At 41.2% G+C, this 142,955-nt stretch overlaps 8 protein-coding genes across 15 annotated transcripts in view; 4 read left to right on the forward strand and 4 right to left on the reverse strand.

Moving 5' to 3' along the window:
• LOC103278680 (E3 ubiquitin-protein ligase TRIM56) overlaps positions 1-10,051 on the forward strand; it is a 10,236-nt gene extending 185 nt beyond the window's left edge. Inside the window, exons 1-3 of one of the 4 annotated variants that reach the window (XM_008109463.3) lie at positions 1-57; positions 4,010-4,224; positions 6,424-10,051. The exon at positions 1-57 is cut by the window's left edge and continues 30 nt beyond it. In XM_008109463.3, the coding sequence (XP_008107670.2) occupies positions 6,441-8,471 (2,031 nt within the window). In that variant the 5' untranslated portion in view covers positions 1-57; positions 4,010-4,224; positions 6,424-6,440 and the 3' untranslated portion in view covers positions 8,472-10,051. Of the gene's footprint in view, positions 58-4,009; positions 4,225-6,309 lie in introns of all 4 variants that reach the window. The other 3 variants (XR_010005442.1, XM_008109462.3, XM_008109464.3) reach the window with 3 other exon arrangements.
• Positions 10,052-11,269: 1,218 nt separating this feature from the next.
• tmem125 (transmembrane protein 125) lies at positions 11,270-21,971 on the reverse strand. Of its 3 annotated transcripts, none has more exons than XM_008109459.3 (2): positions 21,245-21,971; positions 11,270-15,028 (listed from the first exon to the last, which is right to left on the reverse strand). In XM_008109459.3, exon 2 carries the CDS (start codon positions 14,709-14,711, stop codon positions 14,043-14,045), a length of 669 nt encoding a protein of 222 aa, XP_008107666.1. In that variant the 5' UTR covers positions 14,712-15,028; positions 21,245-21,971; the 3' UTR covers positions 11,270-14,042. The 3 variants fall into 3 exon arrangements, with proteins under 3 accessions (XP_008107666.1, XP_008107664.1, XP_008107668.1); XM_008109457.3 differs by lacking the exon at positions 21,245-21,971 and adding an exon at positions 17,362-19,740; XM_008109461.3 differs by lacking the exon at positions 21,245-21,971 and adding an exon at positions 17,071-17,352.
• A 10,271-nt stretch (positions 21,972-32,242) lies between these two features.
• Positions 32,243-70,782, reverse strand: cfap57 (cilia and flagella associated protein 57). Its single transcript, XM_016993216.2, has 22 exons — positions 70,527-70,782; positions 67,948-68,264; positions 56,703-56,992; positions 56,021-56,228; positions 55,603-55,755; positions 53,658-53,797; positions 51,819-51,984; positions 50,814-50,927; positions 48,604-48,816; positions 47,429-47,602; positions 46,261-46,422; positions 43,654-43,809; positions 43,415-43,508; positions 42,140-42,330; positions 41,673-41,846; positions 40,262-40,420; positions 39,200-39,343; positions 39,000-39,116; positions 38,232-38,366; positions 38,012-38,155; positions 37,319-37,451; positions 32,243-32,618 (listed from the first exon to the last, which is right to left on the reverse strand). Exons 1-22 carry the CDS (start codon positions 70,681-70,683, stop codon positions 32,407-32,409), a joined length of 3,753 nt encoding a protein of 1,250 aa, XP_016848705.2. The 5' UTR covers positions 70,684-70,782; the 3' UTR covers positions 32,243-32,406.
• Positions 70,774-82,314, forward strand: ebna1bp2 (EBNA1 binding protein 2). The gene is made up of 10 exons (XM_003220196.4): positions 70,774-70,900; positions 72,553-72,656; positions 73,873-73,956; positions 74,652-74,818; positions 75,707-75,830; positions 76,551-76,640; positions 76,830-76,905; positions 80,852-80,945; positions 81,599-81,761; positions 82,001-82,314. The coding sequence occupies exons 2-10, from the start codon at positions 72,582-72,584 to the stop codon at positions 82,049-82,051; spliced, it is 924 nt and encodes a 307-aa protein (XP_003220244.2). The 5' UTR covers positions 70,774-70,900; positions 72,553-72,581; the 3' UTR covers positions 82,052-82,314.
• A 632-nt stretch (positions 82,315-82,946) lies between these two features.
• On the reverse strand, positions 82,947-85,673 carry cfap144 (cilia and flagella associated protein 144). The gene is made up of 4 exons (XM_003220195.4): positions 85,424-85,673; positions 84,041-84,100; positions 83,463-83,566; positions 82,947-83,215 (listed from the first exon to the last, which is right to left on the reverse strand). The coding sequence occupies exons 1-4, from the start codon at positions 85,557-85,559 to the stop codon at positions 83,105-83,107; spliced, it is 411 nt and encodes a 136-aa protein (XP_003220243.1). The 5' UTR covers positions 85,560-85,673; the 3' UTR covers positions 82,947-83,104.
• Positions 85,674-85,913: 240 nt separating this feature from the next.
• Positions 85,914-100,408, forward strand: pif1 (PIF1 5'-to-3' DNA helicase). The gene is made up of 13 exons (XM_003220241.4): positions 85,914-86,052; positions 87,465-88,032; positions 89,041-89,167; positions 90,216-90,341; positions 90,501-90,654; positions 92,067-92,181; positions 92,260-92,366; positions 94,202-94,341; positions 95,343-95,449; positions 96,343-96,430; positions 97,676-97,821; positions 99,036-99,227; positions 99,586-100,408. Exons 2-13 carry the CDS (start codon positions 87,466-87,468, stop codon positions 99,637-99,639), a joined length of 1,923 nt encoding a protein of 640 aa, XP_003220289.2. The 5' UTR covers positions 85,914-86,052; position 87,465; the 3' UTR covers positions 99,640-100,408.
• A 363-nt stretch (positions 100,409-100,771) lies between these two features.
• On the reverse strand, positions 100,772-108,506 carry snapc2 (small nuclear RNA activating complex polypeptide 2). Its single transcript, XM_008109454.3, has 5 exons — positions 108,180-108,506; positions 102,615-102,728; positions 102,461-102,529; positions 101,859-102,126; positions 100,772-101,331 (listed from the first exon to the last, which is right to left on the reverse strand). The coding sequence occupies exons 1-5, from the start codon at positions 108,360-108,362 to the stop codon at positions 100,958-100,960; spliced, it is 1,008 nt and encodes a 335-aa protein (XP_008107661.2). The 5' UTR covers positions 108,363-108,506; the 3' UTR covers positions 100,772-100,957.
• Positions 108,507-108,529: 23 nt separating this feature from the next.
• Positions 108,530-121,597, forward strand: LOC100564912 (zona pellucida-binding protein 2). Of its 3 annotated transcripts, none has more exons than XM_062978385.1 (10): positions 108,530-108,771; positions 110,036-110,125; positions 112,350-112,463; positions 114,025-114,162; positions 114,757-114,969; positions 117,245-117,345; positions 117,961-118,148; positions 119,562-119,659; positions 120,462-120,540; positions 120,923-121,597. In XM_062978385.1, exons 1-10 carry the CDS (start codon positions 108,708-108,710, stop codon positions 121,566-121,568), a joined length of 1,731 nt encoding a protein of 576 aa, XP_062834455.1. In that variant the 5' UTR covers positions 108,530-108,707; the 3' UTR covers positions 121,569-121,597. The 3 variants fall into 3 exon arrangements, with proteins under 3 accessions (XP_062834455.1, XP_008107662.1, XP_003220288.2); XM_003220240.4 differs by having other exon boundaries at positions 108,534-108,771; positions 117,961-118,135; positions 119,489-119,659; XM_008109455.3 differs by lacking the exon at positions 110,036-110,125 and having other exon boundaries at positions 108,532-108,771; positions 117,961-118,135; positions 119,489-119,659.
• Positions 121,598-142,955: the final 21,358 nt, after the last annotated feature.

Raw genomic sequence — 142,955 nt, forward strand, 5'->3', positions numbered from 1 at the left:
GAGGGAAGGAAGGAAGGAGTTTGTTGAGAACGGCGGGGCGAGGCTGATCCTCTTCTGGTAGAGCAGACTTTCCCTCCAACGCTTTGTTTTGCCTCTTCTTGGCCTTGCCTTCTCTATGAGGCGTGGCCAGGCTTTAATTCAGTGGCTGTGAGTCCCCAGGGGTCTTGGGCCTTCAACTCTCAGAAACCCTAACAGCTGATAAACTGGCTGGGATTTCTGGGAATTGTAGGCCAAAACACCTGGGGACCCGCAGGTTGAGAACCACTACTTTAGTTCCCAGGTCCAGTGTTCTCAGCCCCCCCCCCCCAGGTGTTTTGGCCTACAACTCCCAGAAATCCCAGCCAGTTAAACAACAGCTGTTAGGATTTCTGGGAGCTGAGGGCCAAGGCATCCGGGGACCCTCGGGTTGAGTTAAGCCAAGCTTGGCCTGCTGGTAGCCAAGGGTACATCTGCATTGTAGAATTAATGCAATTTGACACCACTTCAACTGCCACTGCTCAGTGCCTTGATATCATGGGGATTCTAGTTTGGTGAGGCTCCATCCCTCTTTGGCAGAGAACACGACAGGCCTTGTGAAACTAAAGTAAAAGGTAAAGGTTTCCCCTGACATTAAGTCCTGTCATGTCTGTCTCTGGGGGTTGGTGCTCATCTCCATTTCTAAGCCGAAGAGCCGGCGTTGTCCATAGACACCTCCAAGGTCATGTGGCTGGCATGACTGCATGGAGCGCTGTTACCCTCCCACTGGAGCGGTACCTATTGATCTACTCACATTGGCATGTTTTCGAACTGCTAAGTTGGCAGAAGCTGGAGCTAACAGCGGCCACTCACGCCGCTCCCGGGGTTTGAACCTGGGACCTTTCGGTTTACTTTAACACACTTCGCCACCAGGGCTTCCTTGTGAAACTATAACCCCATTATTTTTTCGCATTGAGCCATGACAGCTAACTGCATTAATTCTGTAGTAGATATGCACCCTAAGAGCCCTGTCACACCACAGTATTGTTATTATTATTAATAATAATAAACTTTGGGTTGCAATGAGTTTTCCAGGCTGCATGGCCATGTTCTAGAAGCATTCTCTCCTGATGTTTCACCCACATCTATAGCAGGCACCCTCAGAGGTTGTGAGGTGTTGGAAACTAAGCAAGTGGGATTTATATATCTGTGAAATGTTCAGGGTTGGAGAAAGAACTCTTGTCTGTTTGAGGAAAGTGTGAATGTTGTAAATGGCCAGCTTGATTAGCATTGAATAGCCTGGCAGCTTCAAAGCCTGGCAGTTTCCTACCTGGGGGAATCCTTTGTTGGGAGGTGTTAACTGGCCCTGATTGTTTCTTGACTGGAATTCTCCTGTCTTCTGAAGATGCCTGCCATAGATGTGGGCGAAACGTCAGGAGAGAATGCTTCTGGAACATGGCCATACAGCCTGGAAAACTCGCAGCAGCCCAGTGATTCCGGCCATGAAAACCTTCAACAACACATAATAAACTTTATTTGTATCCTGCTTTATCTCCCCATGGGGACTCAGGGCAGTTTGCAACAAAACAGGCAAACATTCAATGTCTATAAAACAAAAACCCAAGAGATAATTTAAACATAATACAACACTAAACATTACACAACAAATTAAAATACGCAATTAATTCCAATAAAAACAATTAAAATGCTAGCCTAGGCAGAGTGTCATAACAGTTCCACATAACAGTATTATATGTCATTTTGCTTTAACTGCCATGGCAACGGAGTGAGGAGGAGGATCATTTAGACCTCTCAACCAGTGCGCTCCTGAGCTTCACTAAACTATAAATCCCAAGATTTCACACAATGTTACCATGGTAATGAAATTGTGTGCCTAGTTATTGCATCAGAGCTTTCCAAATTCATGTCGCAGCATGTTTGTGTGTAGGCTGCAAGGTGTAGGTGTGTCACAAACGCAAGGAGAAACCTCTGATCCTATGCGAAATGAGCAATCGATTATATATTATTTAAAATATAGAAGAAAAATTTTCATGAAATGCATTTCGTCTCCACACATTTTGTTTCTACCATTTCTGTATGTGTCCCTATCTCTTATAAAGGGTTTAACATCTTATAACATCTCGTATAAGGTTGTTTAACATCTACATGAAGCCGTTGGGAGAGATCATCTAGAGTTTTGGAGTTCAATGCCATCTGTACGCAGATGACATCCAACTCTATTACTCCTTTTCACCTGCTGTTCAGGTCCTGAATTGGTGCCTGGATGCTGTGATGGTATGGATGAGAGTGAACAAATTGAATTTGAATTCAGACAAGGCAGAGATACTCCTGGTCAGTCACAAGGCCAAACAGGGTTTAGGTTACAGCTTGTGCTGGATGAGGTTACAGTCCCCCCTGAAGGCACAGGTTCGCAGCTTGGGAGTTCTGGACTCATTGCTGAGTCTGGAACCCCATGTTTCAGTGGTGGCCAGGGGAGCCTTGGCCCAATTAAAACTTGTGCACCAGTTGCATCTGTACCTTGGGAAGTCAGACTTGGCCACAGTGGTCCACACTCTGGTTATATCTGGCATAGACTACTGCAACACACTCTATCTCCCTTTATGGTCTGGTGTGATAGTTAAGATCTTGTGGCGAAGCCCTGCTCCTGGTTCCACCCCTATCACAGCCGCGATTGGCAGTGACAAGATGCAGGGTCTTCTTAGTGGTGGCCCCGTGGCTGTGGAACTCCCTCCCCAGTGACATCAGAACAGCCCCCTTTTAAACTTTAGGGAAAATTCCTGGCTATTTAAGCCTTTGGGGATTAATATGACACATAAGCATGACGGAACCTGTATAAGAACGGTGAAAGCAATTGGTTTGATGTTTATAAAGTTGAGTTGGTGCTAGATCTTTGATATGTTGCAATCATCTGAAAGATTATTTATAATATATATATATATATATATATATAGTTTTATAATGTGTTTTACTATTAGTGTTATTGTTTGAATTTGGCATTGAATTATTGCCATAGTTTGTAAGCCACTCTGAGTCTCCTTTTCTGGAGTGAGAAGGGCAGGTATACAAAATAAATAAACAAATAAATAAGGAGTTGGTTTAACCTCCAGTTTGCTAGTAAAATAAAATTACCGTGTCATAAAATGATGTGTATCTGAACAGTGTGCCACCAACATGAAATCTTTGGGAATCTTGGTTTTACAGAGTGGTGTGATAGGCCCCTATGGTTGCCAGTGAAGGATCCTAAGGCCTCATATAGTTAGTGCCCAGTGTCATTAAGCATCACGTGTTAAGTACTGACCACAGTTACACACACCTTTTTCATTCAGACATACACATATTTGTTATGTATGTCACTCACAGATTTTTTTTTCCTTTTGGGAAATTAAGGCAGTAATCCAAGCTCAGGGCTATTCCCAGGTGAAAGGAAAGGATAGTGTTTTGTCACTTGCACAGGATAAGGGATATTTAATCAAGCCAACTTGTTTCCATCCAGAAGCTGGCTCTGGAGTGAAGGGTCTGTGGAGGCCAGTATTGTGATGCACAGCTACACTGTAGAACTGATGTAGTTTGACACTACTGTAGCTGTCATGGCTAAGTCCTGTGGATTCCTGATAGTTGTAGTGTTATAAGTGCCTTGTCTGTCAAAGATTCACCAAATCACAACTTTCAGGCTTCCATTGCATTAAACCGTGGCTGTTGAAATGTTTCCAAACTGCATTCATTCTATTGTGTAGATGCAGCCTGGGAGACAAAGAGGAAGCTAACTGTGCTGTTACATAGATAGCTTGGGATTTTTTTTTGGCAAGCTGTTGCAGCAGATACTGTATAATCTTTTTTTGAGAAACTGCAAGTCGCTTCTGGTGTGAGAGAATTGGCCATCTGCAAGGATGTTGCCCAGGGGACGCCCGAATGTTTTGATGTTTTACCATCCTTGTGAGAGGCTTCTCTCATGTCCCTGCAGCAAATCAAATGAAAGCTTATTTATTTATTTATTTATTTATTTAATGTTTGCCCCACTTTTCTCCTGATATAGGGACTCAAGGAGGCTAACAATAAATATAAAAACGATGCAAATCTCGGAATTGTAACAACCTGCTGCTCTGCTAAGTGACCTTGGATTTTGCACGCAGCCCTTATCTCCTGGTTGGAGCTGAGTTCCTGCAAAACTGAAGAATTTTCTGTGTTGTCTCCTGTCTGGAAAGGACCCATGAACATCGGAGACTCATGGTTTTAAAAACCCATCAGATAGTGAGTGTGAAGTTTGTAAACTTGTCCCCTTATGTGTTTGTTCATTTCTTAGTTTCTCTGTGCATGTCTATGTGTGTTGTTTTGTTTGTGTGTTTGTGTTTTTATTTATCTTTGTAACTTGCTGTAGTAGTAGATATGTAGCTACATAGTTTTAACATTTTTTGTATTATTCCTTTTATACTATGTTTTATTTTAAATAAAATTACTTTAAAATGAAAATTGGGAAATTGGGGAATCCTAGGTATTTCAAATAGGTATAAAAACCAAACATTGAAAATAAATCAGCATTTGCAAGGCTTGCTAAACAGGCTGATTTTCCTTTTTGTGGAGTACAGTTGAAGCACATTACTGCACATTGTTGCAACAAATTTGTGTAAATGTGTGGTGTTCAGAAACCTTTTACGGTTGCCAAATTTTTGGAATCCCAACATTGAGCGAAGGGGACCCTATTTAGGGTTGAGATCGACAGTTTAAGAAGCAGTGATGTAGATGAACTGCCATCCCTTTTCCCTACAGCTGTATCTCAGTCACAAACACTACCTGAAAACTGTGATTATAGTGGTCTCATTCCACTTTACCTGGCATGGCTGTATCATATGGATTCTTGGTGTTTTATCATTTTGGTTGCCTTGCTGAGAACTCTAAAAGCCCCTCCTTAAATTGCAAATCCTAGGATAGAGCCCTGTAATTGTGGAATCATACATGCGTTTTTGTGTATATTTTTGTGTAGCGTGAAAATACCTAGGATGTAGTCCATCCTGCTTGATGACAATATGCTTGGCTTTGCAATAGGCAGTAAAAGCAAGCATCTCAGATTGAAGTGTTCCTTAAGCAAGTAGACTGACCCCAATGGAATCTTCCCCTGGAATTCTGTGGTTATTGGAGGAAAGGTACTTTTTGCTTACACAAAGTGCTTTTCTTTATTGTTTTCATCAGTCAGTGTATCTAAAAAGAATTGTTCCACTTGCATCTGGCTATGTAGCACAGATGAGACTGAGGTTTCCTTACTAGATCTTGCACTCAGAAAACATTTTTGCCCATCTGTAAATTACAACTAACCATAAAATTAAGGTCGTTTGATAAATAATGTATCAAAATTAATAGGAATATTATTTCTGTTTAAACAATCTATCATACTGAGCAGAGCTTTTGAATATTCACTTCCTAATATTTTCACTTCCTGCAAACAATGTAGGGTACTGTTCCATTATCTGGGAGGAGGCCACAAGGGGACGCTATACAGAGAAGGATATTCCATTTTATGCAGGGATGGGGCGTTGAATGAGTAAAAGTAGTTCTCCTTGTTTTTCTGTTACTCCTCCTACCCATGTTGCTGTAATGGAAATAACCCTCATTTATGACATGGGAAGGTGTGGGGGCACCAAAAATAGGGGAAATTCAACACCCCCCCCCTAAAATGGACTGCTCTTCTCTGTCTCGTGCCCTCTTGTGGCCTCCACCTGGATAATGGAACAGTATAAATTGTAGGAAATTTGTATATATGAGAACCCCATCTTTCCTTGCCTCACTGGCCAAATGTGAATTTACGTATTTCCTATTTGCTGCAGCACTAATACAGAGATCCTATACATATCTACTGAGAATTAAGCCCAGTAGGATTTACTCTTTGGTAAATATGTGTAGCATTACACTCTCATGTTGCTAATTTCTGCCCACTTTCAAAACCCGTTAAATATTCTTTTCTTTTTTGTTTATTTTTGTTTGCTTGCTTGTTTTTCTATTGCTCCCCAAAACCCCAATCGTGTTTGCTGGGGATTTGGGGAGTCATCCTTTAAAAAACTGACTTTGCATAAATCTCTTGTCTCCTAATCCCCTCATCATGGTTCTTTATTTACACAAGAGTTATGTCTATGAAAGAGAGCCAGTGTGGTGTAGTGGTTTGAGCATTGGATTATTCCCTGCTTGGTCATTGAAACGCACTAGATAACTTTGGGTGAACCACACATTGTTAGCCTGAGAAACCACTTTGATAGGTTCACCTTAGAGTCACCGTAAGTCAGAAAAGAGTTGAAAGCCCATAACAACAATACACATTTTCTAAACTGAGCTTTATTTCCTTTTCAGTGGTAAGGTACAGAGCTAACTAGATTGAACAACAGAACTTTTGACTCCTTGGAGTAGATTATGTGATGTGAAACCCAACTGAACCACACTGACTGTGTCTTGTTCTGATTGTAGCTTTGCCAGAAAACAGTATGGCAACTCCGAACTCCACATCGTTGCAAGATTTGATTCGGGAAGACTTCTTGACTTGCAAAATCTGCTATGACCTGTATGTGGTGCCCAAGATCCTGCCCTGCCTGCATAGCTATTGCCTTGGGTGCCTTGATCCCCTCATGGAGAATGGGATTGTGCAGTGTCCTGAGTGCCGCCTGCAGATAGATGTCCCAGGAGGTGCTACAAGCCTAAAAACCAACTTCTTCATCAATGGTCTCTTGGAGCTCTTTCAGATGAAGTGCAACAAGGACATCAAATGCACAATCTGCTCAAATGTTCAGAAAGTAGTGGCTGCCATCTCCCGCTGCTTGGATTGCAAGGATTTTTTGTGCCAGATGTGTTCCCAGGGCCATTGCTGCTCTCGCCTTACTTTGCACCATAAGGTGGTGAACCTGGAAGAATTCCTCGCTGGGAATTATGATAGTGAGGTAAGATTCTTACAAGAGTTGTACTGCCAGAGCCACCCCCAGGAGGCGCTCCACTTCTTCTGTGACACCTGCAGCGTTCCCATCTGCAGGGATTGTCGCATGCTGGACCATTTCCAGCACAAAGTGGTCTCCATGGCTAGTGCTGTGCAGCGAGAACGGCCCTCAGTGGAGCAGCTGATTAGGAACCTTCAGGAAACCATTACTTCCATCTCTGAGCAAGAAAAGGCTGTGGAGGAAGCGATGCACAAACTGAAGGCAGAAGGGGAATGCATCAGAGATCAAATTTGCAACTACGTGGACGATATCATGACTTACATCTTTGCCCAGAAGGAGTCTGCTTTGGCTAAACTGAACGGCTTCCTGACTGGACAGATGGAACAGTTTTGCCTTTCTCAGAAGGAGTTGCAACTCCAGAAGGACAAAGCAACGAGTACTCAGGAGTTTTCTCAGCGAATTCTCTGTGTTGGAAAGGACTATGAGATCCTCTATTTGGAAGGGATGATCAGGAGTAGGGTTGAGGAGCTTCAGGCTTACAGACCGCAACAACTCCAGAGCCAGAGCCCGGAACTGTCAATTGCTTGGGATGAGCCCCAACAACTTTCTAAAGCCCCTCTTTTTAGTTTTGTGTTTCCTGGGGAACTATCCAGGGGAGATGAACCACATTTGGAGCCAGGCAATGAGTCATTTGCTTCTCTTGGTGATGAGAGTGGGGAGGTTACAGCATCTCTTTCAGATTCTGATGAAAACTCCTCAAGTGTGTCTGATTCCTCCACAGAAAGCTCCTCTTACGCCGATAGCCAAGCAAAGGCAGAGTATAATTATAGCTTTGAAGGGGATCCATCCTACACCAAAGAAAAGCCTAACATTACAGGTATTGCTGTTGTGCCACACACTGGCCAAGTTCTCCTTTTGGATCAGGCAAATGATGAGATCAAGCAGTACAGCTCTTATGGTCAGTTTGAAGGAGTGATTACTTTGCCCTCTTCTAATTCTGCTTTCTGTGGCATCTCTGTATGTGGTAAGAGCCTGGCCTGTTCCTCAGAGTCTCATCTTTTTTTCCTCACGCTTGATGGCCTTTTCCTACGTAAATTGCAGATGAGAGGCTCAGAATCATCCTATGCCCTGGCCTCCTACCAAGACTCTTATGTGGCTGTTAGTGAGGGGACTCTCTGTTCCATCTCTTTGTACAGCCCATCTGGCTGGTGTGTTGGCAGAGTTCAGCCAAACAATTACCATGGGGGGAAGTTTCTGTTCATTGCTGTAAGTAGCTGGGAGGAATTTGTTGTCTCAGACTTCATCAAAAAACAAATTGTGATCATGCAGAAATCTGGCCTGGTTTTGAATGTGCTGCAAACCTCGACTTCATTGCTGACCAAGCCATTCAGTGTCTGTGTTGATGAAGACCGGAACCTTTTTGTGGTTGATCAGTTCAAGGTGATACAGTTCTCTCCAGATGACGAGACTGGTAAAGTGGTGGTGGATGATCTCAGGATGTTACGAAGACCTAGAGTCCTGGCCATCAGTAATGACAACCTTATTTTAGTGAGGGAAGATGGAATCACTGATGTATATTACCTATAGGATGTTATTTGATTACCAGGAAGTGAATCAAGTGCCTGAACACACTTAACCCTCTTGATGGCAAAATGTTTGAGAGGGCCCATTCAGGTGTGTTTAGAGGACACTGGAATGGGCTTAGCTTTTTCCTAGTGTGAGAAGTCCCATCCTGAATCAGAAGCAGAGGAAACAGCTCCTACAATCAAATCAAATACTGAAAGCTTTTTAATGTGCCTAATAATGTTAGTGCCTAACCTTAGAACAGAGGTGTCATACTTGTGGTCCTCCAGGCATTTGGAACTTCCAACTCCCGGAGGTCCTAGCCAGCTTGTTTGAGGGTTTGGAATTCTGGGAGCTGTAGTCCAAAACAACTGGAGGGTCACAAATTTGACACCTCTGCCTTACAATATTGGCAGCAGAACAACATTTTCAGTGAACTTTCAATGGTGCATTCACAGAACATTTCTGATCTCATCTTTGCTTAGGCCTCTGGTGTCTGCTGCTTGAATTCTTATCTTGAATTAGGAGCCTGGCTTCTAAGGAGTAGTGGACTACATATTCTTTCAAATTTACATTCCCAGTTTCTCTGTCAATGCTGGTGATGGCAGAAGCTGCAAATATTGGGTGGGCGGGGTACAAGCTGATCTCATCTTTATTCCATGAGCCATAAAGTACTCATTCTTTTTCCTCCTCTATGTGTAAATTCCAAGCATTGGAATTGGTGTTGTGGAAATCTCAGCGCTGGCTTGGTGTTTACAGAAACTGCATACTTATGTTCCATCTCTTATGCCTGCAGTGATGATCCAGAGAAAACTGTGGCTTACTAAGGTGTTTGGTTTTAATGCGGGATGTGATGGGACTTCATAATTTAAACAATGCCTAATGGAGAGGAAATGTGTGCTGACATTTGTATTCCTTGCTGCATTCTAGACATTTTGTTTTTTGAAATAAGGATGTACATTTTCACACATGCGAATCTCATCTTTGCATAGTCTCTGGGTGCACATATAAATGCCACATTTCTGCAGTTCTATCCATTTCTGTTGCTTATAGATTTCTAGCTTAGCAGCTATTTCTAGCTTAGCAGCTATTCTGATTTTGGAGTTGACTCTTCATGGGAACCTACTAAAGAGCTGAGACTACTTATGATGCCTTCTGGACTTGGAAATAAGAGACTTAGAATCTTATTTGGGAAGACACACAAATTAAATATCATATAAGAAGGGCTATATGTATGTCCAGCCAATGCTGAGATTACAATCTTTTTGCAGGCCATCATGGTAGAAAACTGTTTGGTGTACCTAGGGTTTCACTTGCATGCCTTGAAATGTCTTTGCAATTTTTCTTAAAGCCATGTGTGAATTTGAAGAGCTAAAAATTATTTTTATCTGCTATAAATTTTGTAAGGGACCTTTAGTTCTGCTTCTTCACTAGAAGTCATGCATTCCTCATCTTTCCTTTATTTCTCATCTGACTTTCTGCTTCCGTATTTTTCTTTTTTACCTCTCTTTTTCATTAAATTTCAGAATGCCTAATGAGTGCTGAAATGGGAAATTTGCCAGTTTAGTGTTCAAAATGAAGAAATAAAGCCCCCCTGTGTGTCACTTCATTGCACTCCATTCCTTATCAGTCTTAATATTTTTCCTAGTATTTGCATTTGATAATAATAAAGCAGAATTAATAGTTACTTTGTGGTACTTCTCATCTCAAACTCTGCTTTACCAGCAATATTTTGCACATATTTCTTTTTAATAGAATGAGGATGCCTCTCTTTAATACCTGGCATTGGTGACACTTCAGTTGTGTGTATTTGTTGTTGTTTGGTTTTAAAAACAGATTTTATGGAAATCCACATAAGAAACAAAACATCTGAAATCCAGTACAATGAGTTATATCTAGTTTATGCTTCCTGACCAAATAGGAACCTTCCTGCTTACATTACATAATTATAATAGAGTATTTTTCCAAAAATCAACATGAGAGGAAAGAGACAGAAACCAGCATTTTCATTTGCATGATTGGTAGACCTATACCCAGATTCATAGAATTTAGTACTCTTGGCTTTTCAGTTTATTTCTTCATTGGTATCATAGTCTAAACTCTTACCTAAACATCAAAGAAATTGATAGGGTGTTTAAGTTTTTCCAAGTAGGTGCAATTTCTAATCATTCTGCCAAACATAATATTTTTTTTATAAAAAAGGGTTATTTGCAGTATAGAAAATTAATAGCATTCCCTACTCTGCTGATAAACAAATTTGAGTTTAACTGTAATGTAGAAAACCTTTCCTTGTTAGTATGCCTCTAATTTGCTTTGGCTACTGTCTGGCATTGGAGCTGGCTGGACATGATTAATATTATATATGAGTGCCCTCTTATGAACAGTAAACCAGATTTTGCTGTATTTTGGTTTAGAATTATGTGTAAATACTAAGCAATCTTTCTAGTATGTGGAAAATGGCATGTTTGACTATTTGGCCTGATTTTATAAGATTACAGATAGAAAGGTGTTTGAAGCCTTGATCCTCAAAGAAAGTGTGTGAGTTTAATACAGTTTCATAATTCATGGATATTACCTGGTTTATGGGAGGACGTTAGCAGTTTGGTAAGGAAGAGCCCTGAAAAGTGCAGCAATTTGAGTTGGAGATAGGATTGAAAAAAAACCTGCCAATGTATGCTTCATTAAAGTTTCCCAATGAAATCTCTGTATTGTAGCAAAAGAGTACAAGAATTAATAGACCATCTCTCTTAATCTGGACCTTAAATTAGTTTGGCAAATAAGTAGCTGCATCTTATGTTGGCAACAAGTGAAGGAACAAAGCATTAAAATTTCTGGATTTTATTTCACACTCCTTTTTGTACACACAAATGAATTAAAAGGAGATTTAAAAGGATGAGAAGGCTGGTCAACACAATCTTTTTCTTATAACTAGCATATAGAGGCTGCCAGAGACACTTGAAAGTGAAGCATAGATATAGGTAACCTGCCTGGTGCATTGTAGTACAGCTAAGAATGAAGGGGATTGGGCAGGATTTACAGGTGCTAAGACTCCCTCCAGGTCTCTGCCAGCATAGCATTAGACATGCCTCATTCCCAGCTTCCTTGCGCCTTGATTCAAAAAAAGTTGACAGAAACTGCATTAGAAATGGAAGTAACATGTGAATGAATCTGCACAATTTGGGGTTTCTTCAGTCAGAATTGTAGATTTCATTTTAGCAAATTCAGGCATGCCTATATGTTCTTTTGTTTATTATAAGAGAAAACAATAAACAGCATCAGCCTCCGTTGTATGATCCTGGGAAATTATTCCCCTGCTTCTCTTAAATCTTTCAGTGACTCTTCCCCTATTATATCAGCTGTGGGAAACATTGCTTCTTTCACTACTTATTTGCATCAAATCCAAGTCAGAAGGAAATAATTCTTGTCTTGGTCATGAAACATAAAACCATTCCTGGTGCAAGCCATGAATTGGCTCAGACTGAATACTAGCCAAAATTACACTCGGATTCAAAAATCAAATTTAGGTCTCCTTGTCACAGGATGAGTAAGACCTGTTGATTCTGTCTAACATTTTTGCTATAGATACAAAAAAAGAAGAGAAGGGAGTGGATCCTATACCATTTTTAGAACAGGATCCTGATGAGGCAATTGATGCCACCTAAACATGACTGGCATACAATTGTGAATTATTGTGAAATATGTTGGACATAGGCAAATCACTTTTGGTCATTGTTGAGTCCAGATTTCTCTGCTGACTGCATCCCTCCCAAACTCACCTTAGCTGCAGTCCTGAAAGCACAGCCATTTATTGCTCAGTGGAGACCCAACAGAGAATCAGCCAGCTGTCTTCCCACAGTTGGAAAAAAGCATTTACATCAACAAATGGGACACCTGAAGAAACTGCAGAGCTTCTTGGCGATGCCTGTGAACTGTATCCCACTACAGGAAAAGAGCTGGATGTTTGTTTGTTGCCACCCCTTACTCTCTCCACCTGGAAAATGGATGTGGATGATGAACTTCAGTTGAAAAAGGTGAGTGGGTGGGAGTTAACAGGAGTCTGTTGTAGCTATATCTCCTGATGCAGGACTGTGGCTCATATGTCTAAAATTGGCCATCCATGAGCACAGGATCTTGCTGCTTTTATCAGCATTTTACAGAGTCCAGCTTCAAGCAATTTTTGGACATATGGTCACCCACTAATCTGAGTTTATTTCCCAGCTTTTGAGGAACATTTAACTAGAAATGGATGGACGTGGAAAACATACTGGCCTGTATATTTTGGACCACAGTGCTTATCACTTACCCTTGGTTATATTGTCTGTAGCTTTTAGGGGTAAAATCCTTAAGGATTTAACAAACTCAGCTATGCCTGTATGTATCGGACTCTGAAGGGTGAAAAAAACCCTTCTCCCATCTGCCCTCAAAGTAATCTTGTTCTGGGTTTAAGGCAAGCCAGTTTCTAATATACTTAGCCAATCACAATTATTTATATCTCATAGAGGTCTTGTGCATGGCAAATAGATTTTATATCCTGTATGGTAATTTATATCCTGTACTAATGTACTAATGCTTTCATTCATGCACAATGGTCATACACAGATTGATAACTGAACATGTATATGAATTCTCTTCAACTAAAATGTTCTGTAGATTTGGTTTTATGCCAGGGGCTTTTAGATCAAGATGCCTCACTCTTCCCTACTGAGCTTCTCAAATGCCAGTAATGAATAGAAATAGTATGTTCTTTGCAGTGTTGTGTGGTGTGGTTTTCAGACTGTATGACTGTGTTCTAGTAACATTTCCTCTTGACGTTTTACCTGCATCTGTGGATGGCATCTTCAGAGGATGCCAGCTACATATGCAGGCAAAATGTCAGGAGAAAATGCTGCTAGGACATGCCCATACAGTTCAGAAACCGCACAACACTCCAATGATTCCAGCCATGAAAGCCTTTGACATTACAGTGTGTTCTTTGCCATCCACCTCTGTATTCTGGCTAGGAAGATCAAAACAAGAATTGATTAAAACATTTCGTGTGAAACTTAGCCACTTCTCTACCTATATGTTTAGGTTCTTACGTAGTCTTTAACCTACATAATTACCAGTAGGTTATCAAGAACAGAGCTGTGTGCATTCAATGGCTCTGAAAATAATACCACACGGGCACAGTAATAGGCATTGTGAATCAAATTCAGCTTTTGTTTTCATAAAAGTGAGTTTCCAGATCTTTTGAATGCAATTGATAGATTCAGTAATCATAACTAGGGCTAAGTTGGATTTCTCTGAAATGAATAACATTGTATCACACTTATTTCAAATTGAAGATCCTTAATTTTTGTTATCCCAGAAACCACTTTAAAAAAACCCCCAATGATTATTTTTCTCCCTGTGTCAAAACATCTCATAGCATTTGGTGCTGAGTTGTGCCAGCAAGCCCAGTCTTCTCCCTTGGCAGCAACCCAGCCCTGTGGAAGAAGGCCTATGATGTGACCGGGTTCACCTCAGTACCATCTGTGTGAGTGTGATGTAAAGTGCAAATGCCACTTCAGTGTCCAGCTTCAATCCCACAGGAGCCACTGTCTGTTGTTTTGAGGCTTAAATGAGATTTGCCATGCTGGAGGTAGGAGGCAGCCGCTGGTCAGCTGAGATGCGTCCAGATATCATGAAGACAGCATGGTTGTTGCCAGCATCCCGGGTCCGAGGTCCAACTGAACAGCAGGAAGTCCACATGAAATACAGGAGCACACTGAGCAGGAGGATTGCTCCAGAGGCTGTGAGCACAATGCCACTGACAAACATGCTAGCAAGGGGGCGTGGAGTTGTGTTGGTGCCCATGCTGGTGGTGGACAACACTGTGAGCACTGTGCCACACACCAGTAGCACCAGGGCCGTCAGCAGCAGCACAGCACAGTCTGAGGCCCCGCCACTCTTCAGCAGCTCAACCTGCTCTCGACTGCGAATGCAATTCATGTCCTGGATGGCAGAGCTCAGCAGCTGTTTCAGCAACACCAAGAGAGCCAGCAGGCATAGCGTGGTGCCTACCGCCAGCCTCCACTCCCCAGAGCGGCTGCTAGTGCTGTACAACAAGGCAATGCCACCTACCCCACAGGCCAGAATCAGGACCACAGCGACACCATAGCAAATGGATGATTTCCGGGGCTCCTGGAACCACCACAGCTCCACGTGTTCTTCCATGATATTCCTTTGGATCTGGTTGGCATTGGGAGGGGGTCTGGGTGCCCCCAATAACTCCAACTCAGGCATGGTGGACACTTACTTAGCTCATACACAAAAAGGATGATACAAGCTGCTATTCTAGGTGTCCGTTATGGCTATAATACGCCAGGAAGGCAGGACATTTCCCAGAGAGTGAAGTCCGCAACCCTCACTTTGCACCTGTTATGGCAAGCAATGCTAGAGTCCAAAGGGAGCAGCCCATCTGTTTATGTTGCTTATTACATGTAATCTGGGTTCTAGGCAGAAGAAGACGTCAGGCTCCTCTGTCGAAGGCAGAAAGCAAAGCCTGTTTCTGCATTTTGTAGCATACACATTTCCAAGTTCACCAGCTTCCAGATATTTATCTGGAAAAGAAATAATGTCCACATGTTATAAAATGACAATTGGAAGAGGGCTTCTTTCTCTACAGAAACTTTGCTCTCAAATGCAGAATGTAAGATTCATTATAAGAGCAGGTCAGTAAGAATGAAAATGCCACTCCCTGTGGGGTCAGCTAATATCGCTGCTAGTAAAACCTGCTTTGTGATGGGTAGGGCTGTTTTACACTATTGCTTTAGATAAATCAACAATCTGCCTTGTGGCAAACTTGCTTCTGTGCCAAGGCAAGCAAGGTTATGCTTTCATGAGTAAAAAATAATTTAAGATTAAATTATCCCGCATTGGGTATTTTTCTTTGGTGATTTATATTGTCCTAATGGAAAACAGACAGCATCAACCAGAACTCTCCCAGATGTGTTGACCAACCAATGGTTTGGGAAGTTAGCCTTATATCAGTCTTTTGCTTTTGAGGACAGACTTGGAAAATTTCCTTCTGTGGCAGAAAATTTCCTGTACTAAGATGTAAGTTTTGTTATATTTCTTTAGCTTGTTTGTTATTAATTTAAAGTATGTAGTCAATCGTATTTGAGACATCTTTGAAATGTGATTATTATTGTTATACAAATGACAGAAAGTGGAACAAATGTTACCTAGAATATAAATGACTTTCTATTCAGTATGAAGTCACTATTGAAAGAAATGTAGATTCCACCATATTTTGATAGGGGTCCTTGATATACAAACAATTCTCTGTGATCTATTTTTGCTGCTTGATACTTTCAAAAAAGGGGCAATATTAATCGAGAGAGCACTAAGGTACTTAAGAAGGGGTAAATTTCGTATCAAGATTTAAAATAATCTTCATCTTTGTCTGGAGGTTTCTATCCTATGAACTGCCAGGAAAAAAAGTACAGAACGGTAGCATCATTTACAGATTATGCTAATTGCCAAGATGTTTATTTATTTATTTGCCTGCTTTTTAAAAATCATTGTAGTTTTTAGAACAGTTCACAATAGATCGTAAAGCTATTTAAAACTGCAGGAAAGAATGAGAAAAAGTAATAGTAAAAGCAAGCTGACAAAGCTCCAAAATAGTCAAAACTGAAAAGACACTATCGAATGTAAATATTTTTGTGTGCCTAACATCACTGTGAAACATCACATTAGCTTTCTCTGTCTTGGCATGTTCTGGGTTCATTGGACCACAACTCCCACCATTGTGGACATGAAGATGATGGGAATTATAGTTCAGTAAAATTGGAGAGATCCAGTTTCACAGAGAAAAGAGACAGGTGAACATCTCTGTTGTTCAAAATTCTGTACTCAACAAAAAATAACAGTGTCAAGAAAGCTGTTACCCCCAAATACTGCTTCACTTGCTTGACTCCAAGCAGACAAATAAAATGCTACATTTGAAAGCCAAATAAGATAGTTTACATGTAGCATTTTTGTATAAATAGCTTATCTTTACTCCACAATTCAGTCCACTGTGAAGTGATGTGACAGGCTAGGAAATTGTGTAGAGGGGAGACAAAAAAGCAAACAGAAGTAAAGAGTGCCTTCAATGCAATTACAGTAGAGTCTCACTTATCCAACATAAACGGGCCGGCACAACGTTGGATAAGCGAATATGTTGGATAACAAGGAGAGATTAAGGAGAAGCCTATTAAACATCAAATTAGGTTATGATTTTACAAATGAAGCAGCAAAACATCATGTTAGACAACAAATTTGGCAGAAAAAGTAGTTCAATATGCAGTAATGCTATGTAGTAATTACTGTATTTATGAATTTAGCACCAAAATATCACGATATATTGAAAACATTGACTACAAAAATGCGTTGGATAATCCAGAACGTTGGATAAGTGAGTGTTGGATAAGTGAGACTCTACTGTATGATCTAAAACATTTATATTCTAGCACATTAAGAAGACAGCTGCAGTCATGCCAACTACATGACCTTGGAGGAATCTACGGACAACGCCGGCTCTGCAGCTTAGAATGGAGATAAGCATCACCCCCAGAGTTGGACTCGACTTGACTTAATGTCAAGGGGAAATCTTTACCTTTAAGAAGACAGCTAGAAAAATGTAGGTCATCAGGGCAGGATAATGAGCTAACAAAACAAAAATCAGGAATGGTTTGAGATAAAAATAGATTCTGAACAATAATGATTATGCAGTAAAACAGAAGCATAGCATTAAAATGAGATATACTTTAACAAAACATTTGCAAAGTGCACAGAAAAAGGGAGCATTTTTACTCTGCAAGCAATTAGAGATTCAGGATTTTGATTAAATTCTATTAAGTAACCTGAAGTTAGGAAGAAAGAAACATTAGACTTTTTATTTGCATACCTCACAAGGCTCAAAGGCTACATTGGTCAGCTCTAGTAAAGCTATGTTTATATTCCCAAATTAAAGCCTCTTCTTTGTGGATTCTTACAGTGGAGACATGGTTTCCAAGGCTCTCGTCAAAGGTCCTACTTTGAAATGACTTTCCACTCAAAGTCCGCAAAGTGTCATCCTATTGTCAGCAACACGGTCCAGATGACTCTGAAATTGTGGAGGGATTCCAAGAACTTCCACTCATATATGCTGTCTGCAGTCGTGAATACTCCTTTGGCAAGCTTGGCCCTTATGCAAGTGGGCCCTTTTCTTGAGCATTAAACCTCGCGGTGCTAGGGCTCCTGGAACAGGTCATAACAGCATCTCTTTGCTTAGCAATGCCCTGGCTTCTAGTGCTGGCTGGCAGCAAAGAGTGTGAGAGAAGCAGAGACCCCACACAATAATAAAGCCCCATTCACTGCGCCAGCCTCACATGGTCCCTCATCAGCATCTGCCTCTTGTCACCAACTGGCTCTCCAGCTTCTTGGACAATAGATGCTTGCGTCAAGGCTGCCTTAACCCTTCAGGCACAACCTTTGTCAAAAGAAAATTGAGACCTAGCTTTCTGATTTTCTTCCCACGCTGGTTTACAAATATTGCTTCTCTGTTGTAGTGCATAGGACATATTCTCTTGCATTTGGATGCATATTCCATTTTACCTTCTATTAAAATGAGTGTAATACAGAGAAAATGCATGCACACCTTGATGGACATTTTGAAGTCATGCTACCCCTCTGAGAAGGCTGAGAGGAGACATGAGAGCCATGTATAAATATGTGAGTGGAAGTCATAGGGAGGTGGGAGCATGCTTGTTTTCTGCTTCCCTGGAGACTAGGACACAGAACAATGGCTTCAATCTACAGGAAAGGAGATTCCACCTGAACATCAGGAAGAATTTCTTCACTGTGAGAGCTGTTTGTCAGTGGAACTCTCTCCCCCGGGCTGTGGTGGAAGCTCCTTCTTTGGAGGCTTTTGTCAAGATGTGGAAAATCAAGATATATGTTTCCTATGTGTGTTGTATCATATGGGGGAAATGAAGCAACAATCTGTTTTGACTCAGAGCTAAAATAAGTGCCCCTTTTGTATTGTGGTTGGTATCTGATATCAGATTAAGAAACACAGCTATTGCTGAGTATAGGCACAAAATATGTATCATTTTGGGTAAAAGAGGCTCAATAATTAGATTAACTTCAGCATTGCTAAAATTAACCACTATCCAAGGCTGCAATTTATGCACTTTTATTTGGGAGGCAATATTTACTTCGGAATAAGCAAACACGGAGCCCCCAGTGGGGCAGTGGGTTAAACCGCTGAGTTGCTGAACTTGCTGACCGAAAGTCGGTGGTTCAGATCTGGGGAGCGGGGGGAGCTTCTGCTGTTAGTCCCAGCTTCTGCCAACCTAACAGTTCGAAAACATGCAAATGTGAGTAGATCAATAGGTAACACTTTGGCAGGAAGGTAACAGCACTCCATGCAGGCATGCTGGCCACATGATCTTGGAGGTGTCTATGGACAATACTGGCTCTTCGGCTTAGAAATGGAGATGAGCACCAACCCTGACATGACTAGACTTAATGTCAGGGGATTACCTTTACCTTTACCTAAGCCAACATAAGATCTGGAAGAAAACCTCTTAAAAACAGGGGTGGATCCATACTATAGAATAAATGCAGTTTGACTACACTTAAACTGCCATGGCTCAGTGTTATGGAATCTGGGTTTTGTAGCTTGGTGAGGCACCTGCACTCTTTGGCAGAGAAGATGTTAAACTATAAATACCACAATTCCATACCATTGAACCATGGCAATTAGTGGTATCAAACTGCATTAATTCCACAACGTAGATACAATCAAGTTTAAACTATTCTGTGCTGCAGTATTTAAATGAATTTGAAGGATTCTCAGTGTAAGCAGATAGCTAGCTACTCCTGTCCTCTCATAGCAGATCTACTTTCTCCTGACCAATTATTTCACAAATTTTTGACTGCTAACCACCGAAGCCTTCCTTGTCTCAGCAAAATCAGGTGGCCAAAGAGGGGAGGCATCTGATCCAGACACGGCCTGACAGTGTCAGCCCAAGTCCCCTTCTCCCGCAGGGACAGAGCATGAGATCACCATTAAAAGCATAAGGAGATTGTTCAGGGCAAATTGCCAGCTGAGGTCAACAATGGGTGGAGAAATCAGCCTAAGTCACTGGTAGGAGGTCCAAGAAGAGCTGAATAAATATACACACTCCATTTCCATCTAGCTGTGTGTAAAACATGAACCCTTGGTGAAGTCAGTACCCTGTGGAACCTAGTCCATGGCCAGTGGCATGAGATCCAAGTCCATGACCGCATCCACATCAGTTACAAGTCAACAGCAAAAGAGCAGCTGTGTGTTCAAGGCAGTACTTGCCTGGGAGCGTGTGCTGCTCTTGGCACATGCAACAGCTCTGAACACTGCTTGCTGTGTTTTTGCTGGAGTGCCTGCAGCCAGCTTGGTTGATCAGCTATTCACTTTTAACCCATATGGGAAAGAACTTCTGATGCTCCTTCTGTCCTCACCTTGCTTTATTCAGCAGTGCTACTACTAACAAAGACAACCATCAAAGGAGAGTGGCATTGAGGGGAGGCATCGCTTATTGATCCTATTTTCACACATGATCTCATAAGTTTCACCACAACTGAGGAAAGCTACTTTTTCAGGCTCCAACTTCCAGAATCCCCCAGCAATAGCTATGGAGGTCAGAGAATTTAGAGAGTTATAGGGTTCACCTACACTGTAGGATCAATGCAGTTTGAACAGTGACGGCCCAACATAGAGGCCAATGTAAGTGCCCGCTTGTGGCGCATTGTCCCTGGGGGCACCGTGGACCATCGGCCCCCTCCTTGCCGAACTGGCGCCTTCTGCGTTCAGCGAGGAGGGAGCTGATGGTCCCCGTTGCCGCCGCTGCTGCCACTGCCGAAGGTATATACGGGGCCTTGGGGGCGCAATTTCGAGGGGGGGGGGTGGCCACTAGGTTCACCTACAAGGCAAAATTACCTAGGGCTGCTTCTGAGTTTGACGCTACTTTAATTGCCATGGCTCAATGCTATGGAATCATGGGAGTTGTTGTTTTAAAAGGTTTTTCACCTTTTCTATGTTTTTTGTGTGTCATGAGCGACTTGAGAAACGACAAGTCGCTTCTGGTGTGAGAGAATTGGCCATCTGCAAGGACATTGCCCAGAGGACGCCCAGATGTCCGATGTTTCATCATCCTGTGGGAGGCTTCTCTATCCCCCAATGTCCCCCCATGGGAAGCTGGAGCTGACAGAGGGGAGCTCACCCTGCCCTCCCCGGATTCAAGCCGCTGACCTATTGGTCAACAGTTATGCTGGCACAAGGGTTTAACCCACTGCGCCACCAGAAGCTCCTTTTCTGTGCTACAGTGTTGGTACTTTACCAAACTACAATTCCCATGCTGCATTGGGCCATGGCAGTGAAAGTTTGTCAGATGGCATTAATTTTACAGAGTAGGTGCACCCATCATCTCCAGAAATAACTCTTCTGTCCTGAAGGTATCCAGGCCATTGACAACATCAAAGCCTTAGCCGTGATCTAATAAGAAGTTTAGTTTAAATGAATGAGAAGCAAATAGAAATAAACAAGATATGAGTAATGATGTGGTGGAGAAAGAAAGAAAGAAAGAAAGAAAGAAAGAAAGAAAGAAAGAAAGAAAGAAAGAAAGAAAGAAAGAAAGAAAGAGAGAGAGAAAGAAAGAAAGAAAGAAAGAAAGAGAGTTTTCAGTCCTTTAACCAAGAAGGAAGAAGACACTGTATTGTGGTGATAAGCACTGCAGATATTTACCCAGAAGGATATGGACTTTACTCACTGGTAGCTGCCTCTTTATAGCAAAGATTGTAACCAAGCTCTTTCCTTTTCCCCAGGCTCTTGGGTTTTCTTGGATGCTCATATCACATTCCTCCTCTGCTGATGTTGACTGATGGGGCAATTCTCCAAATGTGTCCCGAGGATACCATTTAAAACTTGTCTTCTTCACTCCCTGCTTGTGCCTGCCTGTCAAGCAACAGGTGTAATGCCCCACCTCCTTCACCTGTCTTAGACCAGATGCTGCATCTGATAGGCTGGTAGCCTGTGCTGACCTTTGCCCGGGCAGGTACATTCTCTAGCAGGGAGAGGCTGGAGACGCAAGCCGCTGCAGTCCTTGGAAACATTCCAGGCGGATGACTGTGTGCTGAGAGGAGCGGAAATAAGAGAGCCGGTGGAACAAGGGAGAGAGGATATACATTACAGAGTGAGTCAAGCAAATACAGGGTGAAGGCGATCCAAGTTAACCTGCACACGAAAAGTGCACAGCAAGACAATTGATGTCCTGGGCCCCTCCACGAGCGGCAGTCTCATATATCTGCCTTTTGTGATTAACCACAAAAGATAGAGCAGGCCAATGTTTAGGGTGCGAGGTGCTGCCTGCCACTATACATATTTGTGTGCTGTTTGGGAAATAAGTAAACTCTCAGAATTTTCAGAAATAAGAGCTTTCCTTGAGGATGAAAGTAAAATACACTTGAAAGTAAAAGACCGTCAATATCTACAGATTCAGCATCCGCAGATTCAGTCATCCACAGCATGACAAAATATCTACCGTACACATTACAGTAAGCAAACCTTGATTTCAGTATTTTATATAACAGTGACAATTTTACTGTATATAATGGGACTTGAGCATCCACAGATTTTGGTATCTATAGTGTGTGTGTCCTGAAGCCAAACCCCAGGGGCCATACCAAGGGGCCACCATATTGGCCTTTGGGAGAAAATGTTACTGAATAAAAACTCTTTATCTGTTTTTGTTCCTGAAGTACCCCTTTTCCCCAAAAATAAGACATCCCCTGAAAATAAGATCTAGTAGAGGTTTTGCTGAATTGCTAAATAAAAGGCCTCCCCCAAAAGTAAGACCTAGCAAAGTTTTTGTTTGGAAGCATATCCACCAAAACAGAATACCAGAGTATGCAGGATTGGTAAATGTTCATACTATAGATTGTCGTACATGGAGGTAAATTCTTGATAGGATTCAGTTTGTCTGATTATGCTGGTTTGTGATGACAACTACTGTACAGTATATAATAAATGTTCATTTTTTGTTCAACAATAAATGTGAATTCTTTTTCATGGAAAAATAAGATATCTCCTGAAAATAAGACCTAGTGCATCTTTGGGAGCAAAAATTAATATAAGACACTATCTTATTTTCGGAGAAACACAGTAGAGAATGTGGCCAGGGTAGCATGTTATTATCATTTGAAGAGAAATAGACATGGTTCCGTGGTTTGAGAGTTAGATTACAGTTCTGGAGACCAGGGTCCAAATGCTTGGCCATAAAACCCACTGGGTGACCTTGGGCAAGTCATACTATCTCAGCCTCAGTAGAAGACAATGGCATGCTTTTTCAAGAGAGCCCTGTAATAGGTTTGCCTTACAATGCCATCTGTTGGAAATGGCTTGAAGGCAGAGAACAACAGTGATCAACTAAGATATGACTGAGTGTAACTTGAATTCACATACAGCAAAGACCTCAAGGCTAATAATCTTTTATGTCTTGGACATTTAAATTCAAGTTCAAAAACCCAGGTTAATGAACGCCAACCTTCCCTAAATATTTTGAACTACAACTGCCCATAATCCTTTGTTGTTGTTCAATTTATTAGGGGCTGATTGGACCTTAGGTTGAGGACTAATAATATTTCAAAACTTATTTAAGCAATGTTTGAAAAATGAATTTTAAAAAGTAATAAGTTAAACATTCAAGATCACTGCTCATTATTTATTATATTATACTTAATATAGTAATATAGCAGTACTGTAACTTGCTTTTTCATCAGCTGAGTATAAAACAGTTGATATCCTTTTAAATAAGTGGCACTTATTTCTCATGCCAGTAGGGTAATGCTCAAAATCCTGCCAGGCAAACTCCAGCAATACATGGAGCGAGAGCTGCCAGATGTACAAGCTGGGTTCAGAAAAGGCAGAGGAACGAGAGACCAAACTGCCAATATCCACTGGATAATGGAGGAAGCCAGGGAGTTTCAGAAAAACATCTATTTCTGTTTTATTGACTATTCTAAAGCCTTTGACTGTGTGGATCATAATAAATTGTGGCAAGTTCTTGGTGGTATGGGAATATCAAGTCACCTTGTCTGTCTCCTGAGGAATCTATATAATGACCAAGTAGCAACAGTAAGAACAGACCGCGGAACAACAGACTGGTTCAAGATTGGGAAAGGAGTACGGCAGGGCTGTATACTTTCACCCTCCCTATTCAACTTGTATGCAGAACACATCATGCGATGTGCAGGGCTTGATGAATCCAAGGCTGGAGTTAAAATTGCTGGAAGAAACATTAACAACCTTAGATATGCAGATGATACCACTCTGATGGCTGAAAGCGAGGAAGAGCTGAGGAGCCTTATCACCAAGGTGAAAGAAGAAAATGCAAAGCTGGGTTGCAGTTAAATATCAAAAAACCCAAGATGATGGCAACCAGACTGATTGATAACTGGCAAATAGAGGGAGAAAACATGGAGGCAGTGACAGACTTTGTATTTCTAGGTGTGAAGATTACTGCAGACGCAGACTACAGTCAGGAAATCAGAAGATGTTTACTTCTTGGGAGGAGAGCAATAACCAATCTCAATAAAGTAGTGAAGAGCAGAGACATCACACTGACAACAAAGGTCCACATAGTTAAATCAATGGTATTCCTCGTAGTAACCTATGGATGTGAGAGCTGGACCATAAGGATTGCTGAAGGAAGAGAGGTGCCTTTGAACTGTGGTGTTGGAGAAAAATTCTGAGAGTGCCTTGTACTGCAAGAAGATTCAGCAAGTCCATATTCCAGGAAATAAAGCCCAACTGCTCACTGGAGGGAAGGACATTAGAGGCAAAGATGAAGTACTTTGGCCACATAATGAGAAGACAGGAAAGCTTGAAAAAGACAATGATGCTGGGGAAAATGGAAGGAAAAAGGAAGAGGGGCCGACCAAGGGCAAGATGGATGCATGGTAGCCTTGAAGTGACTGACTCCACCTTGAAGAAGCTGGGGATGTCCACAGCCGACAGAGAGCAATGGCGTAGGCTGGTCCATGAGGTCACAAAGAGTCGGAAGAGACTGAACGAACAAATAACATCCTTTAAAAAACATGAATGTTACAACCTGCTGGCCTCTGGTCCAAGCAGCATTTTCCTTTAGTTCAACTCATGGCCATTGCAACCTTCCCAATAAAGTACAAGATAGTCTTTGAATCATATGATAGTTGTCCTCCATCATTTAGTGAGGCCATTTCCTTGTTATTGTAAGAATGAGGTAAAAGGTAATTGTACTTCAAAAGATGTAACACTGTCCCTCATTAAGTTAGGACTGCAGTGTGACTGAGTTGTAGGAAAAGGGAAGCAATTACAAGTAATGATAGGTAGCTAACTACTTTAAAGTTCTGTACGTAGGTAGCTCTGTGAGAGCAGGCAAGTATTACCGACATTGAGTATATTCTTTCTGTTTTATAAATAAGAACGATAGAGTAAACAATTTTCATATGGCCATCTAATGTGCTTATACTCCAGCAATCAATTCACAAGATCAGTGTGTTTGGTCCACACATGTTCAATATACACAAACAGAAAGTGCAGGTATGAAGTGACACAGCTGGCCTAAAGTGCTAAGAAAGAGTGGCCGATGTCAGCAGTGTAAGAATGTCCTCCTTCAGGCTAAGATCTTACTTCAGTGACTAATTCCCTTCCTAGTTCACTTTGCCAGCACAAGGTCCTTCTTCCAATGGCTCCCCAAATGTGTATCTGACCCCCCACCCATTTTTTGACTACCTATTCTTCCTGACAAATTAAATGAATTACAAATTCCAACAGGTAATGTGATTTCTCTGTTGTACCAAACTATTGGTTTTCAGGGTTGTTGTATGTCTTTCGGGCTGTGTGGCCATGTTCCAGAAGCATTCTCTCCTGACGTTTCGCCCACATCTATGGCAGGCATCCTCAGAGGTTGTGAGGTGCCTGCCATAGATGTGGGCGAAACGTCAGGAGAGAATGCTTCTGGAACATGGCCACACAGCCCGAAAGACATACAACAACCCTGTGATCCCGGCCATGAAAGCCTTCGACAACATATTGGTTTTCCCTTTTCATATCTTGATTTCTCTCTTTACCTGTCTTCACTACAACAGTACACCTCCATTTTTTGGAAATGATAGCAGACATATCCTCAGATAATGGAAAGGAAGGGCAATTATTTTCTTGCCAGTGGGGTCTAGTGTAATGCTGAAGGCTGTGAATCCCCTCTTTGTAGTACAGTAGTCTCACTTATCCAACATAAACGGGCCGGCAGAACGTTGGATAAGCGAATATGTTGGATAATAAGGAGAGATTAAGGAGAAGCCTATTAAACATCAAATTAGGTTATGATTTTACAAATTAAGCACCAAAACATCATGTTATACAACAAATTTGACAGAAAAAGTAGTTCAATAGGCAGTAATACTAAGTAGTAATTACTGTATTTACTAATTTAGCACCAAAAGATCATGATGTATTGAAAACATTGACTACAAAAATGCGTTGGATAATCCAGAAGGTTGGATAAGCGAATGTTGGATAAGTGAGACTCTACAGTATTTCATAGTACTATTCCTCACTCAAGTGAATCCAGTATTCTTAGCTTTTCTCTTGATTGATCGCAAGTATGCAGCTGTTTAAAATAGATAGACTCCTCTTTCTGTTTGTCATTTCTGATTTAAAGATTATGTTTTAACAGAAAACAAGACTGCACTGACATTGTGTTTGTAGTGATTTTAGCTAAAAGCAAACAGAGCATCCTCCAGGATGCAGAAGCAATGTGGACACACAGCAAAATGCCAACATATTTCTTGTGTCACATTATGAACAGTTTCAGATAGAAGTCTGGTCTGCTTCCTTAAAACACCTATATTAGGAGAAAGGCAGGATGATGATGATGATGACAACGACAACGACGACGATAATAATAATAATATAATCCAAGTCATAATACTTAGTGTGGCTAAAAGATCCAGTCAAAGTTACCATTCTGCAGTTAGCTCATTAATTATAACTGCAACTGCTTCAGGCAAATCCTAAATTTCAATGTGAACTGGGTTGATTTGGATCAGGTCCAAGGTAGGTTGGATCAGCCTGCTTTTAATCTACAGTGCTGCTAGTGTTTCCCCACTCCTGAAAGGAAATGGCATTGTAAAGTGATGGAGATCTGGACTCTGCAGAGAGATACCTCCAACTTCCAGCACCAATTTCCACTCACAGCCAAGAAGTGCAGGGAGTAAAAAAGTGAGATCACTGAGTTGTGTACACACACAGACACAGACACAGACACAGACACACGTCTTCTGTGGGTCTGTGCCCCCCCCCCCCCATTTAACTAATAGCAGTACATCATCTCCGCTTGCCTGCCTTGCAGAGCAATATTTTACTTTTGACAATGGATTCTGGTCTTCAGCTGTGTTCTTTAGTACATCTGTATGTACTAGGGATAGGATTTTCAGATTTCCAAATCTTTATACAGATTTAGGATATGGGTTGCATAAAATTGGGTCTAAATTAGATTTTGATTGATATGAACTGTGCATCGAACTGAATCAGTAGGCCTTTGTGCAACCCTGCCACAAACATTCTTTAATGTAGGAGTAATTTTTCTAGAAATTGTGTCCTTCTGTAGGGTATTTGTGAAATGGTTTTGCAGCTGTGAGGTGCTTGGCTCTGATTTCCACTCAGAATAAAGTCAGCTTCTTTTGCAAGTGGGAGTCTCTGAAGGAAGTGTGTCTGTGTGCACATCCAGGCACTCATGGGATAAGAAAAACTTTTCACCTTGAAGCACCATTTTATCATGGTGGAGCTAGACCATTAGGGAGTGTTTCATTAAAGTATCCGTCTGAAGATAATCCCCAACCACTTAGTAATTATCAACAAAGGATTTAAATCATATCCGTTTTTATTACAAGAGGAACTAGTGATAAACTAGTGATATAGAATTTATAAGCATGTCCCATCTGATGTGAGAGGTTAAGCAGGGTCAGCTCTGATTAGAATGTGTATGGGAGATGAGTATCAGGTGGCATAGGCTATATTTTTGAGGAAGGAACTAGCAAAATTGCCTCTGAGTATTCCTTGTTTAAGATAACCCTTTGAACTTCATGGGGTCATCATAAATCAATAGGCAATGTGAAGGCACATACACACACACTTTACAGAGAGAGACACAAATTGCTAATTCTAGATAGAATTCTTCTTTTTAAGATACATATTTACTGCAGGCATTTTATAATAAAATTTTAGATTTCAGAAAGCAATGTGTGCTTTCCTTTACCAAATGACATTCATATCAGAATTGTGATTGTGGAGAGCTGTAAAAACTGGAACTTAAACCTTGCCTAGATGGCTAGGAGAATGCATGATACCTTGAACATTGGTAAATGGGCTGGGCCATCAGGTCTGCAAATGATTTTGAGAGAATAGAAATATCTTTGATGGACTCTTTGTTATTATCTTTGAAGATGGGGCAATCAACCAGGACTATGTGTCTGTGAACATACCCAGGTGGATTATCTGTTTGGATATGTATAGATTACTTTTCTTACAACTGATAGAATAATAGAATCATACAGTTGGAAGAGACCTCATGGGCCATCCAGTCCAACCCCCTGTCAAGAAGCAGGAAATCACATTCAAAGCACTCCCAACAGATGGCCATCCAGCCTCTGCTTAAAATCCTTCAAAGAATGAGCCTCCACCAAACTCCAGACATGATCATACTCATGTTTTTTTTTCCAGGCATTGAAATGTGGTCTCAAGCTCTGCAAATGCCTAGAAAGACTGGAGATCTCAGAAGCAGATCATCCAAATAAGGGAAGATATGAATGTCCTGCTATCTCAGGTAAGCCATGAGAGAAATCATAAGCTTCATAAACACACTGGGTGCTGGGGCTAAACCAAAGGGCAAGATTCTGAAGTGGTAATGGCTGCAAAAGGTGAGAGATGGCTTGATGAATGAGTTTTTGTCCAGTGATTCTGAGGCCAGAAATTGAAGGAAGTACTGGTATCATTAATTCTATGGCATGTGCCTTTTGTATAGTCCTCAAGAGCCACAAATTGTTTGTGAAAGTTGTCAGTTGAAAGGAATTCTGGTAACCAACCCCCTATTATCTGGTGTTGTGTGTCACAGTTAGGCTTTATTTCAATCTCTTTTCCTTATCTTTTTATAATTTAGATACTTCTATGTGTTTGCTACAACAATTTTTCAATGCATTATAATTTAACCTGGAAAATCAAAATTGCTCATGCGTGTTAGTTATGATGTGATGTTGAAGGGCAAGAACTGAAGCATGTAGAAAGTAAAGAGGTAGTTGATGCTTTATTTAGTTTTTAGGGAGGATCCCCACTTGGACTTGAAAAACGCCTGAATGTATATTTATATGTATAATTATTTAGGTTTTTAATGTAAGCTCTTAATTTTAATGTAATTTTTAATTTAAACGGATTTTTAAACGTGATGTAAACTCTTTTGATGTATATGCTCATATTGTAAGCTGTCCTGAGTCCTCTGATGGGTACGTAAAGGGTGGGGTAGAAATGATGTAATAAATAATTAAATTATTTTATGTATATAATTTGGGGTATCATGTGAAAGGTGAAAACCTCAAGAGTAAGGGCATATCCAACAATGTAGAAGAATTAAGGTGGGATGTAGGAGTGGATGCATGGGAGGGAGAAAATCAAATTACAGGTCGTATCCTGACTTACAAACATCTGACTTACAAATGACTCATAGTTAAGAATGGGGTGAGACAACAGGAAGTGAGAGAAATCTACCCCTCGGAGGGGAAATTCACTCTTGGAAAGAGTTATCATGGGGAGAAGATGTCTCTACTGAAGGTTTCTTTCTTTCTTTTTAAATCAATTTTTATTGAATTCAGCATTTACCAAAATTGTGACACACTTAAATGAAAAGATAGAAAAAGAATTGAGAATAAGAAAAACAATATCTAGCAAAGAAAATACAGAAAAAAATAAAATATTGAAAAAAGAAAAAGGTAATAAAGATGCATACAAATGACTTCCATCTATTGTATGGTGTTTTACGTAAAGTTCAATCAATCATCATTACTTCTTCTGTCTTTTCTGTCTCAGGCGTCGCCTCTCCTTCGTTTCTCAGTCCGGAACAGTTATTTTAGATTGTCCAATTACCATTATATCTTCAAATTAATATTTTATTTTTCTCATTTTAAAATAGTTTTTAATTAGTTCCCAGTCCGTTTGTTTTCCTAGTCTGCCTTGATTATTAGATAACAAATGTGAAAGCATAATCTCTAAAATCTTATTAATCCAAGAATCTACCTCTGGCACTTTTTCTCTCCAATATTTAGCATAAATCATCCTTGCAGCCATCGCCATATAATTAAACAATATTTCCTTATTTTTTTTCTTTTTCTATATCTAGCATTCCTAGTAAGAAAGACTTGGGGGTCTAGTTTGATTTTAATCTGTAGCATCTTTTTGTACTTTTTGATGTATTTCTTTCCAAAATACCTTGGCTTTCCCACATGTCCATCAGCTGTGGAAGAAAGTACCTTCCTGTTCTCCACACTTTCAGCACTTATTTGAAATGTTTTTTTTAATAGTTTGATAATTTTTGTGGAGTACCACCTATAAAACATTTTACTCCAATTTTCTTTTAAATCAGCTGCATAAGTTAAGTTTTAGTCTATAATTCCATGCTTTTTCCCACTCCTCTATTTTTATTGGCTTCCCTGTTTTCTGCCCATTTGACTATGCAGTCTTTTATTAATTCTGTCTCCATCAACCACTCTAGTAATTTTTTGTATATTTTTGTTATGATTTTTTTTCCAATTGCATTACTTTATCCCAAAACGATTGTCTTCAAAACCAACCTTTTTATCTTTGTTAAAGTGTTCCTTAAATTGCATATATTGGAACCACCCGATGTTCCTAAATTTTTGACTTATTTCTTCTTGTTTTTTAGTATGTAGACCCCATTTTCTTTTATTAAAATATATTTATATTTTGGTCATTTTTCACCTCCTATTTCTCTTCTTTGACAGGCCTCCAAGGGGGAAATCCATCCACTGAAGCCTTCTCACCAATCCTTTTTTCCACAAGGCAAATTTTTCAAACTCACAGGAACGGATAGAAAGTGGGGTGAAATCTTCTGAACAGGAGCACAGGCAGCAAAACAAACATGACAGGGATGTTAATCCTTTTCTATGCTATCCAAAGCTATATATGGTATATATTGGCTAGAGTTACACTTTAAAAATTCAACTTAAGAACAAACCTACAGAACCTATCTTGTTCGTAACTTGGGGATTGTCTGTAATAATAAGTGAATTGATAAAGAAAGGGATTGAAATAGAATCTAGATGAAAAACATACATTCTGTGTATATGCTTGAGTGACAAGTGGAGTGCCGCAGGGCTCCGTCCTGGGTCTGGTTCTGTTCAACATCTTTATTAACGACTTAGACGAAGGGTTAGAAGGCACAATCATTAAGTTTGCAGACGACACCAAACTGGGAGGGATAGCTAACACAACAGAAGACAGGAGCAGAATTCAAAACGATCTTGACAGACTAGAGAGATGGGCCGAAACTAACAAAATGAAGTTCAACAGGGACAAATGCAAGATACTTCACTTCGGTAGAAAAAATGGAAATCAAAGATACAGAATGGGGGACGCCTGGCTTGACAGCAGTGTGTGCGAAAAAGACCTTGGAGTCCTCGTGGACAACAAGTTAAACATGAGCCAACAATGTGATGCGGCAGCTAAAAAAGCCAACGGGATTCTGGCCTGCATCAATAGGGGAATAGCGTCTAGATCCAGGGAAGTCATGCTCCCCCTCTATTCTGCCTTGGTCAGACCACACCTGGAATACTGTGTCCAATTTTGGGCACCGCAGTTGAAGGGAGATGTTGACAAGCTGAAAAGCGTCCAGAGGAGGGCGACTAAAATGATTAAGGGTCTGGAGAACAAGCCCTATGAGGAGCGGCTTAAAGAGCTGGGCATGTTTAGCCTGCAGAAGAGAAAGCTGAGAGGAGACATGATAGCCATGTACAAATATGTGAGGGGAAGTCATAGGGAGGAGGGAACAAGCTTGTTTTCTGCTGCCCTGCAGACTAGGACACGGAACAATGGCTTCAAACTACAGGAAAGGAGATTCAGGAAGAACTTCCTCACTGTGAGAGCTGTTCGACAGTGGAACTCTCTCCCCCGGGCTGTGGTGGAGGCTCCTTCTTTGGAGGCTTTTAAGCAGAGGCTGGATGGCCATCTGTCGGGGGTGCTTTGAATGCGATTTCCTGCTTCTTAGCGGGGGGTTGGACTGGATGGCCTATGAGGTCTCTTCCAACTCTACTATTCTATGATTCTATGATTGTATGATTCTATCTGTAAGTAACTACAAAACTGCTCAGCAGAGAGCAATGAGCCAGTGATACAGTATCACTGATATGGCCAGAGGAAGACTGAATATTATTTTCCTGGCAATTCCAAAAAGCTCTGTCTCTATTAAGTAGTATCTCTCTAGGCCAGCTTACGACAGACCTAAGAATGAAAGTATGATAGGATTTCAAGCCTTCCTGGCTTGTCTGTTTGAGTCAGTGCTACGTGTAAAGGTCCTTTTGCAAATTGAGTTTTGCTTTGAGTTGATGAACTATGCCACATAACAAAGACAAACACGTATTCAAAAGATCAGCTCCCTTCTCTGGAACTCTGCATGACCTTCCAATTTCTTAGCTTGCCTGGAGACTTGCAACACATTAGCATTGGATAGACAACCCAGTCTGAATTCTTTATTATTTCCTTTCAGCTTCTATTTCTATCCAGAATTAGTAAGGCTTTACAAACAATAACAATATAATCATCTGTAGGCTGGCATAGGAGTCCTTGACAAGAGAGAAGTTAAGTTGTGGTTTGGAGCTCCTTCTGCAGAGGTCACTGTGATTTTACACTACTGCGTGCGTCTAGTTCCAGCATGGGAAGTTTCCTACCCGACGTAGGCCGGACCGCAAGGGCTCTGTCCTGTCCTTCTATTAGTTCTCGGAGATATGCAATTTCCAAACGTTGCATTTCAATTATCCTCTCAGCTTCTTCCTCAGGATTCAAACGCAGGATGGCTGAACTCGACTGTAGATCAGGGGAGGAACCTGGAGGGAATAGAAAACCAAGTGCTTGAGCACAACAGAAAATATCTCTCAGAGAAATGGCAGGATAGTAAACAACCCAAGATAAAGGACAAAGGAAAATACAGATGTTCCACTATTCTTAGTAATGTGAGCATACCTGGTGCTAAGAATTTGCACTGCTGCTCAGTTGCTAAGGCTTGTATTGCAGTGGCAATGGGAGACCGTTACCAATCCCTGGAGCCTCTAGACCAGGCCTGCACAAACCTTCAGTCCTATGGCTGTTTGGGCCTCCAATTCCCAGAAACCCTAGCCAGCCCTTTCAGTGGTCAAGAATTCTGGGAGCTGAAGGCCAACACACCTGGAGGACCATAGGTTGTACGACTTATTAAACTTTTTTGTGGTTGTGATCTCTTTTTGTCAGGGAAATGTTTGCAATTCCAGATACATAGATCTATAGGTATATTAAATAACTTTCCTTCCTTTCTTCAACTTCTTCTCATATGCATCTCTTCCCTGCTTTTCCCATTCTCCCACTTCCTCCCAAATGGGTCTCTTTTTCCTTTTCTCAAACAGCCCCCCTTTCTTCCTTCTAATTCTCTTTCTCCCAAATACATATTGCCTTCCTTTTCTAAAACCAACACATGACAAGCTGCCTTGCCTCATCACTTTTCCTTACCTCAGCAGCTTTGTCTTCCTACACTGTGTGGCAGATGGCTGGGGGGCATGGATGGACAAGTCAATCAAACTCTTCCCCAGAAGAAAGACTGGAGAATGAGCCACTGCCCTACGCAGGTTGCAGGCAGCTACTGCTGTGCCTCCTCCATTTTATGGCCATTTTTTCATGACCCCAACCATTCACTTGGGGTCACAACCCCACAACCCCAAGTTTAAGTAGTTCTGCTCTAGACCCTGCACTGCTCTCTTTCTTTGCCATTGCCAACTGATAATCTGTCATCTCCAGGTGAGAATACATTGAGAAGACCAAAAAGAAACAGGAACACTCACATGCTTATCATCTTTTTGACAATTGTGGACTTAGACAATGGAAACAGTAGTGAAGAGGATGTATTTCCACTGAAATAATAGCCCTTTGCAAATTATCATGCCAACCTCTAAATCTTGAGATGTAGACAATTATATCCATACTTACTCATGTTGGCCTGGGCAGGGCTTTACTATTCTGCTAAGCAACTAACCAACCACATCCCTCATTTTGGATCAGGGAAGAATAAAGTGTGTGAGTCAAATCCTTCAGGTATTGACTAGTCACAATCCTACTTGTTTTAGTTTCCGAGATGGCAGGGTTTGGGGAGGGAAAAGGACTCTTGTCCTGAAGGCCATAAAGGTGAATGGACCAAGTTTGGCCCATGAGTTGGAGATATTTCATCCCTGATATATATGATTCAAGCACAAAACATTTTGAAATGAGGGCCATGTATTTATATTTACTTTTTTTTTAAAATAAATTTTTATTTTTTAAAACACAAAAAATACATACCGTAGACATACAAAACATTTACAATTCCCACCACCAACACGAGGATTGTTTTCTTTTTACATATTCGTTTCTTTATGAGACAATTTTTATATCTTTATCTTTATCCATTTCCAACCTATCTATATATATAAAAGAGTGATGGCATCACGGCAATTCACAAAACAACAAAAGTACAGGCCCCCCAACCTCAAAATTTGACAACACAACCCATCACCCACGCCTCCAGGTTGATACAACAAAAAGAAAAGAAAAATAAAGTCCTAATTAGAGGGAGAGCAATAATTTTTTTTATCCAATTGCTGCCAGTTTAGAGGGCTAATCTCTGCCCACTTGGTTGCCTAGCAACCAAGGGACAGCCAGGTTTCAGTTATGGGACAGGCAGATTTAGGCCTTACTTAGACTTCTTCCACAGATTATCTAATTTGCACTGGATTATATGGCAGTGTAGACCCAAGGCCCTTCCACACAGCCATATAACCCATTTATAATCTTATATTATCTGCTTTGCACTGGATTATCTTGACTCCACACTACCATACAATCCACTTCAGTGTGCATTTTATACAGCTGTGAAGAAGGAGCCTCATATAATCCAGTTCTAAGCAGATAATATAAGATTGGAAATATACAGTAGAGTCTCACTTATCCAACGTAAACAGGCCGGCAGGATATGTTGGATAATAAGAAGGGATTCAGGAAAAGCCAATTAAACATCGAATTAGGTAATCGTTATACAAATTAAGCACCAAAACATCATATTATATAACAAATTTGACAGAAAAAGTAGTTCCATGCGCAGTAATGCTATGTAGTATTTACAGTAGAGTCTCACTTATCCAACACTCGCTTATCCAACATTCTGGATTATCCAACACATTTTTGTAGTCAATGCTTTCAATATATCGTGATATTTTGGTGCTAAATTCATAAATACAGTAATTACTATATAGCATTACTGTGTACTGAACTACTTTTTCTGACAAATTTGTTGTCTAAGATGATGTTTTGGTGCTTAATTTGTAAAATCATAACTTAATTTGATGTTTAATAGGGTTATCCTTAATTCCTCATTATCGAACATATTCGCTTATCCAACGTTCTGCCAGCCCGTTTATGTTGGATAAGTGAGACTCTACTGTACTGTATTTACAAATTTACCACTAAAATATCACAATGAATTTAAAACACTGACTACAAAAACATTGATTATGAAAAGGCAGACTGCGTTGGATAATCCAGAACACTGTTAGCCCCAGCTTCTGCCAACCCAGAAGTTCAAAAACATGCAAATGTGAGTGCATCAATAGGTACTGCTCCGGCGGGAAGGTAACGCCGCTCCATGCAGTCATCCCACATGACTTTGGAGGAGTCTACGGACAACGCCGGCTCTTCGGCTTAGAAATGGAGATGAGCACCAGCCTCCAGAGTAAGACACGACTGGACTTAACGTCAGGGGAAAACCTTGACCCTTTACCTTAACTACCACCAATTCCTCAATACTTTATTTCCCAGACCACCAGACTTCGCCACAGCAACGCGTGGCCGGGCACAGCTAGTATACTATATAACATTTGTATCTTATTTCTTATGGCTTGATCTCCAGATTGATTCATGATATAGTTCTTTACCATTATCCATCTTTCTTCCATTTCTCTTGTTCTATTTTCATTAGTTTTTACAACATTTAGTTTCACATTCATAATTTCAAATTCCATTTGCTCCACCATATATTGGTACCATTTATTTACTGTCCATTTTGATTTATCTTTCCACCCTAAAACTATTACTGCTTGTGCACATTCAATTATTGCTTCTTTTATTTCCCTTTTATTTCCCATTTCCTCTCTTTTCCCTAATACAGCTATTTCCTTTGTTATGACCCACTCATTTCCTAGTATTTGATTTGACTCATTTTGTATAGTCTGCCAAAAATATTGTACATATTCACATTCCCACATCATGTGCATAAACCGCCCTTTCTGATGACATCCATGCCAGCACTGACTACTCCCCTTTTTATAGTAGTATGCTAATTGGCAGGGTGTACGATACCATTTGTGCAATATTTTCCTCCTCATTTCTCGTACTCTGGTATTCCTTTTCATCCCTATTGTCTCTACCACATTTCTCATCTCTTGTTCTGTGATTTGCAGCTCCGTTTCCCACATACTTTTCAGATCCCATATTATACATCCATCAGCCTCTATGAGCATTGTATATATTTTGCTGGCCTGTGCCTTCTTTCCTTCCCCCTTTTCTCTTATTATCTTTTCAAAGGCGTTATCTTCTCTCTTAACCATATTAATATTTTCTTTTATTTTGCAATATGCACAGATTGCTCTTATCTGTAACCAATTTCCTTCTCCAAGCCATTGTTTAATTTTATTTTCTCTTACCGTTCCCTCTCTGTCATATAGTTGTTCTAGTCTCTCTATTCCTTTTTCCTTCAATGTTTGAATATTTCTATTCATATTTGATTCCTTATCCTTATTGATTATCCATACTGTTGACATTTTAGATTTTAAGCTACTTATTCTCCCTTGCCATTTCTTCCACACTTGCATTGTTCCTTTCATTGGTCCTATTAATTTATCTATATTTCTCTTATTCCATTTTCTAAAGATTATTTCTTCACAATTAACTCCATTCATTTCCTTTTCAAATCTCACCCATTTTTTATTTGTCACTTGTAATTCTATCACTCTTTCAATTTGGAAGGCATCACTATATAGCTCTAGGCATGGACAGCCCCATCCCCCTTTCATTTCTTTTGCAATTATCAATTTTTTCCTTACTCTTGGTCTTTTCCCTCCTTCAACCCAATAATTTAGTTTCCTATCCCATTCCTTTAATTTTGCCATGGGAGATGTATTTATATTTACAGTCTGTTCTATCTGCACAAAGTTTTATAAGCATCATCATTGAAAAAACATTTTCACTGTGTAATTCTGAGGAAGGAATCATAAGCTCTTTCAAATGTTGCTGGACTACAACTCTTAGTATTCCTCACCATCGACTATACTAGCTAAGGCTGCTGGGAGCTGTGATGCAGTAACTTATGGTGGCCATGCGTTTCCTACACTTAAAAACCTGAATCTGATTTACACATTGATCAGCATGGGATTTGTCACTATATTTTGATATAACACAAAAGAGAGCAAAAAGAATGAGATGAAAATATATTGCAGGAAAGAGGGAGTCGAATAACAACAACATTAGGCACCTGTGGATACAGCTGATTGCTTCTTGCGTTTTCTAAGAAGTCCTAGTGTAGATTGGAGTTCATGAACTTGAGTGCGGGTGATCTTCAGTTCTCTACGCAAATCGTTTATTTCTTTGATGAGACTCACATTTTCCTGTAAGAGCAAGATACAGCACAGCCAGAATTGGCATTGTTCTACGGTACCCATATCAAGTCCCAAAGCAATGGCTGGTTTGGTAGGTAAGACAGTGGCTCCATCTACACTGCCATATAAAGCAGTTTGAAACTTTATTTTATGGACAGTGTAAATAGGGCTAGTGTTAAAATGTAGGACAACAAGGTCAATGGCTAAACGAAGCAAAGATAGTGGGATATGAACGGATGGAGAATCAGCATGGTATAGTGGTTTGCATACTAGGCTAAGACACACAAAGGCCGGAGTCCAAATTCCCACTCAGTTCTGAATATTCACAATACTCTGTGACCTTGTGCAAGTAACACTCTCTGAGCCCAGAAGAAAGCAAAGGCACCCCCTCCTGAACAAATCTTGCCAAGAAACCCTGTGATAGATTCTTCTTGAAGCTGTCATAAGTCAGAAATGAACTGAATCTTCTGGGCATTAAAATGTGTATAAAAGCATCACAAGGTGTGAAATGCAACATTCACCGCCCAACATGTTGGAAGAATGGACCCCCTTCTTTCCTGTGCCAGTACCTGCATGATGCGCACGTAATCTGAACGATGCATTTCATAATCCCTTATCACCTTCTTCTTCAGGGTGGCCAGATTGCGCTCAAGGTGCTCTCGCTGCCGTGTATACTCCTGGTGCAAGTCTGTGTCCACCCCCACAATTTCCACCTAGAGAAACAAAGGAAATGAGCTCAAAGAATAAACAGTAGGCATCTGTTGCTCAGATGGAAGAACTCTCACTTACCATATCCACCCGCTGCACATACTTCACATAGATATCCTTGATGCTCTCCTTCAATTTTTTAGGCTCCTGGATCAGGCCCACACAGTTGTGAAGGTCTGTTTTAAAACGCTTGATAAGTGCTTCCATATCTCGCTCCTGCAGCCAGAGGAACATTAAAGCCTGTTTCACCAAAATGCATTGTGCATACCAACATGGAACCCACAGAAATAGCAACAGACTCAAAACTAAAGTATTCTCAACCTTTACTTTGATCACATTAATGCTAGTCAAATGCACATTTGTTCTTCACTTGATATTCTGCCATTCTATTACGTATTAGCTGGTAAGTAGCAGCTGAATTGTCTTCAGTGGAAAGTAGAGCCATGTATTTCAAGAAGTATAAAGCAAATGAAAGGCTAGTACTCTTGGTTCAAAGATGGGACACAAATAATTTATATTGATTTTTAAAAATGAAGATGTTTTAGGTTTAGTTGTGTTGCTAATACTCCTTTAGCACAATAATATATTGGGATATATACAATACTTAATAAAAGTGGCACATGTAGAACATGCAAATACACAAATGACTAACTAACAGTAACTCTGAAATGTTGAACAGCATCAGAGAACATTAGCCAAATGTCTAGAAAAAGTGGCCAATACAACATATGCAAATGTTTCACATTATCCAGAACTCTTGAGGCAACAAACAAATATCGACCATGTTTTATATCAACCATGGTGACAAATCAACATCTTTACCATTTTCATTACTTATGCTAGACTTACCTTCTGCATCTCTTTGTGCATCTCACGGTCTGTAGCTTTCAGCTTTAGCCGCAGTTCTGATATGTTTAGTTCTAGTTGTGTGTTCTGCTTGTGGAAGCGTCCCAGCTCTCCCTCCATCTATACAAAGAGAAAACTGTGAAGAAGACCCATGGCCCAGTCTAAACAAGACCCACAGCAAAAACTGTGTCATTGGTTCTCACCTCCTCGATCTGCTCCTTCATATTATTGATATCATTTTCACGTGGCTCTATTTGCTTTTTCAATTCCTTTATTTTGTAATCTAGGACAAATTTGAATTTCTCCAGTTCCTGATTTTTCTTCTTTAAATCATAAATTCGCTTCTCCTGAGAGAAATAAACAAGCAATGTAAGTGGTGCCTGTGCTGAAACTGTATAAGTCCCAGTTCCTTTTGTCAGGCTGCTTCACCCTCTGTTTTAGAGTAGTCACTTTTATGTTAGTTTTATGAGGGTGGAGTTTAAGAAAAACCCTTCCTGGTTTGTATCAGTAAGTTTGCCTGCCCCTTGTCTGGGGAAAGGGAGCCATTTTAGATTAGAGTTATTACCACCAGGGAATCTTGGATGCAAGACGTGTCTGCAGTTGGTCCCAGTGAGATCAAGGCTGCAACAAGCCATTTCAAATCAATTTAACCAATAAGTAGTTAACCAATAACGCCTTGGGCATTGGGCGCCCCAGAGGCCCCTATACCAGAGACAGCGAGCAAGGAAAACATCTATTTTTTTCTCAGTAATCATCTATGACCAGCAGCTTCAGGAACAATTAGTTACCTTCAAATTTTAATTATGGACTTTGTTGTGGGGAAATCAAGTTATTGCCTGGGTGGGAATAGACCCAAGACCAGTTAATAAATCATTACCATTTCATGAAAGCAATAGTATGGACATTGATTCTGTGGGGTTCCTTGCTCAAACAGGAAGGCAATCCAGCATCTCCCAAGCTGACAGAAAGTTAGGACACGTCAATGCTAAACATGTTTAAAGCAGCTTGGGTGTGACTGCACAGTGCCTAAAAATATCTTCAAGTAGGGACAACGGAGGCAGAAGTGATTTGCGTGAAAGCAATAGTATTGTGGAGGTATGAGAAACATGGTAAAAAAAGAAATAGAGAACTCCAAGCTCCAACCCTCTGACTGAATGGCAGACAGAAAATCCTGGTTGAGAAGGTTTGTTTTTTCCCACCAATCAGTGGTTTGGAAAGAAGAAACTTGAAAAAGAAGCATAGCCAAACCTCTCCAGGAACTTCACCTTGTCTTGGATTGTCTCATCTCTTTCCTGAATCTCTCTTTTCAGTCCCAGGATGTCCTTCTCTAAGGCCTTAATAACTCCTTGCAGCTTCTGTACCTCCAACTTCAGTCCTTCAATGTCACTGCAGCGTTCTTCAATCTCTTTCTGGAGACTGTTGAACTAGTGAGAAAAGGATATTTTATTTGCAGGCTGCAGCTAATTTACCACAATGTCACTCAGTAATAGCAACATATGATTACAGGCAAGAACCAATCAAAACAAACTTAATGTCTCCATTTCCTTATAGAAAGGTATAAGAGATCATACCAAAAATAAATTCTCACCAAGTAGTATTACTCATTATACACCAGATTTGTATCTGACAGACCATAGCTCTCAATATAAGCCTGTCTAGATCCTGAGATCCACAAGAGAGGCCCTTCTCTAGGTCTTGCCTTCTTCACCAGTATAGCTAATGACAACAAAGAGAGGACTTTCTCAATGGCTGCATCTACACTTTGGAAATTCCTCCCTAAGGAGGCTGGAATTGTCCCCTCCTTGCTCTCCTGTTGATACGCAAAAACATAGAATTGAAAAGGGGCTGTAAAAGCTATATTGTTTCAACTGTATTGTTTTTAAAAAAATGTAAAACATATGTTTTTAATACGTCATAGTTACAATCTTTTGAATATATAAACTGCCTTGAGGGGGGAAAAGGCGACAGGCTATGAATCAAACTGTTTATGATAATAATACGTATAATGTGAAAGATAAAACCCTGAGAAATCTTTGCTCTAGTATTTCAAAGCAACTCCATGTAGATACTTGTTCCAAGCGACTGTGCATTATATTTCCCACAAAAAATGAAAAAGTTGTATTAATAATACTTGGGATAACAAATCACTGTGATTCAATACATTCAAAGTATGCATGTGTGTATACACAGGCAACTTTATTATTTTATTTACTCTTGTATTATATAGTCAATTTACACATACAGTAATCTGAATTGTTACTTTGGCAGTAGACAAAGTGGCATTTGAATATTATTAAAATATATACAAAGAGCTGGTGGCCCAGTGTGTTAAAGCGCTGAGCTGCTGAACTTGTGGACCAAAAGGTCCCAGGTTCAAATCCCGGGAGCAGTATGAGCGCCCACTGTTAGCCCCAGCTCCTGCCAACCTAGCAGTTCGAAAACATGCAAATGTGAGTAGATCAATAGGTACCGCTCCGGCGGGAAGGTAATGGCACTCCATGCAGTCATGCCGGCCACATGACCTTGGAGATGTCTACGGACAACGCCGGCTCTTCGGCTTAGAAATGGAGATGAGCACCAACCCCCAGAGTCAGTCACGAATGGACTTAGTGTCAGGGGAAAACCTTTACCTTTACCTATACAAAGAGCATGAACCCCCCCAAAAGCTGAGCCTACCTTTTTCCTCATTATTCCCGTCTCCCCCTTTAGCCGCAGATTGGATTCTCTTTCCTCTCGAAGCCGCCTCTCATATTTTATTTTTATGTCCTGGATTTCTCGATCTTCATCTTCTTCAATTTGTTTCTTTGTTTCCTCAAATTCGCGAAGCTGTTGTCTTACATCATTTTGAGACTGAAAGTGATAAAGCAAGAGAGAAAAGTAAAAGGAGTTTTCATAAAACTTTTGTGGATTAAACAGCTATCAGAGTTTGTTGTGGCTGGGCTTATTTTGTGTGGCCCTTTAAGAGGAGGCTGAGTCCTGACAGGGTTTGGCTGGTAGAGATCCTGAAATAGCCCACATATTAATATGGATAACAATGTTATAGGGATGCTTAATTATATGCACTTCAGAATACAGGACTAAGATCAAATCATGCATCAATGCATTGATGTTGCCCCTGGTTTACCCCCATTTCTAGCTCATACCTCTTCCAGCAGTGTGGTTTTTTCAAGCAGCTTTGCCTCATAATATTCTGTTAGTTCCTCCATTGCCTGGCTCTTGCTCTCTTCCATTTCATGGAGCTGCTTCTCATATTCCTCCTGCATGCGTTGGGATTTCATTTGCAGTTCCTGATACTTCTCATATTCAAGCAACAGCTTCTGATTGTTGCCAGATTCTGATCAGAAGAATAAATTAAAAGACAACAGAAGAAAATAATGCATTATAGAATATTATTTTTAAGTCATACTTATTCACCAAACTACCAATAAGGGAACTATTTTAAATTCTCATATCTTCATGCTTGCCCTCGTGAAGACCACATTATTTCATTTAGCCAGAACATCTCTTGATTATGACTAGTTTTGGATTATGACATTTGTGTTATCTTTGGAGGTATGTCTACACAAGAGCTTTTTAATCAATAGTTCTAACTCTTTAGATACAATACCAGACATGTGGAATAATAAATGCTCCCCTACCCAGTTCCTAAAGGAAGGAATGCTGTAATGTAGAGCAATCCTACACAGATGTTATGATGATAAAGGTTGTGCCACTTTTGTAGTTTGTACAATAATCATACTACATAGACGGGCAAATCAGGAGTGTAAAGTAAAAGCTCTACATGGCCAAGAAGGAGTAGCCATTTCTTTCTTTGCAAAAATCAATTAATTTTACTGTGCTTTGTGTATTGATTTTTTTTGTTCAATTTGTGTGTATCTGTGTTCCTTTTTGTGTATTTGTTTTGTGTTTATCCCCATATTTTATTATGTGCATCAATTCTGGCCAGTTAATGTCAGTTAATGACAGATAAAGAGGTGAAAGGGAAGTCTATGACTGAATATTTACATGATTCTTTATATGCACCAAATTCAATTTATTCCAGGGCTATATAAAACTTATATATTGATGTCATCTTTCTTAGTTATTTTATCTTTTTAAGCTAAGTGTTTCATTTCTCCCTGCCTTCACTGGTAGGAAAATATGATTATAAGAAAATATGGGTTCATTTAAATTACTTTCAAATAAATGCTCAATGTGTCTATGTAGACTAAAGCAACACAATTACTCCTTTAGCATGGAAAGAAAAAAAAATTGTGATTTTTTCCAAAACATTGAAGATTTTGCGTCTTCTTTTATAATAAAAATAATAAATAAATAAATAATACGCCATAAATAATAAAGAATAATAATAAAGGGTATTATTATTATTAGTTCTTTTTTACATTATGAAAGGAAATGTTATTTAAGTTCCTTCTAACCTAGATCTTGCACCTCCCTTGCCTGTTTCTCTATTAGGTCTGCAAGTTGCTCTTGGTGCTGCACTTCCTGTTTTTCTTTCTCTGTTTTTAATACCTGAAATACATAAGAGTGAAAATCTCATCTGAAACTAAGCATATCAGCTCTTCATTTCCTACAAATCACTGTATACTGGGAAAAGACAGTGTCTAAATGGGAGATGTTACAATACTGAAAACACAACTGCTGGTTGTTTCCACACCTGGTTTTTGGTTTTCAGTGATTCCATTTCTTGGACGAATTTTTCAGTTAATTCCTTAATCTTTTCATTATAATTCATGTCCTTCAGACGCAGCTGGTACTCATTCTCCATCTTCAGCTCTTCTACACGTGTTTTCAGTTCTACCATGACCTGGGTCTGAAGAGGAAGTGATTAGAAGAGTGTTAGCAAAAAGAGAAAAAAGAAAGAAAAGAAAAAAAAAGAAGTTAATACATAAGCATTCAGAAATAAGTATGAAATAATACAAAAAGTTCTTGGTACACAACAGCTTGCAAGGACTTTATTTTAGGGGTGATTTATTTATTAATTCTACAGTCTGTTTAACAGTGGAACTCACTGACTCAGAGTGCGGTAGAAGCTCCTTCTCTGGAACCTTTTAAACAGAGGCTGGATGTCAGGAATACTTTGTGCTTTTCCTGCATGGCAGGGGGTTGTACTTGATGGCCTTTTCTACTCTATGATTCTATATGCCTACCCAGAAGGAAGTCCCATTGAGTTCAATGGAATGTATATCCAGGCAAGTTCAGGCGTCTTTTCTGCTACTAAGACCCTTTCAGGGCTGCATGGGGTGCCTCAAAATACTAGCCAATCAACCAAATAACCAACCACCCAACTTTATCTGAAAGCCTGCTTCTGGTTTTATGAAAAACAAGTAATTCTGAATGTCAAGCAGTGGCTGCGTTACAACCTATTTCAAAAGTGATGGGCTCTTGCTGCATGCTTGCTGGATAGGAAATTAATCTCTTTTCTGCCAAAAAGTGTGCTCTGGGTAATTCAGAGAAACTTGGAACCATAAATATAGGCAGTGCGGAGTGGGAGGTCCATGTCTCTCTCCATGGCTACACTTTATGGGAATGAATCCTAAATTTGTCATGGAATATATATAAAGAACTTTATGTACAGTTAAAAGTTGGCCATATGTTAAGACAGCACATATGTTTCTAGCCATACTTGTATAGGCAGGGCTGTAGCCAGAAATAGGGGGGGGGGGGTTTGAACCCCTAGCACCCCCCACCCCCGCTACAAACCTGTCAATATCTGCTTGAGATAGTGCCTGGAGGGACTCTTAATGTTTTGCGTCTCATAGATTTAGCTTGGGGATTTGGTTAACCAGTTAAAATTCATGAGTAAACCAGGTTTTTTTTATAACCAGAAAAATTTCGGGGGGGGGGGGTGTTGAGCCCCTACCCCCCCCTCGCTACAGGCCTGTGTATAGGTACAGGCGTTTGCTATAGGCATTTGCTGTAAATATGAGGCAACTTTTGAGGACACAAAGAGAAGCACAGCTCCGAGTAAGGGGGATGTGATGACTCATGGGCCATGTAGTCCCGTTCCTAACGCTGTTGTGGCAGATGAAGAGGAAAACTTGGGTTTTCCACCATTTCAGCCAGAATTGGAACTTTCCCAGCCTGAATTGGAGCCCTTGCACCTGCAAGAGGTTTGCCTTCCAGAAATCTGCCAAACAAGCCCTGAGTCAGAATCTCCCCCATTTTCTCGCCGTAGTTATTATCAACAACAAAAAGGAGTTCAGCAGGCTAATCACAGAAGCCTGAGAATCGCAGCCAGGCATTCAGCTGATTAAGACTGCTTCCATGAGAAATTCTAGGGAGTCATGCATCTGGACACAGAGATTGACTTTCGGTTCTGATTCCCCAGAGAAGTGTTCTTTGGTGGGAAAACGAGACCCTATTTAGGTTCCTTGCCCCGAAGGAATCTTGCGGAGTCAATTCGTCAGCTACTGGAGTAGGTTGTGTGTGGACAGCGCTACTCCCGTTTCCAAGCCTCGTTCCTGTTTCCAAGCCTTCGTTCACGTTCCCAGCCTTGTTTGCTTCACGGACCTTGCCTTGTTTCCTAGGACTCAGCCTTGCCTTCCAGGACCTTGCCTTGCTTCCCGGACCTTGCCAAGTATTTACCACGGATCTTGTCCCTGTTCCTCGTTCCTTGTTGCCTTGAATCAAGCTTTGTGTACCAAGAATCAAGCTATTTCCTTGCCTTGCCTAAGTTTCATGGATTAAAGGACCTTGTCATCTCCCCTCACTCTGCTTGGCAAAGTGAGTGTTTCGGTTACTGGATTACAACTTTGGACCTTACTATTTCATATTGGACATTGTTTTCCTGGACTATATTTGACCTTTCCTGAAAGGACATCTTCTGAACTATATTCTACACTTATTTTTATTGCCTTTACTTATTTCCTTAATAAAGATATTAGATAGATTCTGGCCTCTGTGTATGGTTATTGGTGCTCTGCAGCCTGGGTCGTGACAGGGGAAAAGTTTAGTTCTAGAGACTTTTTATCCTTCATGACGGGTTTATCTAAATCAGTGATTCCTAAATTCTAGTCTTCCGGGTATCTTGAACTTCAACTCTCAGAAGCTTCAGCTACCTTGGCCAATGAGCAGGGATTCTGGGAGATAAAGTCCAAAACACCTGGGAGAACAAAGTTTAGTACACACTGATCTAAACTTTGTGGCTGCCCTGGTGTAATGCTGTCTAGTAAGTATTAGATTATATCCAAACTGTTGATGCTTTGCACTTGAAAACTCATATGAGGATGCTTAAAGAAATAATTAGGAATTCTATACTGACCTTCTCTTCCATGTCTGTTTTAGTAATCAATACTTCATCAGAATATGGCACATCTCTTTCTCTTTTCAATCCTCGTCCCTCTTTGTCATATACTTTCCAGATAATTATGCAGCCATCTTCTGCAGATGTTAGCAGAAACTGATCATCAGCAGTTATGGACATCTAGGAGTGGAGAAGAAGGGAAAACAGCAACAATGAGAAATAACAGCTGGAGAGTCAAGAGGAAAAAAGGACATTGGAGAGAATCAGCAGATTTCGTCTCCATGTATAGGCTGAAACCCAACCTAGTAGCTTTGACAATGGCTGTCCTTATTACAAGCACAGAAACAACAGCAAACTCTCTTGTTGCACTACTTCTGCTTGTACTTCCAATTTCAAGAGAAACTGCTAGAGTGTGAAGCCAATTTGAGTAACTGAAGGCTACAGGGAGCTTGCTAGGTTAAACTACACAAGTTTATGTGCACTTTAAGATATAAAATATTGCAAAAGCCCAACTCTTTGTACTCTTACTTTTGATACCCCTATTGTTGTAATTCCTCTTGACACTGAAAAGATGACCTACTCACCTGCCAAGGTCATCTTGGGTGGAGGTGATTCTAAGACTGAAATGCAACATTATATCACTGTTTGTCCACAGAACTGGTTTTGGAAGGTTGCTTCTTGTAGCTTATCTGATATTTCAATTGCAGACTCCAGGAATGTCAAGAGAGAAACTGTGAGTGTATGTGCACACTTTAAATATCATTAGCTTTTCAGTGTCTTATGCATAATTGGTGTGTAACAGGCAACTTGTGTCTCTAACAGACTGTAGTTTCGTCATTCCATTACCATTAGTTCTATTTAAATATAACCATTAGTTATATTTGCTAGGGCAACTGGGTATTGCAGTTGCCCACATCAGGAGAGCTCAAGTTGCTCTTGTTTTGTTTAGATGGAATTTATTTTCACCTTTTCCCCCTAGTTTCTGCTATTGTGTTTAATGTCTTGCAATTCTCATTAAGCTATTATGAGAAATATAGAAAATTAGGTATGTTTGAATGCCCACTTGCGGCTCATCTTGTAATATAAGTTGTGCAACCCTGTTTGATAGATGCTGTACAGTTAGACAAAAACTTCGCAAAAAGTACCACAAACTAACATCATGTGGGGAATAAAACAAGTACTATACCTTGGCGACTGGACCCGCATGGGCTTGATACTCATTGTATTCCTTATGGACAGGGAGTGGGTATTTCATGGATCGGATGGTCCCTGTAGACGTTCCAGTGAATACCATGCGCCCAGAATGAGCAACCACTATGCATGTGTAGACAACATCAAATGTGGGTACTTCTCGCAGGATCTGAAAGACAGCTCTATAATGTTGTGTTTCATATGTAGGAAGTCATAGGGAAATGATTGATTTTGAACAGGAACATGGCCAATGGTATGCAATTTCACCAAACACACCAGCTGTAGTGAAAGTGTTATTCCCTTTCCTCCTGACTGTATATACAATGATCCCTAGACTTCCCTCCCAATCATAAACCTGAGTAAAAAACAAGCACGATTTTGTTCATATTGTGAGCTGAAAAGTATTCATTTCTTTACACTTATGTACTGCTTTTAGTTCAAATCAAATTAAATAGTTTATTGTACTAGCCCAAGGCCATGAAAAAAGGTACAAGTGCAGGGTGCTTTTAGTTTTAAATATTCCAAACTGATGTTTAATTAAGACAGGATAAAGCCACAGCAAAGAGGATAAAATTATATATAAAAATTAAATCCATAAAACGACGAGTTTTAGAAAAAAGACTAACTATAAAGTTAACAGGGAAATGAACAGGAAAATGTTATTTTTCAGTTGACAATAGAAATACCCAAAACTGGAATCCTGCCTAATTTCAATTGTGAAACCATCATTGATTGGTGGTATAGACCTCTTCTGAAATACAGCCATGGACAAACAAGGCATGGCATGCACACCCCTCCCCAATAGCTCCAAAGGTAAAAAAAACAGTATGATCTATATCAGTAGTTCTCAACCTGTGGTCCCCAGGTGTTTTGGCCTTCAACTTCCAGAAATCCCAACAGCTGCTAAACTGGCTAGGATTTCTGGGAGTTGTAGGCCAAAACACCTGGGGACCCACAGGTTGAGAACCACTGATCTATATGGAAGAAGGCTGCATTATAGCAGAAGCAATGAAAGAGAACAATGAAACTACTTGGCACAACATGGAACAAACCAGCCTCAGCTGCTAGGAGTTATAAATGGCTGTTGCTGGTCACATCACTGGATTCACTTTGGTATGAATGTACTTCAGCCCACATTGTATGGCCATAGCTTTATCAAAATAAACTCACCGAAGAATCACAAATCTCCTTAATGGAATGATCAGATCCAACTGCAAAGACAACTTTTGAATCAGGGGATATGGCCACTCCATTGTAGCTGCAAGATTTTAAAACACACTCAGATTCCCTCTTGCCAGTCTGGAGGTTCCACTCATACACTGCCCCTTCTGTGCCACAGGAGACCAGTTTATAATCATCCATGCTCCAAACGACTGATCGCACCTGGAATGGCAGAAAAGAAACAAGGATAAGAAATAATGGGTTTAAACCATCAGCTGCAGTAAATCTTGTCAATCAAGAGGTTGACAGTTTGAAGCCTGGGTCAGGGTGAGCTCCTGACCTTTAGCCCAGCTTCTGCCTACTTAGTGGTTCAAAAGAAAAATGAAAGTAGATAAATAGGTACTGCTTAAAAAGCGGGGAAGGTATTTTAAAGGCACTCAGAATGCCAGGAAAATGCTGGTGATTAAGATCAAGGAGAAAGTTTATGAACAAAGCTCTTCGGCAGTGAGATGGAGCGATAGCACCGCCCCCCCCCCCCCCCAGCCCAGGTGGCCGGAACCAAGCACAAGCCTCAAAGATGCTGTAGATGGGGAAAAGTATATAATAATTATTATTATTATTATTATTATTATTATTATTATTATTATTTATTTATTTATTTTTATATCCCGCCTCCATCTCCCCACAGGGACTCGGGGAGGTTAACATGGGGTCAAGCCCAATTTCCACACTAAACAAAATAAAATACATTCAAAATAAAACAGACATCATTGATATTTAACATTACACGTATTAAACCAATATATACAGTAGTCTCTCGCTTATCCAAGCCTTGCTTATCCAAGTTTCTGGATTATCCAAGCCATTTTTGTAGTCAATGTTTTCAATATAATGTGATATTTTTGTGATAAATTCATAATTACAGTAATTACAACATAACATTACTGCGTATTGAACTGCTTTTTCTGTCAAATTTGTTGTAAAACATGATGTTTTGGTGCTTAATTTGTAAAATCATAACCTAAATTGATGTTTAATAGGCTTTTCCTTAATCCCTCCTTATTATTCAAGATATTCACTTATCCAAGCTTCTGCCGGCCCGTTTAGCTTGGATAAGTGAGACTCTACTGTACCTCCATTTATGTACAATGGTCTGTATATAAGCAGCGTTGAATGTTTGCTGCATATGTATGTTCTGTGATCTGCCCTGAGTCCCCCTCGAGGTGAGAAGGGCAGAATATAAATGCTGTAAATAATAATAATAATAATAATAATAATAATAATAATAATAATAATAATAATAATAATATGCGGGATGTCCTGGCTCTACATTAGTACATAGAGCAGTCTGTTGCTTGCTTTTATTCCCAGTTACCTAGTGCAACTATATCCAAACTTTAGACTAACAGAAGACCTATAATTTATATGTATTTTAATCTGCACAATTTTGTCTTATATGATATGTTTTATATTATATTTTGACCAATTTACTTTTAATTGTCTGTTAATTGTCCATTATGTTTTGTACTGGCATTGAATGTTTGCCATTTTTACTTTGGAAGCGCCCTGAGTCTCCTTGGGGACAGAGGGCGGGTTAAAAATACAGTTTTATTATTATTATTTTATTATTCCAGGTTATTTTTCAATGTACTTTATTCTGGAGTAATATTTTACTAATATTTTATGATGGCAAGATTTCTCTTCCGCAATGTGTAGTTATCTACCAGCTGATTAGTGAGATATAAAGATTGGAGAGTAGTAGTAATTTAGGCAATGTCAAGTACTTTTAAGTCTCATTACTTAACCAGGATAAATTAAGAAAACAATAAACAACATTGTTGAAATCAAACAGACTTACACTAGAATCCAATGCATTATCTACTCAGAATTTCCTCATTACTCTCAGGTGTGACTGAGACTGCAGCATTAAAATGCTTTACTTTGTTAGATTAAATTCAATGTTAATTCTAACTTAAGCTACTTCATAGATGAGAATTCTGAATAACTGAACTTATGGTTTGTGAAAAGTAGCTTGAACAGAATTTGAGCTGACAGACAGCTCTTTTTGAGGAAGGAAACCTTGTATTTTTATTCTTTGGTTTGTAATAAAAAGAATTCAGTCTTAGCCAAATCAACTCATATGACATGTGATCGCTTTTGAGGTTCAAAGATGCCCCGTTTATCTTACTCTTACCAACACAGTAGATGGTACTACTGACCTTCCCGTTGTGTCCTTTGAGGTTAATAATATTCTCAAAAGTTGTGGAGCTGTAAATGTGTATCACATTTCCATTTACTGCTGCAAATAGATGACCTCCTGTACTAAAAGTACACTGTAGAAAGAAAGAGGAGATAGTAAGATAATACAGAAAAAGTAAAATCTACACAAATACATTCTTCATGAAAATAGATATTTGCAATTTGGAGACTGTGTGCTAAACAGTTTCCAGTTATCCATGTTCATGTATCCTCATTATGAGTAGCTCCTCTGCTTCTTAGGCCAAATTTACACTGCCATATAATTCAGTTTGAAACTGCATTATATGACAGTGTCGATGAGAGATAGCATTCTTCCACCATCATTTTCTCTCCATGCATGCCTTAAAGGCTATATTTTACCTAGGAATGTGCCAATCAAAACCTCCATAGACACAGTGGGGAAGCTTCCAGTTTAGGAAAAACCTCAGGAATGCATTCCAGCTGAGGATGAGGTTAAAGACATGGATTGTGGGTAGTGGGATTCTAACCAATTGCTTGTGTAAACATTCATTGGGAGTTAAGCCCCAATGCAACAACTATCATGCTGGCAAAGGACAGCACATGCCTATACAGAGTATTTTAAGTTATCTTTCAATATTCTTTCCATATAGTTTTATCTTCGATCATTTTGGCTTGAAGGATAGCTTTGGAAACCTTGTGATCCACTCAGTCTTCCAATGTAATAGGATTATGGTTAGAATAGGAAATGGTTTCTCAGAATGTGAGCTATTTTCCCAATACTTATTTGCTATTGCTTATTAGCTAAATAGAGATATGTAGTCTATATGTGTGTACCAATACATGTGCTCTGAGCTAGTGTAATAATAAACCTTCCTCCCCAAAATGTCATGAAAATCCCTTCGCATTGCACTTTTTAATATGATCACAAAGTTTTCTTTCATATTATTTCTGACTGGTGCACTCACTGAAATGTCTTTGTCAGTTCCCTTTCTTGAAATACTCACCTCTCTGCAGCCTCGTACAGTGAAATCTTTGAAAGTTCGAATGTCATCAATAAGCAAATTCATAAGTCGCAGTTTGTCAGCAAAACCAACTAAAACATAGAGACCACTAGGATGAAGGGTGAGTGAGTACGCTTCTTCTGGGTATTCTTTATATAGGTCCAATGAACTGGGAACAATAGTCATGTCAGTCAATGAACAGGACAGCCTTCTCTGCAATAAAGCTACAACATATACTATTAATGGTCATAGTTTCTTTAAGATGGTCAAATACTGTGAAACAGACCACAAAGGAGAACAAGGATGATTTGACACAGTCAAAGACAATATCTGTCTAGTTCAATGCTGATAAACAGACAGCAAAAATTATCTAGCAATATTTCCCACAAGAAATATTGATGTCACAGGAACGATCATACTACTTGCTCTCACTACTACACAGTAATACCTGACTGTAGACAGAAGGACATCTAACAGAGGCTTTGGTCTCCAGATGCTTTCAAACTAGTCATAGAGAAAGTTTAGGAAATAAAAGGTAGGCAGCAATATTGTTATAGGACCAAACTAGGCCAATGTTTGGAGTCAAAATGATTAAATTCATAACATTATTTATTTATTTATTTATTTATTTTATTCACAGCATTTATATTCCGCCCTTCTCACCCCGAAGGGGACTCAGGGCGGATCACATTACACATATAGGCAAACATTCAATGCCTTTTAACATAGAACAAAGACAAGACAAACATAGGCTCTGAGCGGACCTCGAACTCATGACCTCCTGGTCAGAGTGATTCATTGCAGCTGGTTGCAGCTGGCTTGCTCTCCAGCCTGTGCCACAGCTCGGGCCTATTATACACCCAGGAACATAGTGAATGAAACAAGATATTGCCTGGGTATCTACTATGTGTTAACATAAACCTGTTGATAATAATCTGATGTATTTAAATGTTTTTGCTTGATGTTGAGCAATGATTTTGTTTGCATGCCTTCCCATAAAGCAGTGGCTCCTAACCTTTGGTCCTCCAGTTGTTTTGGACAAATTCCTAGAAGTCTGAGTCATCTTCCCAGCTGTTAATAATTGTGGGAGCTAAACTCCAAAATACCTGGAGGACCAAAGATTAGTAACCACTGATATAAAGCAAGGGAAAATGAGCCTCCCTGACTATTCGGTTATTTTGGCCATAGATTGGTTAATTACACTCCACAAAGCCTCTGGGTGGTGTAACTGGCCATTTCAGGGCATTTGGGGCCTTCTGAGTATGTTTCAGGAAGTGTGTGAGAGACAGGAATTAAAACTGGAAAATCCTAGAATTTAGATATGATTTTCCAGGTCCTAAAACAGGCTCAGGACATTTTGAAATGGTTAGCTGTGTGCCAAGAAGGCTTCTGAGTGTATAACAGGCCAGTTTGAGGTAGGACCCTCAAAATGATAAGTGAGGGATAGGTGGAGCCCTCTAGGGTCCCAGGAAAACTAGTGTAGCCCCTCAACTCCTAGAAGTTGCCCATTTCTGTTATCAAGCATGAGTATACTGTTCAATATTGCCTTCCTATTGTATTTTTGCATGCTGTTACCATTGCTTATTATGTGTTTGGTAACCCAGACATTTTGTACTGACTACACAATCACACACATGTAATAGGCGGTGTGTTGTTGGTTTAACACGGTATCTCATAATAAAAGTCACCCACAATTACCATACTGAACATTTTATAATACAACCCTGTGTATTTTGCATAAATTAACTTCATTTTACGAGTTATGTTTTCAACATTTGTATAAATGCAATGTATCACTGTTGTCCTTTTTAGTTCTTCAAAATTATAACTGTGCCTTCTTACTTGGTTTCATAATTCCAGATGCGAACAGATTTGTCCAGGGAACAGGTAGCAACAAGGGGTTTGCGAATGCAGGTATCCAAGCCAGTAATGGCAGAAGAATGTATAGGGAAGTTTAAGTATTCAAAGTGAGCTATCTCTGCCTAAAGAGAGATAAAAATATTAGCTAAAAGGGTCAATCCGACAACCTAACTAAGAATGGAACTTATATACTACATTTATTAAAATAGAAGGGATGTCTAGTTTATTTGCATATATTTTATTTTTCGCTGAAAGAGTATAGTTAATTTTGTATACCAATAGCTACAGAACAATTGAATTGAGAGGACCCAAGAAGAAACATCTAGTTGGTAAAATAAGTACATGAAATGTGAACGAGAACAGCAGACTTCAGATATATTGAGAAAGTTGTGTACTTGATTCCCATCAAGAGACATGAGATGAGGACTGAACTATCAGCAAAACAAACATCACCAGCCAATCCTTTTACAAAGCAATCCAGAGATAGGGTAAATATGTTAACTTATTATTATAATTTTTTATTGTTACCCTGCCTTCTGTCTGGACACACACAAAGTAGCTTACAAAATTACAAATGGTCCAAGTCAAATGTATGCCCTATGCCAGTTATGGCAAACCTTTTAGGGACCAAGTGCCCAAAGTGTGTGTGTTTTGGGCACCGGGGCACGCGGGGGGGGGGGGGGGGGGGAGGGAGGAGTGGGTGAGCAAGGGGCAAGCAAGCAGGTGAATGGAGGTTGAATGAATGAGCAGGCTGGGTGGGCAGGCAACGGTGCACATGCCAGGATAGAGGGCACTATGTGCCCCTTCTTGCACATGTGCCATAGGTTCTCCACTACTGCCCTATGCAATCATTATTAAAACTTGAGTTTAATGCTGCACTGAGAATTAAATCCATAGCAAATGACAAAAAATTAAACAAACAGTGCTTTGAATTGATAGAAAAGCTTTTGAAAAGCACTTGAATATTAAAAGAAAATTGCCTGACAGATATTCAAATGGGAGTACTACAAAATCAACGCCGAAAAGACCTTGTCATTATGCCATTTTGCTCAAATAAAAGGAATACAAATCTCTCATATAAACTAAAACCAACAATTTAAATTAACTTGAGAAACAAACAGCAGTCAATCTAATATGCTTTGATTTTTGAGAACAAGGCCGTGTTTTGAACCAGCCGAGCAGGTTTCTGAATTTTTTGGCCTATTTTTTTTTTTACAAAGCATTGCACTAATCTGCTTTGTAAATAACTGGATGGATAAGTGTGTATTTTCAAAGTTAAGCTACAGATGGTATAGCAGTTAAAGCTGGGGTGGGGGGGGGGACAATCTTTGCAAGTCATACCTCCTGGGCATCCATAGAAAGTTTAATGCTAAAGAAAATTCCTGAGGAGCATAAAAATCCTTATAGAAAATTCAGTCAAGAGCTGAATGCAAAACCTCTCCCTAAATTCCTAGAACTCCTGATCTGTAGTCATGCACTTGAACATTTTGAACATATATAAAGACCAACTATACTTTCTGAGGCCAATATTCTATTAAATTCTAGCACATTGTCAGTGATAATTACATTGCCATAGCCACCAAGTCCAAATATGTATGAGAGGGGTTCATTGAGGAGGGAGTCAAGCTTGTTTTCTGCTGTTCTGGAGACTAAGACATGAAACAAGGGCTGTATGTGGCTTGTAACTTACAATGCAACTTGCACACTATATGGTGACTAGTACCTTACCTAAACACTAGCTAACAGTTGTTTGTGGAAGAAGGATTGTGCTATGTGAATTTTCATTTTATGAATGATGAGGAACTGCTGTCTAACACTTAGAGGACTGCATGATTCCTACAGCTGGTTTAAATGTTGTTGTGTTGAATATTTTAACATAGTCTTATTGGTAAACTGCTTATTTTTGCAGAGGTCAGAATGAACTCACCTTGCTTATCTCAGCTGCTGACATAGAGAGTAAATAGACCTGGTTTTTATTAGTGCTGATGAGGAGAGACTCTTCTGCAGGGCTGAAGGCAATACACACAACCTCCTGTTTGTCTGACTGGCTCGGCTCATTGCTGCATTCATCTTGTGGAATCTAAGAAAGAAACCAGCTTAATTGAACCATTTGTTCACATATAGTCTTCAAGTTCAATTCTGCTGAAGAAGAAATATATTTTCACAAACAACGTCTGTTCTATTACCTTAATTAAAATTTTAACATTTAACAGAATAATAATCAGCACAACAGAAGTCTGAGTTATCTTTTCCCCCCCAAATCCCCTTTATTCACTGCTACACTCTAGTCTGTGGTACAGAGAGTGTCACATTAGAACATGATATATGTCAGGACTCTTTCCTACCCGTATTTCTCGGCATTCTTTGTAACCTTCTTTCTCATCTGACCTTTCAAACAATAGAACGACTCCTAGGCCAGCTGCACAAGCAAATCCTTTAGAATATGCAGCAACAGCAGAGACACGGGGAAGAGATGCTTGCTGCTGTGCTTCTGTTTCACAAACCATTTCAGCGGAGTATTCAGGGGAAGAGGTAGGAGGATACTCAATGAGGCTGTAAAAAGAAATTGGTTAGAAAATGGCCCCAAAAAGAGAAATGATGTAAGTTTCAAATGCCAGTTGTGTATTAAGAATGTCTTCTCTTCATTTTATCTTGCTTTTACATTGGTCAGTTCCTGGTATTAATACCAGATGTAACTAATCAATTGTGCTTTTAATGTTTTAATTTTGGGCATAATCATGAGGGATTGTTTTCATGAATTCAATTGGACTTATTTCTTAGTAAACATGTTTAACATCTTAGGATCAAGATTCAGTGCATTTCTCTGATTGGGGAATACTTAAAAGTGGACACTGGCTTACAGATAGATGTATACAGGATTGAAATATCAGAGACTGTGAGTCGTCTTAGGCCAACAACACAGTTGCAACCAAGATGCAGCTTTAAGATTTGGCTTTCACAGTCAAACACAATACCTTCCAAAACACATTGTCAGTTCCAGGGTCAACAGCTCGAACATTGCCTTACCTATCTGTTGATTCCTGCATTTGGTCCTCTTTTGATGCTGCAGAGACTGTTTCTTTGCGCTCAATACTGGTCTCCCAGCGTAGATCACCAGAATCAAATAACAAGAGCCTGCCTGTGTCCGTTCCGACAATCACCTTCTCTTCAGAGAGCCAGGCATGGGACAGGCAATTTTGAGGCTCTCCCCGCACAAAGTTAGTCTGTTTTAAGGTTCCCTCTGTGTATCTGAAAAGTTTAAAAATTCCATTTCCTGTAACACAGACTTGAGTGTTATCTTGCGGATTGAAGCTCACCTGAAAAGGAAAACATAATAGAATGCCAATTGTGTATTATGTTCATCAAATGATCAGCTGGTTTTGTTTTTTGACTATTTTGTTATACAGTAGAGTCTTATTTATCCAACATTCGCTTATCCAACATTCTGGATTATCCAACGCAGTTTTGCCTCCTACCCGGATCCACAGCTATTTCTCTAGGCAGCAAGGACTGAACTTTTTACACACTTAATTTCTGACAATGTTGTTACTGTAAGTTCATTTTATGCAATTCTATCTTTATTTGTAGACAATTTGTTAGTAGCTAGTGTTTTTGTAGTCAATGTTTTCAATACATAGCGATGTTTTGATGCTAAATTCGTAAATACAATAATTAATACTGCACATAATGTTACCATGTAGTGAACTGTTTTTTCTGTCGATTTGTTGTAAAACATGATGTTTTGGTGCTTAGTTTGTAAAATCATAACGAAATTTGACGTTTAATAGGCTTTTCCTTAATCCCACCTTATTATCCAACATTTTCACTTATCCAACGTTCTGCCAGCCCGTTTATGTTGGATAAGTGAGACTCTACTGTAAATGAAACCCATCAAGCCTTTCTCCTTCTCTAATTTCATGTTAATATCTGATCAAAATCGGTTTCTGGACTTTCCTTTCTCCTCCACTCTATACTCCTGTGTTTCAAACCATATAATAACAACCAATTGCTTTGTCCACACTTGCTTTTATCACATCCCAATCTTTAATTGTCCCATCTATGTTTAAGAGGTCACCAATCAACCTCATTCCACTTAGTTTTAATTTTTTCATCATTTTGCCAAATATCTGTTCATTTTTATTATCTAATATTCATATTGGGGATATATCTAATTTATTTATTGCGAATTTAATATAAATTGAAACAAACATTAGTTGAGATATGGAAAGAGGATTTAAACTGCATTGAGCCAGACATTGAACACTGGATTAATTCAATTTAAAAAATAAACATATTATGTCAAGGACAGAACGCCACAAGATCAAAGATAACAGAGTTTATTGGATTTACAGAACTCAAAATGCCCGTAAAAGACAAGGGCAAGGCAACTTTAGCCTTTAAAAACAAAAAGGGGCAAGAAAAACGTTCAAAAGATAAACCGGATTAAACCGGAGTTTAATCCGGGTAAAATCAAAACAGCTTGCTTCAGCCTGGGGATAAACAAACAGAAGTTGGGAAACAAAGAGTTCAAAAGAATGCAACTAATTGGCAGCAGATGCCTCTCTGCTGCCAGCACTATGTTTTGAGTAACTAGGAGTCACTCCTTCACACAGCAAGGCAAATTTCCAATACAAACTCAGCAGCCAAGGATTGAAGCAATAGCGTAGTCCCAGTTCGTTCCGAAGGTCGAGAGGCAGAATCAGACGTTTGCAGTTTTCCAAGTCCAATAGGAGAAAGCGAGCCCGTAGTCAGTTTTCAGTCCGTAAATCCAGAGTAGCAGATGGCGTCCATCAAGAAGACGACGGAAGGTCAAAGCTATTGAGATTAAGCAGAGGTTTTGCACAAACAAAAGCCCACACAATTCCTCCCGCCGTCTGAACCCAAATTCCAAAACAACTTACGTATCAGCACACGAAAACACACCAGTCTTCAGGAAAGCGTCCCACACAGATCCCAAGCGTTCGTCCAGATTACCTTGCCCAACGCAATTTGCAATTGCTCCCAAGCCTCATTTTATGCCAGTTACAAATCCTCATCACTATCAGCTGCCCTCCTTAACCCGGGCGTTTCCTCATCACTTTCCTCATCAGAGCTGGAACACCTCTGACTACGCCCCACAGCATCCCCAGCTGTGGATCCCGTCCCATCCCTCCAGCTTGTCCATGGGTCTAATCCTGAAGGTCCCCATTCATCTTCCATCCCATTATTGCCAGTGGCACCCAACTCCTCCCTTACCCGAGTCCAATCCATCTCATCCTCTTCCGAGCTAACCAGCTCTTCCTCCATTCTCTCCGTGAACCCCTTAAAAGACTCTTCGTCAGATGGTTCTGCAAAGATATCTCGCAGCCTCTTTCTTTCTCGCTCCTCGAGAGTATCTGACTCTTGAGGAGTCTTACGCCCACGTCTGCCAGAAGCAGAGCCATGAGGCTCAATCATAACACTATCCCCTCTCACAAAGGCCTCCTCCCCCGAAGGCGGAGAGGTGGCAGTGATATCCTCCGCTATAGCATTACGACGACTGGAGGTATCCAATTTCAACAGCGAACGATGGAACACTGGATGGACCTTTAAACTAGACGGTAAACGCAAACGAAACGCAACGGAAGAAATCTTTTTAACTATAGGAAAGGGACCCAAATACCGAGGCGCAAACTTTCCCCCAGCCTGTTTAATATGCTTGGAAGACAACCACACCAAATCCCCTTCTTCCAACTCCTCCCCTGCCTGCCTGCGGCGATCGGCCTGAGTCTTTTGCGTTGCCTTAGCTTCCAACAGTAAGCGACGGGCAACATCATGCAACGCAGCCATTTCCGAGGAGCGGTACACAGGGTCAGAAGAGACCACATTGGTCGACGGCGCCACACCTCCCCGTGGGTGAAAACCATAAGTCAGTTCAAATGGCGTATGCTGACTAGACGTGTGCACCGCATTGTTGTAAGCAAACTCCGCCACCGGTAGCCACTTCACCCAAGCAGTGGGTTGATCTAAACAAAAACAATGTAAATATTGCTCTAAGAGCCCATTAACCCGTTCCGACTGACCATCCGTTTGCGGATGAAACGCTGAAGAGACGTTTAACTTAGTACCTAAGCACTCATGGAAGTGTTTCCAAAAGCGTGACACAAATTGTGGAGCCCTATCCGAAATAATCACCTCAGGAGCTCCGTGCAAACGGTAGATGTGCTTAGTAAACAATAAGGCCAACGTAGGGGCCGCCGGAATGGTCGAACAAGGAATAAAATGAGCCAGCTTGCTAAATAAATCCACCACCACCCAAATACAAGTATAACCCCCAGACTTAGGCAAATCTGAAATGAAATCCATGGAAATGATTTGCCATGGCCTCTCAGGAACAGGTAGAGACGACAACAACCCTCTAGGGCGCCCAACAGGTGTCTTACTCTGCTGGCAAACAGCGCAGCTGTCACAAAAGCGCAGAATGTCTTGCCGCATCTTTGGCCACCAGTAGCTCCTGGTAATGAGCTGCACGGTCTTGAATCTGCCAAAGTGCCCAGCCATGGGTTCATCATGGTGGGCTCTAATTACCTCTAACCTGAGGGCCCCCACTGGTACATAGACCTGCCCCCTGCGTACCAATACTCCGTCTTGGTCTTGTAGGTGAGGCAGTATTGTACGGTTACCTGCTGACAACAGCATGAGTTGTTCCTGAGTCCACACATCTTCTCTTTGAGCTTCAATGATCTGGTCATGTAACCCGGGCTCATTATCTACAACACATAGAGAGGCAGTAGGCAAGATGGTTTGACATACTACCTGCTCATTGGTCTTAAACTCCGGCTTGCGGGACAAGGCATTGGCCCGCAAGTTTGCCTTCCCTTCCACAAATTGCACCTTGAAGTTAAACCTGGAGAAAAACAAAGCCCATCGGATTTGACGCTGGTTTAACTTTTTAGCTGTTTGCAAGTGCTCCAAATTCTTATGATCAGACCTGACCACGATTTGGTGTCGCGCCCCTTCTAGCCAGTGCCGCCACACCTCAAACGCCACCTTAATCGCCAACAACTCCTTCTCCCATATGGTATAGTTCTGCTCAAATGGTGTTAGTTGCCGCGAATAAAATCCACAGGGACGCAAGGTCCCTGAAGAATCTTTCTGAGACAATACAGCCCCCAACGCGTAGCTAGAAGCGTCCGCTTCTACCACGAACGGTTTGTCTACATCAGGGTGTGTTAGTATGTTGTCTGATTGAAAGCTAGATTTTAGTTGCAAAAACGCGTCGTGAGCTTCCCGCCCCCACACAAATGGCTGTTTCTTACGCAGGAGCTGCGTCAAAGGCACCGTGAGCTTGGCAAAATTCGGGATAAACTCCCGGTAGTAATTAGCGAACCCTAAGAACCTTTGCACATCCTTCTTGGTCTTGAGCTCCTGCCATGAATTGACTGCGTCAACCTTATGTGGGTCCATTTTAAGTTCCCTACCTGACACTACATGACCTAGGAACTCCACTTCAGGCACATGAAAGACACACTTGGAAGCCTTGGCGAAGAGCCCACTAGCCCGCAGGCGGTGCAGAACCTGCTTGACATGCTGACGATGTTCTTTCTCGTCCTTAGAAAAAATCAAGATATCATCCAAATAAACTACCACAAATTGATCAATTAGGTCCCTAAACACATCGTTTATGAACCTCTGGAAGACCGCGGGCGCATTGCAAAGTCCGAAAGGCATGACTCGGAACTCGTGGCATCCGAAACACGTGTTAAATGCCGTCTTCCATTCATCACCTTCCCGTATTCTGATTAAGTTATACGCCCCCCGCAGGTCAAGTTTGGTAAAGACCTTAGCCCCTTGCACCCTTGATAGCAGTTCCGAGATTAAAGGTAGCGGGTACCTATCCCGAATGGTGTATTTGTTAAGGATACGATAGTCGCAAACCAACCTAAGGTCCCCAGTCTTCTTGGCCACAAAGAATACCGGCGCCGCAGTTGGAGAGCTAGATGGGCGAATAAACCCCTTGGCTAAATTCTCATCTAGGAACTCTCGTAAAGCTTGCCTTTCCGGTACAGTCAAGGCGTACAGCCTTCCCACTGGCAATCTTGCACCTTCCGCTAGTTTAATGGCGCAATCATACGGCCTATGCGGCGGTAACTTGTCCGCTTCCTTTTTACAGAATACATCAGCGAACTCCCCATACTCATCAGGCACTCCCTCCATATCAGGCTGAGTAGTATTCAGAGTACAACAACCCTGCCTCTTTAAGGTCAGTTTACGTGCCACCCAATCCACTTGTGGATTTACTACGGCTAGCCAATCCATCCCCAAGATCACGTCGTATCTGGGCAAGCTCGTAATATCCCACACAAACGTTCCCGTTACTCCCTGCACTTCCCACATTACTGCTGAGGTCTCATGGTTAACCACCCCAGTCTCCAATAGTCTCCCATCCGCACCTTCCACCCACACGTCGCATGCCTTGCGCACTATAGGAATGCCATGCTTCCTAGCAAACTCAATATCTACGTAAGAGACCGTAGCCCCTGAGTCCAGCAGTGCCAAAGTAGAAACAAGTTCCTTTCCCCCAACAGATAACGTAATGGGTACGAAAACATGCTTCTTCCCCTCAGCTGACTGCTTTAGAAGCCCTAATGCGTTGGACTCACGTCGCACTAGGGCTGGCCTTTTCCCGACAGCTGGGAAGGTTTCACATTACAGTTTTTGGCAAAATGCCCAGCATTCCCACAGTACAAACACAACCCCAGCTGCCTCCTACGGTTCTTTTCTTCAGTAGACAGCTTTTTAAAGACCCCAAGCTCCATAGGCTCTTCCCCCATCACCACAGGTGCCTTGGTTACATGCATAGGTGGCGCACACATTGCTTTTGAGTGCTTACGGGACTCGAACCTGGCGTCCAAACGCAGCACTTTAGCTACTAAGGCATCCCAATTTTCAGCCGGCTCCAAGCGTGCCAATTCGTCCTGGAGGTAATCACTTAAACCAGCAGTAAACAAAAGCATGAATGCATTTTCCCCCCAATCCAGCTGGTGACGGTACAAATTAAACTTATTTAAGTAATCCAAAACAGTCCCCTTTCCCTGTTTCAACCGATACAGAGCCCACCCAGCATTCTCCGTACGGAGGGGATCCCCAAAAGTGTCAGTTAGAAGCTTCTTGAAATTATTCAAATTGTCTTTGACTGGGTCATTTCCCAAAATCAAATTGGTGGCCCATTGTCCTGCAGGACCAGTCAACAAACTCAAAATAAATGCCACCTTGCTAGTGTCCGTAGGGTAAGCATGAGCACTGAGCTGAGAAAAATAAAGCTCAACTTGTGCCAAAAAAGTTGGCAGTTTGCACCTGGATCCGTCAAAGCGTTCAGGGGTCAAAACATGTCCTTTAACAGCATGGGCTGCTTGACTGACGTTAAAGGCCGCCTGTAATTGGTCAAACTTAGCCTTTAACTCATCCATCGTCTTCCTGACGAGATTTATTACTGCAGTAAACTTTTTTATGGGCGTTGGGCAATCTGTCAAGGACAGAACGCCACAAGATCAAAGATAACAGAGTTTATTGGATTTACAGAACTCAAAATGCCCGTAAAAGACAAGGGCAAGGCAACTTTAGCCTTTAAAAACAAAAAGGGGCAAGAAAAACGTTCAAAAGATAAACCGGATTAAACCGGAGTTTAATCCGGGTAAAATCAAAACAGCTTGCTTCAGCCTGGGGATAAACAAACAGAAGTTGGGAAACAAAGAGTTCAAAAGAATGCAACTAATTGGCAGCAGATGCCTCTCTGCTGCCAGCACTATGTTTTGAGTAACTAGGAGTCACTCCTTCACACAGCAAGGCAAATTTCCAATACAAACTCAGCAGCCAAGGATTGAAGCAATAGCGTAGTCCCAGTTCGTTCCGAAGGTCGAGAGGCAGAATCAGACGTTTGCAGTTTTCCAAGTCCAATAGGAGAAAGCGAGCCCGTAGTCAGTTTTCAGTCCGTAAATCCAGAGTAGCAGATGGCGTCCGTCAAGAAGACGACGGAAGGTCAAAGCTATTGAGATTAAGCAGAGGTTTTGCACAAACAAAAGCCCACACAATTCCTCCCGCCGTCTGAACCCAAATTCCAAAACAACTTACGTATCAGCACACGAAAACACACCAGTCTTCAGGAAAGCGTCCCACACAGATCCCAAGCGTTCGTCCAGATTACCTTGCCCAACGCAATTTGCAATTGCTCCCAAGCCTCATTTTATGCCAGTTACAAATCCTCATCACTATCAGCTGCCCTCCTTAACCCGGGCGTTTCCTCATCACTTTCCTCATCAGAGCTGGAACACCTCTGACTACGCCCCACAGCATCCCCAGCTGTGGATCCCGTCCCATCCCTCCAGCTTGTCCATGGGTCTAATCCTGAAGGTCCCCATTCATCTTCCATCCCATTATTGCCAGTGGCACCCAACTCCTCCCTTACCCGAGTCCAATCCATCTCATCCTCTTCCGAGCTAACCAGCTCTTCCTCCATTCTCTCCGTGAACCCCTTAAAAGACTCTTCGTCAGATGGTTCTGCAAAGATATCTCGCAGCCTCTTTCTTTCTCGCTCCTCGAGAGTATCTGACTCTCGAGGAGTCTTACGTCCACGTCTGCCAGAAGCAGAGCCATGAGGCTCAATCATAACATATTAGGACCAAAGAAACACAATGGAAAATATTGACCAAATGATACAAAACCCCACTTAAATTAGCCCATATAACTAAATCATCATCAAAACTATGTTGGCACAAATGTGACAAAATTGACTTTTATGAATATGTGGTGGGACTGTGACAAGATAAAAATATTTTATGATAAAATAAAGAAAGAGATGGAAGAATTATTAGGGAAAAAAGTAAAACTGAATAAAAGGGTATTATTTATTAAGAAAATTGTGGGCAAGAGTAGCACTAACAAATGGACAGATATCATAAAACATATTATAGACTACCCAAGCAACAGTAGTCTTGAGCTGAAAAGAGCAGGAAAAATGGGAATTAAAATTTGTTTGAATATTTAGCAAACTGTATGCTCCAGGATTATATTTTTGAAAGGATGAAATACACAAAAGGTTGTAAGAAGAATTGGGGCTCGAAATGGAGAACTCTAATAGCTAGAGTAAAGAGAAAAAGAAAATATAAAGAACTAAACCACACTCTCTTCACAATTGATAAATTCAAATAATACACGAATCAAAGATAGAAATGTTCCCAGTGGGTAGGGTGTGTGTGTGTGTGTGTGTGTGTGTGTGTGTGAAGAAAAATAGCTGGACACAAGTGGTTGATAAAAGTGGAACTGGGATTGGTAAGGTTAAGTAAATAAGATACATTATATTGAGTGAAAATGTAAGTGGAATTTCATTATTGAGATTTGTGTTACTCTACTTGTGCCTACAATTAGTCTAGAAAAATTAAAAATCAAGTGATCAGTTGTTTTTTAAAGACAAAATATTATTATATATTAAAATTAAGGGAAACAAGCAAGCACAACTATAATCAATTCCACAATCAATTTCAGATATTTACTCAATTTTTAACTGCAGCTAAGGAAAATGTCAGTTCACACACCAAAAAGACAATTCTTATTCATTGTTAGCTGATCACTTTAAATTTAAACACAAGAAAAAAGTTAAATTGTAAAACAGCACACTACAAAATATTATCTAATCTTAAATAAATATTTTGTAATAGACTGTATTGCCCTTTATGATTTATAATTTAAACAAAAAAGTTTCACTAAAACAAAGGGTGTAAAACAATTATTTAGTAAGACAATTATCCAAAACACCGTATTTACTTGAATATGTGCCATAAAATGTAATGCACACCTCAATTTTGAAAGTGTGCATTACAAAAAAAATAAAAAATAAAATGTAATGTGAGGTTGAGAGGGACGTGGGTTTAAAAAGAATTTTCAAAGATACTTGTAATGATTATAAGTCCCATATGTTTTGATTGACCTAAGTTGCAAGAGGCCTGAGCTTGAGAGAAAATGCTGATGTTTGGGGAAAGAGTTGTTCCAGAGAAAAGAAGTTACTTTCAAATAATAACAAGTCATCAAGTCAGAACCGGTTCCCATACAATTTTGAGCGTATACTTGCAACAAGTCAGGGTCAGTAACATGAAAGCACCACTGTCTAAAGAATCACATGTTACAGCATAGAAAACCAATGGGATTGCATGGTGGTTAAGATGCTTGTGACGTAGACAACATTAGACAAATGGGGTAAATGATCTTTGTAAGCCAATAAGGATATGCTTACTAATTTCTGTGGAGGTGATAAAAACCCTTGCAGCCATTTTGAAAATTGGACAAATCCTTTGATTGCATGTATGCATTGTCAGAGTAATTTACGCAGCACAGCAGCAGTCGGATGGAATCAGTGGAACACAGAACGAAGAGACAAGACGATAGTAAAACTATATACAAGTTTTACTGAAAGCAGTAATAAGACAAACAGACTTGCAGATGAACCCAGGACTTGACTCAACTCAGAACAGAACAGAACTGATGCAATCAGTAATGCATACACACTTGTGTCTGGACACTCCCCAGTTCCACCCACACATCAAGGTCAACACAGCTTCTCAGTAATTAACTCTTTACAGACTATAGTACACTCTGGATGATGCAATCAGTATGCAATACAACCAAGACAATTACATTTAAACACTATCAATACACAAATCCCACATTAACATGCATGTATTTGTCACATTGCTATGGCCACGCAATAAATAGTTCTTTTGCAGTTTGAAGATCCAATTTTCGTGGTGTTTTTCCTCGCCCTCTCCACAGAAAAGGGGCCTCCTGCTTTTGACTTTGGATTAAGAGGAGTATTTTTACATCTTTGCCCCTTCAAGGTGGTAGTGAAAAGGCTGGTGGGAAGCTGTGCCCCTCTGTCAGGTCCTGTGGGAAGATGGTGGTGGCCATGAAAAACCACCAGACCTTATTGAGGGGGGGGGGGCAGTTTCCCACCAGCCTTTTCGCCAATCAGAAAAGTTCAGAACTTTTTGAAACATTGATATTTGTTTACTGTATTTATATCCCATGTTTATCATCCATATGAGGCTTACAAAATGTATGCCGAGCAATCTTCAGCAGTCAGGATTACCATATGATCATTATATGTAGATTTAAACACAGCGTAAGCTGTAGATAGCCTGGAGGAGTCTTTTCATCAAATTAGCCCTTCATTTGTGATTAGCAATCCAGTACAATCCTGCTGTATAGGAACATATCTGCCAGAGAAACTCTTGCTCACGTTCATGATTTCAGGTGTACCGATTATATCCGCCACCTACAACAATCCTTTTGAAGTTTTGTCTCCAGCACATTATATTTATGTTGTATAGAAAAATACAAAAATGCAATTTGATATTGTTGGAGAATTAGAACAATCTAGGGGTGTATCTACACAGTAGAATGGATGCAGTCTAACACTATTTTAACCACCATGGCTCAATGCCGTTGAATCCTGGGAACTGGAGTTTAGTGAATCATCAGCCCTCTTTGGCAGAGAAGACTAAATAACTTGCAAAACTACATCGCCCAAGATTTCACTGCAGGGCTGACCAAAGGGGTGCGGGCCTCCAACTCCCAGAAGCCATAGCCAGTTGTTCCAATACCTTGGAATTCTGGGAGCTGGAGTCAAACACTTGGAGGGTCACAGTTTGTGCAGGCCTGGCATAGAGCCATAGCCTTTAAAGTGGTGCCAGACTGCATTAATTCGGCACCCTAGGACTGAATTGGAACTATAGAAATCTCTAGTTTTCTGTACCTGTGGTATTCCATTAGAAATGATCACACATTATTTCAATTTGATGAGCACAGCCATCACGATAATGTCTAGTCTAAGGCAGCTTCATATACTGGTATTTCTAGACTGGATTGTAAGCGCTTTGAAATCTGTCGTGTGCTTCTTTATAGTGGTGGGGTTCTATCACGACAATTTCAAACAGAAGCCTCATTCTAGATTTGGGCTATTTTGAGAACATACCATTTATGAAGTGAGTGAAGACTACTGTGTATACATTCAGTCACTGGAAGAACAGGACAGTGCTGCCTCAAGTGCAACTGCGGATCTGAAATATGTGTGTACCCATTCATTGTCACAATTTCTCTGCCTCATGGGGTACAGGAAAACATTGTACAAAAGGAAGATCGGAGCTTGGATTTCAGGTTAATGCCATCTTAACAATCACAGATTCACTAACTGTGGTCTCCAATTGTGAAGATATATTTCCCTGAGAATTATCCAAGTGTGGCTTACTCAGGATATTCAGCTTACCTGATAGAGAGGATTGTTCTGAGCATCAACTTTAATAATAGCCATTGTTCTTTGCTTTTCCCACATCCAATAGGCAAGATGTGAATCAGGAGGCCCTGTCTGTGCCACTAGATACTTAGAATCTGGGGAAAACGCCAGGCTGATAAATTCCTGGACAGAAAAATCAAAGGAGTTCAGGATCTTTCGTTTCTTGCATGGGACAGCGGACAGTTCATAAATTGTGATAGTAGGTTTATCCTGGAGTGTCTCTGAAATGGCAAGATAGCGCCGATTTGGACTAATTGCCAGTGCAAGCATCCCTTGACTTTTCTCTGAGCCTATAAAGCAAACACACATGTGCACATATAAACAAAGCTTCTCTGAGCAGAACATGGCAACTTCAAGGTTTTTGTTATCTGGAATGACAATAAATCAATGCAAGCTAGTACTTGTATTGGAGACGGTCAATGAATACCAGGGGCTGTGGGTTATATTTCAGAGGAAGGAACTGGCAAAACCATCTCTAAGGGTACATCTATATTGTAAAATGCAGGTAGTTTGACATCACTTTAATTGCCATGGTTCAGCGCAACCAAAGCACCTATTCACAGCAACAATGGGGGAAATGTCCAACTATTGGACTTATGCATTAGAGGAATGTTATTAAACACAAAGGTGTGGTGATATAGTGTTATCTAAAGGAAGCAGGATAATTAGGGGATAAAAATAAACAGACAGGGGCTGGTTCTACACTGCCATATCATACAGTTTGGAACTGCGTTATATGGCCAGCAGTTTAACTACAATATTACATTCATACTACATTGAACTGCATGACATAGGTTTGCACTGAATGTGAGGTTCATAGAATGGTTTTAGTAGTTGTGTGTCTAGTATGCTGTTATTAGTGTAGGTTAGTGTGTTAGATTTAGATTTAGTTTTGTTAGATGTAGTAGTTTTGGTGTTATGTACTATGAAAATCTGTTTTATTGTGTTTTCTCTGTATTTTTTATTTTTTTAATTAATAAAAAAAACGGAATAATGGAATGTACTGTTGAAGGCTTTCATGGTCGGAATCACTGGGTTGCTGTGAGTTTTCCAGGATGTATGGCCATGTCCCAGAAGCATTCTGTCCTGATGTTCTGCATGCAGAGGTTGTGAGGTATGTTGGAAAATAGTCTGTGGAATGTTTCAGGTGGGAGAAAAAAACCTTTTCCCACAGGTGTGAATGTTTCAATTTGCCATCTTGATTAGCATTGAATAGCCTAGCAGCTTCAAGGTCTGGCTGTTTCCTGCCTGGGGGAATCCTTTGTTTGGAGGTGTTATCTGGCCCTGATTGATTCATGTCTGGAATTCCTCTGTTTTCTGAGTGGTGTTCTTTATTTACTGTCCTGATTTTAAAGTTGTTTAAATACAGTAGAGTCTCACTTATCCAAGCCTCGCTTATCCAAGCCTCTGGATAATCCAAGCCATTTTTGTAGTCAATGTTTTCAATATATCGTGATATTTTGGTGCTAAAGTCGTAAATACAGTAAATACAACGTAACATTGCTGCGTATTGAACTACTTTTTCTGTCAAATTTGTTGTATAACATGAAGTTTTGGTGCTTAATTTGTAAAATCATAACCTAATTTGATGTTTAATAGGCTTTTCCTTAATCCCTCATTATCTAAGATATTCGCTTATCCAAGCTTCTGCCGGCCTGTTTAGCTTGGATAAGTGAGACTCTACTGTACTAGTAGCCAGATTTTGCTCATTTTCACTGTTTCCTCCTTTCTGTCGAAATTGTCCAGATGCTTGTGGATTTCACAGGCTTCTCTGTGCAGTCTGACATGGTGGTTGTCAGAGAGGTCCAGCATTTCTGTGTTCTCAGATAATATGCTGTCCAGGTTGGTTCCCCGAGTGCTCTGCTATGGCTGACTTCTCTGGTTGGATTAGTCTTTCAGGTTCCTTGATTCGTGTCTGGGCAATACTGCTGTGTTCAGTGATCCCTATGTGGACTTGTCCACAGCTGCATGGTATATGGTAGACTCCTGCAGAGGTGAGAGGATCCCTCTTGTCCTTCACTGAACGTAGCATTTGTTGGATTTTCTTAGTGGGTCTGTAGATAGTTGGTAGGTTGTGTTTCTTCCTCAGCTTCCCTATGTGGTCAGTGGTTCCCTTGCTTCGGGCAAGAAGCAGCTAGGCTTTAAATCTGCAACGCCATTCAATGCTAATGAAGGTGATCAATTGCAACATTCAAACAGACAAGAGTTCTTTCTCCCAACCTGGACTTTCCACAGATATATAAACCCCACTTGCCTAGTTTCCAACACACCTCACAATCTCTGGGGATGCCTGCCATAGATGTGGGCAAAACGTCAGGAGAGAATGCTTCTGGAACATGGCCATACAGCCCGGAAAACTCACAGCAACCCAGTGATTCTAGCCATGAAAACTAGACATAGCAGGTATAACATACATACTTTTATACATATGGGTAGGCTATTGAGAATTGTGGGAGTTGAAGTCCAAAACACCCTGAGGGCCGAAGCTTGCCCATGCCTGAAGGAGATAGATTAAAACATCAATGCATCTGGATTGAGTTGATTAGATTTACCTGGGATGAACTTCTGCCATTTTTGCTCTATGTGATACTTCACGCAGCTGTTTCCCGCGGGGTACACTATGATCTGCTCGTCAAAGAAACAAATATTATTGGCCACTCGGGACTGGAAGCCAAATATGTGGAGCGCTTGGGCCACGATCACCGACATGGCGCCGCAGGTTCGGAGCCTTTGCCGGAAAAGCAGAGAGAAGTCTTCAGTGGACCAGGGCAAAGAAAGCGTCAGAGTCGGTTGCTATGGCGACAGCGTCCCGGATGTTGCGCCCTCGAAAAAGATGGCCGAAAGGAATCGGAATTGCCCAAGAGGACGTCACCTCCTTACCGGAAGTAGCTGTTATGTGGCTTCCTCGTGTTCAGTCGGGTAGGAGGTAAGTGAGAATAGTGTGCGCTTATAGGCCAGGCATGGGCCAACTTGGGCCCCCAGGTGTTTTGGACTTCAATTCCCACCATTCCTAACGGCCTCAGGCCCCTTCCTTCCCCCCCTCAGCCGCTTCAGCTGGGGCCCGAGGCTGTTAGGAATGGTGGGAGCTCAAGTTCAAAACACCCGAGGGCCCAAGTTGTATTGTTCATGCATATCAGAAATAAGTGGTACTTTAATGTGGTTCATGGCCGACTAAATGTAATCTGCCATGGCTCAGTGCGATGGAATCCTGGGATTTGTAGTTGGTCAGACAGCAGCACTTTTTAGAAGAGAAGGTTAAATAACTTGCCAGACTACAACCCTCAGGATCCCATAACATTGAGTCATGGCAGTTAAAGCAGCATCGAACTGCGTTAATTCTACAGTGTAGATGGCACCCAGTGTCCAAAATTGGAGAGGAAATTTAGTCCAGATTAACTTTATACAAATGTGGCATTTTTTCAACCTTCTATACAACATAGAAGGCATGATCATCAAGTTTGCAGACGACACCAAATTGGTAGGCATAGCCAATACTCCAGAAGACAGGAGCAGAATCCAAAATGATTTTAACAGATTAGAACGATGGGCCAAAATTAACAAAATGAAGTTCAACAGGGACAAATGCAAGATACTCCACTTAGGCGGAAAAAATTAAATGCAAAGCTACAGAATAGGGGATGCTTGGCTCAAGAGCAATATATGTAAAAAATATCTTGGAGTCCTGGACAACAAATTAAACTTGCCAACAATGTGGTAGCTTAAAAAGCCAGTGGGATTTTGGCCTGCATAAATAGGAGTATAGTGTCTAGATCCAGGGAAATCATGCTACCCCTCTATTCTGCCTTGGTCAGATGACACCTGGAATACTGTGTCCAATTCTGGGCACCGCAATTGAAGGAAGATGTTGACAAACTGGAATGTGTCCAGAGGAGGGTGACTAAAACGATCAAGGGTCTGGAGAACAAGCCCTATGAGGAGAGGCTTACAGAGCTGGGCATGTTTAGCCTGCAGAAGAGAAGGCTGAGAGGAGACAGGATGGCCATGTATAATAATGTGAGGGGAAGTCATAGGGAGGAGGGAGAAAGCTTGTTTTCTGCTGCCCTGGAGACTAAGATGTGAAACTAGGAAATGAAATTCCACCTGAACATCAGGAAGAACTTGATGAGAGCTGTGAGAGCTGTTCAGCAGTGGAACTCTCTGCCCTGGACTGTGGTGGATGCTCCTTCTTTGGAGCCTTTTAAGCGGAGGCTGAATAGCCATCTGTTGGGGGTGCTTTGAATGCTATTTTACTGCTTCTTAGCAGGGAGTTGGACTGGATGGTCCACAAGGTCTCTTCCAACTCTATGATTCTATGATGATATGATTTCATATACCTTACTTTCTCTAGTCTGAAATAGACGATAATGGGATGTGTATTTATTGTTAGTGATGGTTAGACTGGATTTTTATAGTATATACCTGTGTTGGCCAGTATTTTGTAGTTTTGGATCACTTGCATTAGTAAGTTTTTTTGATCTCGTGTATCTAGGGTATTTGTGCAGTTACTCACATTTTATCTCATGTTCTGGAGGATGGAATGTGTTTTTTTAAACTATTTTGCCTTTTGGTGCATCTTAGTTGAATCCAGTTATCATAAAAGGTCTGCCATGCCCCACATGGACATGGACGAAGATTGGCCATCGTCCTCAGATTCGGATGAGTCTCTTATCACAGACCGTGAGGTGAGTTTGGACTGTTATTTTTGTTCTGTGCACAAGTAGGGGCGGGCCACTTTTTCTCTCCTAGGGACATGGCTGAGTAGGGGGTCTGATAATATACTGGTTCCCAACCTTTGGTCCTCCAGGTGTTTTGGATTTCAGCTCCCACAATTCCTAACGGCTGGTAAGATGGCTGGTATTTCTGGGTGTTGAAGTCCAAAACACCTGGAGGACCAAAGGTTGAGAACCATGGTGATAGTATATAAGCTAGTGATTTAAAGGACTGAGAGTTGTAACTGAGTTCCATATCAGTTTGAGATTGGCCCTGGTAACCTTTTCTCTTCATAGGTTGTTATGGAAGGCCACTTTTTTATCTTGTCTAGATAAAGATGCTACTTTGTTGTGATAAGTGTGTGTAGGATTCACAACATAATTTCACAGTAATAGGGGCTAGAAATTTAAAAATATCAATAACACCTAATGATCTTTCATCTTTATGAATAATATTTTAAAGGTTCAAAGAACATTATGTAGATTATCTTGATTAGAATATCCCAATAAATAATGTTATTTTTTATATTAAAGACAAGAAACTGAGTGTGAAAGAACCTCATTGTGTCAAAGCTTGAGAAAAAAGATTTAAGCCAGGGTCTACTGGGTTAAGTTGCACCAACTCATAGTGCAGTGTCAGAACATGTCAATGTAAGACCAGATTGCTGCATTGACTATTTGGAACTAGAATGTCTGGTTTTAGACCAGGAGTGAGGAATGCTGTGGTCCTTCAGACAGGTAAAGGTAAAGGTTTCCCCTGACGTTAAGTCCAGTTGTGTCCGACTCTGGGGGTTGGTGCTCATCTCCATTTCTAAGCCAAAGAGCCGGCGTTGTCCGTAGACACCTCCAAAGTCATGTGGCCGGCATGACTGCATGGAGCGCCATTACCTTCCCACCGGATCTACTCAAATTTGTATGTTTTCGAATTACTAGATCCTTCAGATAGTAAACTACAATTTTCTGTTTTCCTAATTAGCATAACTGGTGGAGAAAAATTGTATGAATTGTAGATTGATGACACCTGGAAGACTACATTATATCTTTCGCTCATTTGGTCTTTTTCTCCTTGTGTTTCTATGTATGAATTGTTTGCACATTCTTTTCCATTATCAAATGGAATAAGCTTTTCTGATATTTGTATATGGTAACACTATCCAAGAAAATGTACATGTAAGATTTCTTTATGTAGCTCCAGCAGGCGTTTTCTAAAGGCGCACTAAAGCCAGGCTTAAATGTTGTGCTAGAGGGACGGCCGAAAATTATCAACAATGTGGTGAGTCCTGTATGACTGTGACCCATGTGGAATTGGTTCATGTTTATCTGCTTCTCGTAGTGGAACATTTTGATTATAGAAAAACTTCACTATTTTGCCAGAACGAAATCATTGCAAATAAACTGCAGAGTATTGAACTGGAGGTGGGGTCATGTAAATACATCAGTATCTATTTGCCATACATAGCAAAATTGATGTGAAATATTATGTAGAGGATATAAAATATGGTCACTTATTTTTCTTCAACTTAGAAAAGCCTGCATCAATTTCTGTTGATGGTGTCCTTGCTGAGGCAGAAGCAACTTTATTTTTGCTTATAGTTCATGACTAGGAAAGGCTTTTGTTTTTAAAATAAACTGGTGTCTCTTTGGCTATGAAGCAGTAAAGATAGTGTTTAACTTTTAATGGGAATCTTAAGGGAATACCATTATCAGCACAAGATCTAGTTGATGGCTTTAGGGGTAGGTGGAGATTTTTAAGCAATTGTTTTAGTTGTCATGAAAGCACAGCTTTTTCCCAAGGTGCTGCACTAGAATCCACATCATGCACATCTAGCATGGCCAGTACTGGCTGAGGATGTTGGAGGGAGTTGTAGTTTAACGTTTGAAGAGCACTAGGTTGGAAGCGACTGTACTAAGTAGTGTATGGAAGTTCTCTGTATTACTCTTATTATCACATCGTATGCTCTTTCTTAGAATGGACTGAAGCAGTGCTTATCTGAGTTCCAGAGGGACTTGGATTGGGTTGAAAGGCTTGATCTTACCTCTTGCTTGCCAGAAAATGCCAAGAGTGCACCTTCTAATCATTCCACTGACAATGATGCTGATGATCCTGAGAATGACTTCAAAAGAGAAATGAGTTTGTAAGTCTATTTCTTGTTGAGTTTTCACCCTGTAATTGGAAGCTTTGTGTATTGTATTTTCTTTATCCTTTTACATAACAATAGTTGCATCTCATGATTGCAACTTTCTTATGTTTTGGTAGTATTCGCAGTTGTTGCTCACTGCACATATGTAATAGCCTAATGAAGCATTTGCCAAAATGCAGTTTGTAGTCATGTTGAATTAGTAGGACTTTCATACACCCATAGTTATGTGATTTCTGTTGATTTAGTGGCTCTGTTCTGAGTATGATTAGCAATTTGATTTAGGCATTGCACATATTTGTCTTATTATTGTTCCAGATTTGTCAGAATGATCTTATGCCCTCTCTATGCCATTATGCCACGGGTAGGTGTTGTTGTAATGTAATGTCAACCCAATAAACGTACAGCATCAAGATACAGCCAAAAACAGCTGAGAAATACTAGTAGTATTTTCCATTGCATCCATAAAAGTTGCTACCACCCAGAAACTAGCATTGTCAGCAGTACCCTTCTGTCATACTGGGTGACTGCAATGTTAAAATAGCAACCCATTTAGAGAGGAAAGAATGTTAACAGCAATAGCAACCTCACTAGGGAGAATGCAGTAAGCTTTCTGGGGAAAAGAGAAATTAACGGGGAACAGGAAATGAAGGTTTCTCGATTCAGGAAGTTTGCATGACATGGCTATATATTTGGACATCCTAACTGGAATAATAATTTAGATAGGAAAAGAGAGATGGGAGAGCTAAATTTTCTAATTTTAAATATATGTTTATGGGTGGCAATGTCATAAAGTCTACAATCTGGTTACTTACAGTGCCAGGACATGGAATATTTTAACTATATATAAAACTTCACTAACAAGTTAATGTTTTGTTTCCACAGTTACCATCAAGCCCAAGCATCTGTCCTAGAGGCCTTACCTCGACTACATCAGCTGAAAATACCCACCAGACGTCCTGATGACTATTTTGCAGAAATGGCAAAATCTGATCAGCAGATGCAGAAGGTAAGATTACTCCTCACATTTTAAAATTAAAATATCTAACTCTTATAATGACTATCTTCCTAATCTAGATAATTAGATATAAAATTGTGACACTCTCAGCCTGACATTTGCTGGTTCTAGCCATTAATGTGTGATAGAAACACAGAAGAAATAAGTACAGGAAAAAGGAGCGTCTGAAAAATAAATTTACAGAAGCACATCTGATCATTCAATGTTATTAAAATAAGATTTTGGATAAGATTCTTTGCCTTCCCAGTTTGAACACGAAATCCTGAAGATACATGTTTACTGTAGTGATGATAGGTCTTAGATAGAACATTATGCATAATGAAATAAAAGATGTGAGATATTACTAGCTATTCACCACAAACGATAATTGAAGGCATTGCCATAATTAATTCATTCGATATGTTTTCTGTGCTTCTCTTGTAAAATTACTTCAGGTAAAAAGTGTGCTCCATGCAATGATCAAGCAAGCAAAGGAGAGAAGCATGATTAATAATAAAGAAATCAGGATAATACTGATTTATTTTAAAGTACTACTTCTGCTTTTGTAAAAATTCCATATCCTCATTTATTGGTGTCCTAAATGATAGATGTGTGAAGTAGCAACACACTGAAAATAATAACTTCTGTTGTGAATCAGAGTTCCATAGCTGCATGTTTAGGAATCTTCCTTCATCTGGATATGAAGCATATTGATTGCTCTGTCTTAATTAGATTCGGCAAAAACTGAAGAGCAAACAAGAAGCGATGGAGAAGTCTGAAAGAGCTAAACAACTTCGTGCTCTGCGGAAATATGGCAAAAAGGTGAATATAACATTTGTGACGAGATTCTTGCTTGAAGTTGAGAGGGGGAGTTATATCTAACTACTGGATTTCTTAAGTTATGTGGGAAAGATAGCTCAGTCTGGACTGGCAACAACAAAGGACGTTTTAAGAAAAAGAAGGTGGATTTATATGGAAGAGCAATGTCTACATTCTGCTTCATGTTGATAGGTACAAACTGAGGTACTGCAGAAGAGGCAAAAAGAGAAGTCCACAATGTTGAACTCAATCAAGAAATACCAAAAAGGTGAGTCTACCTTTACCCCAATCTTCACCAATAAATTTTTAGCAGAAAAGTGGGATAGTCTGTAATATGAATGCAAGAATTTGTGTTAACAGAAGGATGTTTAGGAGTCTCCATATTGCAGAAGCAATATAAGAAGGAATGTACTTATAGTGAAGATTGTTTAGCAAAGAATGTGTCAATCTGACTCCTGAACTTCAAGCTCAAGCAACCTAAGTGAATGTTGTGGATATATTTCTCTTATAGTTTCACACCCATCATGTCACACCTCAGAATAGTTCACCTTGCTGTTGACACCAAGTCACACACAAAAATAGTATTTTGTAATTTTATTAAGCTACAGCAAAATATATATGATCAAAGCAGGCAGAAATAAAGATCCCAAAGTAGTTGCAAAAAAAGAGTCCATAGTTATGTGATTTCTGTTGATTTAGTGGCTCTGTTCTGAGTATGATTAGCAATTTGATTTAGGCATTGCACATATTTAGTCTTTAGTCATGAGTCCATTTCCAAAGGAACATTAGTCGACTGGTTGCAAGGATTCAAGAACAGGAGAATTTCCAAGGCATGAAGAAACATCCACTCTGATGAAACGAGAATTTGCTTTGACAAAGAATTGTCTCTAAACACACACTTTTAAAAGCAACCCAAAAATGCATTCCTCTTCCCTTCAGAGGCCTCCCATTTTCCAGCTAATCTCAGGCTGCGCCTAGGCATTCCTTTCCATTGCAAACGATCTACTCTAGATAGCAATGGCGCTCCTTGATTGTCAAGGTCAACTAATTCATTATCTTGCACCTGAATAGGAGTCTGAGACAAATCCAGCTCATTATTTCCCATGGGAATGTCTCCCTGGTTGTAATCTGTGACAAGCTGGTTTAGGAGTTCATCCACAGGCTGCGCTTCTTTGACCAATTTGACCATGGCTGGGATTTGTGGCCCTTCAGGTGTTGCTGGACTCCATTTATTGTCAGTCTTCTTCTAGCCAGCCAGTGTTAAGGGTTAGCAGTTCTTTACCATAATGGAGGTCTATATAGAGGTCTTGGAGCGGGTGGTTGCCTCTCAGCTCCAGGGATTCTTGGAAGACGCTGATTTTCTGGACCAGTCGCAGTCTGGCTTCAGACCTGGGTACAGTACCGAGACGGCTTTGGTTGCCTTGGTGGATGACCTCAGCAGAGGACTGGACAGGGGGAGTGTGACCCTGCTGATTCTCTTGGACATCTCAGCGGCTTTCGATACCATCGACCATGATATCCTTCTGGGACGACACTCTGGATTGGGCCTTTGGGGCACAGTTTTGCTGTGGCTCCAGTCCTTTCTGGAGGGTTGTTCCCAGTTGGTGAAGCTGGGGGACACCTGCTCGGACCCCGGGCCATTGACCTGTGGGGTCCCGCAAGGTTCTATTTTGTCCCCCATACTTTTTAACATCTACATGAAACCACTGGGCGAGGTTATCCGGAGTTTTTGAGTTCGGTGCCATCTCTACGCAGATGACACCCAACTCTACTACCCTTTTCCACCTAAATCCAAGGAAGCCCCTCGGATAATGGACCAGTGTCTGGCTGCTGTGTTGGTCTGGATGAGGGTGAACAAGCTGAAGCTTAAAGTATGAGAAGACAGAGGTCCTCCAGGTCAGTCGTACGTCTGATCGGGGCATAGGATAGCAACCTGTGCTTGACGGGGTCGCATTCCCCCTGAAGGCGCAGGTCCGCAGCTTGGGGGTCTTACTGGACTCAGTGCTGACACTTGATGCTCAGGTGTCGGCAGTGGCTGGGAGGGCCTTTGCACAATTAAAATTTGTGCGCCAGCTGTGACCGTACCTCGAGAAGTCGGATCTGGTCATGGAAGAACTTCCTCACTGTGAGGGCTGTTCGACAGTGGAACTCTCTCCCTCGGGCTGTGGTGGAGGCTCCTTCCTTGGAGGCTTTTAAGCAGAGGCTGGATGGCCATCTGTCGGGGGTGCTTTGAATGCGATTGGCAGGGGGTTGGACTGGATGGCCCATGAGGTCTCTTCCAACTCTACTATTCTATGATTCTATGGTGGTCCATGCCTTAGTTACCTCTAGACTGGATTATTGCAATGCACTCTGCGTGGGGCTGCCCTTGAAGACGGCCCGGAAACTGCAACTAGTCCAGCGTTCGGCAGCCAGGCTACTGTCAGGACCCTGGCTGCAGAGCACCAATAACCTTACACAGAGGCCAGTCTCTATCAAATATCTTTATTAAAGAAATATATAAAGTCAATAAAAACAAGTGAAGAATATAGTTCAGAAACAGACCTTTCAGATGAGGTCAAATATAGTCCAGAAATGTATTGTCCAATATAAAATATTAGAGTTCAAAGTTTTAATCCACTTGACCGAAACACACACTTTGCCAAGCAATAGTGTGGGGAAATAACAGAGTCTTTAAAGTCCAATGAAGCTTGACAACAAGGCTGGAAATAAACTTGATTCTTGGCTAGATCCGTGACTGAAGACGAGGCAAACATGAAGCATGAAACAGAGTCCGTGGTAAAACCGTGAGACAGGGCAAGGCTTGAAGCTTGATCCGGGAAGCAAGGAACTGGGATTACGAAGTCCACACACGATCTCTCTCCTCAAGCTGATCAATTGACTCCGCAAAGAATCCCTCGCGCCAAACACCTATATTGGGTCTCGTTTTCCCGCCAACAGAACTCTTTCCCTAGAGAACGAGAAGCGAAACCCAACTCTGTCCAGATGCATGACTCCTTAGAATTTCCCAAGGGAAGCAGACCTAATCAGCCATTTGTTGGGCAGCGATTCTCAGGCTTCTCCGATTAGCCTCCCTGACTCCCCTATCTTTAGAATAATTTTCCCTCCTGGGAAACGGGGGGGAGTTCTGCCCAAGGCCTGTTTGGCTGAATTCTTGAGGGCAAACATCAACATCCTGCAGGTGAAGAGACTCCGGCTCTTGCTGAACTGGCGAAAACCCCATGTTTTCCTCTTCGTCTGCCACAATAGTACTAGGAACAGGACTATAAGGCCCATGAGTCATCACAGCTACTGACAGGAGCGAATTACAGGGTGTCAACCCCCCCCCCCCCCCCCCGGTTTAAGGAGCTCCACTGGCTGCCGTTTATTTTCCGAGCCCAATTCAAGGTGCAGGTTATCACCTACAAAGCCCTAAACAGTTTAGAACCCACCCACCTTCATGACCGCATTTCCCCCTATGAACCTGTACAATCTCTTCGCTGGTTGGGGGAGGCCCTCCTTTCACTCCCACCACCCTCGCAGTTGCGGTTGGTGGGGACGAGGGAGAGAGCCTTCTCCATCGTGGCCCCCTGGCTCTGGAACTCTCTTCTCAGGGAGATCAGGTAGGCCCCTACCCTCCTTACTTTTCGGAAGAGCCTGAATACTTGGCTTTTCCAACAGGCCTTTGGCAACTGATTTCCATAGTAAAGGACTGACCTGTTGCCTATTTTATCTTTATTGCACTTTATTCCTTTAGCTGGCCAGTTTCCTTGTGTACGCCTTCCCTAGCACTTTAATGGGACAATAGTTCTGGTATCTACCTCTCCCCAATTGTATCTGATATTACTTGCAATTTTTTTGGCCCAGTTCTTTTCAGGAGCCAACCCAGGATTTTATCAAAGTATGTTTATTGTATGTGACTTCATTTGTTTTATGACCTGTTTTATTCTTGATTGACTTGTTTTATTGTTGAGTTTTTTACATTGTCTGTTTTGCCTGGGCTTGGCCCCATGTAAGCCGCCCCGAGTCCCTTCGGGGAGATGGGGCGGGGTATAAAAATAAAATTATTATTATTATATTCCCCAGCTGCCACCTAGCCTGTGAGATCTGTTAAAAATAAGGTGTTTTCATGTCTTACCCGTTTTCATATGTACATATGCACGGGGACTAAGGCCCAGTTTTATTGAGAAATTTTACTGAAACTATTCTCAAATCCAATTTGGCCTTTCACACAGGTCTTTCTGACAAACTGGACTTCTTAGATGGTGAGAAGGCATCAGCTCCTCAAAGAAAGAAGCAGGCTACTGGAGGCAAACCAGTAAATAAAGGGTAAGACCTAGAAAAGTGAAAAACAAATCCCAGAAAGACTTCTATTTTTGTTTTCCGATAAATGGTCTTTCTGTTAAACATTTTGTATTATTTACAGTGCTTGATTTGAATTCTTGGTACAAAGCAGTTTTTAAAAGAAGTTTCCTTATAGTAGAGAGAAGGGATTTTTTTCAATCCTTACAATATACTTACGCACCATTACCTTCTATTTCAAATTGTGATGTTCAATTTTAATGTTATTAGGGTTTCTGGTTTTCACATTCATTAAGATATTGTTTAAAGTCATTACATTTAAACATGTTTCATTATTTCAGATGGTTGGGACTAGTTTTACCAATGAATATCTACTAAGATTGAACTTTTCAAGACTTAAAGTCTTAGTGCTTTAGCCATTTTTATATATGTTATGCTATATATCAACTGCTGGCTTCTAGGATTTCCACTGAGACATAATTCTCTCGCTGTAAAATGAACAGTACATTACTTTTAAGAACCAGTAAGAATGGGACACATTTCACTACTTGTGAAAGTGTGAGATGAATTTGGGCAATATTTAGAATATAAGAGGAGAGCTACTGAGGGGTTGACAATATACAAATGTCGTAAGACAGATGGGCAATTTATTATGAAGATTATGTATTTGTTTTTTTCAGACAAAGTGCAAAACGACGCTACAAAAATCAGAAGTTTGGTTTTGGTGGAAAGAAGAAAGGGTCGAAGTGGAATACCAAAGAAAGTCACAATGATGTATCCAGTTTCCGTGGTAGCAAAGCCCACTACAAGGGGCCTGGGAAAGCAGGAAAAAAGAATGTCAATGTAAGTATCCTCCATGTCCTAAAGTCATATCCTGATCCTATTGAGAAGTCAGCACATGTGTCACTTTGAATCTTATTGTGGAAGAAGATATACAAGTAATAAATGTGAACCACTTGCAACTATCTCTAGATACAACTACATTGTTGATGGCTTGCCCCTCTTTTGTGTGTTGCTGTTGGGCTAGATAAGCACGATAACCTGGTGTGTGATTTCATATTTGTCTTTAATTCTATTTACAGAAGAGGCCTGGCAAAAAAGTGAGACAGAAAATGAAGAACCGTTCTCGATAAGGAGTAAAATGGATGAACATTTCCCCCCATGAAGTCTGAATTTTTCCATAAAGTTATCAGAATGAACTCATGCTGACTTTCACCTGAATGGCCATTCACCTTGCTATGGAAACAGCAGCTGGTTCAACCTAATACTGAATACACCAGTATTTATATCAAAAAGGCTACCTAGATGCTTCTTGTTGTCTTGTTTTCATACTTGTTTGATCTTTCTAAAGCCTCCTTATATAAAATGGTGGATTAAAATATTTTTACAGGTTTAACACTCCATTTGTACTTTTTATTGTGAGATACCCCTGGTGGCACAGTGTGTTAAAGCGCTGAGCTGCTGAATTTGCGGACCAAAAGGTCCCAGGTTCAAATCCCGGGAGCGGAATGAACACCCGCTGTTAGCCCCAGCTCCTGCCAACCTAGCAGTTCGAAAACATGCCAATGTGAGTAGATCAATAGGTACCGCTCTGGCGGGAAGGTAACTGCGCTCCATGTAGTCATGCCGGCAACATGACCTGGAGATGTCTATGGACAACGCCGGCTCTTCGCCTTAGAAATGGAGATGAGCACCAACCCGCAGAATCGTTCACGACTAGACTTAACGTCAGGGAAAACCTTTACCTTTACTCTACCCATTCTGACTTGCTTTTATGAAGTCTTTCCATTTGCTCGATTATTCACATTCCACTGCTTTGTACTTGCACAATATGGAAGTAGTAGTTCCTATAGTTCTACTCATTCATGAATCTCATTGCATAAAAGCAGTGCTCTTATGCCATTGTTCAGTGGGGGAAACAGGAACCTGATGCATGAACAGTATATGCTCATAAAAACAGAACTTCTGGCTGGGAAATACATTGTATTATCTATCCATATGAAGGAAATATTGGCAAATCAAGAAAAGTCATGGTTGGGAACAGGTTTATTGGAATATTAATAACAATGAACAATCTTCCTCACCTGTAACTTGTTTCTATCTTGCCACAAATAAGATGCAGGATTCATACAATCAGAAATCCTAAACTAATGTCTTCCTGACTAAGTGCAAATATTCTTGTTCTATCACTTAGTTTTTGACATTTCCTTCAGGCGCCACATTTCAGCCATATATCTGCTGATTTCAGTGCTCCGACTTGGGAAGTACAGTCTGCTGTCATTGCGGTTGACACTGATCTGTGAAGGAGATAACGAAGCAAGAAACATCTGTCATAAATGAAAAACCAGGAATGGGGTTCTCTTCTAAAACTTTTCCTTGTTTCCCCTACTGTAATGTCTGGCTTTGGATAAGTCATGAGATACTGCTTACAAATGTTGAAGACTTCCTTAAGCGTTACAGTGATCCATGAAAGCTACTATTACTCTTACAGCAGTAATTGTCCCAAACACTTATCTCTCCAAAGACTCTTGAAACGCCACTCACCAAAGGGTTGGAAAACCAGCCAATTTCCTGGCTTTCTGATTGTGGTTCCCTGTATTTCTTATTTGGTTCAAGTGCAGCATGATGAATAAGTTTCAGAAATCCAGCTGTTGAGTTAAATCATTGATAAAATAAATATGGATTCGATGCAAAGCATTCAGCAGTCACCATACTGACATTGGTTTCTGCCCCAAAGCCTTGTGAACTCTTGCTGGCTAATGCCCAAAATGCTGTGATAGCTGAATTTTATATAAGAATTTGTATGCTGCCTTTCAGGTTCAATCCTCTCAAAATGACTAATACACACACACACACACACACACACTATAGTATTAATAATAAAAAGGCCTGCATTATTTGAGCCTATGAATGAGATTAGATATCTGTCTTCATGGCATTTTGTTATGATTTGAATGAAAAAGGTACACAAAGACTTACTGCTTAACTTTGTAAACATTTATTATTCTAATGTGCATTGACAGCAATGGATTCAGTACAAGAGAATATTTTTTCTGCAATAAATCTGACACATGCATAAAGGTCTTCCATTGACAGAATGTGTCTCAAAAATGTGTTCTTACCATCTGCAGGCTCCTCTAAATTATCATGCCAAGATGTAGGCTTTCTAGTTGTGGTGTAAACTAAAAAGAAAAACAGTAATGCAAATTAGTAACTAATTGACCTTCTACAAGAGCAGTGGGAGAAAGCCTTCGGCCAAGCTAGACAAGCTGTCATTTTCACTGGCATGGCTTCAGGCATAGGGACATCTGCCAGAAACATATTAGATGTATTATTGGTAATACATACATCCCCACCTACACAAACCCTTGAGACTGGAAGCTGTCCAGTATTTTAGAAAGAAGGAAAGAGTGGTGCAGGTCTAAAAGTTAGTTAGTGGAACATGATTTCTCCATTTAACTGGTCTAGCTATCAGGAAGCTATTGGTCTGTGTCAGACTACGTAGAGAAGTCATTGAAATCCACAAGCGTGTGGACAATTTCAACAGAAAGGAGAAAACCATGAAAATGAACCAAATCTGGCTACCAGTATTAAAAAAACTCTAAAATTAGGACAGTAAATAAAGAATGCCACTCAGAAAACTGAGGAATTCCAGACACAATTCAATCAAGGCCAGTTAACACCTCCCAACAAAGAATTCCCCAGGCAGGAAGCAGCCAGGCTTTGAATCTGCAAGGCCATTCAATGCTAATCAAGGTGGCCAATTGCAACATTCACACTTGCCTCAAGCAGACAAGAGTTCTTTCTCCCACCCTGGACATTCCACAGATATATAAACCCCATTAGCCTTGTTTTCCAATATACTTCACAACCTCTGGGGATGCCTGCCATAGATGTGGGCGAAACGTCAGGAGAGAATGCTTCTGGAACACGGCCATACAGCCCGGAAAACTCACAGTAACCTAGTGATTCCGGCCATGAAAGTCTTCGACAACACATTATACTCTAAAAAGTATGGACGTTAAGTCCAGTCTTGTTTGACTCTGGGGGTTGGTGCTCATCTCCATTTCTAAGCCGAAGAGCCGGCGTTGTCCGTAGACACCTCCAAGGTCATGTGGCCGGCATGATTGCATGGAGTGCCGTTACCTTCCCGCCGGAGCGGTACCTATTGATCTACTCACATTGGCATGTTTTTGAACTGCTAGGTTGGCAGGAGCTGGAGCTAACAGCAGGCGCTCACGCCGCTCCCGGGGTTTGAACCTGGGACCTTTCGGTCTCCAGCTCAGTGCTTTAACGCACTTTGCCACCTAGTTGTCCATAAACCACACAATGCACCAATTTTAGCCTTTATTGATGGGCTCACATCCACAAAATACAGGGTAATTCAACCTATATAAAAGGAAACACTGTCCAACCCTCCAATCGAGAGCGGTCTTTGTAAGGGGCACCTGGCAACCTATGCTTCCCCCCACTCGCGCTCCAGACACGTGTACATGTGAACATACCCCGTATGTACGGGTTCATGACATACTCCGTTTGCAGCCTCTGGCATCGCAGTTCTTTGTGAATGGTCTCGCGGAAGATCTTGTTCTCACTCACTTGGTCCAGAGGTTCCTTCTGGACCCCTTTGGCCCCTGCCATCCGCTCCTTCCCAGAGAGGGCTCAGGGACTGCAGGCCTTTTTTCTAACTGGTGTCCTAGCAACCGAACAGCTTGTAACCTGTCTTCGGCTAAGGCGTGTCCACGCCAGGATTCTGGCCTCGCCTCCTCTCTTTCTATTGGCTTCAAAGTTAAAGTCGCAAAGCACCGATTGGCTGCCAACTGATTGCCGTCCTCCCTCCCCTCGTTTCTTTTGGTCTCCTATCAACCGAGCAGTTAGAATGTCATCGGCGAATGCGTGGCTACGCTTCCTTTCATCCTATTGGCTCCAAAGTTAAAGCTCCTCGAGCGCCGATTGGCTGCTGAGGCAAGCACTGGAGATTTGAATCCGCGTGCTATAAAGGCAACTTGGGAGGGGGTTATGAATGGGGGAGACATGAAGCAAAAAGCTTCACAGTTTCCAGAGGTGGTGTCAGGATCCGCAGCGTACTTTTTGCAACAAGCCATTGAGCTTAGCTGGTGCCAGCTTCCTCCAGGTTTAGTTCTCTTTAATATAATTATTTTATAGACTTTAAATTGTATTTTTTAAAGCTTTGGGTCTCCGTTCAAGAGAGAAAAGCGGGGTATTTACATAAATATAAGAGAGGAGGTCTCCCCTAAACTGTTGAATGACCCGCCAGAAGAGATTTGATAGCGAAACGAGCTGTCAGAATTTAAATCAGAATTAAAGACCTACTCAATGGGAATCTACACTGTGCAATTAATGCAGTTTGAGCCCACTGAGGCTCCTTCTTTGGAGGCTTTTAAGCAGAGGCTGGATGGCCATCTGTCGGGGGTGCTTTGAATGCGATTTCCTGCTTCTTAGCGGGGGGTTGGACTGGATGGCCCATGAGGTCTCTTCCAACTCTACTATTCTATGATTCTTACACACAGCCATATAACCCTGAATATCAAGGCAGAATCACCCACTGGAACTGCTTTAACTGGAATATCTGAGTCCAAACTGCCATATATCCCAGTTCAAAGCAGATAATGTGGGATTTTATTCAGCTTTGTGGAAGGGGTCTTAAACTGCCCTGGCTTAATACTATGTAATTATGGGTTTTGTAGTTTGGTGAGGCACCAGCACTCTTGGCAGAGGATAAAGATCTTGTAAAACTACAACTCCCAGGATTCCATGGCAAAAGCCAAGTGAGATCAAACTCTGGGAGTCGAAGTCCAAAACGCCTGGAAGCCCAAAGTTTGCCCATGCCTGGGTTATAGTATTAAGAAGGGCTAGTTTTACTAGTAACTCTCAAGGAACCACAAACTTCATTTATTGGGCATCTGGCTGTGGGTTTTAATTTTTTATGGATTTAATCTGTATTATTTTTAATACTAATGATATTTAATACTGTTTTAATATTTGTATATTTTAAATTGTACTGTAATTCTTTTTAATGTTGATCTCTTTAAATTTCCTTATGGAGAGAAAAAAATGGGATATAAATAAACATGATAATAATAATAATCTACCAATACCTATTGATTCCAGTCAGCTTAGAGTTGACTAATGCTTGAAACAGGGCACATCAATTTGAAACACTATAACACTATGTAACAAATTTTGGAAAAAATCTGTTTCTGGTTTTAAAGTCTTATTTCCAGTTTAATTGTGCAGTACTTACTTTGAGAATAGTTGCTATACTCCAGAAACTTCATTTTTGTGGCTACCACAAACTATGTTGAATTGGTTGAGACTCTAATGAGATATTCATTGAAAAACTATAGCAAAATGGGCTGTAGGATGTCCTGCAAAGTTTTTGCAGTTTAATAAACCTTTTCCATGTTTTTATGATAGAACCAATTAGGAAATGACATTAATAAACCAGGAACAAAAATCGTGTTACATAGTGTTGTTGTTATTGTTGTTGTTATTATTATTATTTGGGTTCTCGTCCTTGTCCAGGATGCAGCCAGGTTCTGAAGTGGGTGGGCAGATCCATTGCATGGTAGCAATTGAGCGCCTGGGTGCTACCGCCCCAAGCCGGGTGCTTCTCCGCGATGCACTGGTGACACTCGGCCGGGATGAATTCCGAACCCTGGTTCTGCGAGTCTCCACCACCAGTGGTCCAGGCCCTCCCCAGAATTTCCCCATGCGACGGGAAGAAGTCCGGCTGTTTACCCGCTTCATGAAGGATGGGAAGAGCTCCATCCGGCTGGGTTCAGTTGCTGGGCTCAACCATGTTCAACTGCTGCTCTCGAATTGCCCTCCGGATCAGTTGCGACACTTCATCCACATGCTGCGCATCAAACTAGAAGCTACACAGAAAGGACCCGTGACTGAGCGGAAGAGGCTGCTCTCTGGCCTGCCACGGAGCTTTGACACCATAAGTCCAGTGCAAGTCCGAGATCTGCAGCAGGCCAGTAGTGCCCGACAAGCCCTAGCTGAGATAGCCACGCCGGTGAAAGGCCGGGATCAAGGCCGCTGTGCTGCTCGGAAGCGTGCCCGGATTGAATCAGAGGACAGGAATCAGGTGAACAAGTTATTTTCATATGTAGAATTCATGCATTTTGACACCACTTTAACTACCGTGGCTCAGCACTACAGAATCAGGGAAGTTGTTGTTTGTAGTACTATTTGGCAGACAGTGTTAGGCCTTGTAAAACTGCAATTCCATTTACTCCATAGCATTGAACCATGGCAGTTAAAGTGTCAAACTGTATTAATTCTACTGTAAAAAATGATGCACCTTTCGCCTCACTAACTTTTCTGTTTTTCTTCTTCTTCTGTATATCTCTGTAGTACCATTTTCCCCTGATGGTATAGAAAAGCCAATATTGTCATTTTCTTTTCTTCTTTTAAATAGTCAATCAAGGGCTGCCATTATTCTTACAATTTGGAAGGATCTGGCAATTGTATGAGCCTCATCAGTTTGCCCATCTTTGCCATGTCCAACATTTTTGTAATCCGTAAATCTTGGGTGGAAATTTCTTCTTGTTTTCAGTAGTACGCGTAAACAATCCTTCCTGCAGTTAACATGTATAAAAATAGTATCTGATTTTTTTTTGGCAGTGTTGAATGTGTAAGTCCGAGGAGAAAGGCTTCTGGCACAAATGGTACCTTAATTTTTAAGACGATTTCAATGTTCTTATTAATGTTAATCCAGGGGTGGGTTTTTTTTGGGTTTTTTTGCTTTAGTATATTCTTTTGAGCTATCCATGTTGCAGTGCAAAGTATCTCAAGGTGGCTTGGTCATGAATGGACAATTGAGACCCTGTTAGCAGTATAAAAGATCTGTTCAGGTCCTGACTGCAATATTTTAAAGAGATGCTGCATACATTTTTGGACTGTCCTTGGGAGATACAGCCATAGGAAGAGCACAGGCACTTTAGGAATGATCTCTTCAACAAGTTTCTAAAGAGAGGGTGCTGTTTAGGAAGCTACAACCTTGACATGTATGTTTACTAATTCTTGATATTGGGATCATAATGTGAATTTTAACCTGTACCTTGGAGAGTCACTGTGTGGAACTTCCCTTCAGGTGGCTGAAACGCGGCAGGTGAAGAAGCCTTGGTCAATGTGCTCCCGAGTGACACTGTCCCAAGAGCAGTCGATGGTGCTAAATGCGGTTTTGAGTGGGAAGAATGTTTTTTTCACAGGCAGTGCTGGTAAGAGAAGAGAACCAAGGAGGAATTGCATGTGTTCTCAGGGTTCCCAGATCTTGTCCCTTTTTCTTTGGTCCTTGGGGCAAGGGGAGGGATCTAAGGGTGAGAGTGTTCCCTTAAAAATAATGTTTGTGTACATATGAATGTCTGTATATTTTCCCCATTTGTTACATTTGGTGATTCTTTTATGTATAAACTGCAGCTGATGCTTAATATGGTATACTTAGTGACATTGTCAGGGATTGCCTCTAGTAACCAGATTATCCCTAGATTTTAGATTTTGGGACTGCAATCTTAAAGCAAGGAATTGTTTTGACATGCAAACCTTTACCTTCAGTTGTATTGCCCCTGTAGCTGGTCAGTCTTGGGGCTTAAAGGAAAAGCTCTTGTTCTTAATGTTTCTCTTGCATGGGAAATGACGACTAAGTCATTCCCCTCAAAGCCAGAACTCAAGGAAGTTTTCAGATTACAAGAAATAGATTATACTTAAAATCTACATTACATAATGGTCATACAGTTAAGACAAAAACTTCCTTGGTGGATATTTCTTGATGGTGTGGAGAGAAGTTCTCCCCGATTGCAAGTCTCAGTATGCTTTTTAGCTTTTAATAATAATAATGATAATAAAACTTTATTTATAACCCACTTCCATCTCCTTGAGGGGACTCGGAACAGTTCACATTGGCGACCAAGCCCCATCAACAGATAAAACAATACGACAACAGCATATATAATTAAACCAATAACAGTAAAATAACATTCATAAAATACATAGCGAGCATCATGACTAAACGGTGGGGCTATTAAGAAATTACTGGGAAAGCAGGCATGTGCAAAAATGCAAGGCATTGTATAACAAAATTCCACGGGATCTGCCACTTTAAAGTAGCCCACGACCACAGCATAAATTACAGAGGATTTGCATGTGCTAATTGCTATTTATATGATTCTGATTTGATACGAATTTGTCAATGGATCATAGAAGTAACATAGGGGGGACTGCTTTAGAATCCAGATTGTGTGCCTCTAAAGCAAAAACCTCTCTCCATAGGTACTGGAAAATCTTATCTGCTAAAAAGGATCATTGCTTCGCTGCCACCAAACGGCACATATGCTACTGCCAGCACAGGAGTAGCAGCCTGCCAGATTGGAGGCACCACCCTCCATGGCTTTGCAGGTACTGGGGACGGAGATTGCTGGTGGGGAGGAAAAGAAAGAACCTACTAATGGGCATTGTTAGGGGAGTTAAATTTTGAACTACCTTTGCTAGAATCCCAGTTTTCCTGAAGCTCTGCTGTTGGGATGCTACAGATACATTTCCTCCATCTTGTTACAGGAATTGGCTCCGGAAAAGCTCCCCTATCGCAGTGCATTGAGTTGGCTCAAAGGCCTGGAGTTCGGCAGCAATGGCTGAACTGTCGCCGTCTGATCATTGATGAGATCTCTATGGTGGAGGGTGATTTTTTTGATAAACTGGAGGCAGTGGCTAGGTGCGTAAAAGGTTATGCTTGTTTCTGGTTAAAAAACCCTTTGTGTTTGAGATTTGAGATTTTAACAGGGCAAGACACAAAATCTGTTTCACAGGAGAATATTAATCAGAAATTGGGCATCAATCTTACAAGGGTATTTTAGCAGTGGATTCCTACAGTGATGCTGGGTTAGATTAAGTGTGCCTTGGTGTCCTTTCCAACTCTATGATTCTGTGAAGAGTCACCATGAATGCTTCCTAAGCAGGTTCTTGATACAGCTTCTCAGTTTGGTTACTCACTGGAGAAAGCTAAGCTTGCAAGTTACTTTTTCAGTTACATTTAATTAAAATCTAGATTCTTCCTGTCATTATGACCAGCTGTCATTGTAGTTGGGGTTGATAGGTATTGTATTAAAAACAATCAAGCAAAAACACTCATTTTCTCCTCTGCTCCTTTCTCTCCAGGGGGCAGTGATGGCCACAGGTGCATTTGGGGGTGGGGCCAGGGGAGGGGCGGGGCCTCTTCCCAAGTGCCAGAGACAGGGCTGAGAATCTATATCACTCCTGAGGCACTTGTTGGGACACAGAGGGTGGAGCTAGGAAAGGGGGTGGGGCCTCCTTCCAAGAGCCCAAGACAGGGCTGAGCCTCTATACCTCTCCTGAGAGGCCTTTTAGGACTAAAGGGTGGGGCTAGGGGCGGGGCCTCTGTAGACCTCTCCTGAGGCGCTTGTTAGAATACAGGGGCGAGGTATAGAGGTTCAGCCCCATCAGGCACTTGGGAAGAGGCCCCGCCCCCTCCTCTAACCCTGCCCCCCGTGTCCTGGCAGGTGCTGCAGGAAAGAGATAGAAGCTCAGCCCTGCCTCAGAACTCATAACTCTGCCCATCCCAGTCCTGACCGCCCATTTTTGGCCCTGTTCACCTCCCCCTCCCAGCCCTGTATCTTGGACTAGGGGAGAGGCTCAGCCCCGCCCTCTTAAGCAGGAGCCACGCCCACCTCTCTAAGCCATGCCCCCTTTCCAGGGTGAGCGCTGAATAATATTTTTTCTGGAAAGGGGGCGGTAGGCCAAATAAGTTTGGGAACCATTGTTCTAAAGCCTGACTTATCCAGTCTCTCTAGATTTCCACCACTGCCTCCAAATATATCACAGCACTCTGAAATGCTTTATAGTTTATGGCAAGCCTTAATTATATAGAAATTTCCATTTAAGTGTGTGAAAAAATGTGAATTTTTGCTTGGAATTTAAAAGTACTGGCAATCAGGACTGTGCTGTATAATATTTCTGTAATATACACAGTGTAAAACTCACAACAAAATAAGCCTCTGGAAATAAGCATGTGTCTTTGCTGCTGTGGTTGGTTATAGAATATATTGCATGCTGTTCACAAGGTCCAATTAAAGTTAAGCCTATTCCCTCTTCTTTTATTTTGGATAGAGATGTAAGGAACTGTGAGGATCCATTTGGAGGAATCCAGCTCATTATCTGTGGTGATTTCTTGCAACTGCCTCCAGTCAGCAAAGGCACTGAGAAGCCCAGGTTCTGCTTCCAGGTATTCTGCTGCTTCTGTCTCATGATATACTTTGCTCTCAGCTGATTTAAATTTCAAACCAGGAGCTTTCTCTCACAGGCAAAGAGCTGGCGGAGGTGTATCCACTTGAACATGGAGCTGACAGAAGTACGGAGGCAGACGGACAGAGAGTTCATTTCTCTTCTAAATATGGTCCGCCTCGGCAGGTGAGATGCCATTTCCTGCTTCACAAGAGGCAGAGAGAGAGAGAGAGAGAGAGAGAGAGAGAGAGAGAGAGAGAGAGAGAGAGAGATCTTTCTGCTTGGAATTAGTGGTCTGCTTATTTATTTCAATTATTTATACCCCGCCCTTCTCACCCGAGGGGACTCAGGGCGGCTTACAAGTGGCATCTGATGCCGTTACACCATTATACAATGAACTAAAATGTTAAAACGGTTAAAACAGTCATAAAATACAATATACAAAGTTTAAAACAATGCAAAGTGCTTATGTCATTCATTCACCAGACCTTATACAAGAGCCTTAATTCAGACCGCATCGAAGCCAACACATACTTATTCTTCAAACGCCTGCATACATAGCCAGGTCTTCAGTTTTTTTCTGAACCCCAGAAGGGATGGAGCCTGCCGAATGTCACTGGGGAGGGAGTTTCACAGCTGGGGAGCCACCACCGAGAAGGCCCTGTCTCTCGTCCCCACCAGCCGTGCCTGAGAGGCGGGTGGGACCAAGAGCAGGTCCTCTCCAAATGATCTTAAGGTTCTCGTGGGCTCATAGGGGAAAATACGTTTGGACAGATAAATTGGACCAGAACCGTTTAGGGCTTTGTAGGCCAAGGCAAGAATTCGGCTCGGTAGCATATTGGCAACCAGTGGAGCTGGCTCAACAAGGGAGTAGTACGCTCCCTGTATGCCACCCCAGTTATTAATCTGGCTGCAGCCCGTTGTACTAATTGGAGCTTCTGGGCTGTCTTCAAAGGCAACCCCACATAGAGCGCATTGCAGTAATCCAACCCAGGATGTGACCAGAGCATGGACCACTGTGGCCAAGTCAGACTTCCCAAGGCATGGGCGCAGCTGGTGCATAAGTCTTAGTTGTGCGAATGCTCCCCTGGCCACCTTTGAGACCTGGGGCTCCAGGCTCAGCGATGAGTCCAGGAGAACCCCCAGACTGCAAATCTGCGTCTTCAGAGGGAGTGCAACCCTGTCCAACACAGGCTGTAACCCTATTCCCTGTTCAACCTTACGACTGACCAGGAGGACCTCTGTCTTGTCTGGATTCAATTTCAATGTGTTTTTTTTGTCAATAGTGAACACTAACTATCCTGCTCTAGTGAATATTAACAAATGGCCAACAGCATTCTCCTGAAGCCTCTGGTGAGCAAAATGAGTCAACTATTTTGTTCCTTGCTGCCACCCTTTCATTTTTCACTCATCTGATTTAGGCCAGCTTTCAATTTTTTTTTAAATTGGCAGTAACAAGAAATTGTGGGCTTTTTGGGTTTTGATTAGAAGTCAAAATTGGAAAATACATCCCTTTAAAAAACAAGCTCACACAACTAAAATAGTTCTGCCTTTCCCACCCGGAAATTGATTGAAACGGTCAGTTCACCCATTAACTAACCCCAACACTTATATCCGCTAAATGGCTGGCTTATATAAGAAGTACTACTCCTACAATCAGTCTGAGAGTTGTAACTATATTTCCATATAAGTGCTGGTTGTAGTTCAGAATGTGGGAGCAGTAGTTCTACATACTCCTTATAGACAATCTACACTGGGCAGATATAGTTATTCTTGTTCAATTAATGTTGGTTTCTATCTGATCAAGGCTTGGCTGTCTAGCACCATATACAGGTACTTTAAGCCACTTGATGTAAAAAGAAATTCACTGTGAAAAAACAGATGGGACACAAAAAACTACCTAGTTGTCATATGTGACCCTTGTCAACCACCTTGAGATGTGCAAGATAGGTAGGTAATATGTTTCTGACCAACATCTTTGTGCCCTTTTGATTTTTAAATGTACCTGGGCTGCCTGCTAGATGCACAGAAGAAGTCACCAGGCAGTTGACTCTAACAGCGACACACAAAGTGGAGAGAGATGGGATCCTGGCCACCCAATTGTGTACCCACAAAGAGGATGTGGAGCTCACAAATGCAAGGCAGTTGCAGGAGTTACCAGGTGAGAATGCTTCTACAGGAAGGAAATAGACTTTTTTTTCAAAAGAAAAGGTGGGGGAGGGGCTTTGTACTGTAAAAGGACTTGCAGAGAACGAGAGCCAAGAGTGAGGTGTGTTCTATGCCTTTTTCTATCAGAAAAAGTCAATATAAAAGACTAACGTAGAATCAGGCAATGCTCTTTACCAGTAGTGGAGGGATTGCCCTAGATTTCTTCAGCAGTTCTTCATAGGGTTATCAGATTATTCTTAGATTCATCAGAGGCCAAGGGAGAAAGAAATAGCTCTGATTTGCCCAAGGAATAGGCAATATAGGATGTGAAACAAAATGACTAAACTGAGATCTGAAGCTATATGCTTTGGACATATCATGACAAGAGATGGCTCAGTAGAAAAGAAAAATGAAGCCAGTAAGAAAAGAGGAAGACCACATTCCAGATGGATAAGCTCAATTAAGGGATCCATGGCCCTGAATCTGCAAGGGGTCTCTCATTCATATTCTCATCGTAAGTTTAAGTTGATGTGAAGGCAGTTAACACTAACTAACCCATGGAATTCTGAGAAGTTATAGCTTTATGCTTCAGAAGTGTAATGAAGAGTCTATTATGTCTAATACGTGGAGCTCATTGTTGCCTGAGACTGTGAAAGGATATAGTTCCCTACAGATAACTCAGTATTAGGACTAAGTTTGAGAAGAAGTATTTTCAAAATTCAGGGTGCTTCAAAATGATGGACCCAGTTTCAAAGCAGTGTATTTTATGATGGCAACATGATACAATTATACAAAATGTTGCAAAGGCTTTAATGAGTTACCAAGTTATCAAATTTTTATAAATAGCAAACTGGGTTATGCAAGTGTTGTTTTTCAGATATCACTGGACTCTGCTACTCACACAACTCATCATTGGCTATTTTAGTTGGTGTGGTTAGGACCACATATCTACAACAGTTCCATCCCAGTACTAAAAGCATTGCAGATTCTTACCTTTAAATCTATCTTTTCCAGGAGAGCAAAGGTCCTTTAAAGCAGTGGATAGTGACCCTACATCAGTGAAAATAATTGATGCACAGTGTCCTGTGAACAGTGTTATTGAGCTCAAGCAGGGTGCTCAGGTGAGCAAATACAATTATGTTCTGCTGGAGTTAGATGTAGTGTTTTAAGTTGGCAGAAAAAAATGGCTGTACTCAAAAAGGTTCATTTCTATATTTCATGCTAGCATTTTTTTTAGCTCTTCCTCACAAGAGTATTTAAAGAGCAGTACCTCATGGTTTGGAATATAATGGCATCATGTGTTAACATACAAATGCTGATTGAACCAGGGAAGCTAAATTTTGGCTTCTGTACATGATAAAGCTTTGTTACATGATAAAGCTGAAACTATACAGATACATAATTTTTGACCAATTCAGAATGTTAGAACTTTAAATGTGCTCCATACTGAGCAGGACCTGAGCAGGATACTGAGCAGAATACTGAGTTACTCCTCTCCAACTAATATTGGTTCCTGTTTGTCAGATATGTTGCTGGCAACCACCAGGCTAAAACTTCCCCACTCCTTTATTATGGGGCCTTGCTATAAATAGTGGGATTTTAAGTCCAAATTATCTAGTTTCCCACTCTATCTTATAGCCTCCTGGTATGAAGTTCTGGGCAACACTGACATTGACAGTTTAAAATATTAGCCAAGTGGATAGAAACTGTTTCATCTTCTGAAAATGCGCTACTCTTTCTAAGCCAAACAGCATACTTCTTTACATTCCTTTGGGAGGCTCTGGAAGTTACAATTTACAAAATGCTACATAAGTTGCATCCAAATATATAATAGGTACATCCAAATAACAGAGTTCCTCTCCCAAGATACTTACCTTACACCAAGAATTCTGGAGGATGAAAAATGGATACTGCTCTTAGTTGCAGTTTTAGATTCTATGGTGGGCGCTGGCATAGAAAAGCAATGGCTAGTGGGGATCTTCTCCTGTTGTGACCTCTGCATTTCCTTTGCCAGGTGATGCTTACTAAAAACCTTGATGTGTCCCGGGGTCTGGTGAATGGGGCCCGTGGTGTTGTGACTGGATTTGAGACAGATGGAAGAGGTTGGTTTCTTTTCAACAAGCGTACTTCCAAGTACTGTGTGCGTAACTGATGTCTATTAGTCTCTGAACTTTTCATTTAGAAGGCTGATTATTTTGAGTCATTTTCTCCTGGTATTCAACCTAAACATATATTTTTGGTAGCATAATTACTATATGCACACCATATAGCATCAGTGGCAATACCTTAGCATTGAAGACTTGTATAGCTGGTGCAACATGTGTTTTCCTTTAACACAAAATAATGATGTAAGTGACTTGATACTTCTCTGAGTATTGGCAATGGCATTAGTAGATTGAGCTTTCCAGGAGCCTGAGGCTTGAAAAATCACTCCCAGTATTTATAAGATTTTACCTGCTTGATTGGATGCTCATTTATTTGCCACTTATGTATATTCTGTTTCCTAGTAAATACTAGGACTTTGAACATATTGTAGTTAATTACTAGCTTTTCACTTTTGCAATAACTACCCTGAACATTTAATAATCACTGCAAACCAATGCAAGTTAAAGAGAGAAGTACCACATCATCTGCATAAAGGAGGGTTGACAAAGGTCTGCCTGCTAGGTTAGGAGGACGAAAATTTGAACCGGAAAGACTCCTAGCCAAAGAGTTAATGCAAATATTAAAGAGGATGTAATACACAACCTTGTCTTACACCTGCATGTGTTGGGATGGCCAACCCTGTTACATCTCACTTTCAAACATGTTTTTGCATAAAGACTACAAATCAAAATCAACAGGCGCCTGTCAGTATTAGTAATCACCCATTTCTGCCATAACCTGTCTTGGGAAATCATATCAAATATAGACTTAAAGTTAATGAAAACTGTATAAAGGGCTAGCTTGGCCCTAGATGAATATTTATCCATAAGATGGTATAAAACTATAGCATGATCTTCTTCCATAAGGTTTTCCTCTTCCATCCAGTTTTTCAAGGAGGTATACACATGTGAATAATGCTACTAGGACTGGGGTCCACCAACTCTTACTTACTATATGCATCTCAGGAGGGATATCATCACTCCCTGGTGCTTTACCCATCTTAAGCTTAGAAATAAGACAATTGAATTCAGAAGTGGAGACAGGGGGCCAATCTGGAAGGACTGAGTGATTGACACTTTATTTCTCTATTTTGGGACACATCTATCAAAAAAGGTTATTTTTTCATTCATTGTCCTATTTTTATTGTCTTTGGGATGCTTTTCTATGGAGATAGTTGGGGATCCTTTTTTTTTTCCTTACAGGGCTGCCAAAAGTGAAGTTTTTGTGTGGCGTCACAAATGCTGTTGGGATGGAACGATGGCTTTTAAAGGGTCCAGCAGGGACATATTTGAGTCGCCAACAGTTACCCCTGAAACTAGCCTGGGCCATTTCTATCCACAAGAGCCAGGTTAGTGAACTTGAGTGACTGTTGGATTCGATTTCAGAAAATGTATCACAGGCTGCATCCAGCGATGGATTGGGCTACAAACAAAGAAGTAAGAGCACAAACATAAACACATTGATAAGAAAGTTCTGTCTGATACTAATAAAGGCTTAGGGATACATTTTACCCTTTATAATGTGAAAAAGATCTTTTACCGAAGCTAGGAAGATGACACCACTCTGGGACCAAACGAAGTACATAGAAGACAAAAAAAAAAGACAAACCATCAAAGGATTGTTTCTTGAAGGAGGTAATATGTCCATCATGGGAAGCTCCAGGGGTCCCCAAGCTTGTCCTAACATCTGCAAGCAACCAAGGCACGAGTGGGTTGTTCCTAAGCAATATGAAAGTTTGACTTCATATATGTATTTAACTCCTGTATTTAACTCCTACTGCCTTGGGCTGTTAGCAGACAAGGTCTGCCTCTTTGCAGGGATTCTTAGGAATGTGGCTTCTTTCTAAAGATTTATAGTTAGCTGTACAATAGAACTATCTGGTTCATTCTTATGACAATGTTATGTATCCATTACTTTGAAATTACTGCAAAATAGCAGCTGCATTATGTCTGTTGTAAAAAAAAAAGTCCTGTGACAGTTTCAAAAAATATACAGTAGACTCTCAGTTAAGTGGTACTCATGGGGATTGGTAGATGCCAGATAAATGTAGTTTCCGGTTGCTTGAAAGCTACTATTAAAAATAGGTCTAACTAATACTGCACCCCATACCATAACACACCATAAATTCTGCATTGATATGAATACTGAAAATAAGTCATTAATAGCAAATAAAGAGAAACTTAATGTAATGGTTTTACTTTATTATAAAAGCAACTTTGTGAATGCAGTATGCAATTTTAGTTTAAAAAATGTTGCTGATTGCTTGAGTGTTCCGGTTAACTAAGCGTCTACTGTATTATACTATGAACTTTTATGAATTGTAGGCCAGAGGCACCTGGAATTTCAGATGCTTACAGTGTGTTGAAAGGGATTTATAAAGAAAGGTAATAGTTAGAACTGCAACTGCTAAATAAGCAATTATGTCATGTTAAGGTATAGTTAAGTTGCATTATGCCCTAAATATACTCTCTAAGCAGGTTTTTACTGTTTCTGCTGCACCGAGTCATATTTCCACCCTGTTTCAATGAGAACTCCCTTACTGATGTTTTCTTCCTCTTCAAGGGAATGTCTCTGGATTGTGCTGAGGTCTCCCTGGCCCGTGTTTTTGAATACGGCCAGGCTTATGTAGCACTTTCCCGAGCACGCAGTCTTGTGGGTCTTCGTGTTCTGGATTTTGATCCTAAGGTAGTGAGAGCTAACCCATATGTTTTGCAGTTCTACAAGCAATTAAGAAAAGACAAATTTCTAACTCAGGTAATGTGATAATCTGTCATCAGGCTGTTCTAACCATTATGGGATGGGAAGAGGGGAAGACAGATATTATAGAAGGTTAGAAATATGCTCCCAAATGACTAATTGTATTGTAGTCAAGTATTTGGCCATCACATGAAATGCCACGTGTTCTTGAAAGGAAATTGTCTGCAGCTTTTAACATTTGCAGAAATTATTTACTTACATATTTTGAAAAGTAAAGTAAAACATTGGCCAATATTTCAAGAAATAAAGTATTACTAGTGAAATCTCAATGTTCAATCTAAATGACTGAAATGCTTTTCTGATTAAGGATTATACAATATGTGATCTGATGTACATAATCTTTTTTTATTTCTAGGCTGCTCTAAATTTTTGCATCCAAGATGACAAAGAAAATGTAGAAGGTACCTGAACCATGTCTGCTAAAAATCCTGGGCATTTTTATTGCTCCTTGTCTTCTTTATTAAACAGGCAAAAATAATACTTTGGAAACTACTGATCACCAATATGTAGATTTTTAGTTCTGTAAGTAGAACATGCTAGCCCTGACATCTTTCGTCTCCAGCAGTGAAGAAAAGTGGGACATACATAATCGGTGATAATTCAAGATATGAACTCTTAAGTACTTTTTTTACTGGGATGGAAGTGACTTTTTAACTTACTTGAAGCCATTGTGTAGAATATCATTTTGCTATGTCGGATTTAAGCAATGTCATTGTTGTATATATGGTTTTTAACATTAATGAACAAACTTAAAGAAATGAAATACTTTTAAAAAGTATCATAGAGGTTAGCAAACAATTATTGAAGCAGATAATTGACCAAGTAGCAGTACTTATTGCAGTGAGAGCAGCAAAATGACTTGTCAGTGTTTATAAGAGGAACCAGATTATTTTTCTAGACTGTGTGCGTCACAAAACTTGAAAATAGTTGTGCTGGCTCCCTCACTAATTAAGCCCTGCACTCTTAGGTGCTAGAATCTGTACTGCTTGTCAACACAATTGTATGAGTGAAACAAATTCAGTATACTTCTCTAAATCTGAATAATTTTTTGGAACAACCCGTCAATTGAATCATTGTATGGTGCTGCTAAATGTGTTTTCCCTCTTCCCCTGTAAATACCACTGGGATGGTGTGTTGAATGCATCTGCTTAATCAATTATAATTTACATTTGAATATAGGCCTAATGATCTTGCATCATGCGATGAATTTATCTTGCATTTAGGATGGTAAGGATTTTTGAAAGTACTTGCATTCTTCAGTTCAATTGTAACAATTATAAGACTAGTTCAGCTAGACAATATTTTGCTAGAACTCATTAGGAGTTTTACACATTTTGGCATGACAGCTCTTTCTGATGCCTACAATAAGAAAATACTCTAAAATTAAGTGCGTAGAGGTAAAATTCCTAACCCCGTTATAAGATTACTAACTACAAATGAAGCTAAGGGACAACTTCAACATCACTATTAACACCAAGTCTCTAGATAGGATTTTCCAATTGACAAGAACTGGTAAAATAAATAGAGGTAAAACATTAGGACATGATTGAACAGTGTTTATTAACATTAAACAAGGGTGTATCATGCAGAACATGATAGTTGAACGTAGTAATCCCATAACAGCTACAGCAAGTAGACTATGCCTGGTCCTTGCATTAGTAAATATATTTCAGAACACTTGTGAGAAGTCTGTTGCAGGCTTGTAGTAGCACAGACTGGAGTTCCCCTCACTCAACAGCATCTCCTTTACGTGTCAAAAGATCCAATGGGAACATGAATGAATTCAAAGGGCAGATCCCCAGAGTTTTCCAGTTGATGGCAGATGATGATGCTTCATCATTTTTGGAAGAAGAATGGGAATTAGCACCCTCTTGCTGTTGACAGCAGCTGCTGTTTGGGTGGATATGGAAAAATATATCATGTTGGTCTCTGCCACTGTTTACAGACTGGCTGGACTCTGCTTGTGTTCCGTTTTTATTACCTGTGTAGCGTCCATTTAACTCTCTATAGCATTTGTACATATGACTTTTCAATTTATTAAAGTCCAGACACTCCAACTCTTCTGGTAGCGATAGTAACAAGTCTAGGAGCACAGCTGATTCTATAGACAAAAACAAAACATGAGCGGGATGTTAGGTAGATACTTATCATATGGCCAAAAATGTAATACTTCGCCTCTGGCAAAGTATTCTGGTTTTCAGTACTCTGGTTCTCCGGTTTTGTTTCCTCTCAACTCCTCTGTAAGCAGTTGTCACAAAAACAGTGCTGTATTTCTTCTATATCAAATACTAAACATTTTAAAAATAGGGTATAAGAGATTTGGTATACTTTTCAATACACAGTAAGACATCCAGAAGAGGCACAGGATCCCCATGAAAGTAGAATAAACATAAGATAACAATTCTGTTATTTTTTTGTTTGCAAGAACACCTATCTAGGAACAATTTCCTGCAAAACTTTGGCATATATAGGGTCATGTTAGAAAACCAAGAGAAAGAATATATTAATCAAATTTGTAAAAGTTATACCCACAAATGTGTCTTAAGCTGGACTCTACTTGAAATCCAATAATAACAAATAGCAGCTACCCATTTTCCCCCACTCACGACTAGAAAAACCTTAACTTACCACCTGGTGGAAGCTCTGGTGCTTTAGATCCACGTGAGATCACTGAGAGATATTTGTAAATCTTTTCGAAGTCTACCTGAAATTCACCATTTTTCACAGGGGTTAATTCTTCTCCATTTGATGATACAGTTGCTTCCCGAGTTTCTTCATTTGATTTATTCTTGTTATGAAGAGTTGGTGATGAACATCTAGTGGTTTTAACTTCCATAGGCTTTGGGGGCACAGAATGGAGTAAGCAGAGTGGCTCAGTAGATGCAATTGTCAAAACCTAACAAGTAGAGAGTTGGAAACTAGTGAGTATTCAATAAATAAGTAGAATAGAGATATATGTACTTGTGAATAAGAGAACAGTAAACTCTGCTGTAGAAAGGGTACCACAAGTTCCAAGCAGGTAGAATATTCCTGATTTTTTTTCTTAGGAAGCACAGCACATTTCCAACGGTTACATCTTTTCATGAAAGGGGCACAGTGCTAGGTATGGTAGGGCTATGTGGACAAAATGTATAGTGACAGAGTTGCCACAGATGTATTGATTGCCCAAATTACTACATTATCATTTAATAAAAAATTTAATAAAATTACAGAAGATGCATAATTTTAACCTGGGAAAAAGCAGCTGTTACAGCATCTTCAAGGCATCCTGTCATTTTTTCAGCCAACGCAGTCCACACCTAGAAGGAAATCCAAGAAATAGATATGAATATCTTTCAGTCTACCATATGCCATAATTCCTTACCCAAGTTACCCTTTTTATACCTCAATAGGTGCAGGAACAGGGGCATCCTTCTGTTTACACTGGTGGTATCGAAACTGTGCCTTGACTACTTCTTTTGCCACGCGCTCTTTCAGTAGATCCACAAACTTCATGATCTGCAATACCAGCACATTTTAGACACGATATGAGCAGTATTTTCAGAAAAATCTTAACTTGCTTTCAGAAAACACTTAAACTGGTAATTCTCCCAAAAAACATGGAACTGAGAAATACCAAGTCAGAGTTACAGTACTGCTGTAATGAGGAAAACTCTAATGTTTCCATAACACCTTGGAAGAGGCTTCTTTGGCTAACAGAAAACTTGTTTATTTAAAGGTGGAGACATCGGGCCAACTACTGAATTACATGTTTTTCATGAATAAGACTCCGCTCTTCTGAATGTTTATTTATGCTAGCATTTATAAATTCAATCAAGCTGTACACAGCACCTGAGGGAGTTTAATCTAATTATTCAAGGCTGAATGAGGCAAACTTCTTGACTTCTCAAACAATCCAGTTTTGCTCTCTTACTCCCATCACCCTGCTTTGATTAACATCCAGACTGGAGAATTCAAAAGCTTGTTACATATTTTTTGACATTTTGGCTGGTTCTAATAATGACTACAGAGTTCTTTTTATGGTTCAACATAGTTTTTAGGGTCCAACAATTTCACCTTGCCAGTTTCAGATACATTTGGAGGTCAGAAACTTGATCAAAATCAGGTAACAGTTTATTTATCTTTGCTGGCATCTAAATGTGTTTGCTGTTAGTCTCCCAAAGGTACCTGCAGATTACAAACTTGTTTATCTACCCAATGCTACTCAAAAGTGGTGACCAATCTTCAATTGGCTAACTGTCTGCAGGAAGATTTCAGAGAGGGAAAAACAAACCATCTCCCTGATAACAATATGGCAGAAATACATACCAATCTCTGGTACACTGGAGGAAAAAAAAACCCTGCTGATACTGCACATTAGATAATTCGAGAAGTACTAATCTATCATGTACTGATGGCTCTAGCTTTCCAATCTTTAGCAAGTTCAAGAAAACCCAGAACTTTTAAAGTTCATCCTTATATGTGTCTTGCTGAGAATCATTAAATGCTTTTTATTTCCTAACACACTTTGTGGTTAAGGTCTCATCACACTGAAGTTTTAATATAGTTTTAAACTGGTACTGAAGAACATCATTTTACTGTGCATCATTTTACTGTTTTTCTATTCTGCCTTAGTCAGACCACATCTGGAATACTGTGCCCAATTCTGGGCACTGCAATTTAAGGGAGATGTTGACAAGCTGGAATGTGTCCAGAGGACGGTGACTAAAATGATCAAGGGTCTGGAGAACAAGCCCTATGAGGAGCGGCTTAAAGAGCTGGGCATGTTTAGCCTGCAGAAGAGGAGGCTAAGAGGAGACATGATGAGGGCCATGTATCAAGATGTGAGGAGAAGTCATAGGGAGGAGGGAGCAAGCTTGTTTTCTGCTGCCCTGGAGAATAGGACGTGGAACAACAGCTACAAACTAGAGGAAAAGAGATTCCATCTAAACATTAGGAAGAACTCCCTAACTGTGAGAGTTGTTTGGCAGTGGAACACTCTGCTCCGGAGTGTGGTGGAGGCTCCTTCTTTGGAGGTTTTTAAACAGAGGCTGGATGGCCATCTGTCGGGGGTGTTTTGAATGTGATTTTCCTGCTTCTTGGCAGGGGGTTGGACTGAATGGCCCAGAAGGTCTCTTCCAACTCTATGATTTCACAGGAAACCCTGGAACCAGTTCAAGGCCCGGATGGTGATGACAAAAACCACAAGACACTGATGAGTACTGGTAAAGTATCCCTTAACTGAAATGCTATGGCCCAGAAGTATTTGGGATTTTAAAATACTTACTGGTACATAATGAGACATTTGCAAACAGGATCTGAGTGCAAACATGAACACTTCATTTACATTTCACATACATCTGAGAAATGTAGCCACAAGGCAATTTTAGACACAACGTTTTAACTAATAATAATAAACCTTATTTATAGTCAGATCTAGTTCCTGAGAAGATCATGATGCTGGGGAAAAAGGAAGAGCAAGATGGATGGATGGTATCCTGGAAGTGACTGGCTTGACCTTGAAGGAGCTGGGAGTGGTGACAGCTGACAGGGAGCTCTGGTGTGAGCTAGTTAATGAGATCACAAAAAGTCAGAAGCGACTGAATGAATAAACAAAAACATCTCCCCGAAGGGACTCAGGGTGGTTTCCAACATACAGCAACAATTCAATGCCCAAAGAAAACCATACAGTTTACATCAAGACAAAGCACATTAGACAATATAAACAACCTAACTGAACCTTAATAAACAAAATGACAACAAATGAAATGACTAAAAATTTAAAAAATTAAAAACATAAAATACAAAAACCCTGATAAAACACATTAAAAATAAAATATATAAAACTGAGTACATCAAAACTCCATCAGATGAGGTTCAGGATTCCTATGGTCAGGAGTACTAAAAAGGATCTAAGCTATATATATTAAAATGTAATGTGGCGCTTTATTATGGACTAAACAACAAAACCACTGAACCCAATCACACCAAATTTGGCCACAGAAAACATAGTCATCCAGTCTACATCTTTCAATCAAAAAAACCTAGAAAGATTGTCCAAATTACATAGGATGGGGAAGAGCCTTTCCCCCCCTAACTGCCAGTTAGAAAGGTAGGCTCTGCTGCCTTTAGCTGCCCCCCCCCCCCCCCGGCTTTAGGCCCTACCCCCTTTGTATCCTAGCAATTCCCTCAGCCAAAATGGTGCCCAGGGCACAGGCAGAGTGCACTTAGGCCTGATCCACACTGCCTATAAAATACAGATTATCTGATTTGAACTGGATTATATGGCAGTGGAGACTCAAGGCCCTCCCACACAGCTACAGTGTTCCCTCACTTATCACTGGGGTTAGGTTCCAGGACCACCCGCAATTAGTGAAAATCCATGAAGTAGGGACACTATATTTATTTTAATATTTATACATTATTTTAGTAGTTAAACACTGTTTTAAGTCTTTATCAACCAATCATGTGTTGATAAATCGCCTCCTTCTCCTCCTGTTGCCGCTTGGGCTCCTTTTCTCTCCCTTTGGCTTCTCCTTCCTTAGACTGTAATTTGTCATTTTTTATGATTTATAATAGTAGTAGTAGTAGTAGTAAACTTTTATTACGGTCAATGACCAGCTCGGATTTATAATAGTCTTTTAGAGTTTATTTAAAAACCACGAAACAGCGAATCCACGAAAAGTGAACCGCGAAGTAGTGAGGGAACACTGTATATAACCCAGAATGCCAAGGCACATAATCCACAGTATCTGCTTTGAACTGGATTACCTTGAGTCCACACTGCCATATGATCCACTTCAATGTGGATTTTATACAGCTGTGTAGAAGGGTCCTCATATAATCCAGTATCCTGCTTGTTGATTTTAATGATTGTTTTTATTGATGTTGATGTTTTTTACTGGGATAATTTTTTTATTGCTTTGTTACTGTTATTTGTTTGTATTATTGGGCCATGCCCCATGTAAGCCGCCTGAGTCCCTTCGGGGAGATGGGGCGGGGTATAAAAATAAAGTTATTATTATATTATTATTATTCTAAGCAGATAATTTAAGATTATAAATATAATATGAAATAATTACTGTGGTATAATAATGCAGAACAATATAATCTCTAAAATCAGGACAATAAATAAAGAGCAACACTTTGAAAACGGGAATTCCAGACAGGAAACAATCAGGGCCAGCTAACATCTCCCAACAAAGGATTCCCCCAGGCAGGAAGTATCCAGGCTTTCAAGCTGCAAGGCCATTAAATGCTAATCAAGGTGACTAATTGCAGCATTCATAATTGCTGCACAAAGACTATTAATTGCTATTCAACCTGGGCAACCAAGGATTCCACAAGGTAGAAAGCGGCCAGGCTTTTAACCTGCAAAACTATTCGGTGAAATTCAAGCTGGCCAAACAATGATTCCCCTACAAAGCAAGTAGCCAGGCTTCAAAGCGGCTCTTTGATTGAGGGTGCTACTCCAGCTCACCAAACAAGAATTCCCCTAGCTATAACACAGCCAGGCATTGAAGCTGCAAGGCTATTCAGTGCAATTCAACCAGACCAACAAAGGATTAGAAGGCGGCCAGGCTTTCAAGCAGCGATACTACTCTGTACTATTGAAGCTGACCAACCAAAGATTCCCCTAGGTACCAAGCAGCCAGGCTTTGAAGTAGTGAGGCTATTCACTGCAATTCTAGCAGCCCAAAAATCATTCCCCTAGAATGTAAGTATCCAGCCTTCCAAGCAGCAAGCCTATTCTGTTGCATTCCAGCTCACCAAACAAGGATTACTAAAAGAAGATAGCCAGGCTTTGTGGCTGTAAGGCTATTCACTGCTATTCCGCCTGTCCATCAATTGACTCCCATAAGCCACAGCAACACATGGCCGGGCACAGCTAGTTATCTATAAAAGGACTGGGTGAGGGGTAGTGCAAACAGTGTACCACTGGGCTGGGAAAGTGGGCGAGTTGTGCATGAAACCAGGTTTGTGTATGCTGAATTTTATCAGAGAGCAACGATATTCTATCTCAGCCCCTCATATAGACAATTTTGGTTTTTTGAGTATTTCAGGATATTTATATATTTATTGTGTCAGAAGCGAACCAAGGGTACAATTGTAATGTATTTGAAAAGACAAAGTTAAAAACTTGGCATTATACTCAATGTCCTTTGACCAGTAGCTGGCCACGTGGAGTGCCTCTGGTGTTGCTATACGAAGGTCCTCCATTGTACATGTGGCAGGGCTCAGACTGCACTGTAATAGGTGGTCTGTGGTTTGCTCTTCTCCACACTCGAATGTCGTCAACTCCACTTTGTAGCCCCTTTTCTTAAGGTAGGCTCTGCATCTCATTGTGTTAGAGAGCAATCTATTCAGCACCTTCCAAGTTGCCCAGTTTGCTGTGTGCCCAGGAGGGAGACTCCCATTTGGTATGAGCCACGGGTTGAGGTTCCGGGTTTTAGCCTGCCACTTTTGGACTCTTGCTTGCTGAAGTGTTCCTGTAAGTATCTCTGTAGATCTTAGAAAACTATTTCTTGATTTAAAGCGTTGGCATGCTGACGGATATCCGAACAGAGGATGGGCCGGAGACTCAGGAAGCGAGAGTCCAAAAGTGGCAGCCTAAAACCCGGAACCTCGATCAGTGGCTGTCGCCGGATGGTCAAAGGGCATTTGGTATAATGCCAAGTTTTAAAAAAACTTTGTGTTTTCAAATATATTACAACTTGTACCCTTGGTTCGCTTCTGATACAATAAATAAACCAAAAGCGAACCCCATCCTCCATCATTGCATCCACACAGTAGCATTAAAGCAGTTAGCCACCACTTCAACTCCCACAGCTCAATGCTATGGCCTCATGGGAGTTGTAGACACAAACTACGAGTTCGAGGATCCCATAGTATTGTGCCATGGCTGTTAAAGTGTTGTCAAACTGCATTAATGCTGCAGTTTAGATGCACCCTAGGGAGGCCTCCACTCACCTCGTCTTCACCCCTTGAAGGCAAATACTTCTTCAGCACTTCCAGCCGCAAAGGACCCGGCGCCTGAGCTTGGGCTCTCAAGCCCCGGAGCAAGCGTCGCTTTTCTCGATCGGTCCAAATTCGGGAGACGGGGCCCAAGTGGTAGCGAGCAGGAGCCGAGCGCGGCCTCGACGGGGGCTTCATGGTAGTGAGGAGGGAAGAAACTAGTTCTCTGACCGCTATCGGGATCCTTCCTTCCTTCTACAGCAGCACACCGCCGCATAAGAATGACGTACACAGAACTTGGGAACGGTGGCCGGAGAGGATCATTTCCGGGAACGCCGCGGCTCCACTTTCTAGGGCGAACCTTGGGGAGAGCGGGTCGTTCCAGCGTGGTGACGTCACCAAGGAGCTCCAAGGACGCGCCTAGCAACCAAGGGATGGAACTTTGCGGGTGGACGCCCAGGGCTCCTCTCGTTGCCATGGCGACAGAAACGCGACGCCCTCCGGCGCTCTGGAGCCGCCCAGCGGGGCCTTGAACCCGGCTTCATGTCTTGGCCTGTAGTCGGAGTCGTTGTGTGGACCCTGGTCCTGTGGCTCTACAATGGGGCCAGTACGTGAAGAGGAGCTTCCCACAGCCTCCCTTTTACCCCCCCGGACTTTCTTTGAGGGGGGGTGTTTGTAAAAGGGAGTCTGCACGGTAGAATTAACGCAGTTTGATACCATTTTATGCTGTGGGATCCAGGTAGTTGCAGTTTGGTGAGGCATCATCAAACTTTGGTAGAGGAGGCTGAAGATCTTGTGAAACTACAATTCCCCGAGCTATTAAAGTGGTGTCAAACTGCATTAATTCTACAGTGTAGATCAAGCATGGGCAAACTTTTAGCCATGACGACAGTGGGTGCCAGCCATGGACAAACCTGGGCCCGCCAGGTGTTTTGGACTTCAACTCCCACCATTCTTAACAGCTTCAGGCCCCTTCCTTTTTCCCCACATATACAAGCGGCTGTGGGGGGAAAGGAAAGGGCCTGAAGCTGTTAGGAATCGTGGAAGTTGAAGTCCAAAACACCTGGCGGGCCCAGGTTTGTCCATGTCTGGTGTAGATGCACCCACTGTCGTCATGGCTAAAAGTCTTGTAAAACTACAACTTCCATGTGGAGGGAAGAACTGTATTGAAGTGTAAATGTTCCGAGATACAGGAGACTGTGAATTTAATATAAGCCACTTTAGAGGTTTATTTAGTGAAATCAAAATACCCTGCATCATCAAGATTCGATGGTTCTAAAGCTGAATGATGGGCTTCGCATGCAGAGCTTCATCAAGACCAGATCAAAGGCTAACCATTTTGTATGTTACGGATGAGGACTAAAGATACAGATTAGGATAACGCCAGACATTTGCTTGGTATTATTTTACTTAAGCTACAGATAATTGGAAAGCACTTCTCCTCTGCAATTTGCCCGGCAGTGCCTCACTAGATAACAAAAGCAGCGCTTATAGAAGATCCCATTCTACTTTAGTATTATTGCTGGCTTAAACATGAGGGAGCTGTGGGGTGGAGTCCAGGACTCACAAGTGCTGTTGCTTGGTCAACCCGAAATGAAATGTGTTGTCAAAGTCTTTCATGGATGGAATCACTGGGTTGCTGTGAGTTTTCCAGGCTGTATGTCCATGTTCCAGAAGCATTCTCTCCTGATGTTTTGCCCAAATCTATGGCAGGCATCCTTAGAGGTTGTGAAGTCACAACTTCTGAGGATGCCTGTATAGATGTGGTTGAAATGTCAGTAGAGAATGCTTCTGGAACGTGGCCATACAGCCCGGAAAATTTACAGCAACCCAGTGAGTGAAATCTTATTGAGGTTCCCTATTCTTTCCAGGCTATGGACTGGATTCCCATGAGTCATTTGACAATAAAACAGTTTCAAAACTGGATGACACTGAAGAGACAAAAACTACTGGAGAGACAGGTGAGAACATTAGAAAGATAAGTTACCACTTCTCGGTGCTTCTATGTCCCAGAGGCCAGTGTCGCTTTATGATGGGGTGATGCCCTGTTACCAAGAAGGATATTGATCAGCTGGAACATATCCAGAGAACGGTGACTAAAATGATCAAAGGTTTGGAAGCCAAGCCCTCTGAGGAACTGGCTGGTAAAGGACATGATAGACTGAGACTGAGAAGAGACATTATCAGCATGTTTAAGTTTATGAAAGGGTGTCACTGAAGGCGGGACAAGTTTTTTGTTTTTATTTTTTTTTTTGCTGATCTGGAGATGAGAACAGAATAGAACAATGGATTCAAATATCAAGAAAAGAGATTCCACCTAAACATTAGGAAGAACTTCCTGATGGTGAGAGCTGTTTGCAGGGCAATATGCTACTCCGGAGCTGGTGGAATCTGCTTTTCTGGAGATTTTTAAGCAAGGCTGAAAGTCTATTTGTTGAGAATGCTTTGATTGTGTATTCCTGCATGGCAGGGGTTTAGACTGGACAGCCCTGTGGTCTCTTCCAACTCTATGGTTTTACTGTAGACAAGTAATTCCCAAACTCTAGGACAGGTGTTTTGGACTTCTATTCCCATAAGCCTTAGCTGATTTGGCCAATGATTAGGGATTTTGGAAAATGAAGTCCAAAACCTCTGGAGACCAGAATTTGGGAAACAACTGCCCTAGACCAACATGGGCAACTATAGAAGTCTGCAGGCTGCATTAATCTGACTTTCTGGAGATATTTAGCTGCTGAATCCCTTGCTGTGGTTCCCAGTAAAAAAAACTAAAATCAAAACATTCTGTCTCATCTCTGCCATTTTAGGTCCGGGGGACTTTCTTTTATAAACAACTAGCTTGGGGACCCGGTGTTGCCCGGGTTATTTGAAAAAGGCATTATTTGTCTTTGAATGTTATGTATTCTGTTTGGAGTGGGTGAACTACAATTCCCAGAATCATGGGTCAATCCTCCCCAAACCCTGCCATTATTCAAAGTTGGCCATTTTGGGTCTGTGTACCAAATGTGGGTCCAGATCTGTTGTTGGCTGGGTTCAGTGGTCTTTGGATACAGGTGAACTACAACTCCCAAAATCAAGGCCCATTCCCACAAACCCCTGTAGTATGTTCAGTTGGTCATGTTCAGTTGCACAGAGGCTTCTCTGTGCAAAGTCTGCTCCTTGTCCATTGTCGGTGGGAGCCACTGTTTCTCTGGATGCAAGTGAACTATAAGTCCCTTTCCCCAAAACTTGTCCAATATGTTCTATTGGTTATGGGGACTCTGTGTGCCAAGTTTGGTCCTGATCCATCATGGGTAGGGTTCAATTGTAGGTGAACTATAAATCCCAGTACCTACTACTCCCAAATGTCCAGGCCAATTCCCCTCAAAACCCACCAATATTCAAATCTGGACATATTAGGTATGCATGGCAAGTTTGGTCCAGACCCATCATTGTTTGGGTTCATAGCGTTCTGGGTGTAGGTGAACTACAACTCCTCTAAATTCCCCAGTAGGAGTCACAGGGCTCTGACTTGATGCAGGGTGAACTACAACTTCCACCATGTGGAGTCAATCCCCAAACTCCTCCAGGAAATTTAGTTGGTGCTCCATTTTGCTCTGTTTGTTATGCAGACAGATTTGAAAGGGAAGGGCAGTAGGCAGGGTCATGCAAATTCCACACCAATGGAGAACCCTGGGATGCCTGCCTGTGGTGGAGGAAAATGAAATGGTTCCCAAATGAAAGCATTCCTTGGGTGGTGGTTCGTAGTGTTTGGGAAGGACATTGGCAGGGTTTGGGATACATGTTCATGGAGCTCGTTGTAACCGCAATATCAGTGGAAAAGAGTGACTTGATGGCTCCTCAGCACTGGGAACTATAGCCTGTTTGTGGAGGCTGGAGGCTGTCTGTGTGAGCAGACACCTGTGCCACATACACACATACGGGTTTTCACTTTTATTATGGATACAGATAGATATAGATATGTAGATATAGATATAGATAGGAAGTTAGCATATATCATTTTTCTTTGATTCTTTTTTTAAAGGCATCTTCTTTGATTAAAATTGCCTGGGGATGAGGAAAACAGCAAGAATGCCCATTGGAGGGAATTTGGGCTCATTTTCTATTATTGGAGGCAGGGGAGCCTCAGAGGTCACAAAACATACCCTAGAGGGCTATACTTTTCCCATCCTGCTTTCTCATTTTCAGGACCCATCTTTGTCCACATTGGAACCAAGGAAATCACTATACCTTGCAAGCCTGCAAAGTCTGCTGTGGCATTTGGTTTGAATCCCACCTACAATTGGACCAAAGAAAATGGAGGTAACCTAAGCATTGTTGCATAGGGATCTAGGTTTTTACATTGATGTCAAAAACTACTATTGGGTTGAGATATGGTGTTCTTGATATAGAGTGGGTGATTTGCTTTAAAGCAAAGACAGCTATGTTATCTGCAAAGAGAAAACCCAGTCCCACAGCCGGACAGTCTTTATGTGGACAAATTACCAGAAGTGTGCAAACTTTTGAGTTCTCCATAACTATTCATCAGCATAAGTGATACTGAGAACTTCTGAAGACCTACAAATCTTGTTCACTTTTGTGAGATTTTTGGGGGATGTTGATCTTACTAATAGTAATTTGAGAGGGGAGGAAAGCATTTGTGTGTCAGGCTTGTCAATATCTTTTTAGAATGATAAACACAGCTCCTCCTGTGGCCAGAATCAAGCATACCCTCATGAAGCCAGAAGCTGGAAATGTTAAATAGCCTCCGTGTCTCTGTCTCTGTGTTTCGTATGTCTATGGCATTGAATGTTTGCCATGTATATGTACATTGTGATCCACCCTGAGTCTCCTTCGGGGTGAGAAGGGTGAGATATTAATACTGTAAATAAATAAATAAATAAATAAATAAGATAACTATAGTGACATAGGTATAATTTAAAAAAATTACAGGTAGTTCTAAATGTTAAGATCTGAGGACTTTTTACCCAAAGATTGTGCTTTGTGTGTAACTATGCCTAAGTTATGAGTCCATATTGTCTTTAGGTTCATTATTAGTCATACATACATACACATACTCATCACACTCTGGAGAGACACATTCATCCCATCAAACTTTCTTTCTTGTCCTGTACCATCATCTTTAAGAAGTTTTGAAAAGTGAACAGGAGAAGAGCCAATCTCTTTAGTTAGTCCCCATCTCCTCAGCTACTACTATTAGTTGACCTTGTTCAACTAACTAAATTGAATTAGGATGTAATCTAAAGAGGCAGCAATGTGTTAGCATATCTGTCAGACATCCTGGAGAAGAAACCAAGTTGATTAGAAACTGAATCCCTTGAATACCATTTAGTGCAAAGTAACATGGTTTAAGAGAAAGCAGAACAAAACACAAAACATAGTGGTAAAATTGTAACAATATATTTTCAATAATGCAAGCTGCCTGGTGTATAACTTCTGTAATAAGAGAATATGTACAGAATGTTAGAAGAGGTTTTGTGTAGACATTCACTCATAGCAACAGAGTAACAAGAGAAAGCAGACTTACTTTCATAAATAGGGCAGAGGGCAGGGGAGAAATCAATGTATTCAAAGCTACAGAGTTTTCCTTACCAAATAGAATTGGAAAATACCTCACAACCTCTGAGGATGCCTGCCAGAGATGTGGGCAGTGAATGCGTCTGGAGTGAATGCTTCTGGACCATGGCTATACTTCTTGAAAAACTCACAGCAACCCAATGATTCCGGCCATGAAAGCCTTCGACAATACATGGAATTGGAAAAACGACTAAAGGGCTTTTATTGAAGCATTTCTACAGGACCACATTGGCTGATTGATTGGATTTTTTAACTCAGCATTTATGATTCTGCTGTCTGTTTCCAGGAGTCCATTTTCTTTCTGACGATGCTACCCTGACTATACATGCATTTAGTGCTGAGGATAGTGGACGCTACGTCTGTACCATATCCTACATTAAAGATGGCGAACTCAATACCAAGGTTTTCTATCACACAGTGGCAGGTGCGTTCCTTCCTGCTATGCCAGTATAAATGTTTTGGTGGATGTTCCAGCAGAAGAGCCTTTATTTCCTTATGAAACATTCCTCACCTTGGGTACACAACAACAGTGGGAGGGCTCGTAGGCATGGTTCAGATTCCTTACATCTAAGGAGGATTTTGAGCTTTCCCCCTTCTTTCTTCCTCCTCCTTGGCAGTAAGAGAGAGAAAACTCCAGATCCAGTCTCCTCCTTGGAAGTTAGGCAGTTTTCAAAGCTCCAGATCCAGTTTCCTCCTTGGAAGTAAGGCAGTTTTCTAAAAGAAATACAAAGGGAGCTGGCTGGGTCTGGGGTTTTTCCTCTTTTACTTCCCAGGAGGAAGAAGATCCAGGAGGGAGAAGATACTTCCTTACCTCTGAAGAGGAGACTAGGTGAGGGGGTCCCCCTTTTCCCTACTCCTTCTTTGAAAATAAGAGAGGAAAAACCCCAGACACAGCTGGCTCCACACATTTTTCTCTCTTTGCATAATGGCCGTACCCCCTTTTCCCAAGGAAATAAAAGGGATAAAAAGTGTGGCTATTACATGGTGAATGATGGTAATTTTCTGTCTTTTTCCCCAGGCTATCATATACGTGGAGAGCTGCAGGTCCTCATGGTTTATGAGACCAACACCTGTGATGATGAATTGACTGGCAAATTTTTGAAGACTCTGCATGAACATCTGAATAAAGTGGTGTCTGACTTCAATGCTAATATCCTTCTTGGGGACATCACTTGCTTCCCAACTTTGGATAAACCCACAGATCAATTCAACCTCCAGGTAGAGCTAAAAGGTCAGAACCAAGAAATATATGAGTTTGGAAATAATGGCACAGGAACTTAGGAGAATTTAGTTCATTAAACATGTGGGGCAGAAATAAAATTTAGAGCAATAAAAGGGGCTGCAAAACAATGGGATTTACCAGCTAGGCTGCCTTGTGAAAACATCTGATTGTTCTTGTTTAATGGATTCCTTTCAACTTATACAATCCAAGGACATGGGAGGAATGAGGGCAACTACTTGTTCTCTGGACTCTTGCCCATCCTGGCAAATTAAATCAGCTGGGGGGGGGGGGGGGACTGGCAAAATGGGTGAAGGTGCTGGTGAATACCTCCTTAACCTAAGACCGAGTGCCAATTAGTTTCAAGGAGGCAGCAGTAAGACCTTTGTTAAAGAAACCGGCACTGGATCCCACTCAACTGAATAATTATTGGCCTGTATCAACTCTCCTCTTCCTGGACAAGGTTCTAGATAAGATGGTGGCCCCTCAACTCCAAAGCTTCTTGGATGAAACCAATTTTCTGGATCGATTTCAATCTTGTTTCAGGACTGGCAATGGAACTGAGACGGCATTGGTTGCCTTGTTGGATTATCTATGAAGAGAGCTAGACTGGGGAGTGTGTCCCTATTGGTTCTCCTGAACCTCTCAGTGGCGTTTGATAACATCAACCATGGTATCCTTCTGGACCGGCTCTCCGAGATGGGTCTAGGGATCACTGTTTTACAGTGGCTCCAGTCCTTCCTGGAGGATTGGACCCAGATGGTGGTGCTGGGGGGCATCTGTTCTACTCCCTGGGTGGTGGCTTGTGGGGTGCCTCAGGGTTCAATTTTGTCCCCCATGCTGTTTAACATTTACATGAAACGGCTGGAAGAGATCATCCAGAATTTTGAAGTTCGGTGTCAAATTTATGCCGATGACACTCAACTTTATTACTCCTTTCCACCCAAGGATGCACCGGTGCCTGTCATCAGTAAAGGACTGGTTGAGGGCTAACAAGTTGAACAAGACAGAGGTACTCCTGGTCAGTCGGAAGGCAGTTCAGGGTATAGGGTTATAGCCTGTGTTGGATGGGGTTGCACTCCCCCCTGGAGACAGAGGTTTGCAGCTCGGGGGTGATCCTGGACTCATCGCTGACCCTGGAACCTCAGGTGTCAGCGGTGGCCAGGAACACCTTCGCACAGCTAAAATTTGTGCGCCTGCTATGCCTATACCTTGAGATGCCAGATCTGGCCATGGTAGTCCACACCTTAGTTACATCCCATCTGGACTACTATAACACTCTCTACATGCAGCTGCCTTTGAAGACAGCTTTGAAGCTTCAACTAGTCCAAAGATCGGCAGCCAGGTTATTAACTGGAGCGCCATACAGGGATAAAACCACTCCCCTGTTGCGGCAGTTCCATTGGCTGCCAGTCTGCTTCCAGGCTAAATGCAAAGTGCTGTTACGGTATTACCTATATAGCCCTAAAAATGTTCTTTCATGTTCTTTGACTCGTGTTTGGGCGCTGCGTTTGGTGGTCCAGACACGAGTCAAAGAACATGAAAGGCACTGCAGACTAACTCAACCAGAGAAATCAGCCATAGCAGAGCACTTGATGAACCAACCTGGACACAGTATATTATTTGAGAACACAGAAATGCTTGACCACTCCAACAACTATCATGTCAGACTACACAGAGAGCCATTGAAATCCACAAGCATGTGGACAACTTCAACAGAAAGGAGGAAACCATGAAAATGAACAAAATCTGGCTAACAGTATTAAAAAACTCAAAAATCAGAACAGTAAATAAGAAGCAACACTCTGCAAACAGAGGAGTTCCAGACAGGGACAGCTAATGATGCTGAACAAAGGATGCCCCCAGGCAGGAAAGGCCAGGAGATGAACCTTTTCAATGCTAATTAGGGTGATTAACTGCAACATTCACACTGGTCTACAACTGACAAAGAGTTCTTCTCTCACCCTGGACTTTCCACAGATATATATAAACCTTCCTTGCTTAGTTTCTCTATACCTCACAACCTCTGAGGATGCCTGCCATAGATGTGGGCGAAACGTCAGGAGAGAATACATGGCCATACAGTTCAGAAAACATACAACAACCCAATGTCATTTGTTGCATCTATAAATATAGTGAATAACGAACAGTATGGAATAAACATGTTTTTTTATATCAATATTCTGAAGTGTTGCTTAGAATTTGTACTCTGATGGGTCTGATAAAAGAATTGATCCCCTGATTGGGACAGCTTGAGGACAATAATGCATTTGTCTTTGTTTTCTAGTGTCTCCCTTCAAGGAGGGCTGGGATGAGTCCTGTGACCCCAAGGCGGATGATCTGGCAATAGAATGTTACCATACAGCTATCCATACCAATCTGCAGAAGGTGTGTCACCAGAACTCCTCTCTGTTCTACTAGAAAATGGTTTGATACAGTTTTGTATGTACTTATTTATGCCCGTGGAGAAGCTTCTGTTAACAGTGCAAAAGTATTTTATCTAATTGATAAATCACACTAGAACCAAAATGAACGTGTTGCATTGTTTCCCATGGAAGGCTGTCTTTCAGAGCAAAGGGAGCATAAACTGCTCTCTTCTATTCTTCTCACTTGCTTTGGTACCAACACACTGTCTTCCATTGTGTGTACATCCTGAACCCTCAAATTGGCACTAGACAGCAGCTAACATAAAACACGGACTATTTACTGTGGGACAAGACTCAATAATTCTATGCTTATTTATCAGGTTTAACAGGTTAAGTTGAACAATGCTTCTGTACAAAGCATGCATTATGGAATTGCTTCTATTTGTGCATTCCCTTTTATGTAACATTGACATGACAGTGTTGTTAAATCATTATCCTCCTGTGTATTCACTATGCTTCTTGTATTCCTTCTTTGGTTAAGCAGACACATGTAGCCGTGTGATCATGTAATGCATACACTATCCTGTCTGATCCTTCAGTTTTTATCTCCCTTCCCTTTCTTCTCTAACTACTATAGGCCAAAGAAGCCCTCACAGAGTTCCTGAATGACAACAAATACTTCCCTGTGGGAGACTCACTAGCTTCCAATACTACCTTTAACAATACCTTCTTCAACTTCCTGGAGGGTGGAAAATGCCAGAACGGTTACGGACAGACACAGGAGCTAGAGACACACTGTCCCGACTGCTGTAGTGAGTGGAGCAGGTGATCTATGAGATGCTGCCTCATCCCTCCTCAGACACTGCCTTTGGTAACACAGACTGCAGTTTCTGTTTACATCCTTGGGAAACAACTCATCATGTGGTTATTTTGTTTGTTTGTTTAAAATAGTAGTAGTAGTAATAATAATAAATTTTATTTGTTACCCACCTTTCCTAATGGTTCGAGGCAGGGTACAACAGTAAAAACATATCAAAATATAATGCATAGATAAAACCACGCCATTATTAAAAGTATACACCAAACACAGGGAACAAAAATTAATATACCACAATAGAATACAAATTCAAAAGTCATGATACAAAGTTGACTGGGTAGGCCTGCGGGAAGACATAGGTATTTAATTCTGTTTGAAATTCTGATAGCTTGTTTAGCTTTTGGAGTTTTTCTGGCAGGTCATTCAACAGTCTAGGGATGAATCATGAAAAGCGGTCTGGGTGACCCTTGTGTTACCTTATATAAAGCATTTATTTATTGCCTCTCTATCTGCCAGAACTCCAAGGAAATGTATAGCCAAGAAGCATTATTGAAATATTAAATATAAACAGATACATATATTATTTAAATGCAAACTAAAAAAATTTCTAAGAAAACAGCAAAAAGAACCACACATGTGAGGACAGCCAGAACAATCACTCTGGTTTTGAGGAACAAAGGCCATGTGAAATAATATAGCTATAGCTGCTCAGTAGAAGCTCAGTAGGTACAACATAGAAAGTCCTGCTATTTCTATTTACCAATCTATTCCCTAGGGCTATAGGACAAGCAGCAGTCTCTGCTCACAATCTCAAATTTCAGACAAATTCATATGGGAGGAGGCAGTTGTTTAGATACACTGATACCAAGCCGTTTAGCTCTCTGTCAATTAAAACCAATCCCTTTGTTTGAACCTGGAAGCAAATTGAAAGCCAGTGTTATTGATGCAAAGCTGGTGATACATCATCTTGAAAGTACATATCCAGCAACAGTTGTCCCCTTTTCATTGTCTTTTGTGAGTTTGTTAATGCCGTCCATGTTATAGTCCTGTATCGGATTTCATGTAGTCGGAACCAGCCCAGTCATTGAGCAGTATTGCAGCATGTATGAGTTCACTTAATCAAATAGCTATAACTCACCACAGTATAATCCAACCCACCAAGAGCTGGAAAGGGGAATGTATTTTGTGCAGGGCCTATTTTGTAGCTGGCCAACTTGACCCCCCCCCCCCCCCACACACACACACACACAGCTTGATGGAGGAATTAAACTGCTTTCAAAAACCCATGCATTGATCTTCTGAGTTTATCAACCTCTTTTTGCTTGTATCTGCCCATTGTGTGTGACAGTGTTGTGCCCTCCTGGGACATACAGCGAGGCCACAGTTGACAACTGTGTTCTTTGTCCATTGGGGAGCTACAGCCTGCACTATGGATCAACTGCCTGTATTCAGTGCCAGCACAACCTGCTTACTTCAGAGCCTGGTGCCAGCAGAGCTGAAGACTGCTTGAGTTTAAGAGGTATGTACTAGACTGGGACATTGTCACAAGGTGGTGGATTTTATTTCCTTAAACACCATTTGAGAACTTTTTATATGAATTCTTAGACTGACAGATTTTGAAGGCCATACTGGACAAAATATATCATAACAAATAATAATATAATCTGGGAAGGAGACTGATAACATTTGGCCCATAGTTAGCTGGGAGGACAGATTTCTACTTTGGGAGGGTTTTCACCCAGCACAAAGGCAAACTTTATAGAATGGATATTTCTTTAGATAGCAATAGAGATGGAAAGTGTCCCAGCACTTCTGAAACATGGCCATACAGCCCAGAAAACACACAACAGCTCTGTCCTAGCGCTACGTTTTCTCCAAACATAATCATGAGCATCCCCTTAAGCTCATGTCAGGCACCTTTTAAATTCTGGTAGTTGCTTGTTAAATGCAGATGCATTTAAAGTTTTATTTAAATTGAACCTGAGCAACTCATCATTTTTCCATTAGTGACACAAACCAGCGGAAGAGGTGAGAGCTAGTATTCTAGTGATCTCTGAGAAAGTGTGTGAGGTGTCATGGATGAATTCTATATTGTTAAGTAAAAGTCCTCAAATCCAATCTTATGAACATGCAGTAGGTGATCACTTGTGAGAATATGTGGAATGGGGGTTTTCTGATAACAATATTTATGTATATCGCCTGGACTAGTACATATTCCTGATTAGAATAGGTTCTTGGTTTCATTGGTTTACTTCTGGAAGCTGTGATTGATAATATGCCTAGCTAAAGCTCTTGAGTGACTTATGTTTCTTTTCACACAGTCCATTCATCACACCGGATTTCCTTACTGGTGGTAGCCTTTTCCTTACCACCACTTTTGTGCTTCTGCTTCATTGTGTTGTAAGTTCTGGGATATTTACTTTGCCTATCTAACCTCAGTACTCTAAAATATTGCAGAACAAATGGATTTATGTCGTGGGTCGTTGGGTAATGTTAATCCACTGAGGAGTTATTTGAGCATTTAAAGAGGTAGAATGATATGAACAAATTGAGCCAAAGGAATGGATCTGAACTGCAGACATGTTGGCTTGCTGATGAAACTTGGCTACCAGGTTGGTCCATTCACTCGCAGTGCTACTTGAAGAAGATCCATGTGGTGTTAGTATTCCCTACATCCTTAAACTGTCCCTGCCCACATTTTGTATAGAACAATACAGGGAGATATGTCAGCTAAGATCTGTATGCCATGTAGTTCTAAGAGATTATCTATCACCTTCTGCAGTTTTTGCTATTGCTTTCGTCGTTACTGGCAGAAAAAAAGTCTTTTCACTGCAAAAGAAGAGATGGAACAGGAGGAAGACCTCCCAGCCCTTCTAGACACACAAGAACAAGAACATGGCAGTCCCATGCTACCTGCTAATCTGGAGTATATTGATAAGGCAGCAGCCATGTTTTCACCTTATGGCGACAAAGCAACGGTGCTTCAATCCCCTGCAATTGAAGCAGCCACATATTCACCTCCTGGCAGCAAAGCAGACATAGTATCCCCTGCTGGAATTGAGGCAGGCACGTTATCACCTGACATCAAAGCAGCCACAGCATCACCTCCTGTATATGAAGCAGCTGTAGTATCACCACCTGGAAATGAAGCAGCCTTATATTCACCTTCTCGTGATGAAGCTGCTGTGGTTTCACCTTCTGCTAAAGGTAGTGCCCTTCTGACACCTAAAGTAGAAGAATCTCCTGTGATGACTCCTAGTACAGAGTATCCTTCTATCAAAGAAGAAGTTGAAACTTCGCCTCCTAGTGGGGACGAAGAACCTCCTCAGGATAACAGCCCAGAAGGAGCTCTAGAAGGAGAAGAATCTGTTAATATGGAAAACATTGAGTTCCCACCGTCTTCACCTGCCTCTGTAGAAAGTGCATGAATCCCAGTAAATTGTTGTTTTCCAAGCAAGTCTGCTCCAGTGTTCTTATAGTCTGCTCGTATACTAATCAGCTGAGGCCATTTCCATTCTTTATTGTAAATAGAGTTTAAACATCATGTACCAGGATAGGATACATTAGTCCCACATAACTTCATTTTGTTACAGAATCCACATAAAACTATATACAAAGTGTAGGCATTCTGCAAAATTGTTGTCTGAATAATTATACATTTCTCCAGATTTTAGCCTCTTACCATGCATGTCCCCTCACAAAGAAAACCCAAAACAACTAGGAATGAAATGCGTCATGTAGGATTACATCTATTTGTTTTGAGAATAGGACAGATTTTAGGAATTGTGTTCATTCATTTAATGTATACTCATCCTTTTTCCTACAAGGTATCCAAGGCAGGTTTCACAATTTAAAAGAGAAGTACATTAAGATTGTTAAAAGAATAATTAAACAACAATAGTATTAAAACAGGATAATTTAAATACATAATTAAAACATAATTAAAAGCAAGTGGGATAAAAACACATCATATCACTATCAACACTATTCCATCATATAGTTTAACTTATCAGTCATAGGTCTGCCTAAATAAGAAGATTGTAACTTGCCAGCAAAAAAAACACTATAGAAAGGAAGTTCAATGAAATCACATTGGGAGCCTCTATGAATAGTGGAGACTGCCCACTTCAGATCCACTGCCATGCACATATAGAAGGTGACAGTAGGCTAGTATAGTCTTTTCTAGGCAAGGCTCTTCCTCCTTGATTTGAAAACACTTCCCACAAACAATCTTTATCAGAATGGCAGAGATGTTCCCCATCTTAATTTATTCTACAATCTTTTAGCAATCTGACAAATCAAGGAATTTTGAAAACATGCACGTTACGCCTTTTTACATATATGGGATTGACTGAATTAACCCATGTCAAAGGTTTTCCATGTACTATATTATTTGCAAAACAGAATGGAGAAGCAGGGAGTTATAACTGAGATGCAGGTATTTAGGATCAACTATATGTCATATATCTCTGAATTGCCCCTTCCCACCGACTATGGTTGGTCTCCAGATCCTTATTTAAGAACTGTCTTTTTCTTTGGGGGCGGGGGGGAATCCCTCAGTGAGGCAGGGTGCCTTTTTTGGTCTTGGGGAGGGTTATCATGACAACATGTACCTCTGTTAAAAGTGTTTTACCAATCAAGACCTTGAGAATCAACTGTCCCAATTAAATGCTCACTTATAGGAATGGTGTCTTAGGGATGCTGATGAGATTTTGAAGGATAGCCCTCTTCATGCTGCTTCAGTCTCCCTAGAGGGCCCATCTGGGTCTTCCTCATTTATTTATTTATTATTACAGTATTTCTACTCCGCTCTTCTCACCCAATAAGGGGACTCAGGGTGGCTTACAATATAAAATGCATATAAACAATTACAATAACATTACAATTTAAAACTTAAGTTGCATTAAAACATTCATAAATACACATATAGATATACAATTAGGCACATTTCGAGTTCAACCAGGTCTGTCACTTACATCCTAGAACATATGTTGTAATTGATGCTGCCTCTATTGTCCAAAAGCCTGGGCCCACAGCCCAGTCGTAACTCTTTTACAGAAGGAAAGGAGAGAGGGAGCCTGCCTGATTTCACTTGGGAGGGTGTTCCATAGGCGGCGGGGGGGGGGGGGGGAGGGGCACCACTGAAAAGGCCCTGTCTCCCAAAAGCAGGGCCTCCTCTGAGGATCTTAAATTATGTGGTGGGTCATAGTAGGAGACACGTTCGGACAAGTAAGCTTGTCCTTGTCAAACTTGGCACATCTCCCCCAGTCTATTCTGCCAACACTTGTCCTCTGGCAGTGCCCTGTTACTGGAGTGGCTCTGAAATGGTTTAGGCTCTGCTGACTCTGGGCAGGCTCTTGTCCATAAAATCAAAATCTCGCTAAGGATACAAGTGAAGTGTAGGCAATTGTACGTCTCTTCTGGAAAAGATGAGAAAGATAAAGGCAGGTCCCCAAATCATATCCTTGGTTATCATTGATGAACAGGACCATATTGAAGATACAGTCCATTTAGGATGTGTCTTAAATAGCACACATGTAATCATCTCTGCATCAGGTCTCACAGGATAGTCATCTAACCATCTGCCAGCTATCTTGCCTCTTGCCTGGTCCTCTGGCTCCACAACATGCCGGGTATCATTGGCATCGCAGAATAATAGTCGTGGCTCAAGATCTGCCCGCTAGCATTCTCTGTCCCATGAGAAATACCCTTGGGGTTAGTCCCAGTGTCTACTGCTCCATTATTCTGCTCAGGTAAGCAGTAAGAAAAAATGCTCCATCTCTCTTTTGAAAAGTACTCAACATTTTCCTCTTGTTTCAGTGGGTTAGAAGAAAAGTCAGCTGTGCATTCAGCTTCACAAATCAGCTGTATGTGTATGATACTTATATGAGGAAAGTTGCGTGTGTGCGTGTGTGCACATGTGCTCCTAATTCACAGTGCCTTTAAAATAATACTCTTATTGCCAGAGCATTGGCAGAGGGCAAACATTGGCTTATATTTTAGTATCACTCCAAAATGAGTGAAACTCCAGTAAAAATTGAGACATGGAGGTAAAATACACACACACACACACAAACGCATACATACATATACAAACACAGGTCTGAATGAAAAGAGGTGGAGTGCATGCTGTTTGCTAGTAAACTTGAAGACAGAATTAAACTATGTGACACCACAGATACATGCCAACAGCATGAAGAGAGGGAACCATCTATTCTGTTCTCTTTCATTGCTGCATGCATAATCTTGCTCCCTTCACTTCCAAGGATGAGGGGAAACAGTTAATACTATTGATTATCTATACATACGCATAAAACTTAGATATGATTCTATAGCCCCCAGAATCTTTTAGCCAGCTGCTGGTAAGTCTGATTGAAATCTTAGCACAGATTGTGTTTTGCTGCTTCTCCAGGAATACCATTGTGCTTGTCTCTGGCACAGACTTTTCTGTTTCCCCAGAGTTGACAGAGCTCCTGCACCACCATGATAAACACAGCACCCATCTGCCAGCTCTTGATAAAGAGCTCACAGAATGTCTTGCTAATGGGAAAGAGGATAACTGGATCTGAATTGAGGTTCCATTTTACACAAAATGTCTGATATTAATCTTGTCAACAAGGGATAAGAAGGGAGATCGGTTATCTGAGTGCATTGCTGGCAGAATTTCAGGCAGCAGCAGTGTTTTCTACCACTCTTGTTCTGACCCAAACCTGGGTCCAAAATTCCCACTTTGGATAATAAGATGAGTTGACCCAGTACTCATCAGCAATATGGATACCGAGAGGTCATCATTTGATGGCAATTTAAAGACTAGATGGTAATTTCAAATCTTAAAATCCCTTTGACCCAGCTTGTAGGACTGGTAATTTATTTTTATGGGGGGCCAGTGAAGATGTATCTTTAAAAGCAACTTGATCAGTGGACACTAGAAGGTACTTTAAACTTCTCAAATCTGTGAAATGATTTGCCTAGAAATCAAACAGCTTAAAAGTACAAAAACAAAGAGCACTATTCTTTGACACTCTCTCACCGGCTGAGTTCCATTAGGTGCCAACTCTATTCACACCTTGTAGAAAGCTCTTGGAAAGCTTCTTGGTCTCTTCCGGTAGGAGACAGAGCTTGGAAAACCAACATTTTTTTTTTTTTTACAGTTCCCAAAATCCCATTGCCAAGATGGCCAGTGTGGATTTGTTCCACATCCGGGGGTGGGGGATGGGGTGTAGTTTTAAATCCAAGATAGGACTTCTACTTGCACTTGGAAATATTATTTGTTGGAAATACAACTCTCAGAATTCAGGTCCCTGGACATGCTGGCTAGTAGATTCTGGGCACTGTGGACTAAGCAATAACAGTTGCCAGTTTGCGCTGCATTTATATCCTGGATTTGAAACTGTTTCCTTCTGTTCTGTCACTGCATCTGAATCCTGTATTATCCCACCAAAACTAGGACTTCTCCTCTATCATACTCAGGGATGTGCAACAGGGTCTTTAGGTGCCACCTGTGGAAGAACAAAGCCCTGTATGATGAAGAAATATAGCAATATGATTTTCACTGGGAAGAGGCAGAGTCAAAATTTGGGAGGGGTGAAGGTGAGGCAAAGGGCTTGGGCACTGATCACTGTAAAAGAGATTTATCTGCAGAAAATAGGTAATAACAAAAATAATTCCCATATTGTCCATTTTAATGAGAAAGTATGCCATGAACCTTTCCCCACCCTCTCGAGGCAGATCTCTATTTTCCACATACAAAAACTACTGTGTAAACAAAATAAGAAGTAAATCTATATTGTGCAAATCAGCCTACTATGACGAGTTGAAATGTTTTGTTTAATTTGTGCCAAAAGCATTGTATATATAAACAAGTATAAAACTGATAAAATAGGGGGAACACCAGTGGCTAAATACTTTTAGACCAAAAACTGGCAACAGCGACCACATTGTAGCTTTAAACAGTTCTTCCTTTGTGATTGAGGCAGGGCATTGTGGGCAAGCATACAGATGCTGAGTTGTTTTGCTCTCAATAGACAAAATCATGCACTCAATAGACAAAAATGAAGTAGACGTGTATAAAAATAACATATTTGGTTTACTCACACTCTTCATGTATTCAGCATACACAGGTACAAAACTGATCAGTCCAGTTTCAGATATGTTTGAGATAATTCTCTGTGCCATCCAGCCAGGGCATCTCTCTTATAACAAAACAGCTATCAACAGGTCACATGGGCGAGTGAGAGAGCATGTGGTCTGCAGCCCCTTTTATAACTTTGATGCTGAGCACTGCCCCCCCCCCCCATCAAAATAATTCAATTAACCCCAGTGATTCCTACCGTATCACGGCAGGAAGTTCCGCAGATAGTGGTACCCTGGAGTTCGGTTGATCAGTTATGCAAACGTTCACAGAAATGGAGGAGTCCGGCAGCATCTACCAGCGATACATCTTGCAACTATCTTTTCCCCTTTAGTATTAGTTAATTATAAAGTAACCCTTCAATAAATGTGCACCACGGTGCGTTACCCTCTATATCTGATTCTATGTATCTCCTTTGATTTCTGTGCCTTTATTTTCCCCTTTCGCCTCTGGCAGCTAGCCCTGGTAACCCTGTGACCTCCATAGCCCTTGAAGCGGGGCTTCCCTACTTCCTTCCCTCCTAATACCACTTCCTTGCACCCCTTAGCCAACCCTCGCTCCCATGAAAATACCCTGGCTTCCATATGCTGGGTCCGACCCTCGTGGGATTTGGGATGTCCTGGTTTAGCTGCCCAAAGTGATGCTCTTTCTGTTGTTGCGGGAACATTAAGAGGAGTGGTGGTTTTCATAAAACTTTTCCTTGATTTGAGTCTACTGGGAGGAGGCTGATAGCCATGCAGTGGATGACTTTCAGTGTTCAACCTTATTTTTCTCACAGTTGGCGGCAACTTCCCGTTGCACATCGGGGGATGGGGGGGAGTAATGCCAGCTAGCTTATAGAGTCTATCAACAGATGTAAGTTTGAGACATCCTATGATTATTCTACATGCTTTGTTCAGTGCTATGTTCACCTGCTTCATGTGGGTAGACTTGTGCCAAACAGGGCAGGCATAGTCAGCAGTTGAGTATCAGTTGAACTGTTAATAAAGTATAATGAGTTATGGTTTCTCTGCAAACTTGCAGAGAGATTGCTCACTTGAAAGTCCTTCAAATACACCAGCTTAAAAATCAATATCACTAAATTTACTTTTGTCTGATGAAGCACAGTGTGTCAGCACCTGTGTCAAAGTGGAGTTCAAATCTTCGTACTTAACCATTGGTGAGTTCAGCAGCAAAGTGATGTTCTTGTGTGCCTTTAAGACATTTCTGACCTATGACAACCCTAAGGCAAACCTGTTATGGGAGTTTCTTGGTAAAACTTGTTCAGATGTTTGCCATTGCCTTCTGTGAGACTCAGAAAGTGGATGTTCAAGGTCACCTAGTAGGTGAAAACTTATTTGAACCGTGGTCTCTAAGTCATAGTTCAACACTCAACTACTATACCACGTTTGCTTTATTAGGAGAAAGATAGTGTTTTCTGCCTTCTAGGGTCTATGGAGAACTGTGTTGCTGTTGCTGTTCTCCTCTCAGGGAAAATATTTGTTTATTGAGAAATCCTTGACACAGGAGTCTTAATCTGATCCAGTTCACTGCCCGTTCAGAGTGAATTGGCTCACTCAATATCCAGGTGGCATGGAAGCATTGTTGCTGCAACAGTCTATGATTAGTGGGCACTGGCTGTGCCACCATAGTGACATTGCTGTGAGTTTGTAAGTAAACAGTGACGCTGCCTGTACTTTCTGGTGATGGTTATAATTATGTCTCCTTTGCAAAATGACTTAATGATTCACCAAGTCATAATTTTTATTGTTACATTTGAGAGAACTAATGTAATAGAGCAAACGTGATCAACTTAAAATACTGGAAAGGTTTCTGAGGGATGAACACAAGAGCATGGGAGTTGTAGTTCATCCACATCCAGAGAGCATTGTGAATCTCAGCAGCAATGAACCTGGATAAAAACTGGTACACTTGCCCACCATAATCAACTTCAAGTACTAATGGGTTTTGTGGGGGATGGATACAGGATGTTGGGTGTTTCAGTTCACCCTACATCCAGAGAGCCCTGTGACTCCCACTGATGATGGATGCAGACTGGAAGCGGGGCGCCCTGGTGTCTTTGCTTTTAGGCCTGTTCCTGGGGTTATTACATTGTCAGCCTCTCAGCTCCCAACATCCCTGTTGCCTCAGCACTATATGAGGGTTTCTCGAGATCAGCTGATCTTGTTGCAGCAGTTTAGTAATGGCGAGGCCTCAGACCATATTTTAGTTCTTGTGGTACCACAGGTATCAAAGCTATGTATATGGAGAGAGAGAGAGAGAGAGAGAGAGAGAGAGAGAGAGAGAGAGAGAGAGAGAGAGAGAAAGAAAGAGAGAGAAAGAGAAAGCGGGGGTGGGGGGTGGGGTGGGGTTAGGGTTATCCATAGAAGTTTTCTCCAGCACCACATTTCAAATCTATGTGCCATTGTTTTGTTTTCCGTATACTTACATATCATTAAAAGAAAACCCCAAATACTGTAATGTAATTACAAGTACAAAATATCTCTCTGTATGGAGAAGTCTGAGTCCATCTATTCCATACACTTGTTCTGCTTGCTATTCAGGGGTGAATTACTGGTGGGCAACCTATAAGCTCATGATCTTTTTTGCACCTTATTACATTGGGATTTACTCTTTTTATATCAGTATTCCCTATTTTAAAAGAACTGGATACATATTATATTCAGATGTGATGCATACTAATCCCATCATACCTGATTCTTATGTCTTGAAAATACTGCACTTTGACTCATCACATCATGGAAGACTGACTCCTCCCAGGCCATTCGAATGCCTCCCCACATTGCTTTTAAAAAAATAATCTAATATTGAGCAGCGACATATCCTGGAAGCCTTGAACTACTATTTTCGTGAGATTTTAGCTTGACAGAATGCATACTGATTTTACAATACCTAGACAGAGTATGACACAGCAAACGAGATATATATGTTGGAATTCGTATCACGGAATCACAAGTCGAACACTCACATTATTACAATCACATTATTTTATTATGACACAGCAAACAAGATAGATATGCTGGATTTCGTTTCACAAAATCACAAGTCGAACACTTCCCAAGTGTCTAGGACTGTGTGATGTATCATATTATTATTATTATTATTATTATTATTATTATTATTATTATTATTATTATTATTATTATTATGCTTCTTAGAAACAGAGTATATCCCAATGTGAAAAGGTAGTTGTTCATAGAATGGGAATTATTTCAAGTAGAGAACTATCTATTTAGAGTTCTTCAAACAGAACTATCCCAATCAATTAGGAAACAGAAATGGTTGAATATATATAGGTTGAAGGCATAGCCTATTGCTTCCTGCCACTCCGTATGTAGACCCCAACCAGTGAACATCTCCAAGGAATCAATTTACATTTAAAAAACAAACACTATCTCTGGGTGAGATTCAGACAAGGCTTTCTACAGCACTGCAGCTACCTGCAGGGGATTATAAAAGTATGAAATAAAGGTATACCCAATAGAAATTTGTGACTGATTTTTGGACAACCAGTGGAAACAAATAGTTACATATAATTTAATTAGTGAACTACATAATTCCCACCCATTTTAAAAGTTACATCTGATCAATATTTTTTTTCTGGTATTTTTAGTTCAGATATTTTCTTGTGCTGAGCACGATCATACACATTTCAGCGGATATACAGTTATATTTGCAGCTTTCTATTTACTTCCTTGTTAAAAAAAGAACAGTCTGAATGTCAGGTTGTATGTGGTGGAGAATCTTCCTCTTGAGTACCTTCTGAATGGGACACCCAGGAAAAATTCCTTTAAAAATGTCCTGTCTGTCTGTTCAGGGAAACACATTATCTGTTAAATTAGAATTAGAATCAATAAAATAGTATATGCTGATCTGAGCAAAACATTTTGTATGTGTAATTTTGATCAATGGGAGAAAGCCTGGAAAGACGTAGTGAGATTTACATATTCTTGCAATTTAAAAGAAAATAGCTATAATTTATTTATTTATTTATTTATTTCCAACATTTATATCCCGCCCTTCTCACCCGAAGGGACTCAGGGCGGCGTACAAAATTGGCAACAATTCGATGCCTATACATAATTAAAACAGCTATAAAAATCCAATAAAACAATAAAAACAATATAAAAAATATAAAAACATATGATTAAAATCCATTCCTCCAAAATCCTCGTGCTGTAGCCGTAAATCAGTCCAGGTCGTCATTATCGTTTAATCTTCAAAAGCCTGGGCACATAGCCATGTTTTCAGGGCTTTTCTAAAACTCAAAAGGGTTGGGGCTTGCCGTATTTCTCTGGGGAGGGTGTTCCACAGCCGGGGAGCCACCACCGAGAAGGCCCTGTCCCTTGTCCCCACCAGCCGTGCCTGTGAGGCAGGCGGGACTGAGAGCAGGGCCTCTCCAGATGACCTTAGGGATCTTCCTGGCTCATAGGAGGAGATACGTTCGGACAAGTAGATTGGGCCAGAACCGTTTAGGGCTTTATAGGTCAAAACCAGCACTTTGAATTGGGCTCGGTAGCATATCGGCAGCCAGTGGAGCTGGCTAAGTAGGGAGGTGGTACGCTCCCTATAAGCCGCCCCAGTTATTAATCTGGCTGCCGCCCGTTGTACTAATTGGAGCTTCCGGGCCGTCTTCAAAGGCAACCCCACGTAGAGAGCGTTGCAGTAGTCCAAACGGGATGTAACCAGAGCGTGGACCACCGTGGCCAAGTCAGACCTCCCAAGGAACGGGCGCAGCTGGTGCACAAGTCTTAGTTGTGCAAAGGCTCCCCTGGCCACCGCAGAGACCTGGGGCTCCAGGCTCAGCGATGAGTCCAGGAGAACCCCCAGACTGCGAACCTGTGTCTTCAGGGGGAGTGCGACCCCGTCCAACACAGGCTGTAACCCTATTCCCTGTTCAGCCTTGCGACTGACCAGGAGGACCTCTGTCTTGTCTGGATTCAGTTTCAATTTGTTCGCCCTCATCCAGTCCGACACAGAGGCCAGACACCGGTTCAGGACCTGAACAGCCTCCTTAGTGACAGGTGGGAAGGAGTGACAGAGCTGGACATCATCTGCGTACAGATGACACCGAACCCCGAAACTCCTGATGATCTCTCCCAGCGGCTTCATGTATATGTTGAACAACATGGGGGACAGTACTGAACCCTGCGGGACCCCACAAGTCAATGGTTGTGGGGCCGAGCAGGTGTCCCCCAATGACACCATCTGGGAACGCCCCTCCAGGAAGGACTGGAGCCACTGCAAAACAGTACCTCCGAGACCCATCCCGGCAAGGCGCCCCAGAAGGATACCGTGATCGACGGTATCGAAGGCCGCTGAGAGGTCCAGCAGAACCAGCAGGGACACACTCCCCCTGTCCAGTTCCCGGCGTAGATCATCGACTAAGGCGACCAAGGCTGTCTCGGTACCATGCCCCGGCCTGAAACCAGACTGCGCTGGATCTAGAAAATCAGTGTCAACCAAGAATGCCTGGAGTTGTGCGGCCACCACACGTTCCACGACCTTGCCCAAAAAGGGGAGATTGGAAATAGGCCGATAGCTATCCAATTGAGTGGGGTCCAGTGATGGCTTCTTCAACAGCGGTTTGATCACAGCCAATTTAAGGCTCGCTGGAAATATGCCTTCCCGAAGGGAGGCATTCACCACCACCTTCACCCACTCGGCCAATCCCCCTCTGGCTTCTCTCACTAGCCAGGATGGGCAGGGGTCTAGGATGCATGTGGTAGCCCTCACCTCTCCAAGCACCTTGTCCACGTCCTCAGGCTGAATCAATTGAAACGAATCCATCAAAATAGGACAAGCAGGTGCTCTTGCTACATCCTCGGAGACTGCCGTTAATATGGTGTCAAAGCCAGAACGGATCAAAGCGACTTTGTCCGCAAAGAACCGAGCAAATGCTTCACAGCGGGCTGCCGAGTTGTCAGGGATCCCGTCTTGAGGGACGGGATATAACAAACCTCTGACAACTCGGGACAGCTCCGCCGGACGGTTCTTTGCAGACGCAATATTAGCTGCAAAGAAAATGTTCTTTGCAGCATCTATTGCCGCGGCATATGCCCTAAGATAGGAACACAGCCGTGTTCGGTTTGGCTCGCTTGGCTCTGAACGCCACACACCCTCTAGTCCCCTCTTCTTTCGCTTCATCGCTGCCAACTCCTCGGTGAACCAAGGAGATGGTTTAGCTATAAAGTCCACTGTCAATGGTATCTAACCCCACAGGTCTTAGCTAAAATATATAAAACTAGGAAAGGTTTATGCTTGAAATTTATCATTTATTTATTTATTTTTATTTAAGAGATTTCTATGCTGCCTTTCTCCAGGTGGACTCAAGGCAGCTCGCATCATCTTAAAATATACATCGTAACATAAAACCACAGCTAAAAACAAATGATAAAAGTTCAAATAATGCTTTATAGCATATTATAAACAATAAAGTTAAAATCAGTTTAAAATTCCCCGTATGACCATGAAGGGCTTAGTTAAAGGCTATTACAAACAGGAAAGTCTTCACAGCTTTCCTGAATGACATCAGGATTGGAGCCGATCTGACTTTTTCAGGTAGTACATTCAATTCAATAGCTTTGGAGCCACCTTCAAAAATATGCATTCTTTAGTAGATTTTAAATGCAAGTTGGCCCTGGATTGTGTGGAAATGAGGATCTCCTTGTTGGACCTTAAAGTTCTTCCCGGTCTGTAGCATTGGACATGTTGTCTCAAGTAACTGGACTGAAGTTGTTCAGGGCTTTGTAGAGTAGAACCAGCACCTTGCTTTGGGCCTGGAAACAAACCGGAAGCCAGTGGAGCTGTTTCAACAAGGAGGTGGTATGCTCCCTGGAATCGGCTTCGGCGATTAACCTGGCTGGATGTACCCAGTGTGTGTACCACAGTGACCAGATCAGATTCCTCCAGGAACGGGCACAGCGGGTGCACAAGTTTTAATAGGTCACTATCGCCACCTGGGCTTCCACGTTTAAGGCAAAATCCAGAATCACCCCCAAACTGTGAACTTGGGAATTCAGGTGGAGGGTAATCTCGTCTGCTGAAGTTGTAACCCTATTCCTGGTTCGATCTTACATGAGACTGGCAGTATCTCCATCTTATCTGGATTGATTTGTTTACCCTCATCCAGACCATTACTGACTTCAGGCAACGGTTCAAGTGTGGGACTGCTTCCTTGGCATCCAATGGAAAAGAGTCATAGAGTTGGGTATCATTCGCGTACAGATTGTATTGAAATCCAAAACTCCAGATGATCTCTCCCAGCGGTTTCATGTAGATGTTGAACATAACAGATGTACCATCCATTCATAACTGGCAACTGGAATTAAGAAAAACATTGAAAATGGACAAATTAACTTGGATAATGAAGGTGAGTTCTCTAAACAAGGTGAGAAAAAAGTGGAAGAAAGTGGAAAAATATTATAAGGAATATGTCTTATAACAGGAAGGGTGGAAAAATTCTACCAATAAATAAAATATGAATGGGTGATTCATGGAATAGAGAATAACTATACAAAAAAGGATTCTAAAAGTTTTAAAAAGCCTCAATGTTAGAGGAAATAAGGAAGTAGCAGTAGTCCCTGTGAACAAAAATAAGCATAGGTATTTCAGTTTTCTTTTCAACAAATGGAATACAAGAAGACTAAGGAAGAACCTCTACCTCATAGGGAAGGAAGGAAATCTCGACAAGACACTGAAGTTGTGCCTTTATTTATTTTTAATTGGATGATGTTATGCTTGTTAGGTTTAGGACTGCCATTTTTCTTGTTTGTACTTTTTGGTGATGTATGTTATTTTTTTTCTTGGTGAAACTCATATGTATATATACATAATATATGTATATGTATACATACATACATACATATATATATATATATAAATCTAAGTTGCCATGCAGCTCTTTCTGGAAGAGGAGCCCTGCAAGAAAGAGTTGGTAACCATAATTTTGCCAAGGATTTTGCCAATAATTTGCAGGATCCCCTAGAAAGTCCCACTACATGTGTAATGTAGCTAGTTCGTTGAAGCATTTTAGAAAGGAGAAATTGTTTAGTAAGTGGAACAATACAAATGAAAAGTAGAAATTATGATGTTATCTAACCACCAGGTGGTGTACTCATCTCAAGTTGAATAGATCTAATAGTTCTCTATTTTAGTCATTTCACATGCTGTTGCACATTTCTAGCTCATGGCAGATCTATTTCAGCAGGAAGAGAGGCACTGTAAATTGGAAAGGCATTGAGTTATAATTTGGGAAAGCTTGATGCAGATGACAGCATAGTAGCTATCCATCTCTTGAAATCTACAGATCCTGGCATTTTGCCTGGATCAGAGAAAATGCCTCCAGGAAGGAGATAGGAATCCAAATGTACTGGTTTCTGCTACTGTGTTGGTAGCCGAAACTTCATTTTGAGGAGCATCTCATATTTATTTATTTATTTATTTACTTCACTTCTATCCCACTCTTCTCACCCTGCAGGGGACTCAGAGCGGCGTACAACATATATTTAGACAAAAATGCAATGCCACATTATACAATGCAAATAAAACATAACAAAAAATCAATAGAAACAAATAAAATATAAATATAATTTAAAACCATTAACATTAATATATTAAAACATAGAAATATAAAAACAGCATCTGAGTACACCTTCCCCTCCCCCTTCATGGTCTTAATGTCTTCTTTGACTCTCTTGGATGCACTGGGCCCTTGCCTCCTTTTATGCCCCAGCCTCAGGAGGCAGCAGATGTTTCTGCTGGGCCTTGCTTCAGCCAGGCAGTCAGGGCCAGAGTCTGCAAGGAGCCATTCACCAGGAGCTGAGGTCAAAGGCAGCCTGCAGCAAACAAACACTGCCCTTTCCTCCAAGCTCCTCGTTGTTGATGTTCCATGGCTGTCTAAGATGGTGCTGGGTGACTGGGCCCCCACCAGCATCCTCCTTTTATGCCCCAGCCTCAGGAGGCAGCAGGTGTTTTGGCTGGGCCTTGCTTCAGCCAGGCAGTCAGGGCCAGAGTCTGCAAGGAGCCATTCACCAGGAGCTGAGGTCAAAGGCAGCCTGCAGCAAACAAACACTGCCCTTTCCTCCAAGCTCCTCATTGTTGGTGTTCCATGGCTGTCTAAGATGGTGCTGGGCGACTGGGCCCCCACCAGCATCCTCCTTTTATGCCCCAGCCTCAGGAGGCAGCAGGTGTTTCGGCTGGGCCTTGCTTCAGCCAGGCAGTCAGGGCTAGAGTCTGCAAGGAGCCATTCACCAGGAGCTGAGGTCAAAGGCAGCCTGCAGCAAACAAACACTGCCCTTTCCTCCAAGCTCCTCGTTGTTGATGTTCCATGGCTGTCTAAGATGGTGCTGGGTGACTGGGCCCCCACCAGCATCCTCCTTTTATGCCCCAGCCTCAGGAGGCAGCAGGTGTTTTGGCTGGGCCTTGCTTCAGCCAGGCAGTCAGGGCCAGAGTCTGCAAGGAGCCATTCACCAGGAGCTGAGGTCAAAGGCAGCCTGCAGCAAACAAACACTGCCCTTTCCTCCAAGCTCCTCATTGTTGGTGTTCCATGGCTGTCTAAGATGGTGCTGGGCGACTGGGCCCCCACCAGCATCCTCCTTTTATGCCCCAGCCTCAGGAGGCAGCAGGTGTTTCGGCTGGGCCTTGCTTCAGCCAGGCAGTCAGGGCTAGAGTCTGCAAGGAGCCATTCACCAGGAGCTGAGGTCAAAGGCAGCCTGCAGCAAACAAACACTGCCCTTTCCTCCAAGCTCCTCATTGTTGGTGTTCCATGGCTGTCTAAGATGGTGCTGGTGTTGTTGTTGTAGCTGTTGTCATTGTCATTGTTGTCATGTGCCTTCAAGTAATTGTGCGACCTTGTGCGACCGGGGGCTCCACTATGATTCCACTTTAATTGTCATGGCAATAGCCTAAGGAATCCTGGGTTTTATAGTTTGGTGACACACCAGAGTTTTCTGGATGAGAATTATTAGTCTCACTCCTAAACTGCAAATCTCAGAATTTTGTAGGATGGGTCTATGATAGAGAAAATTGAATCATAGTATTATAATTGTGTAATCTTGAAAGGCCCCTTGACACTTAAGGTGGTATCAGACTGCTATTTTATAGTGTGGGCGCTTTCTATTTATTTATCTGTTTGGAAGTAATTTCCCCATCTGCAGATTACTAAAAGTTTGTTTCTGTCCAAGGGACTAGCACAGTGCTCACTGATCTGCCCTTCTAGATGTATTGGTCTAAAACAGGGCTGGGCTTCTAAACAGGTAAGGACCATTTCCCCTTCCTATGCCTGGCAGGCTGCAGCAACATATGTCAGCATGCTCAAAATGGTCAAGTCCAGTTGCCATTTTGGCCAAATTTGACTATTTTTGGTTTGGTCTGGGTTTTTATGGGAGGCGGGTGTAAGTTGGCGGAAGTCAGGGGAGCAAAGTTGCCTTTTAATGTGATGTTTGAAGATATGCTTGAAACAAAATAATTTGGTTGGATCTGAGGACTTTGAGGGCTTCTGTGAACCATCCATAGGTTCAAAGATTCACATCTGGCATGTGGGCTGCATTTTGTAGCCACCCATAGTCTACAACAGAAGGCAGGGACTTATGAGCTGGATATGATTAGGGACTATACTCCAGAACCTTAGGATGGCACCAGACTAGGAAAAACTGTTGCAGCCCTTCTTGTTACAGTAATTTTCTATGGCCTTGAGACAAATTCCTTTGCATCATCTAACATAGCAGAACATCTTGAATGATTTCAAGAGTTGCAATGAATCAGCATCTTTCAGCTGATCTCCGTGAGATGACACAAAAAGATGTATCAGCTTGAGATATGGCCCTCTTCGTTTTGAGGAATGTATTTGCAAGGGACTCTTCTGAAATGTCAATGATTTGCTGCAAGGCATATAGAAAACAGGACACGAGCAGGTTTAGAAGCTGTCACGTGACATCTTCCCACTGCTTCATAAATATGTAGGGCAGCGATACTCCAAGGAGGTGTTATCCTCAATTAAAAATCTGGGGAGTTATGGATTTTTTCTTTGTGATACTTTTCTTTGTAGCTAGATTGCCATTGTGTTCTACACTCATTTATTCATAATTTCCATTGGTAGTCAAGCAAATACTCTGCATCTCATCCTTCTAATAGCAAAGCAGAAAACATCAGACAGAATGGAAATAGGAGGTTTAATTGCTACTGTTGCTGATAAAGCAACTTAAGTCTGGATAAGCATTATAGGTGTTGATTTATTATAATTAATAAATTTATTATAATTAATGTTTGATTTTTATACCTATTATGTATAGGTATATATACCTGGGGTCATATAAACATTTCTTGAGCAGAAAAGGATTGCAATTTCAAGAAGACCTATTCTAGAAGACCTCTCTCTGAATGTCTATAGACATTCAATGATGGATTTGTCTGCTGTTGTTCTTCTGCATTTTCTCCAGTCTGAAACTCAAGGTTACTTATGATCTCATCACGCAATGGGCTGCAAGCGTCCTGGGATGCTTACAGCACAGCTAATCGATGGAGCCCCACATCACCCATTATACAATGAAGGCTGACTTCCTATGGGGCTCCATCCTAGGACACTTGGCCCAGAACAAGGAAGGTCTCTCACGTTCCATAAGGAATCACAGGGCCAGTGTGGGTAAAGCCATGCAGTGACGCTTCCCCATGTGTGACGGGGAAGTGTTGCTGCTGGAAAGGCAGGGTGTGGGGCTAGCCACGCTGTCCCTCCAATTTGCCATGAAGGCTGGTGTATTGATCCTGGGGTCCTCATCAATGTGAGATCCTCTGTAACAAACATACCATCAAATTCTCTTGTTGGGACCTCATACTAAGCTAAAAATGTAATTAAACAATCAATAAAAACACACTGGTTAAAATGTAGCCATTAAAAGATACATTGTGGAAAGTGGAGTTGAAAGAGGGGCAATGTTAAAGGTAGGAGGGAGTATGAGAAACACCTAACAAAGGGGCAGTAGATGTAAACATGAAGAGCATCCTAAAAGCTGCTTATTACAGTGTGCTTAAGAATGTTGTGGCGCTGCAATCAAAGAAACCTTGGAGGCTGTCCTGGTGAAAGAGATGGCATGGAAAGTGGCCTACAGCATAAATATTTTCCTATTCCAAGAGGGAAAGCGGGGTCATGTCAGGTAAAGTTAGGTTTCAACAACAACAAAAAATATGTCATGACCTAGGAGAGCATGATGCAGAAGATACAGGCTGGAGTAATTGAGGCCTTTGGAAAGTCATGTCTGAGACTTTAGATATTGGCTACATTTCTTAGAAGAGCTGTAATGTTTGGAGCCTTGTATTCTTTGTAATTGGGGGACAGACTTGTTCTTGGATTCTGCGATACATAAGGGGGTGCTGAGGGTTTTTATTCTATTTATTGTATTAAAAGACTTTCAAAATTACATTAAAAGTTAAAAAAAATTTTTTCAAGGGAATATAGAATTAAGATAAGAAGCACAGAACAGAAACACAAAAGGTGCCAAGAAAAAGAAAGAAACTTGGAAAAGAAGAGAGAAGGAATAGAAGAAATAATGCTGAGGCTTCTTCTTGAAGTGGGGTGAGCTTTTGGACTTCAGCTTTGTCTCAGACTGATGCAGGTAATGGTATCTGTCACAGGAGTGTTGAGTCTCAGCCAAGGAAGGTAGAGTATAATAATTCATTAAGTGATTCAATGATTTTGGAGTTCAAAATGGATTGGTCATAACAATTCAAGCTGTGTGTATTGGCTCTTTTGCATTATAATGAATGACTGCCAGGTGTATAATACCATACCTATTGTTGAATTATGCTATTATATCTGAAATAAACTAAATGATGTCCTTGCCTGTGTCAAAGCTGATATACCCACTCTAGGTTCTTGTAGACTTGCAAGCTGATGCCCAGTCAGGCAGATAATAGGGAGAAAGCACTTAGAACTGATGTACTGTTGCAACATGTAGGCTTTTGGCAGTGCTAATGAGCCTTCTGGAGGTTCCATCCTTCTGTCTTAATAATGTGTGACATTTTAAGGGCACTATCATAGGCAGGGATCTCGTTGGAGAGGCGAAATGTATCCTTCCCAGAGTCAAACATAATTCAGTATAGATGAATGTAAACAGGAAATAAAACTTTACATCAGCCACTGACTTTCCTACCATTTCATAAAAAGTGCAACCACATGTTACAACATTTTGCTGGTATATTTAACCAGTGTGTGGTGTAATGATATGAGTGTTGGATGTGGGTACCAGGGGGCCATGGATGAACCTCTCCTCAAACTTTGGGTGGCAAGTTAAACTCAGCCTGAAGGGTTAACTTTCTCTGAATAAAAATGTACCCCCCTATGATAGGGTTGCTGTAAGTTGGAACTGACTTAGGATATCACCACATTACTTTTTTCATTGTCCTGGAATGCTTGGAGAATGCTGCAAACATTGAGCCTGTCAGAACCCATCAGACAATGTAGGGCTACTTTGTGTCCTTTGATCTGCCTTTAGACTAATCAGGAGGTCCCTGACATGTCTGAATCAAACTTTAGTTTGTTTGCCCTTATGCATGTTTGATGACAGTCACCAATTTAGAAGATATATAGCCTTCTTGAAGTCAGGCAGAGAACAGAAATAGAGTTAAGTGTCATCAGCATTACTGATGATGCTTGACCCACAAACTCCAAACAACTCTTCCCAGTGATTTCTTGTATATGTTATATATGATGGTGCACAAAAACAGAACCCTGAGGGTTTCCACAGGTCAATGACCAAGGAGTCAGACACAAATCTTCCAGCATCTTCTGAATTATTATCTCCAGAAAAAACTGGAACCACTGTAAAACAGTATTTTCAGGTCCCATCCCATAAAAATATATTTGGTAGCAAAAAGTGCAGAGAAATCCAACAGAGCCAATACATGTATTTTCCCACTGCCCAATTTCTGCTGTAGATAATCAAACTAGCCAAACCCATCTGCATCATAAAATCAGGTCTGAAGCGTTATTGAAATGGTTTTAAATCAGAGTTCTCAAACATTTTCAGCCGTGGAGTCCTTTTGGAAGCAAAAGTTTCTTGTGGAGCCCCAATAAATGTTTATATATAATATAATATAATATAATATAATATAATATAATATAATATAATATTATACCATATTTCCCTGAAAATAAGACATACCCATAAAATAAGCCGTGGCAGGATTTCTAGGCATTTGCGCAATATAAGCCATACCCCAAAAAAGGAGAAATAGTGATAGGCATGGCTACGTAGTGTACCGGCGCATAGTGGTAAAGAAGGCAGCCGCCCCTTCCCTCTGCCATGGCCACAGCTGGCTTACCAGTTCACACCAGCACGCCCTCCTCCCTGCACAAGCAAGGGAAGGGCGCAAGGCACTCCAAAGCCTCCCAAATGGAAGGAGCAGGATCAGTGGCAAGCCCCGGTAAGGGGAAACGCTGGAAGAAGGCAAAGGGGACAGGAACCGCTCAGGCCCCTACCCCACCCACGCTGCAGCAGCAGGGCTCCTCCATGGTGCTCTTGCTGGAGCACTACTCGCTGGGCCGCCTTTCTTGCTATCACAGGGCTTGGGCACCACAGCATTCCCTCCCTTACAGGAGCAGCAGAGAGTCATCTGGCCATCACACCATCTGAGCGCTTGAGTACTGGCCATGGATATAAAAATAAGACATCCCCTGAAAATAAGCCATAGTGTAAAATATAAGAAAATGTCTTATTTTGGGGGGAACATGATATATAATGTATATATATCAGGCATGGGCACCTGTTTGACCAACATAAACTTAACAGCATTTCATTGGAAGACCCCAGGGGCATCCTGTCCAACCCCCTTCTGCCATGCAGGAAAAGCACAATCAAATTGTTGTCAAGCAAATTTAGGGTTTGTCCCTGGAGCAGGGACGAACCGATGCCCTCTGACCGCAGGATTTGATCCTGGCCAGCGGGGGCACTGCGAATTAAAACCCTATTTCCCACAATAATCTCACCCAAATTCTTGAAGAGAGCGAACCGAGTTGTCTTTATTTCGAGTCAGCTGATGCGGATGTCAAGACGCAATCATTCACAGTGATGACATGTCACATAATACAGTGCAGCGATTTTTATAAGCAAAAAGACAGGCGGAGCAATTCAAATCTCCCTCCCCGCCTTTCACCGCCCAGTTCCACTCTGATTGGCTCTTTGACTGGGTGGCTCGAAATCCCCCCAATCAGATGGCTTCCTACAGTCCACCAATCAGGGACAAGGGGCAGGCTGAGCAGCGATTAATGGACAGCCAAGCAGATTATGAAAAGGATGGATGAGTCAATATGTCCAATCTACATATGTGTCTGACACGCTGATCTGGTTTATTGACAAAGAGAGAGCTGTTTCCTGAATAATTGTGTGGATGAAGGGTGAACTATCTTTCCTTCTGATGGTCTGCTCCGAACTCAGAAGGAGGAACAGCCCGAATAATTGTCCATGCAAGAGTAGGTGATAATCTCCTCTGGGCAGGGTACTCCAGCCCATCGGGGGGGGGGGGGCTGTCTGCACATAGCTGAGTCAAACCTCAGTCACTCTATTTTTCATATATGAGGCATTTTGGGAAGGGAGACATATAGGAATATGCCACCCAAAGGTCTAGAGTTCATAAAGTTTCATACGAAAGTCCAGAATCCAAAGGAAAAGATTGTAAAGCATGTGGTTTAAAACTGGCTTTTTTCCTTTGCTAACTCCTTTGTCTGGGTAAACAAAAGGAAGTGCTTCTGTCACTGGTTAAAGAAAAGATTAAGGAAGTTGTTATCTCTTGCCTCAGGCTAAAAGGTCAAACACCTTTTGTGCAGAGAGTTTTAGTAAACCACAGTAAACTCCAGTAAAAAGTCTCAATCACCTTCTACTATAAATTATGAAATATAGAACATAAAGTCTTGATTTTTGAACTGTCTTTTACAAAGTCCTGGGGGGGGGGGGGGGTCACCTCGAACACAAAAGCATTTCCTGAGCAGTGGGAGGGAAATAGGGTTTTAGAAGCAAGGAAAGCAAGGGGGAAAGGATCTGGGTAGCGAGGAAGGTAAGGAGAAAAGGCTTTTGTGGTGAAAGAGGTGAGGAAAAAGGGCTTTTGAGGGTGAGGGAAGAGAGGCAAAAAACTTTTGGGGGCAAGGGATCAAGGGGGAAAGACTTTTGGTATGGCGGGAGGGGAAGGAGCAGGAAAGAGGAGGCGGAAACCGTGGAGCCCCTCAGGATGTATCATGAAGCTCCAAGGGCTCCATGGAGCACACTTTGATAACCATTGATTTAGATAATCCAAGAACTTCTGGAACTGGTTTTCCATTACATACTTTAGAACCATGTATAACAATGGAATATTGGAGACTAGGTGATAGTTATTTAACATGGCGGGAACCTGGAAAGGCTTTTTGTTTGACCTTGCCAGCCTTCCTCTGGTCTGTTCATAACAATGAAGTCTTCAGAAAGGAAGCAACAACATAGTCTTCAGAAATGTGTTGTTATCCCACAACATAAAATCAGTTTGCAGTTTGGTAACAGAGAACTAACCTGATTTCCATTGGGGTGTGGGGTCAATGAAAAATGCAGGGTACTTTTCCCTGATAAGACTCATAAATGCTCTTTTCACCCAATATCACCATAGGGCAGGCCCGTAGCCAGGATTTTGTTTTGGGAGGGGCTGGGATTTTGGTTCGGGGGGGGCG

This window comes from Anolis carolinensis, chromosome 4, assembly GCF_035594765.1.
Source record: "Anolis carolinensis isolate JA03-04 chromosome 4, rAnoCar3.1.pri, whole genome shotgun sequence".
In the NCBI taxonomy this organism is placed as follows: Eukaryota; Metazoa; Chordata; class Lepidosauria; order Squamata; family Dactyloidae; genus Anolis; species Anolis carolinensis.

Excerpts from the sequence above, each read along its gene's own strand:
- ebna1bp2 (XM_003220196.4), top strand. The coding sequence starts at position 72,582 with ATGCCCCACATGGACATGGACGAAGATTGGCCATCGTCCTCAGATTCG. Across the intron at positions 72,657-73,872 it reads CTCTTATCACAGACCGTGAG|CTCCAGCAGGCGTTTTCTAA; the intron begins GTGAGTTTGGAC and ends TTCTTTATGTAG. Across the intron at positions 73,957-74,651 it reads CGAAAATTATCAACAATGTG|AATGGACTGAAGCAGTGCTT; the intron begins GTGAGTCCTGTA and ends GCTCTTTCTTAG.
- LOC100564912 (XM_003220240.4), top strand. The coding sequence starts at position 108,708 with ATGTCTTGGCCTGTAGTCGGAGTCGTTGTGTGGACCCTGGTCCTGTGG. Across the intron at positions 112,464-114,024 it reads TTGGACCAAAGAAAATGGAG|GAGTCCATTTTCTTTCTGAC; the intron begins GTAACCTAAGCA and ends GTCTGTTTCCAG. Across the intron at positions 120,541-120,922 it reads TGCTTCTGCTTCATTGTGTT|TTTTTGCTATTGCTTTCGTC; the intron begins GTAAGTTCTGGG and ends CACCTTCTGCAG.
- cfap144 (XM_003220195.4), bottom strand. The coding sequence starts at position 85,559 with ATGGCAGGGGCCAAAGGGGTCCAGAAGGAACCTCTGGACCAAGTGAGT. Across the intron at positions 84,101-85,423 it reads CATGAACCCGTACATACGGG|TTTACACCACAACTAGAAAG; the intron begins GTATGTTCACAT and ends TTTTCTTTTTAG. Across the intron at positions 83,567-84,040 it reads TTTAGAGGAGCCTGCAGATG|CTGGATTTCTGAAACTTATT; the intron begins GTAAGAACACAT and ends TTAACTCAACAG.
- pif1 (XM_003220241.4), top strand. The coding sequence starts at position 87,466 with ATGCAGCCAGGTTCTGAAGTGGGTGGGCAGATCCATTGCATGGTAGCA. Across the intron at positions 89,168-90,215 it reads TTTTTTCACAGGCAGTGCTG|GTACTGGAAAATCTTATCTG; the intron begins GTAAGAGAAGAG and ends CTCTCTCCATAG. Across the intron at positions 90,342-90,500 it reads CACCCTCCATGGCTTTGCAG|GAATTGGCTCCGGAAAAGCT; the intron begins GTACTGGGGACG and ends ATCTTGTTACAG.
- cfap57 (XM_016993216.2), bottom strand. The coding sequence starts at position 70,683 with ATGTCGGTGATCGTGGCCCAAGCGCTCCACATATTTGGCTTCCAGTCC. Across the intron at positions 56,229-56,702 it reads ATGCAGGAATCAACAGATAG|CCTCATTGAGTATCCTCCTA; the intron begins GTAAGGCAATGT and ends TTCTTTTTACAG. Across the intron at positions 39,344-40,261 it reads ATGAGACAATCCAAGACAAG|GAGAAGCGAATTTATGATTT; the intron begins GTGAAGTTCCTG and ends TATTTCTCTCAG.
- snapc2 (XM_008109454.3), bottom strand. The coding sequence starts at position 108,362 with ATGAAGCCCCCGTCGAGGCCGCGCTCGGCTCCTGCTCGCTACCACTTG. Across the intron at positions 102,530-102,614 it reads CTGTTCCTGCACCTATTGAG|GTGTGGACTGCGTTGGCTGA; the intron begins GTATAAAAAGGG and ends ATTTCCTTCTAG. Across the intron at positions 101,332-101,858 it reads ACCAGAGCTTCCACCAGGTG|AATCAGCTGTGCTCCTAGAC; the intron begins GTAAGTTAAGGT and ends TTTTGTCTATAG.
- tmem125 (XM_008109459.3), bottom strand. The coding sequence starts at position 14,711 with ATGCCTGAGTTGGAGTTATTGGGGGCACCCAGACCCCCTCCCAATGCC.